General features: G+C 44.0%; 4 protein-coding genes across 4 annotated transcripts; 2 read left to right on the forward strand and 2 right to left on the reverse strand.

Moving 5' to 3' along the window:
* Positions 1-18,947: 18,947 nt before the first annotated feature.
* LOC147626781 (zinc finger CCCH domain-containing protein 13-like) lies at positions 18,948-114,066 on the reverse strand. The gene is made up of 11 exons (XM_086815337.1): positions 113,820-114,066; positions 103,272-103,382; positions 84,241-84,319; positions 82,913-83,063; positions 65,339-65,395; positions 65,015-65,112; positions 20,824-20,895; positions 20,506-20,699; positions 20,169-20,377; positions 19,779-20,015; positions 18,948-19,326 (listed from the first exon to the last, which is right to left on the reverse strand). The coding sequence occupies exons 1-11, from the start codon at positions 113,950-113,952 to the stop codon at positions 19,228-19,230; spliced, it is 1,440 nt and encodes a 479-aa protein (XP_086671463.1). The 5' UTR covers positions 113,953-114,066; the 3' UTR covers positions 18,948-19,227.
* On the reverse strand, positions 56,822-63,021 carry LOC147626782 (uncharacterized). The gene is made up of 2 exons (XM_086816056.1): positions 61,733-63,021; positions 56,822-56,910 (listed from the first exon to the last, which is right to left on the reverse strand). Exons 1-2 carry the CDS (start codon positions 62,337-62,339, stop codon positions 56,822-56,824), a joined length of 696 nt encoding a protein of 231 aa, XP_086672182.1. The 5' UTR covers positions 62,340-63,021.
* Positions 96,488-98,211, forward strand: LOC147626783 (uncharacterized). Its single transcript, XM_086815336.1, has 2 exons — positions 96,488-96,593; positions 96,673-98,211. The coding sequence occupies exon 2, from the start codon at positions 96,701-96,703 to the stop codon at positions 98,174-98,176; it is 1,476 nt and encodes a 491-aa protein (XP_086671462.1). The 5' UTR covers positions 96,488-96,593; positions 96,673-96,700; the 3' UTR covers positions 98,177-98,211.
* Positions 98,187-99,348, forward strand: LOC147626784 (uncharacterized). The gene is made up of 3 exons (XM_086816057.1): positions 98,187-98,198; positions 98,230-98,526; positions 98,657-99,348. Exons 1-3 carry the CDS (start codon positions 98,187-98,189, stop codon positions 99,080-99,082), a joined length of 735 nt encoding a protein of 244 aa, XP_086672183.1. The 3' UTR covers positions 99,083-99,348.
* Positions 114,067-144,179: the final 30,113 nt, after the last annotated feature.

Raw genomic sequence — 144,179 nt, forward strand, 5'->3', positions numbered from 1 at the left:
CTACTTTGATTTCTTCTAGCTTGTAGTGTTGCTCGGTTCCTTTGCTTGCCCATATTCTTTCCATTTTTAGTTTCACTCACCTGTGTGCCAATTGACCCGGCCACGCAATGGTTATTTATTTCCTAAGGTTTCAAATATACTCAACAAGCTTATTATTATTCTGGAGCTTAGGTTGGGCACATCCTTTGAGCATCTATCTTGAGCTCAAAAAATACTTACACATTACTTTGTCAAAAGGTCAACAGTCATGACAGTATTACGCTTTTAGCTTAATCAAACATTATTAAACATAATTAAATATCTTAAAACTTAAATACTTGAGTAAGTAGGAGTTAGAGAGTGGAAAGATCTATTGTTTGCAATGATATACAAGGCCTTCTTAAATATGGGCCTAAAAGGTACAAGTGATCATACTCTGGACAAATACTTATGCACGACATGTCCTTTCATAGTAATTCTTATGAGAAAGATTGTGTCCTTTCAAGACACCCTTTAATTAATATAAGTGATTAAGGTGTGGTTTAGTGAGATTAAGAAGGAAAACTATTTTTTTCTTTCACATTACCTTGTCAAAAAGTCAATAGTAGTGAGTGTTAAGTTTTTAGCTTAATTAAACATTATTAAACATAATTCAAGATCTCAATACTTAAATACTTGAGTAAGTAGGAGTTAGAGAGAGGAAAGCTCTATTGTTTGCAATGGTATACAAGCCCTTCTTAGCTAAGGGCCTTTAAAGATACAAGTGAAGAGGCACATCCCCAATGTAGGGTTATAATTACTCTTGGACAAAATGCACTTTAAGTAATTGTGTCACTTAGATGATACATAGCCTTTCATAATAACTCTTGTGAAAGATTGTGTCCTTTTAAGACACCCCTTGACTAATACTGGTGATTAAGGTGTAGTTCAGTGAGATGAAGAGAGTTTGGTGTTTTTTCCTTTCACATTACTTTGTCGAAACCTTAATACTCGTGTAACAATCCAGAAAGGCAAGAAGCAGGAAGTAAATGTTCAGGAAGAACTAAAGGCTTTCCTAGCCAATATTGTAGGAGGACACGTAGGATTTGGACTCAGACAGACGTTAGGTGCACAAGGTGTAACAATGGGGCACATGAAGGAGGAGTACCAGTTAAGGAACACTCAGTAGATATGCACTATCTGTGGGAGGAACAATCATACTATGGAAATATGTTACTATAATACTTAGAATAGGAATCTGAGGGTGATGGAAAGGTAGCAAAATAGGTAAGCATCTTAACTAGGTCGCCCCCATAGGACCTCAAGTCAACAGACCATATAGAAGAGGACATGGTAAATTTGGACCAAGGGGAGCTTGTTTCTACTATAATGGTCTAGGACATAGACAAAATGACTGCCCCATATTTTAGCACCATCAACAGGAACTACAAGAGACGAGGCCGCAAAGGGGGGCAAACCCGACAGGAGCTAATGCAGCTATGAACATAGTAAAAGTGGACCATGGGCAGGAAAAGAACAAGAAAAGCCACCAAAAATGATGGTTATGACAAGATCACAAGGACTTGTCATCAAGACGCTGATAGGTAAGAATGCCGAGTCAGAACAGAAACATATGCTAGAACAGTGGGCAAGGCAATAGAGAGTCCGTGAACAAATCATCCATTAGGGGAAATGTGGACTCAATTTTGGGCCCTGTAAGAAGTGCCAACTCAGCTTAGAGAGAGAAAATAAAAAAGGTTTAAAACATATCCAAATTTATAATTCGGCTCATTTTTTACTATTATAATAGTTGGTTTAAATATATTAAAATATACATATTCTTTCAATGAGGTTTCATCATGAGGCGACATTCTTTGTTGGATGCACGTAATACTTGGCAGAACCAAGATTTCACAAAATTTGAGGTAGTTGTGCATTTAAAATATTTGAGGAAAGCTTTAATCATCATCTCAACCGTGGGGGATTTTCCTACTGAAACTTCAAAAAAAAAAGTCCTTACTAATCGAGATAATTCTTGTTTCAATTCTTTAATATGTTTTATGATGACAAAAAATACTAGCTTTGCAAATGAGAACATTAATACAAATTTGGGGATTTCAATTAATCCACCTTCAACAACACATGTAGACACTCAAATTCTTAGTAACAGTAGTAGAAATGGTGCATGTAAAAGAACATATGATACTTACCATCTTCATGTGGACATACAATCTCAGTACCAGCCTTTAAAGAAACGAAATAAGAGTTTTTTTAAATGTAATGAGCAAAAAGAGCAAAGGAGGAATAATGGAGAGCGTCATTTGGACAACTTGTGAACTGATGGCTCAATGTATCCTAAGGATCCATTTATAAATGCACCACCTCCATTTTGCAACATTACAAACCTACTACATTTCACTGGTGATGGTAGACAAGGTTTGCTGGGTTATGCTTAACACTTGGAAACAAAAGCGATGGTTGTAGAACAACAGAGGGATTTTCTACAGATAGAGAACACTAAAATAAAAAAACTAAATAGGTTGTATGCAGAGAAGCTTATGGGGGCAAACAAAGAAACAATTCAAGACTTGGAGAAAAAGATTGATGCTTTAAGGAGAAAGGACATAGTACTAGGGCCACGTAAAAGAAGAAGGCAACTTTGCAACATAGAGAAAATGAAAGTTGGAAGTGGAGGGATGAAGAAGCGAGTACAGGCTGTAAGGTAATGTTAACTCTTGTTTCATATATATTTCTCTTTTTAGATTAGGTTCTTTGTTTGAAACTAGACATAAGTAATCAGATTTGATGTTATTCTATTTTTAGATCTTTACTTCATCCAGAGTCCAAGGTATACTCCGAAGAGTGCATTATAGTCATTTGGTACCAAAAGGAATAGTGGAAGAGATGCTGTATTAAAAGAAGTTTCAAAAAATCAATGAGAAGCATGTGTCTTTTTTTATGAACAAGAACCAGCTCAATGCAACTCAGGTGCAAGCAATGCTGGATGAGACTGGCATCTCTCAGAAAGTATATAGTATACTGTTTAAGGCACTAGCAGGAGAAATTTCAAAGTAAGAAGCATAAAGGTTCGTTACTTCCAAAACCAATGCAAGTAAAGTTTGCACACACGAGAACATGTGAACTCAGAGGTGTTTGAGAAGCTTGGTTCACCAGTACATATTGAAGCAACATTCATTGCTAAAGATAGAGAGGTACTCTTTAACTAGCACAACAATATTTTCTTTGATCTTGAAGCTTTGCTTAGGTTACGGAGTTCAGTTCTTTGAGATTAGTCAAGAAGAATGTGAAGGAGTTCTAAAATTTATTTTGAAACTGGATGAGTGTGAGATTTTAAAGAACAGAAAAATGGAGAGGGTTACTATCACTCTAATGAATAGGGCCTTACACACATCTATTACAAAAGATGATGCAAGATATTTCAGTGTTCAATCGGAGAATAACATATTGCCACTTGGATCTTTTGAGGTATCTTCTTTATCATTGAATATGATTGTGTATTACGTTGAAATAATTCAAACATGAAACTTGTATTAAACATGAGCTTCTTCCTGATGACATAGGTGGATAAAGAAGACTTTGAAATTTTGCATTGGGTGTTTCATTAAACTACAATTCTATCATTGATTAGTGTGAGCAAAAAAATGGAAGGGCCCTTCATGTGCCTAGGTTCGGTGACTATAAAGTGGAATGGCACATGGCAGGTGATTTAAAGACTCTAAAATGCATGTATAACATAAGCAAAGGTGCAAATGCAGAGTTCATGTCTATTAGAGACTTGGAGGAAGGCATTCATTGTAGGATGGAGTGATCAACATGTAACTCCTTACATGGTTAGAACTTTTAAAATTGCTGCAATCTCAATACTATGAGACCAACTAATACATACATTTGATTTTTTCCTGTTGTCATTGATTGCAGCATATACTATATAATCATACACCATATTCCGCAAAGACATATGGTTCATTGTCAATATGGTCAATGCAAGGCACATTACATGGTAAGAACAGGTTACTTTAAGCACACTAGACATGGTGGAGGCAAGAATCGAGCCAATAGTCTTTTAGAGTTACATCAATGGACTTACAAGAAATTGATTCACAAAGCAAAACAAAAAGACACATTCAAGTCCTCAATATTGACACGTGCAATACAATTGATTAATAAAGAAAAGTGATAGTGGGCTTGGAATCAGTCAACTGCAAGAGAGCGCCATTAGTTGTGGCATCGCTCAAGAGTCAGGGTGGTTGGGAGAAGGTGGTCTAGATGAGGTGGGCTTGATCTTCTTCAGTGGTCGTCCTTCTTCATCTTCATTTTCCTCTTCTTCCTCTTCATCTGTCATCGGGAGATCTATTTTTGGCATCTGCACTGTTGGAGGCAATAGTTCCAATCCACTTTTTCTTGCCCTTATTAGATGTCTTTTTCCATATGGATGCAATGTGTCTGGGTCTGTAATTCTCGCTACAATAGCATCGCTACAATAGCATGCGCTGTATATGACACAAGTAGTAGGGGCATCTTAGTGCTTGGCAACCATACCCCTGACCAAACACCCGCAATGCAAACTGTTTCTCGACAAACACCACCTTCTCAGCATTTAAAGGCACTTCGTGTCCACCACAAAACCTGGATAGTACTTTGAATGCGAATAAAGGAAATTTTGCATTGTCTTTTGAGAACTCCTTATGAAATATAATGATCTGCGTATGAAAATTCTAATCATCATGACTCATGCCACTGGTTGTTGTCAATTTTAAGCAAGTGTCGTAAATTGCACGTACCTTTTGATGATTCAAATGTCATATATTGAGCGAGAGAAACATCCTTTCGATGACCTATTGACTTTGAAGTGGAAGCTCCGGATGATCTTGAGCCTCCTGCTCTCTTCAAGAAATCATCATCATATACAAAAACCTGGTACCAATGTTATATGTTTAATTCACACAATCGACAAAGTCCATATAAATCAAATTCTTATAGTTTGAAAAATCTTTGGCTCTATTACCTGTTGATTTTTATCACCCTCAAGCATGGATCTTGTCCACAAAGGGATCGTGGACTTATTGTCTTCATGCATGCTTGGTGCCAAAAATTTGCCCATATCTGCCAAACTAAGACGGTCGGCAATTGCTACAGCCTCCTCCCTCGAAAGGCAATCGGATTTTATATGTCCTAGCTTCATCAAACATCTTCTTTAATATCTCCTTGCCAGGCAGGTACTCGGAGTCCTGAACTGCAAAATCAACTAGTAGATAATTGTCAACTCCTTCCTCTATCTAGCCCATGTCTGCTTCACTAAAACTTGCTAAGGCAGCCAAGCAATAGTCTTCACGAATATTGAAATGTTCCATAATGTCTTTTAATAATACATAATCAGCTTGGGCTGTCATAGTAAAGCTGGGCAAGGAAGGTAGTGACAACTCCCCCTGTTCATTCTCATCAGAAGGTGCTACATCGAAGGGGATAAGGGATGCATTAGCCTTAAAGGTTTCCTTTTCGGCCTCTGCCCTCTCCTCTGCTGGGTCTATAGCCACCTCTTTATCTTGGGCTCTGAGTCCTCAATGCAGAAAACAAAGAAAACCATAATTAAATTGGAGCAGACGACACTTCTTTGAGTGTATTGGACATTTCTCCTCTACTCTATTGTTGCCGCTAGGAATCTTTTCAAGATAAGAGCTAAGCCTCCTCTTCATGATTTTGTCTGTTTGCAAAATCAGATGGATGAACATATCGTTCACCATATTGGACATAACGATATTGGCAGAAACAGTGTCTTCATAACTGCTATGCTCATCACGGTCACCGAGAACAATCCTACAAGAATTAATGACGTTCTCAAGAGAAAGTTCCTTGTTGAACATTGAAGACAACTCCGAGATATGCTCGTGGGCTTGTGCATTGTACAAGAACATAAATAGCTTTTCTGCACAAGACTCTTCTGCCTTGTCATCCGATTCGTAGACAATGTCCAACTCTTTCGAAGACATGCCTAAAAAAACATTTCAATCAATTAGAACATGCACGCTTATTATACATGGGGTCAGTACCTAGCAATAAGGAGATTTGGATATACACATGCAAGCCCCCTATCGCTTGGTACTAGCACCAAAAAAAGATGGGTCAGTACCAAGCGGTAGAGGGCTCACGCGGAATTCACAGGCCCATCACCACTTGGTACTAACCCCTAAATTTAAAGAGACTTAAAGGGGTCAATAAGTTTTTTTTTAAATAGATGAAGCCTTTATATATATTAAATAAAAAACATGCAAGCGGCATGTTTTGCATTTTAGTTGTATTTTGTAAGCTGAAATAGTCTATCTTCTGGGCCTGAAAATTTAAGACATGCCCTAAGCTTCTACTTGAAGGCTTATAAACTTACTTGGCCTTCATGTTTACACATTTGCAACCCACTACTACTCTTGAAAATTTGATTTCAATTGAAACCTTAGGGAGGGAGAGAGGGAGGGATGGGCATACCTGCAGAAAATATTGAAAGCTTTGGCGATCGTGTTGGCGATGTAGAGGGATGGCATTGGCGATGCAGAGGGATGGCAACGTAGGTAACTCAATGCAAATGGGTGTCTCAACTTATCACAGAGGTGGTTAGCTTTGAGGATTTCCTATAAGACTTAAAGCGAGAAGGATTTTAGCATGCAAAGAAACTTTATGAAATAGTGTAAATTTCTAAACATGTATGTCCCAAATTGCTTGATTTGCTAGTTTGAGAGGAGTCCAATGGGAATTTGGTTACGTTTCTCAAAAATATCCTCCCCGAACACTACTCCCAAGGGAGATTTGGGACTTAAAAAACTAGTACCACACGAGGAGTTTTGGGACGTTATCAACTCATACCACTCGTGCGGACATTTAAAAGGTCGGTCGCATTAACGACGCGTGAATCTGGTATGTACTATGTGCTCACTCATCGACTTTCTTGCATGTGTTCATTTTTTTCACCTGAGTCTCCGACAAAATAGTAAGAGCCAAACGCCATCACTGCTACATCCATCGTCCTTCGAGTCTCTGACGCATCAGCCTCCTCAACGCCCCCCAAATTGAGTCAAACGCCATCAGTCTCTACATCCATTATACAGGTATTTCAGAGTTCTTTCAAACCCTCTATTAACGTTTTACTGTCTATTTTGTGAATGTTGATAATGGTGTCTGTACAAAGTGCTCAGGGTTTCATTGGGGTCCTTCTGGTCCCATATCGCTTAATACTGACCCCCTTTGGCTCACGTTACCCACGGGTCTAGTACCAAGCAATATTGGTACCTCTGGACTCCTGGACTCCTGTTTGTTTCATATCGCTTGTTGGTACTGACTCCACTTTAATGACGTTGGACATGGGGTCAGTACCAAACGATACAAAGGCCTTCGGGATCCTATCTGCTTTATATCGCTTGGTACCGACCCCACTATGAGTCATGGGGTCAGTACCAAGCAAAACAAAGGCCTTCGGGATGCTGTCTACTTTATATCACTTGGTCTCGACCGCACTGTGAGTCATGGGGTCAGTACCAAGTGAAACAAAGGCCTCCAAGATCTTGTCTCCTATATATCGCTTGGTGCCGACCCCACTGTGAGTCATGGGGTCAGTGTACCAAGCGAAACAAAGGACTCCGAGATCCTGTCTCCTTTATATCGCTTGGTACCGATCCCACTATGAGTCATGGGGTCAATACCAAGTGAAACAAAGGCCTACGGGATCCTGTCTCTTTTATATCACTTGGTACTGACCCCACTATGAGTCACCGGGTCAGTACCAAGCGAAACAAAGGCTTTCAGGATCCTGTCTCCTTTATATCGCTTGGTACCGACCCCACTGTGAGTCATTGGGTCAGTACCAAGAAAAAAAAGGCCTTCGGGATCCTGTTTGCTTTATATCACTTAGTATCGACCCCACAGTGAGTCATGGGATCAGTACCAAGCGAAACAAAAGCCTTCGGGATCCTGTCTGCTTTATATCGCTTGGTACTGACCCCACTGTGAGTCATGGGGTCAGTACCAAGCGAAACAAAGGCCTCCAGGATCGTGTCTGCTTTATATCGCTTAGTACCGACCCCATTGTGAGTCATGGAGTCAATACCAAGCGATTTTAAGGCCTCCGAGATCCTGTCTGCTTTATATTGCTTGGTACCGACCCCACTGTGATAACGTTCATAATGGGGTTATTACAAAGCAATTCAAAGGCCTCCGAAATCATGTCTGCTTTATATCGCTTGGTATCGACCCCACTGTGAGTCATGGGGTCAGTACCAAGCGATTCAAAGGCCTCCGAAATCCTTTTTTTTTTGCTTGGTACAGACCCTAATGTGATAACGTTGGTCATGGGGTCAGTACCAGAAGCGATACAAAGGCCTCGAGAATCCTGTCTGCTTTATATCGCTTTGGTACCAACCCCACTGTCAGTCATGGGGTCATGGAGTCAGTACCAAGCAATACAATGTACTCTAGAATCCTATTTATGTTATATCGCGTGGTATTGACTTTTTTAAATGTGTTTCTCATAATGCTTTGTTTATTTGTTTAGATGGCTCATACCAAGACAACTGTTTGGAGGCTTGAAAGACCTACAGAGTCACTTCAGGCGCAAGGCAGAACAAGTAGGTATCAAGCTTATACGGTAGTTTTACAAGAGCTTCGCCACATTGAGCACGGTGACACATGTAGCCTCCAATATCCAAGCTCCCTTTCCAGAGGATCGTGAGGGAAATTTGTGAGCAATGGAGTATCGGCATGCGGTGGCAATCATCTGCATTATTGTGTCTTCAAGAAATCACTAAGGACTAGATTATCGAGTTTTTTGAAGATGCTTACTTTCTTGCCGCTCATGCCCACAGGCTGACAATAATGCCAAGGGATTTTGATACCCTTTATCGATTGCGGTACAGATATGGCCAGATGCTTGTTCCTGTTTCTGTAAGAGATCCTCGAATGCGGCGTATCCTTACAGTTCTCCCCCTCCATCCTCGTACAAGGCCATTTGAGAGCTCCTGTGCTCCTCATGACAAGGACACTCGTTCTCAAAGTAGGTTGAGACTTGAACACTTCACTGCTGATGATGCCCCTCAAGCAAAACCTCACAAACAACTAGAATCGGAGCCACAACCACAACCGGAGGCTACTGTACCACAGCCACAGCCCTCCGTTGAAGTTGAAATTGCTACAGAAGAAGAAGATACAGACAGGATAGAGAGGGAATTAAGTTTGACTGAAGCAGAAAATATCAGAGAATTGAGAGTTTTGGAGGCTGCTGCACTGGTTAGAGCGGCTTTTTTCACTTCGGGGCCAAAGAGTTGTCAGGCATCTGGATTTCCCTTTGTCAAGCATCTGGATTTCCCTCTTCCACAAGCATGTATATTTATTTAAGCAGGATAAGCTGATGCGGGTTTTTGGACCTCTTAGATGTGCTCAAAAGTTTTTATATGCATTGGAACATCTCCTAATGGAGCCAAACCTTGTTCAACGCATGACATATCGTAGGATAAGAGTGCCAGTTCAGCCAGATGATATCAGCTGTAGATGGAGGACGGCCCTAAACGCCTATCTTTTAATAAAGAAAATTTTTTATATTCTTGATGTAAGTGATGTTTGTAACGTAGACTTGCATAATCAAACGTAGCTATAATGTCCCTAACAAAGCTTTTCTCTGTGTACAAGAAATAAGTCTGAACAAATATGCTCCCTATACGTAAAACAATTCTGGACAAAATCTGGTACAAAGAATTATTTTGGCTGTCCATGATCGTGCAGAAGAAAAGATCAGGAGGGCGGACGAATTTACAAGGGAAGCTGCAGAGAGAATATGTCAACGAGATGAGGAGCAGCAAAGACAAGTTGAAGAACATGTGGCTGCCCTCTGGACAAGTGCATGTTGGATGGCCTTTGATATGTATATCATAAACACCAACTTCTATTCCTTCCCCAAAAGTTTATACAGGGAAAACCTCATGTTGTTTAGACTCAATCACCATTTCTTGTGTTACCCTTGCTTTCATTTTGCGAGCTCTTTTAATTCTTGTTGCTACTTGCTCTGAGATGTTAGTCTTGTATCTCATGCATCGCCCCTCTCGAGATGTGACATTTACTTCTGTTGTTTCCTCCTTTCGAATCTCCTGGCTCACTCCTTGTATTGTAGAGGAGGATATCTTTCCTTCCACTTTCTTCATTTGAAAATTGAAACCTGCAAGAAGCAATGCATCGACCTCATCTTTTGAGAGTTTGGTACCCTCTGCCACACACAGGCCAAACTGAAGGGACTTTGTGTGGAGGATGATCTGTGTTCTTAGCAATGGTCCATGTGTGCATTACATTTGTGTTGTAAAACCACATTATCTGACTAGTCTTCCCAGCCACATGAGACTCTGGCTTATGGCTTATGGCTTGCATCATCCTCCACATCAATTACTACTACAGAAGATTGCCTCTTACGCCTTGTTGACTCTCGATCACCACTTAAAGGAGTTGGTGCCTTGTACATGGGAGTACCTACAGTGCTGCTTTTCATAGTTCGTATGACCTGTGCTAGACTAGGAGTGGTAGAATTGTCCCTTTCTTTCAACAAGCTTCTCAAGACTGCTACATTTTCTGCAAAGGGAGTGATTGGAGGGAGACAATGCGCAATGATTGATGCTGCAACCTCTACAAGTGAAGCCAAGATAAAGAGAGGTAATTGTCAGTGCCAACAATTGGCTTCCCTCTTGCTTTGAGTGGGGATAGAAGATCTACTATGCAATCAATGTTGCAAGATTTTGGCTTGAGAAAATGCAAAGAAGAGGACTTCCATTCATCACTATCACATTTGGTCATTGCATAGAGTATGAATATGTGGGTCTTTATGCACACATTGTAGGTGCTGAAGTGGATGAGATGCTTGCTGTAATTTGTGGGGATAGCAAGTAAATGAGGATACCTCGATGTCGGTTCTTTCTTGACAAGTCACCACTAATGTGTCCGTGATGGTCAATGGGAATACACAAGCTAAAAGTGGAAATGCTTGGATTGCTTTCATAAGTGCTTTAATTGATGCATTTTTCAGCTTAGGATATGATGCCATGAGATCAATTGTTGTTGACACAAGGGATGATGACTCATGTATTGATGATACATGTGATGACTATGCTTTAGATAATTATGCATTGGGTGATGCATTGAATGACTCGTGGAAGGTCTATTTGAATGCATTGTATGATCCATTCTCGAGTCCAGATTGGACTACATATGATGGTCTATTATTTGGCTATGGGGACTTGAAGGTAAAGGATGTGGATCTCAATGCATATGAGAGAGGACTTTCTCATGATGATGATATTGTCTATACATGTGTTGATGATCATGCATATATGGGTGGTACATATGATGATAGTCTTGAGATAACATATTCTACTCCTAGTGATCATGGATATCACATGGATTTTACACATGCTATACATGTTGACGAAGAAGTATGCATTGGAAGCAAATATGTGGATCTTGAGGATGACATCTATTCTCATGGTGGGGATGCTAGTTATGAGGCATGTGCAAAACATCTTGTGGATGTCAATATGATTCTATAATCTATGGGATTGGGGAATTCACCTTTACATGCATCTTATGTCACTTGAGATGCATGGTACACGATTATGTAGCATGCCATAGTACACCACAACATGGTGTGGATGTTAGTCAGGATTTATATGAGATAGAAGAATTTGGTGCAATGACCATGGATGATGGAGTTCCTCTTACCAATGTGGTGTTGGATTTATGTTTCAGATTGTTGGATGCACCGTTATGTTTCCCTTTCAATCAGGAGGTCATATATTTGTTTCATGGTTGGATGGTCTACATTGTGGCTATCCATTTGACCCAAGAGGATTGGCCAGTCACGTCACCCACATGGGATCTCTACATTTTTTGTTTGATCAAGGCAGTTTAAGAGAAATTGCTTTGGAGTTATACATAGCTTGGATTTACATTTCATCCATGCGATTGCGGCTGTATACATTACCTCATCTTCGGGGTGACAATCATATCTTTTCCATTTGATCCTGGAGGATACCTGACTAGCCTCATCATCAGGAGTCCTTTATCTTTTCCATTTGACCCCAGGGGTCATAAGATTCATATATTGGTATTGGTTCTTTGTGATGGTGACACTTAGTCATGTATTAGGCTTTTTATATAAAGCCTTTGTTTTTTTTGTGCGCGACCATCCTTCGATTTCGAGGACAAAATCATCATAGAAGGGGATGGTTTATAATGAAGTAGATTTGGTATGCACTTACACATGGTGGATCCCTACTAGGGCCTAGGCACTTGGGCTTAGGGTCATGCACCTTTGTCCTTTGGGGACCTTGGACTATATCAAGGATAGGGCTCAGGGGCATTGTACCTTTTTTATCATATTTTACTCTAGACATTTATGTATTCTTGCAGCTCATACCCAAGCTTCCATTGTGACCTTCACCCATGTTTTGGAATCCATCTAAACAATGTCCCGTGTTCTCGACTCCATGCTAACAAGCCATCTCTTTCTCCCTTCCTTCAAATGATAGCAAATGAGTAGTATCCTCAAGGATGATTCGCACACCAAGTACTGTGAAGACCATTGAGCTAAATAAGCACTCTTTAAAAGACATGGCCATGGATGACCCAACAGAGGCCCTTACTCAAAAGTTCTAGTTCAGAGATGTTGCGGAGAATGCAATCATACAACCTCTAAGTGCCCACGTCTTTGAGTTAGATATCCACTACCCTATCAAGGGTTTTGTAATTCTTGTGGAAGATGGAGACATGAAGCACGCTATTTTTGATCCGTGAGCACAGCCTCATGAAGAGCCGCAAAAAATTAAAAGAATCTATATATGGAAAAAAAACATCCATGCAGCTATCAGTGTGCGGCTATGCACATGGCTATAGCCATGCAATTTATTGTGCATATAACAACGTCATGTAATAACACCATGTATAATCGCACAATTTACCACATATACATAGTTGCGTAAGTAGCCGTGCGGGCACGACTATAGCCATGGACTGTCTGCAAAAGAGGGACATAATGAGGCAGAGATGTGGGGATATATGTCCCCACATCTATCCCCTTCTGTCCCCTTTTTTTTAATCACATTATTTAAACACTAGTTAATCATAATTTTATTAGAACAATAATATTATGGATTATATTGCAAAGTACATACATAGTTGCAAATTACATAAGGTATTCATGTTCATTACCCCTAAATCCTAAACTACATTTTACTAAGCTCGTTGCACCAAATCGATTAGCTCATTAACGAGTTATTGTTTCATTAGTGGAAGTGATTGCATGATTCTCCCTCCACTCTGTAATGGCTTCAGAAAGCTTCTCTTGTGCTTTGTTAATGTATCTTAAGTGCACCCACCACGCTCTTGTGTGCCACGAATAAGTCATACTACTTTCTACGAAGAGCAGTGTAGTATGCATCTTCATTGTTTTGGTATATGAGCAATAATAACATGTCACTGACTATCTTTATTAATGTTTCGGGTCTAGCCAATGCAAACCTACGCAAATTAATCACTTTGATTAAGCATTGTTGGGCTCTTGTTCCTTTCTGCACAGCATCTACCCCTTGTAATAAATACAGGGTATCCCTCTCTTGATTGTGTCAACACGACCACCTCTCAAGAGAGGCCTCTAGTCTCTATACAAGCTCCCTCCAACAAAGAGGGGGCTTGTTTTGCCTTTGCCAAATCTACCATACAAAGAATCATCCCCCCCACAAGGAGAGGTCTTGGTCTTACACTTACAAAAGGGATTTCTTCCCTAGTTGTACACAACATTGCATTCTCTCCATTGAAGGAAAAACCTCACCCTTGGCAAAGGAAGAACCAGCCCCCTCCACTATAGCTCTCTCTTGGCTCTTCAGAAGTTGTCTTCCCCTTCTATGGGGGCCTATCAATCGACCATGTATCAATCCTATCTTTGATAGCCATGGGATTCTTGGTACCAAGCTTAAGAATTGTTGTCAAGAAGAGGTATCAATCCTATCTCTCATATCCATGAGATTCTTGGTACGAAGTTTAAGAATTGTTGTCAAGGAGAGGTTCACAGGGAATGTACTGAGACCAATGGATTATTTGAACTTGAACGCGTAGATGAAGCCCGAATGTGTGGTGTCTATGGAATTATAGTAAAAAATATGATGTGCAAGCAATGGCTCGATGTAAATTTGAAGGACAAAGATATCGAAGTCAAGGACATGGTTCTCCTCTGTACATTCTCATGTAGAGCATTAAAAACCAAAAGCGCAAACTCAAGTATAAGGGGTTGGGAGCATTCCTCATCTACAAACTTACCCAACAAGGTCACTGTGCATTGGAACACTAAGTAGTGTCGAAATACAAGGATTCTTCAATGGCAGCAATCTTAGATGCTACTATGGCCCCTTGATTGAGAATGCTTTGAAGGCCATTCATTAAAAAAAAAAAAAAGAAGAGAATAAAAGAAGCTACATTAAAATGAGAGGCCTAGCAAAAAGCTAGGGCACGCCAAGAAAAGTTGCACAGCTGCCGCCACACTTTGACTTAACATGGCCCAAGTTGTTGACATATAGAAGAAGAGGACTGGGAGATGAAGCCTGCCAGTGGTGTGGTTGGGCATGACCACAAAAATGGGCCTAGAACACAAGCTCGCCCTCATCGATGCAGGTGCAAGCCATAACCTAATGTACCATGCAACATGGTGTGCACTGCAACAACCATTGTTGACACCTAGAAATATGTGACTTGAAGTAGTAGACAAAACCTCATGCATCGATCATTCACTACTATGTTTTACATTGGGAATAACCCCTTGGAAGGGAAGTTCTAAGCTATGTTTATAGGTACAATGCATGAAGAAGTGCTCCTCCTCGAATGAGGATGGACGGGAAAAAATTGATGCCGCATATCTTGACACCTTGGCATGGGCTTTAAAGTGACATTTTTCTCATCTACTTCCCTATTTCTACACTTAGCTTGCATACAATTGGGTTTGACACAATAGACGCATTCATCATCTTCTTCTTCTTATATTGTTGTCAGCCAAAGAAGATGAGTCCCCTTATCCTTCTTTATGCTCATTGAGAAGGCATAATCAACAGCATTTCTTGCCTTTTTATGGATCTTCTCCTCTAAGATCATCACTGAAATTTGAAATGTAGGAGGATTCGTCTCACAGAGTGTTCAAAAAAGTTACAAACCATCATATTTTTGGAGCAATATCTTGGTACACTGTGCTCAAGGGCTTCGCTTAAGTTCTTCATCCTTGTAATGACTTGTTATGTTGCTTCTCCATCTTGCTTCTCCATCGGAGAACTTCACCGATGATGTATTTATGGTCTCATACTTAGTTTTTGTAGAATCATCCATGCTTATGCGACCAAAGTCATGCCAAATTAGATTAAACAAAATGTACTGGTGACAATGGCATGCAAAGTATCAACATCCCTTATCCTCCATGCCAAATAAAGAGCTAGATCCAACAAAATTGTTTAAGCTAGACCCACATGGCTCGGAGTGGCCCTCTAGCACCTATCAACCCCAATATCAATCTCCCACAACTCATAAGGGGTCAAAATTGGCTTCAACTTCTAGAGAATATAGTTGGTCTCATCTAACCAAATGGCCATGGTCAACCCCTTGCAATGCATTATGTGCAATTTGAGCTATTTCTTCAAATTTTCTAATATATAGCCATTTGGAAACAAGACTCATGTAGAGGAGGCTATGAAACCTGTCAAATGTAATACCCTATGACTAGTCAAATGGATTAAACCAACCACATTACCCAACTAGGATAATTTAGGCAAAACAAAAAATCGTAGGTGTAGGTGTAGCATTTCAAGGCCATCCAGGGTCATCTAGGCACCCATTTTGCAACTCGAGGACTAGGTGTCTCAAAACGATCGCTTAGATATGTCTAAGTGAACCAAACCTAAGGATCTCACTTCTAAGACAAATTCCATATCACCACCTCTTTATAGGCTTAATTAAAATTTTGTCTTCTTGTCAATGTAAAGTGTATGTAGGTTTCCTTCAAAATCAATGTAAAATGTATGTACGCTCAATAAAGTGAGATTATGACCATTTAAATCCCAGAAATATCATCATTTCGTAGAAATTTTAGATTATTCATAACTTAACAACATTGCTATAAGGGTTTTAATAATCAATTTATTAATTAAATTATATTAGCAAATATAATATATCAATGGATTAAAGATAAGATCAAAGATTAGATTATGTTTGTGATTAATTGATAAATTTTGTACTAATTAATAAGATTACATAACCATTGGATTAATATATCTAATTTTCCATGTGTTAAAATTTCCCTTTGCCAAGTGACATTCACCAAGTAACACAACCGCATTCAGCCATGTGCTAAAACCCTTTCTTCCAGCACCCTCTTTTCCCACTTGTCCTCATCTATTACCATCATGCCCATGTGTCGCACCTATCTTTTGCCACGTGTATCCATCCATTTTTGGCAAGCTGGAGAATCCTTTTTACAAAACGGCACAAGCACCTTAAGACTTGTAACTTTTAATCAAGACCTCGAATGGACAAGCAATATAAAGCATATATCTTGATAAGATCTACATGTCAATCCCAACAATGGCAACTCCTAACTGAATAGGAAGCTAATGCTATTTCAAAACTTCAAATGGCTATAACTTCTAATGGCACCATTAGCTTGAAACATCACAGCAGGGAGAAGTAAAGTATTCACAAGGGTTATCCAAATTTGACTTGCCCTTCAGACAGCATCTATAAATCCTAAGAATGCCCATGCTAGCCTACCCTTTCAATGAAAAAACAGTACATGTCGAAGTGGAAGATCTTTAAGGATGTAATAAGTTCCCCCCTTGGATACTAAATGAACCAAACCCCAAGACTCAATTGCTTGACTGGCCCTTACATCAAGCAACAAGATAACAAGTCTTGAATGAATGGGACATGGGAGAAGGCTTACCATCCACATGAGTAAAGAGTTTAAAGTGATCAAGAAGATTATGGTTGCTAACTATGCTTTGTGAACATCAAGCATCTGAATATCAAGCATCTGTGGATCACTATGGAAATCATGGAAAAGAAGTGCTAATAACGAGAATGGCAGTGACCAGAGAAACTTGAATCATCAAGCACCATTGCTTACGGTTTTATCCAACTATCTACATTGTGTAAATATTCCACCTTATCACACTCACCACGTATTTCCCCAATTTACCATACGATGCGTATGTTTGAAGGTCGCACCTATCTCACGGGTCATTCTTGTGAACAATTATGGAAGCCAAAATAGTATGCTCCAAGCATAAGGTGTAACACCCAGATATGATTTTTATCACGTTCAACTTCAACTCCATGATTGAATGCCCAATGTTCAAAGAGCCAATATGACCCCAAAACATATTTTGCATTTCCGTTAAATATATTGTGTGAGATTTTACAAGAATAAGAGTGTTTTCCTAAGGTTTCATTTTAGTATGTGGTGATTAATGCTTGAAAAAGTCTTTACATGATGACCCCATACCCTCTCTATTTATGGCAATAAAATGATGACATCCGTTTCATAGCATGGGCAAAAAAACACTTCGTTCAAAACACTTATGACATGCAAGACACCAAGAGTGCGAGGCAATTGCTTGTTCTGCAACCATGCGACGAGGATAGATGATGGACATCCAAAAAGTAACCCTCTCAGGGTTCTTCACACTTCGTTGACTCTCGTCTTACACCAAGTCCCTGAGTTCTTTACTCACCAAGATCTAGATGTGTGTGTGTGTGTGTGTGTATGTGTGTGTGTGTGTGTGTGTGTGTGTGTGAGAGAGAGAGAGAGAGAGAGAGAGAGAGAGAGAGAGAGAATATTTTTTTAAATGGTGAATATGACCTATAACACCTCATGAAAAGTGGCTCAAATCTTTTCCACGACAAGAAAGGCGATGGCAAACAAGAAGAATTTGATGACAGTTTTCGTACCTTACAGTGTTTCTTTAGAATGGAGCACCTCCTTGATGAAGGCCGCAAGGGCGATTCTTTCCCCCTTGCCAAAGAGCCTTCATGCCAAGACACAGAAGGACGTGAGGATTAACGGGAGCAACGATAGGCATCAGCTCTCTCAAGTAGCTGAGAAAGATGGGCATCCTCTACCCTTCCTCAACAAAAAACAGATTTTCATGCACGGAACTGATTTGAGGTGCATTTCCATTTAGTTAGACTTCGCCCCAAAAGAATAGCCTCAACTACTTGCGAATCTTGCGGTGGGCCAGTAAGAAGACGTAGGACTTTCCCCATCCAGCAAACTTTATTTGTCATCCATCCTACTTTCTTGTTGATTATTTGAATCTGCATCCCATGCCATTTTTGAGATTTTGTAAGGTAGGCCCTGAATATACGAGAAACAGACAATTAACCTTTGTATTACAAAATCCTCCATGGGCAAGCTCTTGGCTTCAAGAAGTGTTGTTTGATTTTAAAGAAATTTGTAAGGGAAGTATTTTGAACGTGTACTATATCCATCCATGTTGAAGATAAGATGTTACCCCATGCTTCTACTTCATATACAAGGCACTAGCAAGCCCAAAGTGTCAACAAACTTTTCTTCAGAGACCAGATCTTGATCATGCTTCGTTGCAAGTTTTTTTTTTAAATAAAAAAAATAAAGTAGCAGTTTTATATATATTCATAGGTAAACGTTTAAACCAGGGTACAGAGCAAAATGACAACTGTTCTCAGCCAAAAGAAATCAAAGACCACCAACTTTACTGTTCACTCACTAAGAGTAATCAGACATCAGCCAAGTATTGTCAAATAGTGTGTGTGTATATATATATATAGACACACAGACACACACAGAGAGAGAGAGAGAGAGAGAGAGAGAGAGAGAGAGAGAGTTTTGTGGGCCGGAGGGGGGGGGGGGGGGGGGGGGGGGGCGTTGTTTGTACTTCCACTTGCAATTCTAGAATTATCCTCCCAACTGCATAAAGAAAAGAACCTGCTATATGCAAAATACAGGTGGGCAATAATTAACGTCCATATACATGTGACTCTTTGAGACGAGGGCAAGAAAAGGCCCAACCAACAATCACCTATGTTGGAGGAGCGTTAAAGATATTTCCCATTTAGAAAAAGTACATTTCATGAGAGCCGTTTAACGGAGCTTCAATACATGGACCGCAGTGCCATAACTAGAGCTAAGTGATAGGAAAAAAGGGCATCTTGTGCCATAATAAGATCTTAAGCGATAGGAAACAAGGGTGTCGTCCCCCTATCGGCATCATTGTTCAGGTTATCGTCCACTTCCTCCACATCTACATCTTCATCATCACCTTCATACTGCAATATGAAACATTGAACAATCAGTCCAACTGATAGGCATTCCTTGTGAAGAAGAACGTAATTGCACAAAATTGAAAAGGCATCATGCCAGCTATCATGCCGTGGTTGGTTGGCTGGCGTTTTCCACCTGTATAATGGCACCCCAAGAGGGAAAGGCCAATCTTTCAGCCTGTTTTGTAAGACAAAATGTTGTTGATATGGAAAGGGTCACATGTGACTTCTTTTGGCAACTTTGCATGTACATGTGGTCTATGTGGCAAGGCTCGCATGTGGCTCTCCTCTTGGCTGTTGTGGTCTCTGCAACAAGGTCACATGTGGTCTATGTCTATGTGGAGGGTCACACCTGGTCTAACAGGCAAGGATCACGTCTGACTTGACTCTTGGCCGCTATGTACACCACATACAACAAAGGGCATTGCCAGTATTGGGAGATCTGCCAATTGTAATACCTGTGCATATTGGTTCAGTGCAATGGTTGGCACTTGTGGGAGTTCGCCCATGGATTCCTGACGGCTATTGAGGCTGAGCTTTCCAGGCAGACTTTCCAGTGCTTCTGGCCAAGTCTTGTCCTTGGACTTTATGTCAGCAAATCCCTGTTTGTCATCATCTATCTCCACTACATCATCCTCAGCATGCGCTGCAAGTCCTGTTGATGGAAGATAGGCATTTGAGTCCCAAATCCGCACCTGCATGATAGATTTAAATCCCAAAGCCTCAGATATACATAATCAAGCTTTCCTCAATGATCATATCTTTCAAATACCCCTGATCTTAGAATGAGGGACACACGAGAGTTTGAAGACATGTCCACGTTCTCATTATAATGCCTAACAGCTCACTTTGTTTGATATCTCTTCAGACTGTGATGGACCCATCTTTCCCATCTTCTCAGCGGCCACCACCGATCTGCCAAAACGAGCATTCAACCGATCTTGTTCATGAGCATTAGTGTCCTCATTACCCATCCCATTTTCTGCCAGGTCGAGCCTGCTTGATTTCAGTGTCCTTGATTTGCCTCGAGAAGCAGAAGCCTTTTGTTTAAAATTCCCTAATCATCATTATAATGTGAGCTTACTTCAATACCATATTGAATTAGAAGTCAGATGCTCAAAAAAAAAATCAAGGAATAACACTAGTAGCAAATTGATACTTTGACTAACATTTCTTGTGACTTACCTTCGGTGTCACTATCATCTTTAGCCACAACCGCAGTCATTTCATGACCATCCACCTCGGTAATGTGATTAACCAGGGGATTAGCTTCTCCATCACTAACTATGTTCACATCCGAATCCTCTCCTACTGAGGGAAACCTTGGACCATCACACAGTGGCAAGTCCTCCACCAATTTCTGTAGCCGTGCTTGTGTCCTACAACAATACCATTAAGAAGACTGTCACATTGATTTCAACTGACCTTGAATTTGCATTTTGCTTATTAAGCTATAAACCTTTGCAGTCCCTAAGATGCCTACATCATTAGGAGAATTTTTACTTTTTCACCTCCTCCTGTGCCCTCAAAAACCGAAAATAGAGCTTCACAAACTTCTTCAGCTTGGAATTGAGTCTGTACAAGACAAAGAAACATGCATTTAGACATGGATTTCCATATGATGAATACAAGGCAACACATCACAACCACAATAAGAGTAAACTCAAAGAGTTCAAACTCCCTTTACTAAGATTTAAAACCTAAACAATTGTGAATCACACTAACAATTAATGCTAATCCTATGTTTAGGACGCACACGAGAAAAGACAGGTAACCCTAATCTACTGTATATTCCAAAACCTTGATATGTACAATTGTTCTTGGATCTAGAAATACAATTTTAGAATGCTATCCTATGATGCATAACAAAGACTTCTACTGTCCTTCACTTGCTAGCACAAAAGAGAACTAGCTCCTGCTGATCCACAAACGTGCCCTTGCTGCCTGCCTTGTGGTCTTGCAAGCTTTGGCATATGGATGCATACTGAAGTGCCTAATGCCTCTTTTATAGGCTACAATGGGAAAGTCATGTTCAACTCAGTTTCCCCTTTTCACCCCATAAAACAATGTCCAAAAAGTCATATCTTGTTACCAAACCATGCCCAAAGGTGTCCCATCCTTAGGTGCATGTTACCGGTCTTTGTATTTTGCCATCCAAGGAACTAGGAACAAAGGAGGATGCTCAAGGTTTATATTCCACTGCAAGTGTCGTGTGCACGGTGTGTATCTACCGTGTGCTACAAGCACACAAGACTAGCTTCGAGGTGGGGAAGCTTGGAGCTAGGCAGGCTGATTGGCGAGCTGAGTTAGGGATAGACTAACGGGCGGGCACCCAAGTATGGACGCCCGATGACCGGCCAAGAGCCTATAAAAGGGTGGCCAAGGTTAGTCATTAGTCATATAGAGTCTCGCGTGATTTGTGAGAGCTCTATGGTCTGGAGCCTCGATCTGGCCGGGTACAGTTGTACTGCCGGCTGTTGGAGGCGCACGCAGGCAGTCGGCCAGGCCTACGTAGGCAGTCGGCCAAGCCTACGCAGGCAGGCGCCTACGCCTACACAAGCAGGCACCCAGGCCTACATAGGCAAGCGCCTAGGCCAGGCTGGCAGGCGCCCAGGCCTACGCCGGCTTGTGGCTAGGCCTACGCAGGGCCACGCCTACGCAAGCACGCTGGCACGCAGACAGCCGCGCATACTTGCATGAAGTGGCGCTGGCAAAAAAGCACGCAACAACAGCAAGGTGACAATCCAGGAGGGGAGAAAAAAAAACCCAGAAAAAGCATTCACGCCAAATTCGTTCCTTTCGGTTTTTTTTTAGATTAAACTTTTTTTTTAAAAAGAGTTTAAAGGTTCCTAAGGTTTAAAGCTGTTTATATATATATATATATATATATATATATAAAATACAAAAGCAAAAGCTCAAGTTGCTTTTGGGGAAGGTTATATAAACCCCTTAAGTGGGCTTCTTGCCACACATCTCTCAAGTTTTCAAGCTCTCAAGCTCTCAAGTTCTCTCGCACTATTCTTGTGCAAGATCGAATTTTCTCTCCACTTAAGATGTCGACCCAAGAATCAGAGTTGGAGCCCCTTGTCAAACGCGAAGGCTTGCCGGCTACGGAAGATACCGATGCCGATCTTTTTGATGATTGTGTGTCAAAATCTGATTTCCAAGAGTTCAAAGTAGCTCTCGAAGCTTCTTCTTTGGAACGTGAGGCACAAATTGCCACGTAAATGCAGGCGTTGCAGAACTCCATGTCTCTTTTGACCACTACCCTATCTACTCCTTCGGATATGGATACCTTGGCCTCTGCTTTAGGCCCCAACATTACTCCGGAACAGTTCGGGGGTGAGCCTAAGCAGCGTGCCAAGGAGATCTTGGACACTTGGCTACATAAGTGGCAGGTCCATTTTCAATTTCATCCATATGATGATGGAAAAAAGATCCAGTTAGCAGCAGGTTTCCTCTCAGGCAAAGCTTTGCTTTGGTGGAAAGAACTCAACCCTAAGCCAACAACTTGGGCACAATTTGAAGACGTCTTCAAGAAGGAATTCCTCAAGAAAGAGGATGATTATGATGTTGTTGCCCGGTTTACCGCTTTGACCATGACCTCGCAGCACCTCACTTATGAGGTCTACCTCCAGAAGTTTAGGGACTTGCAGATGAAAGCTACAAAGTAGATCCCACTACTCTTTTGGAGTTCTTCGTAGCTGGTTTACTAGACTCATACCGTTTACAGGTTAAAAATAACAAATGCAAAACATTGGACGAAGCCATTCAATCAACTCGTATCTATGATGATACAATGGTCTCTTCCAAGTCTAAATCCGTTACCGAGCACGGGAACAAGCATAAAAGAAAGTTCTCCGCACCTTGGTCTCTTCCAAGTCTAAACCCGTTACCGAGCAAGGGAACAAGCATAAAAGAAAGTTCTCCGCATCTATGGCTAACACGACTGAAGGAAAGTCCTCGGACAAACCTTCGAAGAATTCAAGTTCGACACCAGCGAAGACGAAACGTCTCCTTAGAGCTTTGAACGTTGTTTCATCTGCGAAGAAAAAGGACACATGCGTAATGAGTGCCCGAAGCAAAAGGGTGCAAAGACCAACGCAGGACCCAAGCCAAAGACAGCTAACCAGTTGTCTTTGACAGGTACGTCAGTTACTGTACTTTCTCGCCCTAGTACATGTTCTGATTGTCTGTTCAACTCTAAAGTTTTTGGCTTGCATGATCTTCTCCGAGTTTATGGGAGAAGTGAATGGCCATAGAATCCACATTCTTCTACACCCTGGAAGCTCACACAACTTTGTTAACTACAAACTTGTGCAGAAATTGAGTCTTGATATGTCACCCAACGATCATACCTATGAGGTACGCTTACTTGCGGGTCGGCAAGTATAGGATCGAAAGGTGGAGATGCTACCAATCCAGATTCAGGACTACAAAGATACTCTCGAATGCTATATTATGCACCTAGAACATGTAGACTTGTTATTAGGGATTGAGTGGTTTAAGACTCTTCAAGTCCAGATAGATTGGTCTAGTCATACTTTTTCCTTCAGCATACGGACACCCACTATATTATTTTAGGAGATTGTATACATCCCTCTCAGGGACCTCTTGTAAATACATTTGATTTTGGAAATATAATGGATTCTCCTTTGTATACCGCTTTCCATTGTGTATTGATTCTACTTTCTTCATTTCTCATATCTTCCATGGATGTCAATGAATTAAGTGTGTTTGAAAGCAAAGAATTACAGAAGATACTTGATTCATTTCAAGATGTATTTCCTAAGGAACTGCCATCGGGTTTACCACCTAAAAGGGCATTACATCATCGTATTGACTTGATTCCTGGTGCTCATCCTGTCAGTATTCCACCTTACAGGATGAGCCAAGCTGAGGAAGATGAGTTGGCTAAACAACTCGAAGATTATTTGAGGATGGGCCAGATCCGTCTAAGTAAATCACCTTGGGGTGCACCTATGTTGCTTAGGAGAAAGAAGGACAACACCTGGAGAATGTGTATAGATTACAAGAGATTGAACAAGCTGACAATTAAGAACCGTTATCCTCTCCCTAGATCAGATGACCTGATTGAGTGGTTAGCAGGAGCGAAATATTTCACGAAGATAGATTTACGTACTGGTTATCACCAGATATGTATTCATGAAAGGCATGTCGAAAGAACCGCCTTTCGGACTAGGTATGGCCATTACGAGTTTCTCGTATTACCTTTTGGGTTAACCAATGCTCCATCCACTTTCCAGCAAATGATGAACGATCTTTTTCGTGAACATTTGGGAAAATTTGTGGTGGTGTTCCTGGCTTAGAAGGTTCTGGACTGGCCTATACCACGAACAGTGAAACAACTTCATTCTTTTCTCGGTTTTGTTGTTTTTCTTCGCAAATCTGTGCGGGAATACTCTCAGCTCACACTACCGATGACCAACTTGTTGAAAGGTCGTGGACGTAAGTCAAATCAGCCTATCACTGGAAATAACGATTTGAATATGACCTTCAGACTTTTGAAAGATAAAGTCAAGGAAGCACCTATCTTAGCATTACCCGATCCTAGTCGGCCTTATGTTTTTGAAACTGATGCCAGTGACTATGCCATCGGGGCTGCTCTATTTCAAGATGGTAGACCTGTTGCTTTTGAAAGTAAAAAGCTAGACGACACTCAATCTCGTTGGCCAACCCTTGAGAAGGAGCTTTATGTTGTGATTCATGCTCTCAAGGTTTGGAGACATTATTTATATGGCTCCAAGTTTGTGGTATTGACTGATCATCAGTAAATCAAGTATGTGTGTGATGCGGATGATTTGAGAGGAAGGAAAGCTCGTTGGACTGAGTTAATACAAGATTTTGATTTTGAGATTCGTTATCGGAAAGGGTCCATGAATAGTGTCGCAGATGTACTTAGTCGAATTAGAGAGGTGAATACTTTGTCGTTCACCGAGATTTCTATTGACTTATTTCAGTCATTGAGAGGGCTTTACAAGACTGATAGTTATTTTGGTCCATTTTGGTAGAAGATCCAGAAGGGAGCTCATTGATTGACCAAGACTCAATGATTGAGCAGTCTACCGTTCAGGCTACAGGAGGCCAATGGATGATTCGGAATGGTTTACTATTCCGTAATGACAAAATTTGTGTACCACAGATCTCGGACGTTAGGTCCAAGATTCTTAAGGAGTTTCACGACGCCCCTTCTACTCGACACCCTGGCGTACACAGGACGCTATCGTTAGTAAAACACACTTTTTATTAGCCAAAGATGAAAGGGTATGTAGAAGATTATGTTTTCAAGTGTCAAATTTGTCAGGCAACTAAAGCTGAACACTTTAGACAGACTGGGTTGTTGCATCCTTTGCAAATCCCAGGTAATAAATGGGAAAGTATTTCCATGGATTTTACTGCCGGATTGCCAAGAACACATCAAGCCCATGATTCTATTTGGGTTGTGGTAGATCACTTGACAAAAATGGCTAGATTTTTACCGACCCGGAAGACTATTACAGCTACGCAATTAGCACGGCAATTTATCAAGCAATTGTTTAGACTGTACGGATTACCGTAGGACATAGTCAGTGATAGGGACTCTAAGTTTACGAGTGATTTTTGAAAACTTGTTTTTGAGAAGTTGGAAACAACTTTGAATTTGAGTTTCTCAGATCACCCTCAATCTGATGGCCAGACAGAAAGAGTGAATCAGATTTTGGAGGATATGCCTCGGGCATATGTATCCAAAAGACACAGTTCATGGGAGGATTATCTTCCTATGTTAGAATTTGCATATAGTAGTACTAAGCATACGAGTACAGGTTTTAGTCCTTTCATGCTTATGTATGGTTTTCAATCTAGATCACCTGTTACAGTAGGATTCTCAAGAATTCTCCATGATGCAACATGTAATTTTTTGCAAGATATGCAAGAAATGTTACAAGTTGCGAAGGAATCTATTATAAGTGCTCAAGACCGAGACAGATTTTATTCTAATAAACATCGTTCACCCAGAGAGTTCTCTGAAGGAACGATGGTGTATTTGCGAGTTCCGAAAGATTCTGAGACTTTACGGACAGGTCGATCTCCGAAATTATCCCCTAGATACTGTGGACCATTTCGTATTACACGAAGGATTGGTTCAGTTGCATATGAATTGGATTTGCCTTCTCATGTGAAAGTTCATCTTGTATTTAATGTCAGTAGACTTAAGGAAGTACTAGATGGAACAGACCAGTTAGTTACTCCTCAAGAAATCATAGATGTCGAGGACATGACATTTGTTCCACACGAACCTGAAAAGATTCTTGGATTTCGAGAAAGAAGATTGCATAATAGGCTTATCACGGAATACAAGATCAAGTGGAAGGATCGTGTTCAGGAGGACGCTACATGGGAGACATTAACTACTCTTCAGAGAGATTACCCTGGCTTCTTAGTGAGCTCAAGAGTGAGCTTGTCATGTGCACAGTGTGTATCTACCGTGTGCTACATGCACACAAGACTAGCTTCGAGGTTTGGGGAAGCTTGGAGCTGGGTAGGCTGATTGGCAAGCTAAGTTAGGGATAGACTAATGGGCAGGCACACAAGTATGGACGGGCAGGCGCCCAAGTGTGGACGCCCGATGACCGGCCAAGAGCCTATAAAAGGGTGGCCAAGGTTAGTCATTAGTCATATAGAGTCTCGCGTGATTTGTGAGAGCTCTATGGTCTGGAGCTTGGATCTAGTGCAGACGTGCACCTGCTTTACGCAGCCGAGGCTGGCAACAATCTCGAGGCCCGCGCGGGTAGCTTCGTGGCGGTATGGGACATCGCGAGGTAGAGATTGGTCGGTACATCAACCTAGTTAGCTCAGCTCGTGGCTCGGTGGGGACAGCCAAGAATGTGGGCTTGCCCACGGCTGTCATGGTTGGGAGGTGAGTCAGGCCTGCACTCCCTTCTTGTTTATTTGTTTGTTTGCAGGTTTCGAGTCTCAAAACAAGAGCATTCTACGAGGAGATCCGGTGGGGATTTGACAGCAAGGAATTGAGTATTCTCGAACTTGAGGGTTGTTGTCCAAGTTGTATCCAAAAGGAGCAACTCTGAGATTGAACAACACTAAATCTTTTGTACAAGAGTCATGGGAATAGCCATCTCACGGAGGCACTATTTAGTAGTGAAGGAAATCAGCAGTGAGTACATGGATATGAATACTGTTAGTCTACCATAGTCAGACACTGACATGGGTAGTTGGACTGCAGTAGCAACTGGTGTCAAAGCCAAGAAATTGGTGTCAAAACCAAGGAACTGTTTGTGCGTTCATTTGTTCATTTGATTTATGCTCGTGAGCATATCTATGTATGTGTGCCAAGGGTCAGGACACACGGTTAAACCCAAGGACGAGCATGTGTACACGTGTTTTTATCTTCTGACATATAATGGGTGTGTGTTGATCTTGACAGGAAGAGAATCATGCTGGGAAACTCCTACCTAAGGATGACTCTAGAGGTGCAAGGGGTGGGAGTATCTGCTAGAGTGGTCAAACCTAAAGTTGCTTTATGTGAAGGGTGAAAACCGTGAGGGCAAGATGCTCAAGAGCCAGAGAGAGAACAGTTAAGCCCACAGCAAGAAAAAGTAGACAAAAGCAAGACCTATCACTTGAGGACAACTATTTAACAATTTCAGGGGATATCACTAAAGCATCAAAATACAGGTTGCTCATATGCAAAAATGCAACACAAAAAAAACAAAAACAAAAAACAAAAAAAACAAAGTTTTGAAAAAAAAAGGTGGTGTAGCAAAGGTGACGTTTAGTAGCGCAAGGCCACCTTACAGGCTTGGAATGATGCGACTAGCTTTTGGAAAACAAAAGATTAAAAGCTTTTTAAATACTAAAAAGAGAAGAGCTTTTATTATTATTATTTTCTAAATGGACTATAAGTGAGTTTCAAAGCGCTTTTCTCAAGTGCTTTTGGGCAAGAACTATAAATTCAGCTATTTTCTCATTGTTGAGATATGTTAAAAAAACAAGAGGGCTCTTTAGCTCTAAGAACTTGTACTCAAGACTCCTCCAAGGGGTTTTATCTAATATAACTCGAAAGAGGGGTCAACCCAAGCCTACTTTGACCCCCTAGTGTGGTGCCTTCTCTCTCTACCCTCTTTGTTCATAATTTCTCAAGGTTTTATGCGTGAAGAAGTTGTTTTCTTGAAGATAAGCTAAGTACCCATGCCACAGCCCTTACGAAGGCCTATTACAGTGCAAGTTCTCCACACTCGGGAACCATTTAGACTCCCAAAACAGTCCTAGACAGGTCATATCCTTTCCCTTATCTTGCCAAGATACCGGCTACAATGGGAAAAGTGTGAGACCCCTACCCCCTGATTTTAGACTATTGGGTAGCGGAACTATTCAACAGGGTAGAGTGACTCACTCGGGGCCTCACCTACAATCTCCACGATGAGTAGCTATCGCAATGGCTCACCGAGGCTCAACTAGAAAAGTCCCACACCAAGAAATGTAGGCGATTCCTCCATGTTACTCAAATAACTTCCAGCACTATTTATCTGTACGAACAACTTTTGTACTCCCAAAGTTGTTTTCTTTTACACATACACACACCACCCCACCCAAATCCGTCACCTGAGCCTACCGCCCGACCACTCAATCTGCAGATTCGGTGTTCAAGTACACACCCGCCCATCACTTTTTCTTTCACTCACACACACCTCAGAAAAGAGGTACGCATACACCTCTGAAAATTTTAACAAACATCTTAATATATTCACATTACACATCTGAGTACAATCTCTCCCTTATTAGCCGTGTCTAGGATCCTTGAATCCCAAAGCCTGTCCACCTTGGATCTAGCATGGCACTAGGAAGCCTATCCAATCTTGTGCCCATTGTTGAGAATAATATTGAAAATGATATCGATCTCCATCATGTGTTGTATGGGGAACCTTCATCGAAATGGTTTCAACCTTAGGTAGATACAGATCAAGGAATAGCTAACTTTGGTTTTTTATGCATATAACCTAGGGTTGGTTTGTGAGCACACTCATTGTATTAGATAGCCATTGGGCTGGTTGTACCTCTTGTGGTAATACATGCTTAGTGATCTTTTGTGGAATATGAGCTCTTGCATTGCCTATAGTGAGTGTTGTTTATCATTCTCAAGCTTATGTTACACTTGGAGATTAAGTAGCATTTTAAGGGCAAGACAACTATGCTTGAGACAAGTTTACACAATGCTTGGTCTCATTAGCTGGCTAGTTATGGTTTTTCGTCTCCTCCGTTTTCCTCTGGCAGCGCCCTCAGCTTGTGGGCTGTTTTTTCGGCAAGTCTCGACCTCTTTTGGTCTTCTCCCTCACAAGGAATCCATGGCAGCCGCTCTACCATCCTTGACCGAGGCCGCCATTACTTGCTTATCTTTTTCTAAAGCAGACCTACGGCTTCTCGCTTACGACTGTTGCATCCCTAGAGGCTTCCACTTTGGTATGCAAGATTGTCGGTAGGCGCCTTGCGCGCGGACAACTCAGAGATCTTCTTCAGGCTAGCCTCCTTGGTGGAGTTGCAAACATCACAGAAATTCATCCTCTAGGGCATGGCTACTACCAGGGTGAGTTTGACTCGCCAGAGGCATCAGATCGTGTCATGCAGCTAAGCCCCATTGCATTGCATACAGCACAAGCCTTCCTTGCGCAGTGGTAGCACGGGTTCGACCCCACATCCAACCCTCGCTAGCGTTTCAGGCTTTCCTGTGACAATCTGCTTCCCAGGCCTCAGGAAGGAATACCTTCCTCTTCTCCCAGTGATCAGCAGAGCCATTGGGAGAGTGATGGTGCCGCTTCGTCCCTCACACGAGCGGCCACGATTCCATTCCTCTGCATCTGTATCGCCTTGCCGGAGATAGTGCCCCATGTCATATCCATTCCTTGCCTTCGGGGAGACCCCATCATTCCACGAGTGGAGTACTCAGGCCTTCCCAACCAATGTTTCATTTGCAAGCACATGGAACACCTTACCAGAGCTTGCCCCCAGCACCAGTCTAGGACACCGCCTACAGTAACCCCCATCCCCCCCCCTCTCCCCCCTTTCCTCCCACTCCAATGGATCATTCCTAGCCGTTCCCTTCTCCCTCCTCTCCGCACACCCCTCTTCTCCTCCATCCTCGCCTTGGACTTGTCCCGCATTAGTCCCCTCTACCCCGTCCTCTTCCTCTGAGCCCCCGCTCCCCCCTCCCTCCACCTCTCCTGAGCACTCCCGCCGCCCTCCAATAGCACCCGACCGGGAGCGGAGACAGCCCGCGAGCTCCGTTCACCACTTTATTCATTGATTCTCAGAGCCGGTAGAGATGACCATCACCGCTTCCCTGGTGAGGGCTCTCTCGCCAGAGTCCCCAGGTTCACCCCCCCCCCCCCCCCCCAAGATCTTGGGGCTGCCTGTGGATTACAGTTTCCTCCAATGCCTTCGAGCGGAAGGGACATATTTTCAAGAAGACAGTAGCTCCCATTCGTATATGTGTGGTCTTTCATCACTCCATACCTTCTATGCCAAAGAGTGGCGTGATGATCTTCTCTTTTCCCTAAACTACAGCCCCTGAGACGAAGTGGGATTCGGAGTCGGTGGCTGCCGCCACGCAGTAGAGTTCTCACATCATCTTTACGATCTTCACATCACTGACGTGCTCACCACCTCTGGGCATTGGCTAGGATGGAGCTGGGAGGCTCAAGACATAAAGACCAAGATGGGGAGGTGGTGACCTCTAGCCTGGAGATGCTGCTTTTTGTGCACCGCTCCCCCCCTTCTTACAAATACCTCCATTGTGATCGATGGAGTTTGGAGTATGCCTACTCTCGCGCTCAAACAGAGTGGCAACACATGGAGGACAGGATCCACGCCAACTTGGCACGCCTTCGCCCCAGGACTGATTGTGATTATTCCCCATCTAAACCCACGCCTAAGACTCTTCGAGTGGAGGGCAGTTCCGATAGTTCTGCCTCCCATAGAGATTGATATGTGGATAGCCTCATGGAACAATCAAGTTTGATATGTGGATAGCCTCATGGAACAATCAAGTTTTAGGAGGGCCTCAGTTCTTTCAGAGGCGAGGCATCCTCAAAGGAGAGCTTCACAGAGCTACAGTTGGGGGATCCATCGACATTCTTTTCATCCAGGAGCACCACCTTTCTGAGGGGCATACCTGCCGCCGCTGCAAGAAGATTTTACCAGACAGGAGGCACACTTTTTTTGGTCTCCCTCTTTCGGCCCCTCAGAGATGCAGGGAGGAGTTTGTATTTCTGTCAGTGAGGAGCTATTGCCGGCAGTGGCAAGCTCAGGTGTCATAGTCTCTGCGTGAGCACACTGGGTTACCATTATGATTGGAGAGGATTGTGTGGCCCTCCTCAATGTTTATGCCTTGAACGCCACATCAAGTAGAGCCATCTTCTGGAGCACATTCTGTCAGGCCCTTCCTCAGGCTGACTTTGGGTGCATGGGTGGAGACTTTAACATGATTGAGGTAGCAGAGGACAAACTCGGAGGAGGCACGGCCACAATCTCAGGAGCCGAGTACTCTGCATGGGAGGAGTTCATCTTGGCACTTAGGGAACAGGATCCTTGGCATCTTCCAGAGTTTGGGTGCAGCCATGGGAGCCTGTGTTTCTTGCGGTCTGATAGGGGGAGCACCGGCCCCAACCTCTCTCTCAACTTCATAGGTTTTATGTGGATGAGTGGGCTTGCAGCCGTGGAAGCATGATCGGCATCTTGGCACACACTACTTTTTCGGAACACGCTTCGTTTATTCTGTCCTTAAGGGACCCCTGGAGGCAAGGACAGGCACGCGAGCTCTAAGATTCCGAACAGCTTTATACAGGACCCCGAGATCTGTAGCAAGATTAAGGAGATATGGGTGGGACTAGATTTCATTTTAGGTTCGGCTCCATGCACCTTGGATACACGCCTTGGTGAGATCAACAGCTTTTTGCAGGAGGCAGCTCAGAGCAGATTGGAGGTATTTCATGAGCACGAAAGGAGTCTCAGGAGGGATCTTGCTTGTCTTCAACAGCTTCAGGAGAGTTCCCCCAATAGCCCTTGGATTGAGAGTCAGCTGATTGCCGCCCGTACGGAGATCAGATCCATCGAGGAGAGGTAGGTGGATTACAGATACCATGCCAGAGCTTCCTTTTGGACCTAGGCTAACGATAGAGTCACACGGGACTTCTTTGAGATAGCAGGCCCCCACAGGAGGAGAGATGGTATTTGCAGGTTGCGTGGCCAAGATGGAGGCATTGTTTCTACCCCCCCCCCCCCCCTTCTCCCCCATGTGAGAGCCATCGCCATTGATTTTTTTCGATCTCTCCTGAAGGGTGCCCCATTATCCCCGCAGGTGATGGGACGCATGTGAGAGGGTCTAGCGGCACATGAGAGAGGTGCTTCCCCTCGCACTTCGGTCCTCCTTATTGACTCCCTTCACTGCATAGGAGCTGGCAGAGACATTGACGGCTCTTCCTAGGGTCAAATGCCCGGGGGTGAACGGGCTTCCCGTTTCTTTCTTTCTTCGCCACTAGGACCTCATGGAAGGCGGCCTTCGAGCTACCTTCAATGAGATTATGACCACAGGTGCCATGCCAAAGAGGCTTTCAGTGGATTTGATACACTTGATTCCTAAGAAGCGTGGTGACAGATTGGAGATCTGCCAGTGGAGACCCATCACCCTTCTTGGGACCGCCTACAAGATCTTGGTCAAGGGCCAAGGCCATTACCCGGAGACTTCAACCTTGCTTCCCTGACTTGATTCAGGACACTCATACAAGTTTTGTTAAGGATCGAAGCATTCTGGACAACATCTTCACCTTCTCAAAGGCGACAGCTTTGGCCAGGATGATGCGGCAACAGGACCTCATAGTGCTACTCCTAGACTCTTATGATAGGGTTGATTGGAGCTTTCTGGAGGGCACCATGAGCCAGATGGGGTTCCCCGTGGAGTGGATCCGTGGTGTTTGAGAACTTTACTCAGCCTCCCACAATTAGGTTCTCATTTAGGGAGCCTGTGGTGATAGATTCCCCCTTTCCTGCTCGGTCCGGCAGGGCTATGCCCTGGCACCTTACCTTTCTCTATTCGTCGTTGAGGCCATGAGCAATTTTTTCTCAGCCCAAGAGACGGGGCTTCAAGGATTGTGTCTCCCCCTCCATACTAAGGAGGGTAGCTAGACTCAGTTTGCCTATCACGAGATGTGGGGAATCTCCAGAGATTCACTGAGGTAATCGAGATCTTTTGTCACGCATCAAAACCGCAGATCAACTAGCACAAGTCGTGTGGTTTTTGGGTAGGCTTTGCACCTGCCCCGACTTGGCGCCCAATTGAGACTTTGCTGCAATGAATTCCGAGGGGCACTCCAATTCGCTATCTTGAATGTCAGGTGGGCATCGATATCTCTCCGGAGCAGCAGCTCGTCCCTCTCTTTTGGGCATTCGGAAGAAGCTTTTGTACTGGGGATTTGCGAGGCTCTTCCTAGCTCATAGAGTGGTGGTGGTGAACCAGGTCCTTGCCACCATGTGGTACATTACTTCTTGTTGGGCCTTCTCCCGAGCACGTATTGGTCAAGTACAACAGTTGATCCTGAACTTCTTATGGGCCGGCAATGACGGGATGCCTACCAGGGTCAAGGTGGCCTGGAGAGTGATAATTGAACCACAACATAGAGGAGGCCTAGGCATCATTGACCCTGCCATTAGCCCCACCCTGTTGGGTAAACTCATTGTTAGTGGACTCCTCCTCGGTGGTGAACCTTGGAAGGAGTTCCTCTTGGCCACATGCAAAAGCTACAGGGAGCTTTTTTGAGGCTCTGGCGGCCTGGCCCTTTTCTCACCGATAGAGGTGGTGACCTCACTTGGAATTACAGACCACCTGCGTGTTTACACCCTCCCCCCCTCCCACCCATATGAGATAGCCTTCTCCTCATAGAACGGCAAGCAAGAGGGGAAGTGCATCTTTTTCCACCTTTTGATTATTTGACCCCGCCCCGTACATGGAGGCGAGTTTGTATCTAGCCCTTCGTGACTGTTTTTCATTAACAAATAGAAGGATCTCTTTCAAGGGGGAAAAAAAAAAAGATTAGTTCTATCTTAATTTGAGCTTTGTGCTTTCCTTGTTAATTAAGTTTGGTTTGCTTAAGCTTTGTGCCAAGCCACCAAACTCCAATATGGTACTTGTCATGACCCTGTAAAAATGGAACAGCACAAGTGTGGGCATGGTGGTTGCTGAGCAAAAATATTGAATGATTCACGTTTGGGGTGCTCGGACAGAGATAATGATGTGTGGACATCTCCAGGTGTGAAGGGGGGAACAAGAACACTAATGTTTTAATGTTTTATTCATGAGTTGCCCCTAGGCCTTAGTGGCCCCTAGGGAACTTTAATATTTATTAAAGTTGGGACCCTAGGACAATTTTGGAGAGAGGCCACTCCACTTTTGGAGTAACACGCCTCTCTCATCTCTCTCTCTCCAGCTTTTTGGGAGTCGTGCAAGTTTGCAAGCGTGGAGAAGCGGAGAAGGCTGGTCGACTGGTTTTTGCTACTGTGTGCGAGAAGACCTAGCTGTTTTAACAGGCCGTACAGAGCTGTACGACAACAAGTACAGCTGTACGTGCAAGTACAGGGTACAGCTACTGTTTATTCAGGAGGCGCTGGCTGGGACTGAAGGCGGGTACAGACCGTGCTGCAGGTACTGGCGGCGGCTGTTGCAGGTGCAGTACAGTCGAGTACAGCATGCAGAGACTGTATGGACAGCAAGTACAGTCCGTACTTTTGATTGCAGTACGACTGTAAGTACAGGGTTGCTGCGCACAAGAGTACAGGCGACGCTGAATTCAGGATGCGCACAAGCTTGTACAGGTGAAGGAATCTGCAGGTACAATGATGATCTACTGACCTGTACGGACAGGTACAGCCGGTTCCAGATCTGTTCAGTTCTGAGCAGTATAACAGGCAGTGTATCTCCAGTTGCTGGCAAAGCTTTTCCAGAGCTTGGTTGGTGAAACAGTCAAGTGGTTGCAGGGAGGAAAAGTACAGACAGTCTCTGGCATGTATAGACTGGTACGATTGGCCTCACGAGTGCAAAACCACGTGCTAATTTGGTAAGCTTTGAACTTGTTCATCTATCTTTCTTTCCATTGGCTTATGTATGCTGCAGAGTTGTGCTATCTGGCCCCTTGTGAGAGGAGGGGTATGGCAGATTGAAAGGGTAGAAACAGAGATTGGACAGTGGATGTATGTTTATGCTGAATTGTGGAACCACGTACTGGGGATATGCCAGATGTGTGCTCAAGGCTGCCCTGCTGAATGGTCTTGGCTGATCAGAGGGAAACACAGAGTGTTGCTTTTGTGGGACACAGATCTGTGTGTGACTCCTCTGTGCTAAGAGGTATTGTGGGCTGCCAGATTGAACATACAGGTGTAATCCCCTGGCTGGTTTTGTTGTACTCAGCTTTACATCTTTTTGAATTTGAATAAAGAAATACTGAAAGGGGCGCCAAGCTTTGGGGCCAACACGTGTCGTTTTCATTTCAAATTTGGGGCACTCTAGCTCCAATCAAATTTGTTTTTATATGTGGACTACAAGTGGAAGGGTGACGGCTAGTCTACCGCACTTTGGTTTCTACCAGAGGCCGGTTTCAAGGTTCCATTGCCAGGACCCATCATCAACTTTCTTAAGGGGGTGAGCTCGTGGTTGACTCGAGGAAAGTCATCGCTGAAAAATTCAGCAACATGTCTGATACAGAAGACGAGTATTTTTATCAAGAAGAGGAAGAGCAAGAGACCTCTCCTGAGAGAAATGAATCCGAGGATATTCTTGCAGGAGAACAGGCTGCAGATGATGAGCATTATGAGGATGTAACACAGCCAGAAGATGTGCTTGGTAAAGAGGAAGATGATGCTCAGTTTAAAAATCGTTTGGCTGGTGTTATGGATGTGCTTATGCAGCTCACACAAAGTGAGAAGTTTGCTGAATTTATGAGATCCCGTACAGAGCCTGAAAAGAAGAAGAAGAAGGTGCGTTCTAAGAACCTTCCTCAGGGTCATAGTGCTACCTTCCCACAGGATCCATCTTTTGGACAGTTTCCGAACATGCAGCATGCTTTTGGTGCTAACTCTCAGAGTTCCTTCTTTGAACAGCCATCTATTCCTCAGCAGACTATGCATCCAGGTTATTTTGGTGGTGGCTCGGTGTTCCAATCTATGACTGGGGGTTATCCTCAGGGAGGCATGGGTTTGCCAGGGCCTTTTGGAGCTAATTTTCAGCCTGGTATGCAGGGGAATATGTATGGTGGAATGCAGTCCGGTATGCAAGGAAACATCATGCAACCTAGAATGCAAGCAAATATGTATGGTGGCATGCAGCCCGGTATGCAGCCTGGTATGTTTGGAAACATGGCTGGAATGTATGGCATGCCAGGTGTGGGAGTTGGTAGTGTTGACCCTATGATGGGCATGAATGTTGGGGGCAGCAATCCTGCGAAGCCACTTCCATACGATAATCTAACGCCTATGGGAAAGACGAAGGATTATAAGGAAGGGGGAGCTGCTGTGAAATTTGATACATTCAGTGCAGCCAAAGATAAGTTAAAAGCACTTACCTTTTTACAGCAATTTGATGCTGCTTTTTCTTGGGGTAATTACATGGAGTCCTCTAAAGTGAGAAAAGCTGTGACTTTTCTCAAAGGCAATGCATTGCAGTGGTGGTCTACTCTTCTTCTGCAAGGCATAGCACCAACTACTTGGGTGCAATTTAAACAGGTGTTCTCTTCCGTATGGCTCACATCTACATTTGAGGTGGATGTTATGAATGCATGGCACAAGTTGGATGCATCAAAGTGTGAAAATTTGGAAGATTATAACAAGAAGTTTTGGGAAGCTTTACTCCCAGTTACTTCTTACCGTGCAGTGCCTTTGTCTGAGCAGGTAGAGAAGTATCGTTGTGGGCTGCCCAAGGAGGTGCGTGACTATTGTATCAAGACTCGAGTAACGAACATGTCACAGATGATAGAGAATGCTATGACAGCTAATGCGTTACTCACTGGAGTCTCATCTGGATTTAAAGGCAATAAGAACTCGAGAAAGAAAGCTGAAAAATTTGGGCATGCTTCGCATGATGCAAAAGGGTCTACAGAGACGCGGTATAAGAAGTTGCCAATGCCCAAGAGAACTTCTGAGGAAAGACAGGATTTGAGGGATGATCGGAAATGTTTTTACTGTACAGAAGAGGGACATATGTCTTTTAATTGTCCCAAGAGAAAGTCCCAAAAGGACTCTGACAATAAAGGAGAGCCCAAGTCAAAGAAACCAAAACCTTCTGCAGGGTTAGTTCCTGATCTTATTGGGGAACAGCCAGGTGGTGAAGCGACAGAGTTGTGAGAGATCAAAATGCCTTGATATTCTTTGATACAGGTGCTACAGCCAACTTTATTTCACCGGATTTGGCTGGCAGATTGGGGATTCGTGCAGAGGAGATGGGGCCGTTATATGAGGCTAACATGGCTTGTCCAGGGTATGCAGAACCCATTACTCCTATCATTGGGAAGCTCAGGCTTCATTTGCAGGGTTATGTGGATAGCGTAGAGTTTTTCATCATGCCTCTTGATGGATGTGATGTTTTGTTGGGTATGCCATGGTGCCACAGAGTACATGCAGTGGTGGATACATATAATAGGAAGATTGCTTTGACTCATAGAGGGAAAGATCATGTTTTGGATGTAAAACTTAAAGGGGAATCTGTTCCTATTGTATCAGCTTCGGCAATTTCATCAGTAATGAAAAAGCATCTTTCCGTGTACTTGATTTATGTAAAGGATGCAAAAGATGATGAGTCTACGTCTAATTTGTCTATGTTAGATAAGGACAGGACTGATTTCTTATGTGGGTTCCAAGATTGTTTTTCCGAGTCATTGCCAGGAGAACTTCCTCCGGAGAGGCCAGAAGATCATGCCATTGATCTAATTCCTGGTAGTACTCTACCAAATAGACCGCCGTACCGTGTTAGTGCAGCTCAACAAGAAGAGATTATGAGTCAAGTACAGGAGCTTTTGAATAAAGGGTTGATACAGCCTAGCTCATCACCCTTTTGCTCACCTGTACTCTTAGTGCAAAAGAAGGATGGTTCTTGGTGCATGTGTATTGATTACAGGGCGCTGAACAAGAATACCATCAAGAATCGATTCCCCATACCGAGGATCGATGACATTTTGGACCGCTTACAGGGCTCCACAGTCTTTAGTCGTATTGACTTGAAAAGCGGGTATCATCAGATACGTATTAGACCCGAGGATGTGCATAAGACAGCATTTCGAACCACGTTTGGGTTGAATGAGTTTTTGGTTATGCCCTTTGGTTTGACAAATGCACCTGCCACATTTAACAGAATGATGGACAAGATTTTCAAGCCTCATAGAGCGTTTGTGGGCACATTCTTTGATGATATGATTGTGCATTCACAAACTGAGGAAGAGTGGCAAGAAGAGTGAGTTTTTCTTGCAAGAAATACATTTCTTGGGACATATTGTGTCTAAGAATGGAGTCCGTGTGGATCCATCGAAGGTGGAAGCAATTCTTAATTGGCCAGATTTGAGGACCGTGCATGATGTACGCAGCTTTTTGGGATTGTGTTCCTATTACAGGCGGTACATACGGTATTTTGCTGGAATTGCTTCACCTCTTCATGCCTTAACAAAGAAGGCAACTCCGTTTAGATGGGCTGATCGGGAAATTACAGCCTTCAAAAAGCTTAAAGAAAAGCTTACTTCGGATCCAGTATTGGTATTACCAGACCTCCGAAAGGCTTTTGTTGTCCAGTGTGATGCATGTGGAAGTAGCATTGGGGCAATTCTCATGCAGGAGGGACATGTGATAGCCTATGAGAGTAGAACATTGCAGAAGCATTTACAGGTTTATGAGAAAGAGATGTTGGCTATAATTCACGCTCTTTCTACATGGAAACACTATTTGCTTCGGGCTGATTTCACTGTGCAGACAAATCATCAGACCTTGCGTTATTTCCTCACGCAAACTAAGCTTTCAGAGAAGCATATGCGATGGGCAAACTTTTTGTCTATGTTTCACTTCTAGATTGTGCATGTGGAATGCAAAAAGAATGTAGTGGCAGATGCTTTGTCACGCAAGCCACAGGTCTCAGCAGTCTCACTTGCTTATCATCATGAGCTTGATGAAATGAAAGAGCAGTATGCCCATGATGAGGACTTTGAAAGGTTGTATGATCAGATATTTGAGGGTCAACGGCATGAGCACTATACTCTCAGAGATGGGTTTTTATTAATGCATGGCAGACGGTGTGTTACCAGGCCATTGCGCCTCAAGGTTATGATTGAAAGTCATGCTCCACCGTATGCAGGTCATAGAGGTATTGACGCCACGGTAAAAGCAGTGGAGACTTTCTTTTATTGGCCAACCTTGAGAAGAGATGTTGATGCCTTTGTTAGGCAATGCATCGTATGTCAGAAGGTAAAGTTTGACCGTCAAAAGACACCAGAGTTACTACAGCCTTTACCTATTCCAGATAGACCTTGAGAGAGCATTGCCATGGATTTTATATTTGATCTTCCACGGACACAAACGAGCAATGATGGCATTTGGACTATCTTATGCAGGTTCAGTAAGCAGGCTCATTTCATTCTCGTGCATAAGACGATCAAAGTGGATCATATGGTGAAGTTGTTCATGGCAAACATCTTCAAGTATCATGGCTTGCCTACGTCTATCATTAGTGACCGTGATCCACGGATGCCGAGTTTGTTCTGGAGAGGGTTGTTTGACAACATGGGTACAACTCTCAAGTTTTCATCATCATTTCATCCACAAATAGATGGTCAATCGGAATAGGCTAACTCTACAGTGTTAGATCTTCTTAAGTGTTATGTGTCAGAGCACAAGCAACAATGGGAAAAGTATCTTCCTTTGGTGGAGTTTGCATATAACAACACTGTTCATACCTCGACGGGCAAGGCGCCTTTTGAGATTGTGGAAGGAGGGAAGAAGGTACCACCCATTTTGCATACAAAGGATAAGATCTTTGAGGCTGATCAGTATGTGGAAAACATGGATGAAGCTTATCGGAGAGTTAAGTTGGCACTCCAGAAAACTCAGCAGAAGAAAAAGAAAGCGGCAGACCGTCACAGACGTGCCTTAGAGTTTGCATTGGGTGATTGGGTTCTTTTGTGCTTTGAAAAGGCTAGACTCAAGAAGATGAAGGGTAAAGAGCGCTTATTCCCTAAGTTGAGCATGTGTTATTATGGGCCTTTTCAGGTATTGGAAAAGATTGGTGAGGTGGCCTATCGTTTGAAGCTACCAGATCATTGAAGGATTCACAATGCTTTTCACGTGAGTCTCCTTAGACCTTTCCGTGGGGATGTGCCTGAGGATGTATTAGATGAGGCTCAGCCGGAGGTTGAGGAACTTGAGGAGGTTCTTATTCCAGAGCAGATACTGGCACATAAGAAAAGAAAGGTACGAGGTACAGTTTCCCGTCACTATCTTGTGAAGTTTAAGAACTATTCACCAATGGATGCGAAGTGGATGGAGGAAGGTGACTTAATAGATTCACCTCAGGTTTTGCAGCTTTATCTCGATGCCTTTGAGTTAGAGCCAACTCTTGTTATGGCTCATTCAGGTTCAGCAGAGCATGGGTCTGGAGCATTACTTGATGCTCAAGCGAGGGTAGCACCTCCACTCCCTTGATACAGACAGGCTCAGATGACATCTAGAGGTTGCTTGGTGTAGTTTTTGTCTCACTCGAAGGTACTGATGGCTGACAGTACATCTGTTTACGGGACTGCTATGATATATGTGCACTAGTCACATTAGATATTGTGGTTGTGTATGGTTCACAGTGGTATACAACTTGGACTACTACTACGCCATTGGTTTGCAGTGAATGATGTTACATGTGCATGGCTTAGAGAGATTCATGGTTGGTTAGTACGAAAGGTACGATACGGTACGGTAAGATAAAATATGCTACTAATTGGTACCTTAAAATTTTTTGAGGTACGGTACGATATTAGTACGTTTTAAAAAAAAATACTTCCTAAACTTAAAAATTGTAGACAAGAAGTTACAAAATAGTAGAACCATGAACATAATGTCATCATGCCATTAGAGTACAAAATTGCTACAAAAGGATAGGCCAAAAACTCATGGCATGGGCGACCGCCAACATGCGTACATACATGATACTACATACTACAATACATCATCGATGGGCTAGAAGGAGATAGATGCCCAATGCCTAGAGAGCTATAACATATCAAAAGTCTACATCATCACTAACATCTGCATGATCATCAACATGATCACTACTAGAGTGTCCATCAAGAGAGTTCTCTGAAGAGGACTCTTCGAAGGTGGACGAGACACTCTGGGAATCATTCTCGCTAAGTAGGTTGCCATCATCATCAAACAAGGGCTCTCTAGGCAGTGGGGTATCATCATGAGGGGGCAATGGAATATCATCATGAAGGCAGGGATTGGAGCTCAAGGATCCCCGCCTCACATATATGCGAAGGCCACCCTTTGCCGATGCCGAAGGCGGAGGCCTATGAACTCCAACTGCTCGGCCCCGTCCATGCTGACTCCTGGTGCTGGCACAAGCTCACTATAGAGCTCCATGAAGATTGCCTCCTCCTCCTTATCAGGTTGTTGATTGACACTTGCAAAGTTTTCACTCGTCAACGTGAAAGTGTCAACATTGACCTATACATTAAGGCACAAAAGTTAGAGTCTGTACAGTGTACACAAAACTTAAAAGTTATGAGTCATGACAAGTTAGAGTCTAGACTTGCATTACAGGATGCTCTCATATAAGCAAAGCCCCTTGTGAAAGAATTGAAGCCTCAAAAGAGATCTTACCCTGAGGCAAATCCTAAAGATCAAGCCTACAAGAAACCCCAACAGAATTTCCCCTACTACAACAGAGGGCGACAAAGCAACTCTTTTGTCCCCCGCTCATATGCTGCTTCTTCTAGAGAAGGCCCTCTGTGTTTTGAGTGCAATGAGCCGGGACACTTTAGGGTCAACTGTCCCAAGATGGCAACATCATTTCCCCAAGGTGGCAGAGGAAATCAAGACCGTGGAACCCCTATCCCCACCAAGGTGCAAGAGGCGGTGGGCGTGGCAGAGGCCGCGGAGGAGCAATTGCTAGGACCGCGCTCCAACTGTCGTGTGCTCAGTCGATTGCATATCCTCGTGTGTACGAGAGAATAGAAACTCCAGTTCCTCTCACATGCACCCGTAGAACAATCCTGGGCTAGGACCCTTAAGGCTATGGGTTGGAGATGCTCTAGTCCATACCCAAAATTGTCCCACCAAAAAAGGGGCTTCACAAGTGACTCCCTCCTCCAGCAAGTGGGAGACGAAAAGGAAGTTTAACCTCTCTGATCAACATAGCAGCCCAACTCCTCTAGAAAGGCATTGTGCTCATCAACTGGCACAGCTCGAAGCATATATGCATCCCGATCTTGTCGAAGCTCCCTGTCGGTGCAAACTACTGGAGACTTGCAGGCTGGATGTACCAATGCTGCAAACCCGTGGATTGGTTTGTGCATCCACCTCCATCTCTTCTGTACAATCTCCATGATTTGTGCTTGCTCGTCAAATGTAATGTCTGTGCAAACCTCCAACTCCACAAGGACAGCTCTAAAGAAGTGGACAAGAAGGCCCATGGTGGACCCCTCGCAATCTGTCATCCGCAAGAGCCTATAGAATGGAGTCGTAGCAATGACAATTGCTCGGACTCTAGTCCAAAATCTCTCCTCTAGGCAAAAGCGTTGCATGGCTTTGGCCTCTTCAGTGACGTGCTCATCCCATTCGTTCCACATGGTGGAAACAACTGTCTAGCGAAGGGCGGGCCTCACATCGTATAGACGCTCCAAAACCAGCCACATGTAGGAAAAGCGGGTGGCCGATGGCTTCTTCAAGTCAAGACTGCTATGCTCACGAAACATAGCAAGCACCTTCACCTTTAGCATGAAGAAGTTGACAATAGATGTAGCTTGTTGCACAATCCTCCTTCACCCACCCGAGCTTCGCCACATCCTCTATGAGTAAGTCAATGCAATGACTCACACATGGAGTCCACACAATGGTGGGGAATTCCTCCTCAAGCAAGCGGCCCATGCGTCGACAATTTGATGCATTCTCGGTGATGACTTGCACCACGTTTTGAGCCCCAACCTACATGGTAGATAAATCATATGAGTTGAGGGCTTTGCACAAATGACAAAATCAGCCACACTTAAGTAAGATAATGCTTACCTCTATGATCGCTTGCCTAATATGGCGGTAGATGAAACTCCCGGTAGTCTTTCTCCCCCTTCTCCCGGTGTCAACCGCACGCAAGAAGTATGTGCCAAGCGGGCAAGACACAAGGATGTTCATAATGCCACGCTTCCTTTGATCACTCCATCCATCTGTGAGAATAGAACATCCATACTTCGTCCATGCGGCTCAAATCAGGTCAAGGTCTCGATCAATTCTCTCCTTCTCTTCATCAATCTTCCTCGTGCGCATAGCCGTGTAAGAGACCCCCGTCCACCCCTCACATGGGCCCACATTCGCAATCGCCGTCACCATCTTCTTCCATTGCTCCTTTTGGAGTACATTGAAGGCAAGATTGCATTCAATAATGGTGCGAGCAATCTCTATCTCCGCCAAGCGTTGCCGCTCCTTAAGGAATGCAACCGAACCTCTCACACTACCCGTGACTTGGTGGAGAGAGGGTTGCACCCCTTCACGCTCCACCACCCTTTGCCTTTTGCCCGGTGCGGAGGCGGACCGTGCATCCGTGGAAGTGGCAGTGGAGGATACACCAATGAAAGAGCCGGTGGCCGCTTCATCATGTGCCGATGGTGGTGCTGGTGGTGGTGCCGATGCGTGTGTTGATGATGCTCCTCTACTTGAATTTGAGCCACCGCTCATCTTCCACGAAATGTCATCGGCAATGCTTTGCGGAATCTCCTTGCATGGGGCAACTTGTCCCCCAATCTTTGAAAGGTGCTGGAGAAGCCTTGTTGTTCCACTGGTGTATGACTTGCCGCAATATCGGCATGTCCAATGATGGGAGTTGGACTTCCTGGTGTCCTTCTCCACATTGAGGCAGTGTCCTTCTCCACATTGAGGCAATGCAAATCAAAAGCCTCATGCTTCTCCCGAGGCATGATGGATAAGAGAAGGGCTAAAGCGTGGAGTAGAGGAGAGAGCGTAGAGAAGATGACGTATGGGAAGAGCTTGGAGGAAGAGAACTTGGAGTAGAGGCTCAAGTGGGATGGAAGGAGCTTGGAGGAGGGTGGAGGAGGGTGGAGGAGAGCCTTGGAGTAGAGGCTTGGAGTAGATGGAGGGTGGTGGAGGAGAGGCTTGGAGTAGATGGAGGAGAGGCTTGGTCCTTGAGGCTTTTATAGAAGGACTCAGGAGAGATGAAAGGAAAACAACCAAAAAAATGGGCAGGAAATGGCCAAAAAAAAACGGGCAGAAAACGGCTACTTCCAACGGGCAACAGGCAAAATTCGTACCTGATCATACGGATCCGTATGGATCCGTACGGTACGATTCGTACTTACGGCCAGATCCGTACGACATACGAAACTAAGCATGGAGAGATTGGGATGCTGATCTTGCCATATTGTATATTTCACTACTTGGATATTTTGCTGTATCACCACAATGCAATCGAGGACGCTTGCCATTTTTCAAGAGGGGGGTATGTCATGACCCTGTGAAAATGGAACAGCACAAGTGTGGGCATGGTGGTTACTGAGCAAAAATATTGAATGATTCACATTTGGGATGCCGGGACAGAGATAATGATGTGTGGACATCCCCAGGTGTGAAGGGGGGAACAAGAACATTAATGTTTTAATGTTTCATTCATGAGTTGCCCCTAGGCCTTAGTGGCCCCTAGGGAACTTTAATATTTATTAAAGTTGGGGCCCTAGGACAATTTTGGAGAGAGGCCACTCCACTTTTGGAGTAACACGCCTCTCTCATCTCTCTCTCTAGCTTTTTGGGAGTCGTGCAAGTTTGCAAGCGTGGAGAAGAGGAGAAGGGTGGTCAACTGGTTTTTGTTGCTGTGTGTGAGAAGACCTAGCTATTTTAACAGGCCGTACAGAGCTGTACGACAGCAAGTACAGCTGTACGTGCAAGTACAGGGTACAGCTATTGTTTATTCAGGCGGCGCTGGCTGGGACTGAAGGCGGGTACAGACCGTGCTGCAGGTACTGGCGGCGGCTGTTGCAGGCGCAGTACAGTCGGGTACAGCAGGCAGAGACTGTACGGACAGCAAGTACAGTCCGTACTTTTGACTGCAGTACAACTATAAGTACAGGGTTTCTGCGCACAAGAGTACAGGCGAGGCTGAATTCAGGCTGCGCACAAGCTTGTACAGGTGAAGGAATCTGCAGGTACAGTTGTACGGACAGGTACAATGATGATCTACTGACCTGTACGGACAGGTACAGCCGGTTCCAGATCTGTTCAGTTCTGAGCAGTAACAGGCAGTGTATCTCCAGTTGCTGGCAAAGCTTTTCCAGAGCTTGGTTGGTGAAACAGTCAAGTGGTTGCAGGGAGGAAAAGTACAGACAGTCTCTGGCATGTACAGACTGGTACGATTGGCCTCACGAGTGCAGAACCACGTGCTTATTTGGTAAGCTCTGAACTTGTTCATCTATCTTTCTTTCCATTGGCTTATGTCTGCTGCAAAGTTGTGCTATCTGGCCCCTTGTGAGAGGAGGGGTATGGCAGATTGAAAGGGTGGAAACAAAGATTGGACAATGGATGTATATTTATGCTGAATTGTGGAACCACGTACTTGGGATATGCCAGATATGTGCTCAAGGCTGCCCTGCTGAATGGTCTTGGCTGATCAGAGGGAAACACAGAGTGTTGCTTTTGTGGGACACAGATCTGTGTGTGACTCCTCTGTGCTAAGAGGTATTGTGGGCTGCCAGATTGGACATACAGGTGTAATCCCCTGGCTGGTTTTGTTGTACTCAACTTTACATCTTTTTGAATTTGAATAAAGAAATACTGAAAGGGGCGCCAAGCTTTGGGGCCAACTGGTGTCGTTTTCATTTCAGATTTGGGGCACTCTAGCTCCAATCAAATTTGTTTTTATATCTGGACTACAAGTGGAAGGGTGACTGCTAGTCTACCGCACTTTGGTTTCTACCAGAGGCCAGTTTCAGTACCAAAGCCACTTTCCAAGTGAGGTGCCTCCCTATCCCTAGTGACAGGATGGGCGGTATCTTACAGGTGGTATCAAAGCCTTGGTTTATGGGAGTAGACCCTTAAACTTATAGTTTTGAATTAACGAGTACGGCCTGGTACTAGCATCGGTGACAACATTGGTATCTTCGACCATTTGGTAGTCAAACCAATTGTTGATCAAAAGACATGGGAAAAATACTTCTTAGACCATTACCAGTGACTAGAATGGAATTCTTACTATCCCCGTCTACGCATTAATGGAAGTAGGATTAGGAACCTAGATGCTGAAATATACATGCTCTAAGTTTTTAGAAAAAAATAGTATTTTGAAATACTTTATATTTTTTGGAGTCCTCGTAATGGATGAGACCTTAGAGGCATTTTTTTTTTTTAAGAAAAAAAACCAACCCAGGACTAATTTTCACGTGACATTGTTAGGGGTCTATAACAATAACCTTGGCATGAATTGGTTAGAAGCAAATAATGCTAACCTCAATTGTGAGACTAGAAAAGTCTCACGAAGTAGTACGTACCCTCAAGGAGAATTGGTAGACCCAAGTTACAGTTATTAAAAAAACAAGCAAATGGCGAAAGGACCTTAGGAAAAATCAAAGGATATTCATAGTTAAACTTATCGAAATAAATGTTGATATTAAGAAGAGGGACTTAGACTGACAACAAGAGTTTGAGAATCTCTTCATAGAAGAGCTTACTCAGATGCCATCCACATGGGGAAATTGACCATGAGATAGAGAAAAATCAATGGCTAACAGGCATATAAAATGTCAGTGCCTGAGTGCATGAGTGCATAGAACTCAAAGAATAAATATGAAAATGTTGAAGCAAGGATTCACCACCTAGGAAATTCTGATCCTATTTCAGAAGAAGAATGATGGAACCATATTGTTATGTATTGACTAAAGGGTCTTAATCAACTAACAGTGAAGAACAAGTATTCTATTTCTAGGATTGATGAACTTCTAGACTGACTTCACAAAGCTAAAGTCTCCTCAAAGACTAACCTGCAAGAAAGCAATTGGTACAAAGTGGGTTTACAAGCTTAAGCGTAAGTGTTGATCGCTACGAAGCCAAGCTTGTTGTTTCAAAGGGTTATGCTCAGCACAAGGGCCTTAGAATATGATGAAACCTTTACTCCCACTTCTCGTATGACCACCATTAGAATTTAGGAGTATTGAGACATGCTGCCTCGAGCCTTGGTTTCATCACTTAAGGGGCTTTCTGTTGGTTTTCAATCTACACAGGTGATTAGCGCGAGGAAGTTTCTGTATCTCAGCCTCATGGTTTTGTTCAGAGGGGTCAAGAAGCCAAAGTGTGATGACAAGAAGAAGCTAGTCAAGTTATTAGTAAATCAGAGTAAAGAAGAGTGATATTCCAAAGACGACATTCAATTCCAGGTAGGGATTGTCATGCCAATTGTGTTGACTAATACCCCAACAACTTTCAATAGACTCATGTAAGATATATTTAGGAAGAAGCCAGACAATCATGCCTTGATGTTCTTTGATGATATTCTGATCTACTCTAAGGATGGGAAAGAGCACAAAACCTAAGTTAGAGAAGTTCTAGAAATCCTAAAGGAGTACCAAAAAGAATGGAGTCTCTCACAATAAGGGAGACCAGTAGCTTACACTTCAAGGAAACTCAAGGATTATGAGAGAAACTATGCTACTCATGACCTAGAACTTTGGCTATAATTCATGCCCTTAAGCTATGGCGACACTATCTACTAGGTGAACAGTTCATGCTTACTACAGATCTTAAAGTGGATTTTTACTAGCCAGATCTCAACATGAGGCAAAGGTGCTAGATAGAGGTATTATCAAAATTTGATTTTGAAGTCAAATACAAGAAGGGCAAAGGTAATGTAGCTATAGATACATTGAGTAGGAAGTCCTTTGCGGTTGTAATCTCTATGCCAGGTAACCCTTTGCTTATGGAAGTGAAAAACGAAATAGCCTTAGATGAGTATTTGAGCATATTTTAAACTCATAGCCCAAACAACTCACTTTGAGAAAGAGAGGAGGATAATAAAAAATTATACTCTTAGTGATGCATGCTTATCAACTAAGGATGTACGTACGAAACATTGATGAGTTAAAAGATCAAATCACGAAGCTCACGATGCACCATCAGCCAAACCTCCAAGATATGTGATGATGCTAAATGTTCTACAAAGGAGTCTCTTTTAAGCGTGATTGAAGGAGGATGTACTCACGTATGTCACACAATGCTTAGCTTGTAAGAGGAACAAGACTGAATGAGTAAAGATAACAAGCAAACTGATGTTGAGAAAAATGTTATGCCATCCCATAGGACTTCAAAAATAGAGAAATGACTCTCAGAAATAGAGCCATTAAGGAACATCTAGTTCAATAGAATGACTTCGCAGTAAAAGATGCTACTTGGGAAGATGAGTATAATATATATACCGTCATAAGGCCAGATAAATCTAAACTTATGAAAAATTTTAAAAGAAATAAGAGAATCACCAAAAACCCCCAAAAAAAAATTAAATAAAAATTTTAATTTTAAAAAAAGCTTAATAGAGACACTCGAGAAAAAATAATAATAATAATAGTAATAATAGACAAATACATAACTAAATCACACACGACCACATACACACAACCAAATTCTTTATTGAACCACAAAAGAAATTCTAACAATTTAATGACTAATTAGCAAAAACAAACTTTAAATGACTAATTCACTAAAACAAAAGAAGTAAAGACAAGAATACAAAAAGTGCGAACTTTACCTCAAAGATTTGTCCAATCATGAAGTATAAGATCATCAACTTCATCATGCATAGCATGGAATAGGTGCTACGACATCCCTACTGACCTCACCAGCATCCCGAGTAGATGCAGGTTACATATAAAAAAATTTGTCCCAACCAAGAGGACACAATTTTTATACAAAGACCAACGAGCTGAGTTTCTATCACTTCTCCAGAGGTGAAGAGCAAACTCAGCCATGATGAAGGCTAGCACTTACAACTAGACTAAGTTGATTCTACGTTGTATCAAGATTTTTTCCTACCTATCGTCGAGATGAGGACATCAATATTTTTTTAAGAGGGATAGGATGTAAAATCCCATATTTTCTCATGCGTGAGAACCTTTCCTTAATATATATTTATTTCTTTATTTAAAAAATATAAAAAAATTTGAGGAGAAGCGATCAACTGCTGACGACCACCCTCCCCTCCTCATCGTTTTCTCCCTTGCAAGGTTGCTACGTAGACTTGCCGTATCTTCTCCTCCACCGGCCACCCCACATGTAGTTGTGTAGTTGTTTACCTTGTCTTTTCCTCCACTAACCTGCTCACAATGACCCATCGGCCACGTCCTCTCGTCGTCGTCTTCCTCTTGCGCAAGACGGTGTTGACTCCTTCTCCCCCTCTCACACGTTCACTCCAACCCCCCTCTTGCTCCTATAAAGTAACCCCTCCCATCGCATGTCAACACAAAGGGGACACCCCTCTCTCTTGCTCCCACGTAACCTCCTCGCAAACTCACCCTCGCAGCAGCAGCGCTTTGTGAACACTCCCTCGTAGGCAGCACTGTCTCACTCTTCCTCTAGGACCTTGTTGAACCCCTCTCTCTCTCTCTCTCGCTCCCATGTAACCTCCCTCTCCAGCTCACCTAAGTAGGGAGTCCATACGGACTATGCCAGTAGTGCCATACTGCTAGGTTACGCCCACGTACATCTAATGAGTACTCCTTCGCAGTTCTCTCAAGCCCTCTTTAGGCTCTCTCACGCTCACCCCCTCTGTCTACGACTTCCCTCATCCCCTCGCCCAACCACCCCCTCATGTGTTCTCTGCCTTTCTCCAACTCTCGCAATGTCTCTTTCCCCTTCTGGTGATCCTCTCTCCATGCTAGGAACATTGCCATAGGAGCTCTGTTGAGCCAATAAGGCCAACCAGTGGCTTTTGAGAGTAAGAAACTCAGTAGTTCACAGTGCAAGTGGCTCACACATGAGCTTGAATTATATGCAGTTATACATACACTCAAGGTGTGGAGGCATTACTTGTATGGAGCTAAGTTGTGGAGGCATTACTTGTATGGAGCTAAGTTTAAGATATACACTAATCATGATACACTGAAGTATTTTTGTAACTAGCCGGATTTAAGAGACCATCAGGCACTATGGGCCGAATTGATGCAAGAGTTTCACATGGAAATCTTGTATAGACCAAGAAAGGACAATGTTGTTGCCAATGCATTGTCTCGTATAATGTATCACATGAGTTTCAGTATAGTTGAGAATGAGATCATTCATTCAATACAAGAAGCTCAAAAGACGAATCTGTATGTTCAATCATTATGAAATAAGGCTAGCTAAGTAGATGATGAATCAACCCTGTCTAATTTATTGTCTGGTAAACGTAAATTTACCATTGAGAATGGAATTCTCAAGACACATGGCAAGGTATGCGTTCCAGTCTCAGATAATTTGAGGGTATTAGTGACACGAGAATGTCACAATAGTTCATGTGCTGAAGCCCAGCAATTAAGAAAACAATTGAGCTCATTAAACATTTCTACTGGAGCCCACAGTGAAAGAAACATGTTAATCATTGCCAATGTGTTTAGATTACATGGCTTGCTAAAATCCATTGTGTTGAATAGAGATCCACGGTTTATAGGTAACTTTTGACAACATGTTTTTAGTAAACTCAACACACAACTTTGCACGAGTAGTGGTAGTCATCCACAAACAAATGGTGAAGACAAGAGAATCAACCAAATCTTGGAGGATATGTTGAGAGCGTCAAAGAACGACAGAGCGATTAGAAAAAGTAATTAACTTTACTGGAGTTTGCGTATGATTCATGCAAGCATTTCTCTACTAACTTTTCTCTCTTTGAATTCAATTATGGGTATAATCCATTCATGCCGAGTACAATTGGATTAGCTCAGAAGACACCCAGTGCAGCTGAATTCGTGTCTCAAATAAAATTAAACTTAGCTAGAGCTCGAGGTTATATCCATCAGGCTACGGATAGAGCGGCTAAGAATGCTAATCCCAAGAGGATAGCTCGTCCTTTTAAAGAGGGGGAGAAAGCGTTTCTACTTGTTTCTCGGATAACTGAGACACTTCGTGTGTCGTGTCCACCTAGCCTTTCATGTGAGTCGATTGAAGCTTTAACGACGGTGATAATTACGCTTCGAGAGTTCCTTGTAAAATGGAAAGGACATCCCTTGAGAGATGCAACTTGAGAAATGGAGTTTCAATTTCGTAAGCGTTATCCTCAGCTTATCATCTAGGATGATGATTCCGAAAAAGAGGAAGGAATGTTACGATCCTTACACATGGCAAAATGTGAGATTTACACGTGGCAACATGTGGGACGCGTACACACAGATACACGGCATTTACACGCCGGTAATGCATGGGACACGGAGACATTGCATGGGAAAACCAATGGCAGCATACTATTGCACATCATCGCTGCTTATAATAATAAGTGTGAAGTTTAAACGGGTTACGTTCGTAGGTGACGGTTGTAGAACAAAGACCTAGTGAGGAGTAGCATGGGGATACAAGTGGGGACATAGGAGCATGTGAGTATGGTGTGTGGCCAAAACAGTACACATTGCATGCCCGGGGTCACTGGTATATATAATGGTTCGGTGGTTAAACATACTATGCCAAGCTATGTTTGTTTTTGTTATTCTTGAGTTCATATTCTTCTCTCTCACGTTTTTTACATGAGACTTGATTCAGAGATCTAGGTTGCCTTGCATGGAGGCCTGACAGTCATGGTCAACTTCAAAAGATGAATAAGTCGGGGAGTCTAGCAAACAGCCACATGAGCAAGTATGAAATATCCCACATGAGCTGTGACATGCACTCTGCATTGTAGTGCATGGTGACAAGATTGCTCATAATCAGGGCAACACTGTACAACAGTAGTACCCTTAAGGATTTGATATTTGTCGTACGCCGTGACCCCATTGTAATCCTCAGTCCAAGATATGTCAGGCACGAGCTACGTAGGTCATTCCTTAGCCTTAGACAGTCAGTCAGTCAGTCAAAGTCCCTTAACCCACTTTAAGAGAATCATTCTTGCATACAGAAGTCAGTAGTAGCCTTAGGATTTGCATCAGAACATGTTTGCATTTTGCATATCATTCATTCCACATGCATATAGACCATCTAGATCATTGCAGAACACTCAGAATATCATCCAGTATTTTTCCCACATTTTATAGCATTTATCTGGCATTGTTAACCATATTATTATCAACATTATCCATTTTATGCAAGACATGATGCAGCAGGCCAGCTTTCAGCCAGCCAACCAGCAGCATGTGCATATAAATAGCAATCATTGCATCATTCCATAATCATTCATCATCCTAGCACTCAAGCATTTCATCCTTTAGCACAAGGAGCATCCACGATTGAGCATTCAGCATATCTTCATCAAAACTCAGCACAGTGCCTTGCGTTTTCAGCATTCACGTAGTTTTCAACATTCACTCATATCATCATTTGCTACAGCCCTTCCAGTGAAGGTAAAACGCATTCATACATTCATTTTCAGCATACATTCACACCCCAGAACAGTCCCAATCAGCCCCTTCTCTCAGCCTCAGATTTGCAGCCTTCCTACATTCCATTGGAAGAGTGCATAGGCTTGAGATTGGTCATCATTGGTGCTCCTACAGCCCGTTTACAATTCGGCCAACTCTTGGTTTTTCAAAGGTCTTGCATTTGGCTTATCTATAGTCCAAAGTCATTCTTCATTCATTCTCTTCAATAGGAGGGGGGCCTTTAGTGGGTAATTTGGGACCCAATAAGGTGTACAGATCTCTCTCTCTCTCTCTCTTTCTCTCTCTCTCATCTCTTAAAGTTTGAAGTGATAAAGTGGATTGCTAAAGACTCGCGAAACTCCGGCTAAAGAAGGCAATGTGAGACTTTGTGTGACAAGATCCTTCATTACACATAATTCCGCTCCATGTTACATTGGTATCAGATTCATCTTGTGTACACACACTGCATCCTAGCGTGAGAGCATCCTTGGATGGTCAAACATCGCTCCGGCACGACCACCAACTTCAGTAACATGTCTACATAGGAGAGTACACATTAGCACGACGATGTCTCCCCCGAAGGAGACCTTGCTCTTCCACCTACTACAGATACCATAGCTCTACTCCGAGCACAGAACCAGCTTCTTAGGGAGTCTCCAACTCTTGGAGACAAGAGCAACAAAACCCACTCCTCCAGTTACCCCCGACTTCGTCACCCTCTTCTTTCATATGAAACAACAAAGACGAGAGGATGAAGCCAGACGACAGGAAGAAAAAGCAGAGAAACGGGACTATGAGGAAGCCCAACGCAAGATTGACGAAGACCGACGTCAGGCTGAACTCGCCGCTCGGGAGCACCAATGAGAGCTCGATCAAGAGTACACGTTACTCAAATACCAGAGGGAAAAGGAGACCATATATCTAAAGTATCAGCACCTCTCTTCAGTTTCCCCACCCATAGGTGCCACCAGCCAGAATCTACCATCATCCGAACTCAACTGAACTTTAGTAAGCATGATGGTAAGTGTGATCATTTAGCTATTAATCAATTTATTCATCAATTTGATGCTCATTTTCCTTTAGCTAGGATCACAGATTCTCAGAATAAGAGTCCACGTAACGACCTTACGGGTGAGACAGTCACTTGGTGGTAGAATTGGTCTAGTCTTCATACAGACCCGACCATAGGTGTCACAGCTTTTTGCTGGATACCTTTGTCCATGACATTAAGACCAATTTTCTCCCTCCCCAGTATTTGACCAACCTGGCAGATGAGTTTTATGGACTCAGCCACAACAGGTCACGTGTGCTTCAGTTTTCCGGAAACGTTATAACTTTAGCACAATAGTTAGGGTTATCTAAGCATGCCAAGATGGATCAATTCATTCAAGGATTAGATTCTAACATCCAGTTCACAGTTCGTAACTTTGAACCCAACACATATAACCGGGCTTTGACTCTGGCACAAAATGAAGAAATGAAGATGAATGGAGGAAAGCCTAAGCAGCCGCAGTCTAGTACCAAACCCCAGCAGCAGCAATATGCTTCGCAGCCGGGAAAAGATAATGCATCTTCTAAAGATGCTAAGAAGGACGGCGATTCTAGCTCTAGTTTAGGGGGTAAGAAGAATAAGGAATCCAAGCCTAAGAAAACCCTGAGGAAAAGGCTAAAGCAAGCATCACTGGAGGCTATTTTCCTCCAAATGAGCAAAGGAAGTACCAAACAGAGAACATATGTTTTTCCTATCATACCATTAGGCATGGTAAGAAGGATGGCCAAAAACGACAAATGGAGCAAGCCTCCAAAACACCTCCTTCCACAATTGCCACCACATCTCCTGCTCCTCCAACCCCACCTACTACCACAAATGCACTTCAGCTTTTACCTTCTATGCATCCTATGCCATCCGTGGTATTTGATGCTAAGCAGGAGAGAGAGAGCGAGGCTGCACAGAAAAGCCTCACCCGAGCTTATGGCTCTGCCAAGGGCCACCAATTTGTAGTCCTATTTGACATGGGCAGTTCTGAGGACGCCATCTCTCCCTAGTTGGCTACCAAAATGAGCTTTACATTAGTGCCATATCATTTGGATGTGGACGGGTTCACACTTGGTCTCTGCACCCATATATCTCAAAAAGCACAACAGTTTGTCTTTGTAGTTCAAAAGGCCTCATTCCGACGAGATTTCATTGTCTTGCCTCTTTTGGGGTGTGAAATGATCTTAGGAATCCAGTGGTTTTGTAAGAATGAGCCTATTCCCGATTGGGGACATGACCCTTTTACTATTTGTAAAGGTTTTCCTAAGCCCGTCATGATTCGTGGGGATAGAAGTGTTCTTGGCATTCCATTCATTTCTCATCTCCAAGCCCAACGAGCTATCTGCAAGGGAGTGGAAGGAGCATTGCTTTATGTTTGTGCTCAGACAATCTCTACCTCATCGGTAGCAGTTATCTCATCTTCATCTCTAGACCCACAGTTAGCAAACCTCTTGTCTACACATCAAGACATTATACTCAGAGAGAATCTCTCGCCCAGTCTCCCCCCATTCTGTGCTGAGGACCATCATATCGATTTGGTCCCTAGATCAAAACCTCCTAGCAAGTTCCCCTATCGTCTTTCGAAGACTTTAGAGAGCGAGCTAGAAAAGCAATTATCTAAGCTCCTCCGAGCCGGATTCGTTCGGCCATCTTCCTCCCCATTTGTTGCACCCATTCTATTTGTCCAAAAGAAGAGCAACTCTGCGCGCCTTTGTGTAGACTACCAGGCATTAAACAAACTCACCATTAAGAATAAGTTTCCTATGCCAAGGATTGAGTACATTTTGGAGCATTTAGACGGTGCAAAATTTTTCACTAAGATCGACCTCAAGAGTGGTTGCCATCAAGTCTGCATTTTTGAAGCTGACATTCCAAAAATAGCTTTTCGGACAAAGCATGGTTACTACGAGTTCGTAGTCATGTCCTTTGGGCTTACCAGTGCACCTGCAAACTTCAATAAAATGATGTCCAAGATTTTCGCAGTTGTCATTGGTAAGTGTATTTTCATATTTCTTGATGGCATACTTATATTCTTAGCCACTGCAGAGCAGCATAAGAAAGATGTGGAGAAAGTCTTGCAACTTTTGTGAGATAATGGGCTCTACATAAACGCCAAAAAGCCTATCTTCGACGCTCCACAGGCTCAATACTTGGGCTATATCGTCAGTTCCGTTGGGATTCAATTGGACCCCTCAAAGGTTCAAGAGATCTTGGATTGGAATATCCCTCAGACCGCCCAAGAGATCCTTTCTTTCGTACGTCTTTGCCAAGCCGATAGCACTCATGTTTACCAATTTTCCAACCTTGCAGCACCTCTCACCGACTTGCTCACAGTTACGGGCAAGGCGCTTGATGCATTCCGTGCACTCCAAAAAGCAGCCTCAAAAGCGCTTGTTCTGAAGTTAGCATCTTGGTATGAACCTTTCGAGGTCATTACCGATGCCAATATTGTAAACATAGGTGCAGTTCTTCAGCAAGACAATAGACCCGTGGTCTACTACAGTAGAAAGTTGAATGTCGCCAAAAAGAATTATTCAGTTTATGACAAAGAGCTTTTGGGTGCGATCACAACATTCAAACATTGGAAGCCTCTCTTTTATGGATAGGCTTCCACAATCAAAACAGACCACCAAGCACTTAAGTGGCTTCAAACCATGCCAAGTGCCCAGTCGAGTGATCGGCAAGCCAGATGAAGTGAGATCTTCCAACAATTTAAAGGAATGATCGAGTATATCGCTGGCAAGCGTAACCCAGACACAGATGCTCTTAGTCGAAAGACCAGCATCCAGACCATGCATAACTCTACCATTCTCGAAATCATTGGGAAAGACTTAGATAGCATGAGAGATCAGTATGTCAATTCCCCTGAGTTTGGTACTCAATACATTTTGGCCTTCACCTCTGAGCCTGGCCATTACTCAGTGCAGAACGGTTGGTTGTTCTACAAGAACCGCCTCTGTGTCATTCAGGAAAAGCGGACAGCTCTTCTTCATGATGTCCATGACTCCTTAGTTGGAGAACATAGAGGTATCGACAATACCCTCAAGAAATTGGAACGGTCCTTTTATTCGCCAAAAATGAGATGTGATGTTTATTTACGTGTTCAAGCCTATAAGATTTGTCAAAAAATTAAGATTCCACATACGAAAAAGGCTTGGGTGACTTCAACCTTTGCCTATCCCCGACAGACCTTTCATCAACATTTCTATGGACTTTGTAGAGCCTCTACCGGCATCCACCGGATCTTGTAACACTCAATGTTTTACCATTGTGGATCGCTTCGGTAAGTTCTGGATGCTCATCCCATGCAAGCATACAGCCATAGCTGAGGACATAGCCCACCTTTTTGTACCCCATTTGTGGTTTGCCTAGCACCATTCACAGGGGTTCCAAGTTTACCTCTTTTGGAAGCCATTACTCGAGAACTTTGAAACCAAATTATAGTTGTCTAGTGCATTCCATCCACAAATAGACAACCAGACAAAAATCTATAACCAATTGGCCTTTGATGTTCTCAAGTCATACTGTCATGACCAACAGTCCAAATGGGAATATTATCTTCCATTGGTCCAAGCCATCTTGAACGATACTCATTCATCCAATGTCGGACGGACTCCGTAGTATGAGGTAGTCTTTGGTCGCCGTTTCTTTTTTTTTCCGAGAAAAGATCCTTCCATTAGTTATATAAAAACGCCCGTAGGGCTCCAAAAGATCCTCTCCTGCTCACAAGAAAAACAGAGCAGTGAACAAAGCAAGGCAGCCCGGGAGACTCTCCCTAGGTGCTGAAAAGTACAAGCATCAGTATAAAGAACTGAGGGGCTAAATCATACAATAGGAGGGGGGAAAAGCCAAACCGGTGGCCTGTAATGCCAACAGGGGGACCCCGCGTGTAGGGTATAGAAGGGGCCGCTGCGCCAGGTGGTGTGAAAGGCCTGGCGCCGCAAGACCGCCTTATCCGAGTCGCCCCGGATGCAGTCATACTGTCCTCTCAGGGTGTGGATCAACTCCTGCCAAATCCCCCGTACGGTCTCTGCCGGTGGCTCCAGTCTCCCCTCAAAGGCCCTGAAACACCGGGCCCTCTAGGTGAACCAGATGGTGAGGCTGCTAAGAAGCTCCCATTGTAGATCCCTCTCCTGTGACCAGCTGGCGGACGAAAAATCCGGTTAGGAAAAAGGCGAGGCTGGCCCCTAATGAATCTGATGGCCTGACTTGTCCTGCTCCGTCTCATAGCCCATAGCAGGTCCTGACGAAGTCGACCAAGCAGCGGCACCCTACGTATACATACCCTCTGGAGAGAGGGGGGCCAGAATACGCAGCATCCGCAGCCAAATCTGCTGCGCCTGAGGGCAATCCCATAGGCAATGTCTCTGTGTCTCCATAGGGTGGCCGCATCGGACGCAAGCCGCCGGAAGACCGCTGTAGACAAGCCAGGTGCCAACTGTTGAGCCCCTGTGGGGCGACCAGCCACTGGAAAGTCGAGATTCTACGGGCCTGTCGACTAGCCCAGAGCCGGGCCCAAAAATCCTCCAGGAACTCCTGTCAGAGTCCCTGTAGCCGCCAGTGCCCGCTGCAGCTGGAGAGACCATCCTCCTCGCCGTCAAAATATGCCGCCCCAGCCGAACAGTATACTGGAAAAAGTGATCTCTGTGGCCTCAAGGGATGCATAAGGATCATGCCACTCGTACTCCCCAGGGTCCCACTGTAGCCGGGCCAAGGGGCGCGCTGCATATGCCCATATGTGCCAATCTGGGAGCACATCTGCAGGGTCTGGGTCAATATGCCACTTCCGAGAAGCGACGGCCACTACCCGAATCCTCTGAAAGGTGCACTCTGCAACCAAAGGCGACTCCACCTCCACTCTCTAAAGTCTGCTCTCATCCTGAATCTCATAGTACAGGCATCTGCCATCCACAGTGCAAGCTCTGACAGCAATCAGGATCTCCAACTGTGTAAAGGCTCCCATCCATCGTGGGGCCACAAGCTTGAGAGGCGTATACCACTCCTCTGTGAGTGCCTCCTGAATGTCATCCCTCATAATCAACCCCCCTCTGAAGTGACTCAGCCTCTCCACCTGGATCTCCTCTGGGAGACTGCAAAAGGCCTGCAAGTCTCCAAAGCTACGTGCTGGGCCTGCCGCCAAAGGTCCCCAGGCTAGACGAGGCCGAGAACCCAGCATATGACCCTGCTCTGTGTGAACCGCTGGGCTCCAGATGAGCGGTTGTCTGGCCCGCTCCTCAACACAACAAGGAGGTCTCTGAGAGAGCCCCGGTCTCAGCAGCTCGCAAGCTCTCAGGATGCTCAAAGCAAATCTGTCCTCCCAACCTCTACTGAGGCCTGTCCTCCTCATCTCTATGAAGATCCACTGAATCTCTGGTGCCCAAGTGCCCCCTGCTGGGGGAGCCCGAGCCTGCAGCCGCTGCAAAAGAAGCTCTTTCCAAGGCTCAGCGCCTGGAAGCAGTCCCCGAACAATAAGCTTCCCCAATAAGGCTCTGCTCTGATCGACTGGATCTATAATGCCCAAGCCTCCCTGGGCCAGCGGAAGTGTTATAACTGCCCAAGCAACCTTTGCCCGAGCTGACTGACCGTCCCGCCCGGACCTCCTGATCAGCCTCTGCACCTAGCTCATGCAAGAGCTCGAGAAGATCCAGCAAGACGTAATGTACCACATGGTCGCTAAAAGCACCTGATTTGCCACCACCACCCTCCCAGCCAAGGATAGCCAAGCTGTACTCCAATACAAAAGTTTCTTCCGAATGCTCAAAAGAAGCGGGGCAATCTGCTGCTCAGGTGACAAATCTAGTCCAATCTGGCATCCCAAATATCGCCTTGCTGTGCCAGGAGGAATCCATCTAAAACCGGGGTCTGGGCTCCATGCCGGAGTGGGAGCGCTACTGATCCAAAAGGCCACTGTCTTGCGCCAATTGATCAATGCTCCCGAAGCTGCACTAAAAACCTGGAGTGACTGCTCTGCCCGAAGAAGATTGGCCTCCTGGCCATGCAAAAAAAAGCCCGTGTCGTCAGCAAACTCAACATCGAGCAGGTCCTCCCCCCGGACTGGGAGCTGGAGTCCCCTCAAACCAAACTCCTCTGCCGTCAAATACATGCTCATAGCCTCAGCAAAGAAGAGAAATAGAAACAGGGCGAGAGGACACCCCTGACGGACTCTCACAACTCGGCCCCCATCCTCCTGCAATCAACACCTGGCTACGAGCTGTGGAATACAGAGCCGCCACCCCTCTAATCCAACCTAGCTCAAAGCCCAAGCGAAGCATAGTGCCCTCTAGGAAACCCCAATCAACTCTATCGTATGCCTTCTCAAAATCGAGAAGCATCACGACCAAGTCCTCACCAAGAAATCTAGCTCGGGCCGTTGCCTCCCAGAAGGTGAAAATGTTGTCAAGGATATTACGCTCCTTGACGAATCCTGTCTGGGTAGCATGAATCAACTCCCCCGGGAAGGGCTAGATCCTCAAACTCAAGGCCTTTGCTAAGACTTTGTAGACAGTATTGAGGATCGTAATAGGTCTCCATTGCCGAATATCATCTGATACTCCCTCCCCCTTGGGGATAAGAAAGATCAAGTCCTCTGAAAAGCTCTGTGGCATCACCCCAGTGTCCAAAACATACTGAAAGCCCCTGCGGAGGCCTGGTCCCAAAAGGTCCCAATAGCGCATTAAAAAGGCAGGCGTCAATCCGTCCTCCCCTGGGCAACTATGGCGCGGCAGGACCCTCAAGGCCTCAGCAAGCTCAACCTCTGAGAGAGCCTCACCCAGAACTGTACGCATACAATCTGTGACCCTCTCTGCACATGGGGCCACACAGTCTGTCTGCAAGCATCCCGACCCTCAATGGCTGGCTCCACTGAAAGCAGGTCTCTATAGAACCCAGTGGGTGGCAATGTCTCTGATCCCCCCGGGCTCAGTAGCTACCGATCCGTCCGGCCTCCCAAGCTGACGGACTCCTGCTCGAGCATGGCGGGGTCGAGTGATCTCAAAAAACTCCCCAGTGACTCTATCACCAAGCTGCGTCCACTGAGAGGCCTGGCGACGATAATAAAACTCATGTCTCTGCTCCTCTGCCTCTCTAACCTCCTGGCGTGCCTGGCTCAGCTGGGACACCACCCACTCACATGCACGCTGCTGCTCCTGAAGGCGCTGAAGCGAAGCAAGGCTGCATCTCAATCGATGCTCCCGCTCGCGAGTCTCTCTCAGCCGTGTCAAAGCTGCAGAGTACAGAAAAGAGCTAAGCTCGGTTAGTCCCTGGGCACACTGGCCTGCTGCATCCTGGTCAGAGCACTGACTATCATGCCAGATCCTCTCAATGTCCTCAGCGAGACTAGAATCTGTAAGTACCCTCTCTGGGATCCTCAACTGCAGGCTGGGCTCCCGTGTCCACTCCTCAAATGTCAAAATAACTCGCGCATGGTCTGAAAATGAGGTGCCAGCGAGAATGCCAACGGAGCCCCCTCGCTCCCCTAACCAATCGCCCACATAAAAGCGATCAATCCATGATAGATTAGTCCCTCCCTGCCGGTGATCCGACCGAGAGAAACTCAGACTGTCCTGAGAGCGGGAGAAGGCCCCATGTTGCCATGCATCAGTGATCCCCAGTGACATGAAAAATCGCTCCCAAGCTGCAAGCTCCGTGCCGTGCACTGTAACATGACTGCCTCCCACCCTATCGGCCGAGTCCTCAAGCATGTTGAAGTCTCCCCCGACACACCAATGTGCGGCCTCTGGCAATGCATCCGTAACCTGGGTCCAGAACTCTGCTCTGGCACTAGCATGGTTGGGCGCGTAGACGTTGAGCACACCCAAGAGCTCATCATGTATCCTCAGAATGACGTACTGTGCTCTACCAGGCACAATGATCCCTCGATCCACAATGGCCTGCTGCCATACATCTGCAATGACCATGCATACTCCTCCCTGTCCACCCAAAGGGCCAAACCCTGTAGACCAAAAGGTGTCCCATCTACCAGGCATCACCAAACCATACCTCCGGATCCTGCTCTCACCCAAGTGGTGCTCCTGCATCATCAAAATATCAATACTGCCACCAACCAGACATCTCTGCAGCTCCTGCCTCAAGCAACCACGATAGCGTATATAATGTGCTCCACCAAGGCCCTGTACATTCCATGAGATGATCCTCATGGATGACATGCTGAGGTGGATGCTGTCTCAGCCATACGGCGGGCCTTCGCAAGCGGCTTGGATGGAGAATAGTCCCCATCCGAGCGGCTACAAATCTGCCCACCCGGTGTGCTGCAAGAATCACGGATCAGGCGCCAGTGGCTGTGTCCCATGGCGACTGCCTCCCGCTCAGACAAAGCAACCTCGTGTATGCATACATATCCAGGGTCGCGTGCTAAGTCTGCCACTATGCGAACAACCAAATGACAAATCCCTGAGGCATCCACACTCCCGGGGTCCACGAAAAAATGAGCCAACTCCCATAGTCGGCCTATCACATCTGTTACCTCCAGATCGCTCACATGGTGGGAAAACTCAACTGCCTGAGTCTTCAAAGTGCTAAGAGCGAGCTCCAGAGTCCACTCCCGGTCGCATGGGCCACAGAGAGGGAACGAGAAGGCCACCGCTGACTCAAGTGCCTCCTCCCCGCAGGCTGGTGGTATCACTACATGAACTCGCATGAGTGCTGGCTCATGGGGGCCCTCTGCTCCAAAAAGCTGTGTGAAGGAGTAATCAAAAGCCTCCGAGCGCTGTCTAGTGCCGAGGCGATTCAACCGACTGCGGATAGATGATATCCGTGAAGCCCGAATCGGCATGGTAAGTCTCCTCTGCGGGGCTCGATCAAGGTCGGCGCTCAGAGCCCTCCGGACTGCAGGTGAACGCCAGGGGACTACCAGGGCCTCCCGGGGAGTGAGGCGGGCGGGGGGGGAGGAGGGGGGGGCGATGGGGATGGAGAAGGAGCCGCTACCGAAACCGGAGCGGGGGCGGGAGGCGGCGAAGGTGGAAGCGAAGCCGTAGGGGGGGCGGGGGTGGGGGGGGGGGTGAAGGAGGGGGTGCTGGCATCTCCTGGTCCTCAGTCGTCGCAGGGGTCTCCTCCTGGAGGGGAGCAAAGTTGTTCCTCACAGGAACCTAGTGATGCTGAGACTGTGGCTGCTGCTAAATCGGTCTCTAGGCGTGCTGCTGTGGCTGTCTCCCTTGACGGCGCCCCTGTCCAGGCTGCCACTCCGAGGTCTCGGTGGCCTGAGCAGGTGTCCCGGAGGCTGCCTGCCGAGCCGCATCTGTGGGCGTGCCATCAGGGGCCTGCTGCTGCGGTGAGGGTCGGGGTCTCCTGCGAGGACAAGCCTTGGCCAGGTGGCCGACCTCCCTGCAAATAAAGCACTGGTTCGGGAGCCCCGAGAACTCCACTCTCTGATCAATCCATCCCCCCCCCTATCCTAGGTAGCTGAATGACCTTCGGAAGGGAGGAGATGTCAGGGACCAACACTCTGACCAACGGTAGCCCGGCTGCTCTGGCCACCACTGAAGCTGCTGTGGGGCCAGTCTCTAGCACCGAACCCACCAATGCTCCTAGCCTAGAAAGGAGCGGCAGGTACTCGCGGCGGAGTCCAGGGAAGCAAACTGTAACATGGAAAAGGCGCTCTCCCTGCTCGGCCGCTGCTGGGTCAAAGCCATGCTGCCAAGGTCTGAAGAATGCCCGAGCACCCCTGATGTCTAGGGACTCATGGCTAGGACCTTGGCCGCGCTCTGGTGAAGCCCATGATCCTGAAGAAGATCCCATAGTCGCAACAATCGGTGTTGTGGATCACATACGTGGTGTCAAAGGTCCCACAAGTCATGCATTTCAAGGTGTTCGATGAAGACCATGTGAATTGCTTCATGACAGAAATGTAGCCCATGTAGCAAAGAAGAACGCAGCCAAACGCAGCTCATGCAGGAAAGGAAAACGCAGCCATATGTGATCTTATGGTGGCTATGAATGGAGGCAGTAGACACTTGATGGACAGCAAGAGTGGGCAGCCAATAGGGTATAGAAAAAAACACAGAATCAGTGTGGATAGAAAACGCAGCCCTGATCATTATGATGGCCACGACGGCAACATCAAAAAGCAGACACCTAGAAATTCAACGACCCTTTAAAAAAAATGCAAAAACCCTAACAACGAAGAAGCTCCAAAAAAAAAACCCCCTCAAAATGCAGAAACCCTTAAAACACAGAAAAGTAGATAAGCATGATGGCATGGAGAAAAGGGTTAGCCAGGCATGAGCATGGTGGGATGGAAAAGATACAACACATTGATTTGTGTAGTGAGCCTGAAGATTTGTAAGCCTAACAAATCGGTTGCAAAATATCAGAGCTTCTTAAAGGTGTCAGAAAGATTTAAAAGAGCAATGCTAAGGTAATGTATCAAAGTTAAGAAAAAGCAATGCTAAGGAAATGTAACAAAGTTACGATTTTTGCAAACACTTGAATTTCATTTGAATCGCACAAGAGAGGGTGCTTATGCTATAGATGTTTAAACATTGCCACAAGCAATACAAATTAAATGCATGCAAAATTTAAAGATTCTATAAAACAAGGGTTCCTTAAGGTTCCTCAATTTTCTTCAGACTAGTTTCAAGATAGAAGCAAACACTTTCCACAAAAAAAAAAAAACAGATGAACACATTTTTTGATAACTCCACAAGCTAACAAAACCAGCGAACATGCACACACGCACATACATATATATAAAGGTGCTGGGGTTCAAACTCACATGCCTCTGCTGGGAAGCAGGGGTACGAGAGCCACTTGGGCAACTATTAACTCCTGTTGCAATGCAGCCACCCTAAATGTTTTGATAATGCAACAATAATGCATCACATACCGTTTGTAATCTTCATGCTCCTTGTGCAGCTTAAAATCAAACTCCAAATTCTTGGCAGCCAAATCATTGATATCTTTTGTCCGTTCCTCAAGGAGAGACTGGAAACATAATTAGAGACAATGAAAAGGAGAGCTTGTTACATCACAAGAAAGCATATAATCTTTAAACATTGAATACTATTAGTGAGTAAAGGAACTGAAGACAAGTCCTGCAGTCCTTGCCTGTGGTAATCAAACCATGCTCCCCAGAAAGGGGCCGTGAATTTGAATAAAAATATGGTATATATCCCACAACATTACAAAAAAAATGCATTCTTAAATTCACCTCAAAATGGAATAAACGGTCTTTCAATGATTCGACCTCTGCATCAACATCACGAAGCTGCAACAGAGAGACCCACAAGAAAAAAACATTTAAAGTAGACACTCATAACAAAGAAATACACATATGCTTGGCGTAAACTAACATGACAGTGTTCCCATTAGAAGTGCACAAGAACAAGAAAACAGAAAGAGGAGATTTCAAAAGCAAAAAACTAGTACTTTAGTTTATGTTTGTAATGTTGTTTCTTAATCAAGCCCTCTGTCTCTCCTCCCTCCCCTTAATCTCTCATGGCAGGAGATAAATTGCATCATCCATCTGGATCTGACTCCACTGTATACAGACCGGGCATGAATATCCCCAGCCGACCTTTCCCCGAACCTCCAATCCTTCTAAGAGAACTTCTTGAGAATCCATGGACCGAAGCCTTTGCCTTCGCAGCCAACACCCTTTGTACATCCAGGTCATTTTTCAATGACCTGAGCTCTTCGGTTTCAGCCCTATAGCGTCGCACTTGACACCTCAAAGATTCCAAATCAGAATGCATAGTGTCATGAGTACCTGCATCTCCATAGACATCATTGCCTGCAGCATCTCTTGCATCCCTTGTACCATGAAATTCACGGTCCAATGTGTTCTCCACACTGTCAAAAATGTGGCTGTCCATGACACTCAAATCAGGTCACTAGTTATGATTCCAAGCCTTAGACCATTTTCCAATGAGGGGAAAAACTCAGCTCTGATACCAATGTAACGGGAGGCGGACGCGTGTACTGGAATCGTATAAATGTGAGCAAGATTCTGAGCACTTAACACTTGAGCATTACAACCACAAAGCTGAAAATGACAGTACACCACATAAAGGGGCCGATGATAGGCTGACCCCCCCCCCCCCCTTTAGGTAAATTACCAAAAGAGTCTCCAAAGTACAAGATTACGGGTGCCTGGGGATTCACCACCAGCCTGCACCTGATTCTTCCAAATACATTATGAATGAATACATTTCAAACAAGAGAAACTGTAGATACATCCGCACTACACACAGGTACATCCGCCCTGCACAAGATGTAAATGGATCTTTAGGCCCTGTTTCCACGCGAGAAACTGATCCAGAAACCTGTGTTCTCCGCGAGCAAGTGTCCCCAATGCTTGCCCTGAGCACCTGCTATACCAGGAATCCTTAAGACACATCCATGCTCACATATTCCATTGCTGTCCGGCCTGTTTTGTGCAATAACCAGTCCAAAACAGCAACTTTCTGTCGCGAGAAATCCACCTGTAAAGGGTCCTACAGCCCTGTGGAGGTCCCTAGAGCTGTCCTGTACTGTCCAAGTTGACTTTGGACACCTGTAACCAGCCCAAAACTCAAATTGCAGGTCTGAAATTTACCAACCAGCCCTTTAGAAGAGTGTGGGGATCGTTGTCCAAGCTTGTGTGAGTCCGGGAAGCAAGCAACCAGCCCTGTAGCAACTCCCAAAGCTCCAACCAGCTCTCCAATATGTTGACTAATGAGTAAAACAGCCCAAAAGGGCCTCTTGAGGAAGGCGCCTTTTTCAGGTGCCACCTCAGGGGCCTGGTGGGTACACATGCTGGCTGACATGTGTCCCCATAAGGTGTCCAGGTAGGTGTCCAGCCCATAGTGCTCCATTTGTCCTGTTTCTATAAGTTTAGGTCCAACCAAATGGGAAATGGCCATAAGCTGTCCGGACTTCATTAATTTTGGTCCAACCAAATGCGAACGCATTATAAGTTGTCCGGCCACTTATTAATGAGTGTGGACCTGCAAACCAATAAACCTTAGTAGTAAATGAAGTAAGCTGTAAATTGAGTGTGGACGCACTTACCACCTGCAAAACCCAAAAGCCCACAGTTTTAGGCCCAAACAAGAGTGCACATACGTGTCCACAAGGTGCCCGGGCGTCCCCAGTCCCTCGGACTTCACAAGCCAAAATAACAAGCATTGTCCAGGCAGCAAGACAATGTCACACAAAGTAAATAAAGTTATGGCATGCATCATTTATGCATTGTGCACATGTAAACTTGAAGAACCACCTATCATCATTCTTGTACTTGAAAATATTCCGCCTGTCATCATAACACACCATGTGTGCATGGCCGGAATCCACACGGGCACCGCCCGAAAGTCCACAAAGGTCCTGCCATGTCCTTGGACTCATATGCATCCACTCATATGATCCATACACATGCCCAGGTATAATACATACATGCATCCGCATGTTTCTAGGCCTGACACGCATCCGCATGTCCCTAGAATATAGGGGTTTGTGACAGAAAGAATCCTCATGTATGCATACATAGCCAGGGTCTCGCGCTAGGCGCGCCCACCATGCGAACCACCAAGTGTCGATTCCTGGAGGCATCCGCACTCCCGGTATCAAAGAAATGTGCCAACTCCCAGAGTCGGCCTACCATGTCTGTAATCTCCAAATCGCTCACATGGTGAGAAAACTCAACTACCTGTGTCAACAAGATCCAGAGTCCACTTCCGGTCGCTAGTGCTGCAAAGAGGGAAGGAGAAGGCCACCGCTGAATCAAGTGCCTCCTCCCCTCGGGCCGGAAGTATCACCACATGAACTCTGATAGGTGCTGGCTCATGGGGGCCCTCCGCTCCAAATAGGCGTGTAAAGGAGTAGTCGAAAGCCTCCGAGTGTTGTCTAGTGTCGAGACTACTCAGCCAACTGCGGATAGAGGATATCCGTGAAGCACGAATCGAAATGGTAGGTCTCCTCTGCGGTACACGAGCAAGGTCGGTACTCAATCCCCGCCGGACTGCAGGTGAGCGCCAGGGCACTGCCAGTGCGTCCCGGGGAGCTGAGGCGAGCGAGCGGAGGGGGAGGGGGGGGGAGAAGGAGACGCTGAAAATGCGGAAGCGGGAACGGGAGGAGGCAAGGGTGGAAGCAAGGCGGGAGGGGGGACGGTGGAGGTGGAGGTGGAGGTGGAGGTGGAGGTGGAGGTGAAGGGGAGGGCGCTGGCATCTCCTGATCCTCAGTCTGTGCTGGGGTCTCCTCCTGGAGGGGAGCAAAGTTGTTCCTCACTGGAACCCAATGATGCTGAGGCTGTGTCTGCTGCTGCGTCGGTCTCGGGGCATGCTGCTGTGGCTGTCTCCCTCTACGGCGCCCCTGTCCAGGCTGCCAATCGGAGGTCTCTATGGGCTAAGCAGGTGTCCCGAAGGCTGCCGAGCTGCATATGTGGACGGGCCATCGAAGGTCTGCTACTGCGGTGAAGGTCGGGGTCTCCTGCGAGGGCAGGCTTCGGCTAGATGGCCGATCTGCCTGCATATAAAACACTGGTTCGGGAGCCCCGAAAACTCCTCTCTCTGATCGATCCATCCCCCCTCCCCCCCCCCCCCCCCCCCCCCCCATCCTAGGTAAATGAATGACCTTCGGAAGAGAGGAGATGTCAGGAACCAAAACTCTGACCGAAGGCAGGCCCGCTGCTCTAGCCACCACTGAAGCTGCTGTGGGGCTAGTCTCAAGCACCGAGCCCACCAATGATCCTATCCTGGAGAGGAGCGGAAGGTACTCGCGGCGAAGTCCATGAAAGCAAACTGTGACATGGAAAAGGCGCTCTCCCTGTTCGGCCGATGCTGGGTCGAAACCATGCTGCCAATGTCTGAAGAAGGCCCGAGCACCCCTGATGTCAAGGGGACTCATGGCTACGACCTGGGCCACGCTCTGGGCTGTCTCAAACTCAATCTGGTAATGGCCGCGGCCCAGTAACTGAACGTCCAGGATCTTGCCCACATCTGCAAGAAGGCAGGCCTGGAGAAGATCCCGGATCTCCCCTCTGCTGGGGCGGGTGCCAACTATACGGCAGATGGTGGAATGTGCCTCGAGGCGTTCCACCTCCGCGGCGAGGCTCGCTTCCTCTTCTGGCGAAAGAGAAAGCCTGATGGGGGTATCCTCAGGTGCGGGCGAGGGGGCTGCGAAAGAGTCCCTCTCAGGTGGGGCGGGAGGGGCCTCCATCAGAGTCTGAAGCTGAGTCGAGGGTGAAGCGGGACGGGGGGAAGCACGGAGCGGGGAGGGAAAGACTGAAAACGAGGAGGGGAGGGGCGGATGACAAAGGGGGGGGGGGCGAGAGGGAGCGGGGAGGGAGCAGGAGCGGAAGCGCGCGAGAGAGGGGCGCGAAGGGGAGGGGGGGGGCGGGGAAAGGGCGAGGGCAATGGGCGCGAAGGGGGAGCAGGAGCAGGCGGGCGCGAAGGGGGCAGGCGGGCGCGAAGGGGGTGGGACGCGGACGGGGGTGAAAGGGGGGGCAGACGGGTGCTAAAGGGGAGCGGGCACGGCCGGGGGGGGGGGGGGGGGGCGACGGCGCAAGCAGGCGGGACGAAGGCACGAGCAGGGGAGGGAGGCGAGAGCTTCAGCGAGCGCGAGTTCTCTACAAACCCTGCTTATGAGGTGAAGCAACTCTGCTCACTTTTTCTATTGGATTACATGGCAGATTAGAGAGACTAGAGCACCCCTTGGAGGATTTCAAAGGCTACACCTTGCCGAGGGTGAGGGTGATTGGTTTTCGGGCACGTGCATGGCACATAGATCCAACACCGACCAAGGTAGCCAGGGAGAAGTTTTGGCGGTTATGGATTTGGGAGTGCCGACCACTCACGCGGTTGCAGTGGGACCATGGAGAGTGGACATGGCATGATCCCACACATCGGGTGGAGACTCTGGATGCCCCTTTCTTTGCATATACAGCGAGGCTGGGCCGCAAGATCCAGATGTCAAAGATAGATAGCACGCCAGTAACAGCAACACACTAGCAGTTTATGGCACATAGGAGTGGGGCACTGGGTACTTGGTTGGCAGTCTAAGGGTGGTCAGCAGCTTGCCTGAGGTGCGGCCACCCCCAGGAGTCTCAGCGACATTACCTTTGGGATTGCCCAAAGGCTCAACAAATTTGGCAATGGATTCTCCGCATCTTTGCTATGGACAGGGCATCAACCCAGATTATCACTTGGGGTACTGTTGCTTGGGCCACCGAGGCTAGAGTGGTCAAGACTTACGAGGAGTATGGGGGAGGCCATGCCCTTCAAGTCTCCCACCATCGTATTGCAGTAGTACCGTCCCACCTTCAGGTGTTTGGCGTCCAAGCTCATGCCAGCACAGGGAGATTTGCAAAAGCATAGCAGCCTGGCACATCTGGCGTGCTAGATGTAGCGAGGGCATCAAGGGTACCCACACTCCGCCGGCTGAGACCATATCACAAGCATATGGCACAACATCATTCACACCCTCCGCAGTCAGTGGGGGAAGCTACAAGGAGGTTCTGACCGCATACGAAAGCGGCAGGAAGCCTTCTTGAGACTTTGGAGGCTTGGCCCTTTCCTCACAGATAGAGGCGGTGACCCCATTTGGCACTACAGACCACCTGTGTGGTTGTTTCCCCCCCCCCCTCCCCCTGTATGAGATAGCCTTCTCCTCATAGAGCAGCCACCCAGACTAGAAGCATCTCTCCCCCTTATGATCACTTGTTTCTCGCCCTCATAGGCGAGTTTGTATTTAGCCCTTCGTGGTTGTACTTAGCCCTTTGTGGCTATTTTCTCTTTAACTAATTGAAGGATCCCTTCCCGGAAAAAAAAAAATCATAATACCTTTTGTATGCTCTTTGAGAAGTACAGATACCTTATCATCGTCATCAAAAACTCATAAGCTAGAGAGTTGTTGTGTGATTGATCCAATATTGCCCACGTGTTCACTGAGTTCATCACTCTCATGCATCTTTATATCAAAGAATTTTTGCTTCAAAATACTTTTGAATTGACACGATCGTTGCGATCTTCTAAGAGAAACTTTTTATCTCGGCTTCAAGCTTCTTGTCAACTCCTTTGACAACGTTCCAGAGCCCATCCTTCATAGGCATGAGCTGTGCACTTTGTCTGTCATGTCAAGAAGCCAATGCCATTTAACTTGACCGTGACAAGCCCTCGGTCACCAACCAGGGCAAAACAGTCACCAACTGCTCTCTTGATTACACGGCTGTCCTCACAGTAGTTCACACAACCAGCCATGTTTCAAACTTCTTGGCTACCCGAAGGTTCCACCAAATCAAACATGAGTTCTCCAGGCTCAACCGGGAAATCATCCTTTAGGACTTCTTGACTGAAACAATGCCTGCTTTCTGTCCAGCAGCCCCAAACAGGCCAAAAACAGCACTTTGGCCAAATTGTTTAGCAGCCAGGCATCAGAGTAGAAGCCAGGCACAATCTGTAACTATTCCGACCCAAGAAATCCTTGATATCTTCCGTAATTATGCTGTAAACAGCACAGCCAGCCTGTAGAGGAACAGGAGAAGATGTCGACCAGCCCTAGAGAGCCACTATACGAGTCGACTAGTTTCTTGTGGCCTGTATGCAACTCGGCCAGCATAAAAGAAGAGAGAAATCTATGTTGACCAGCCCTACAGCATATGTTTATGAAGTCGACCAGCCATTTGGCACCAGCAGAAGCAGTCGGCCAGCTTCATGCCTCATCCCTCTGCTGTCCAACAGCCCTATGTTCTCTCTTGAAGGAGTCGACTTGCTCTTTTTGGCTGCCCTGGCTTGTTCAGCACACCAAGGTCCTAGAAAAGCAACTCGTGTGCTTCAAAAAAATACCTCAGCTCCTTTTAGCAACTCGTGGGGTTCTAAGTTGGTGCACAGGCGCCCATTGCTAATATTTGGCCTCGGTACATTAATAATGTCCAGCCTGATGTGAACTCTCATATAACTTATATAATGAGTTTGAACCTGCAACCATAAACTTTAGTAGACAAAGGAATACCCATTAAATAAGGTTGAGTGTGCACACTTACCACCTGCAAAACAAGGTCTCCAACGCCCGTGGACATTCACAAGCAAAATAACAGGCAATGTCCACACAAACAAAACAAGTCACACATGCAAGTGCATTTCACAGGCAAATACTTATGCGCGATGATTTGGAATAAATCTCCCTGCTTGCCATCTTGTACACCCAAATAGTCGCAACCATGGGCACCACCCATGCAAGATCCAAGTACTATACTCACCAGAGCAAAAACCCTTCCATGAGTTTCACATAACTCACCAAGGTCACCAATCCTTCCATGAGTTCACAGACTCACTAGGATCACCAACCCTTCCATGAGTTCACATAACTCACCAGGGTTGCCAACCCTTCCATGGGTGAGTTCATCATGCTCTTGGACACAATCTTGGAAATCCTTGATGTCACAGCTCTCTGGAGGATTGTGACAACAGGTGCCACCCATCCCCAATGTCCTTAAGCAAATTATTCAGCCCATGTGCGATACAAGGAGTGGATGGTGCGAAAGCAAGAGTCACTGCAGCCATCAATTATAAGAGACACCCTATTCCCCTCTCACCCAGCACGAATATTCTCTGATGCTACATCAATGGCCTCTTTCTCCTTTTTCAGCAAAGTGGTCCTCAAAGTCTTTGATGATGGAGGAGTATATGTGGGTCCAAATCCAGCAACTACAAGGACCATATCTCGGAAATATGGTGATCTTACCACATTGAATGCAATGTGATCATGAAAGAAAAACCTGGCCACTCCAGCATCCATAGCTTCTCGCTTCAGAGGATCCCAAGAGCCAAGAATAGTTCTCTAGCCACCTCGTGATGGTGGTGTGTAGGGTACTCCCAGCCTGTGCTGCATAAGTACCACTAGATGCACTAAGCAAAAAAAGAGGGATTTACAGCCACAAACCTTAAAGGTGGAGCTCGAACACCTATGCATCGAGCCTTTCCTGTAACTCCTCCTCTGTTGGAACTAATTGGCAAAAAGCCACATCATGGCCAAGTTCATGCATCAAATGAGCTCATACACGATTGGCACCTCCTGTCTTTGCTTGCTTGCAATACCTGCACTTCTGTTTCTTGGCACCTCCACTTGCATGTCTCACCAGAGTCCACCTCTTCCCACCATGACCAAGTAGCTTGCTTCTTGGACCACTTGCGGCTTGAAGCTCTAGGTGCCATTGAATGATTGATGATTGAAGGAGAAGAAGATGAAAGTGATGAGGAGGAACACACTCCTCACAGTTGTGTACGGCTTGTGAGAAGGAATGAAGGACAGCCTGTGAACTTTGAAGGAGCTCGAGTCTCTGTTCAATCCCAGGGAGGGGCGGCCAGCGCACATAAAGTAGGAGCCCGTTTTTCTTCAGTCAGCCCTTATCAACGGAGCAAGTAGCCGTTTGAAGGTACTTAAGTACCTTAGGTACTATATTAGGTACCTTAAATCACAACATGACGGCTGTTGCATGCCAACATGGAATGGCCATTCCAGAAACAGGAACACTGTTCCTGAAACGGCACAAACCAGTCCCAAACGCATGCCAAAAAGCATCCGTTCCGGCGTTCCATATGAAAGGGAAACGCCGTTCCAGACCAAAGGGAATGGCGTTTCCTGTGACTATGGTTTAAGCACCTATGGCTGCCTACAACCTTTAGAGAAAAGAAGTTTGGGTGCTGAGGCTCCAATAGCAAGAATGAAGAAATGAGGTGTTGGGGGGGCCTTTTATAGGCAGCTTGCCAGCCCCTACTGCCGCTCGACCTGTCCAACCAGGGGCCAGGCACCTGCCCGCCTGATTCGCCCAGCAAGAGGTCACCTGCTTCCTGCTGCTGTCCACACAAGGGAAGCCCTTTGGCCACTTCCCACATCTGCCTGCCCCAAGGTGGTCCTTCTTGGCCATCTGATGGAGGCTTCCCATCAGGAGTGAGGTATGCCAAAAACTCACGTGTTGAAATCCATCACTGTAACTATCATCCCTATTCCTATGCTTCCTTGGTAAGGCTTGTGCAGTAAATCTTGTCCTAATTTCAACTAGCTGGGAAGGGGAAGGGGGGTGGAATGAAGGGATGTAATGCATGAAAAATATGAGTAATCACCATGTAAACATGATGCCTAAGTGTGTTTAGTCTCTCACCAAGAGAATGGAAATAGCCTTCCACAAGCCAAGAGAGAAGCCATGAGCTCCAAGAAACATAAGTTTCCATTTCTAAAAATGATCATCAAAAGTTACAACCATGGTCCAAGTCCCCTCTTTTATACATGGACTTGTCCCATTATTAACCCTATTGAATAAAGTTCCTACTTTATTACAAACCATCCCTTCCCAAAGATTTTGTCCTCAAAATCAATAACATGTACAATCTCAAAGTATGAGACTCTAATGTAATCAATGGGAAGTGGTTAAGAGTTCTCAAGTACATCCAAAGCACATATACAATGAAAATCCGGATGTATACAAGTCCACAAAGCTTCAAGCCCAAAGTGTATGAGTGGGACTGTTATGACAGCCCTTCTAGTCGATGAAGACCCTTGAAAATCCTTCATTTAGACTCCATATATTGGGCTGAAAATGATATGTACACTCAGCCATATGTAGCCCACATCATAATCTTTCATTAGGATACGCCATGAAGCTTGTTGGAGTAGAAAAATAGGCCCAATAGTATACCTTCCCAAAGCTGTCCAGAAATTACAGCATGTATACTTCTCCTCATATTACCCAATTTGCTCAAGTAAACCATACCACTTAGTCACGGAAAGTCATCCACAAGTAAGCCATGTTGTTGGACATACTCCAATGATTGCCAAGTAGCCTCATCCATGGGTAATTGCTTCCATTTGACAAGGTATTCATCAATATTCTGATTCCTCAACTCTCTTGTCCTCTTGCCAATAACCCTCTCCGGCTCATAAATGATCTCACCTTCTTCATTCATGGGTGGAAGCTCTTCCATCTCTTGAGGCAAAGATCCCATAAACCTCTTAAGGTTAGATACATGAAACACATTATGGATCCTTGTCGAAGAAGGCAAATCCAACTTGTAGGCCAAATCACCAACCCTCTTGATAATCAAGTATGGTCCATAATACCTATGAGCCAATTTTGAGTTGGTTACACCTTTGAGAGTGTTATGCCGACTCTTGGGAAGCTTCAATAGCACATAATCACCCTCTTGAAACTCCACATTCCTTCTATGAACATCCGCATTAGCCTTCATGACATCTTGAGCCTTCTTCATATTGTCCTTGCAAAGTTGAACACTCTTTCCAACTCTTCTTTTGTCAATGGATTGACCACTTTGTCTTCATGGAAGGCTATCGATGGCACATGTACTTGATATCCATAGAGAGCCTCAAATGGTGACATGCCAATACTCAAATGCTTGCTTGAATTATGGCAAAATTCAGCAAGATAAAGCCACTCATCCCAAGATGTTTGCATGTCATGACAATAGTGCCTCAAGTACACCTCAAGCCATTTGTTTGTGCACTCCGTTTGCCCATCCGTTTGAGGGTGATAGGCCGTAGATGGAGTGATTTGAGTACCCAAGCTCTCATATAATGACCTCCAAAAAGTCCCCATGAACTTGGTATCTCGATCACAAACTATGTTGAGTGGCAAGCCATGTATCTTGAATACATGTTCCAAAAATTGCTTGGCAATATGAGATGCTCCATAAGTGGTCTTTGAAGCAATGAAATGGGCTGATTTTGTAAGCCTATCAATCACCACAAATATTTGATCCCATCCATGCTTTGTCTTTGGTAGACCCGTGATGAAGTCCATAGAAATGTGAGTCCATTTACCATCCGGAATAGGTAATGGATGAAGTAAACCACTTGGGAGTTGATGGCTATCCTTATTCTTTTGACAAGAAGCACATTCCATCACAAACTTCTTCACATCTCCCCATATACCTTCCCAATAAAAACTCTTGCTCACTTTATCATAGGTTTTGAGTACACCAAGATGGCCCGAAAGTGGTGAAGAATGCATCTCATGAAGCACCTTTGGTATGTAATGAGATAGGAACCAAATACACCTTATCCTTGTACCACAAGAGACCATTGTGAAGCTTGTAATGAGGAAACTCTCCACCATCACCTTGCTGTAATTTGGTATAAATATGGGCAGCACCTTCATTGATGAGGTATTCCTCTTGAATCCCCTTGATCCATTCACTATATACCTCCATGATTGAAGTTGTAGCGCATGCCTACATTCTAGACAATGCATCCGCCACTACATTGTCCTTCCCGGGTGTGTAGGATATCTCAAAATCATATCCTTGAAGTGTGGCCAGCCATCTCTTTTGCTTTGGAGAAAGATTTGGTTGGGAGAGAAAAAATTTCAGCACCCTATGATCACTTCTCACCTTGAAATGAGCACCATAAAGATAGTGATGCCACTTCTTGATGGCATGAAGTATGGCTAGCATCTCTTGCTCATAAACATGAAGCCCCATCTCCTTTTCGGTAAGCTTTCTGCTTTCAAATGCAATGACTCCATGCTCTTGATACAAAACTGCCCCAATTCCTCTACCACTTGCATCCGCCCTCACATAAAATGTCTTTGCAAAATCCGGACATACAAGTATAGGGGCTGAAGTAAGCAACTCCTTGAGCTCATTGAAGCTCTTGTTGGCAATGGAATCCCAAAAGAAAGCCTCCCTCTTGAGCAAGTCGGTAAGAGGTGCCGCAATGGATGCATAATGTTGCATGAATCTTCTATAGAAAGAAGATAATCCCAAAAATCCTCTCAATTGAGTTGTATTGCTTGGTGTTGGCCACTCTTTGACACATGCCACTTTCTTAGGATCAGCCCTTATGCCATTCTCACCCACCAAGTGTCCAAGATATTCCACTTCATTGACCATGAATGTGCATTTGCTCTCCTTTGCATAAAGCTTGTGCTTCCTCAACACTTCAAACACTTGCTTCACATGACATAGATGTTCCCCTTTGCTCTTGCTATAGATCAAGATGTCATCGAAGAACACTAGCACAAACTTGAAAAGAAGGGGAGCCAATATCCGATTCATCAATGCTTGAAAAGTGGCCGGAGCATTTGTAAGACCAAAGGGCATCACCATGAAGTGAAACAATCCCCTTTCCGTCCTAAATGTTGTCTTCTCTTCATCACCTTCCTTCATCCTTATTTGATGATATCCCGATCTCAAATCAATCTTGGTGAAGAACTTTGCCCCTTTGAGCTCATCAAGAAGATCATCAATGCGAGGTATGGGATACCTATTCTTGATTGTGACCTTGTTCAAGTCACGATAATCAATGCACATGCGAAAGGATCCATCCTTCTTCTTCACCAAGAGAACGGGAGATGCAAATGGAGATTGTGAAGGTTGAATAAGACCCATAGCAAGCAAATCTTGCACTTGCTTAGCCACTTCCTCTCTTTCTACCTTAGACAAACGGTAAGGAGGCTTGTTGACAACCTTTGCATTCGGTTCAAGTACTATGGCATGGTCAATCTCCCTCTTAGGTGGTAGACTCTTTGGCACTTGCAAAATATCTTCATACTCCTTAAGAAGAGTTGCCATTTCCTCATCTATGTGCTGTCCACTGCCTTCCATCCCCTCTTGGGTAACATGTAACACATAGATAGTGCCAAAAGCCTTAATCTCTTTCTTGAGTCGCCTTGGAGTGATCAAAGAGAGCTTCTTAGGTGCATTTGCAGCAAGTACCACTTGTTGCCCATGATGTAGAAAGCTCATGAAACCTTGTTGAAGGTTCATGTGAATGTCACCAAGTGAAGCCAACCAATCACACCCCATGATAATGTCGATGGGACCCATATCCAGAACCACCAAATCACCTTCCCAAGTGTATGAAGAGGATAAAACCACTTTTGTAGAAGGGCAAACCAAGCTCCTTTCCCCATTTGCCACTTGCACTTGGAACGTTGTAGGTGTCTTCTTTGTGTTGAGTTTGAGAGAGTTGATGGATTTAGAGTTGATGAAGCTATGAGTGCTCCCGGAATCCACAAGAATATGTGCAACCCTCCCATTGATGGTCCCCACCAACCTTAGTGTGCTTGGGTTCTTGTAACCCATAGAGCATATGCAAGCTGAAATTTCTGCATTGGTAGGCATGTCTCCGTCCACAAGGCTTTCCTTAACTCCACCTCCCGGATCAAACGGAAACTCACCATCCTCCGTGATGAAAGAATGGTCTTCAAGTGACTCCTCATGTGCTTCTTCATTGCAATCCTCCCATTCCTCAATGTCATGAGAGTCATCCTTGTTCTCTTCCTCATCCATGAGGATCATAGTGGCCACAATCTTCTTTGATTTGCACACATGCCCGGGTGACCACCTCTCTTTGCACTTGAAACATAGCCCTTTGCTTCTCAACTCCTCAATCTTTGGATCATCCATTCTTTGAGTCTTCTTGAAGGGTTGAAAGGGCTTCTTCTTCATGAAGTCACTACTCTTTTTGGCATCAAATTGATGTATCCCATTCTTTGGCTGTCCACCCCCAAATGATGTAGGAGTTCTTGGATTAGAGGATGGTAATGTAGAGGTAGGACCTTTCCCAAAATTGTAAGAAGTAGTGGTTGGTTTGAGTGTGTCTTTGGTGAAGGTCATGGGCTGAGACCTCTTGTACTTTGGCTCATAGAGTTCGGCTAACCTCATAGCTTCTTTGAGAGAGCTAGGCCTTTGAGCCGACACATCCGCCTTGATGAAGTGTTCAAGCCCATGCACAAACTTTTTCATCTTCATGTCTTCACTCAAGCCTTCCACGTACATTGAAAGCTTCAAAAATCTCTTGATGTAACCTCTCACCATCATCCCCTTTTGAGAAAGCTCATACCATTCTTCATGGTATCGGTCGAGCACTAAGGGTGAAATGAAGGCCAAGTTCATCTCCCGCTTCAATCCTTCCCAAGTTGATGGCGTGTTCCCTTGTTTGACCAAGTGCCTCCACCATTGATGAGCATAATCTTCAAGATGTAAGGAGGAAAATTGTACCATATCACGCTCACTTTTTGGGTAAAGTTGGAAATAGGTGTCAAGCTTGGTAGCCCACTCCTCCAACTCTTGCGGAGATGACCCGTCACCTTTGAACTTTGATAGTGAGATTTTGTCTTTGACATCCTTGGAAGATATGTGGGATGGGTTATCATGTTGGGTAGAGGGCTTGAATCTTTGCATCTTCGAGTATGACTCCATAAATTGTACAAAGTCTTTATAATCCCTCTTGATGATATTCGACAATTCCATCCACTTCTCGTGAGCATCCCTTTGTCTTTGGGCAAAGGACATTTGATTCCAATCGAGTGCAATCTCCTCATCATTCACAAACACCTCATCCTCTTCCCTTGAATGCATTGTCCTAGAAAAGGTAGGACCCTTTGATGCATTGAGGTGAGACAAACCCGAATGAAAAGAAGGAGGAAACATGTCCTTGACAAGAGGTCTGCGTGCATCCGCCATGAATCCCCGAGTGGATGCTCCCAATGGATCCTCTTGTACGGCCTTCATGGAATCCTCATTCAAGATGCCCTTGCCTTTTCTTTGCTCATAGTCACCATAATTCCCATGCTTTTCTTGTGCTTGAGACTTCCCAAACTTGTCCTCCATCACACCAATCCGTGAGGATAATGTTTCAAAATGAGAATCAAGCTTGGAGTCTAAGGATTTGCATGAGGGTGTCATGGTTAACCGCCGCTTGTGTCCCTTGAGAAATTTGATTATGTACATTGCTCCCATTGTCTTCATTGATGAATGCATCCCTTGCATCCATATTACCTTCCATGTCCTCATCACCAATGATCATTTCTTGCACAACATCCCCACCCTTGCGTGGTCTTCCCTTCGGCATAGTGAAGAAATGCAAGATGTTGGTAGAATGCCCAAATGATGTCGGAATTGGACAAAAGAAGGTTCTATGGGTAGGTAATGGTGTCTACTATCCTCCCAAATGAACACAGTAAGAATTAGGTGTGGGCAAGTACTCTCTGTTTTAGGGTTTGTGCGGGACAGCTGAAAGTAGTAATTTGGCTCTAAAACGCAAAATATATGTCGGAATTAGGATTTTGACGGCTCTATAGAAAGCTAACGGAAGATAGAACCTACCCCTAAAAGCATTTTGATTCAGTCAAAGTGGAAGTATATTCTGTTTGACTTTGACCAGAAAGTCAACATGACTACTTTGACCGAGATTGTGATATCCGATTAAGGGGTTCTATGGCTCATTTGAAAACTCTCAAGGAGTAGAATAGAGTCGTGTAATCACTCGGACCTAATCCCAAAAACCCTAGGACTGAATTAGGGTTTTGTAAAATCCCAGAAATTCCCAAAATTCGGTCCCAAAGCTCAATCCGGCTACAAATGATTGGTGTTTCTCCCCTTGGTAGTTGTGAATAACTCTTCAAGTGTATCCATGGGGTAAATCTCCAATCAATAAGCTTGTTTGGCTCCCTTGTTGGAAAAATTCCGCCAGAGTCTCCTTTGTAATTGGAACCAAATCTCAAATGAAAATGCAACTTCTCAAATCACAATGCAATACTCTTTGTATCCCACAATGTCATGAAAGATCATATGCACTCTTTGTCCATCAAAGCATTTGCAATATCCACACAATATGACGGAAAAAGGGGCCCCATTGTCCAAATGCATCCACAAAGTCGATGGTGAGGATTGTTGAGGACGCGCGTTGAAGCTTGCCGATCTGCCGGCCAAGCTCTTCTCACCCCTTCACCGAGTTTTCCTCCAAGGTGAAGGTTGAGGCCATTTCTTCGCACCGGTGTACCTAATCCCCCTTTGTACCGCTTTTCCAAGGCAATCACGGCACAAAGAGTTCAAGCCATTCTCCCCTTGGCCTCTCCAACCAATGCCAAGGTACCCTCACACATTGCTAGATTCTATAGAAACTTGAAGTGGTAGCAATGGTGAGTGTAGATACAAAATGATGTGGATAATATCAAATGATAGAACAAGTTTGTTGGCTTACAAGTATTGAGCATGACTCATGCCCTTTTACAATTTAGAACTCATCAATAAAGCATGGACTCATGCCTCAATCCATCATCCAAAAGCTCCAACACAAACCAACAATTCACAATGCCCTCACCATGGCATTTGCATAAGCAATTGTTAACCACAATCAAGGCATTTGCAATTGCATTCCAACAATCCCTTTCACATCATATTGACAAATGCATGCTTCCAAAACTTATGCTCTCTTATGCCCATGTGTAAAACATAGCATTGGCATGGCTATGTATAGCATCCATAGTGTCCATATGGCATCAAGATGAGCATGAGGGACTCCAAAAACATTGCATAAGCTTGCTATTCCATCAATGGCATGCCAATTGAGACATAATGAAGAAAATCCCCCAAAATGTGATCTATGAATTGGCCAAGCTCATGTGGAATCAATTCCTTTCACCATTGCCATCAATAATGCATGGAGAAGCAATATTGGCATGTGAATGGTCAAGCTTTAATGGTTAATTTCTGAAAATTAGGGGAGTTTGAATGTGTCCAACCCCAATCCATTCTCAAGCTCCACCAAATGCTTCAGACTTGCAAGAAATTGATCAAACCACTCACCAATGTCATCCGGAAAGCTTCAATGGTAGAAAATGTTGAAGAAGCCTCTTGTTGAAGAAAAACGTAGCCTCTCTTTGCTCTGAAATTTGCAGCCAAAGAACACCTCCCATGTGCTTGAACATAGCTTGAAAATGTGCTCCAAACAATGGCTAAGAACCCTCTTGTATGGCTTCCATCTCATGAGGTAGTAGAGCTAGGCTTCACCTAGCTCTCCCTCCACATATTTCAGCGCAATTTTGAGGCGGCAGCCTGCTGCAACCCGCCGTTTTCGCTTCTTTGCCTCCTTCATGAGATGATTAGACTACCAATGATGCCTATGAAGTGTGTACAAGCTTAGCAATGAAAGATATGGTTCAATGTGGCAAGGTATACTAGGGTTTCTCACAGCCATGGAAGAATGAACAAAAGCTCTCCAATCTTGAGAAAAAAATTTGCAAGAAGAGGCTCAAATGAAAGATCTCAGTGAGCTCTACAAAAACCCTAAGGTTTGGCATCAAAACGGGTAAAGGAAGAGCATCCCATGGCTATGGAAAGCTTGAGGAAGAAGAAGATGATTACTAAACGTGATTAGCAGAAAAGTTAATTGCAATTAGTCACTTGCCCTAAGTTTTGGCTCGACTGCCCCAAATTTTTGGTCCAGAGGTCCAAAATTTGGTCCAAAAATGACAAAATTGGCCAAAATCACTCAAAATTCAAGCAATTTCCATGAAATGCTCACCATATCCATGAGATTAAGCAAGATTAGAGAAGATTTGTCAAGAATCACTCAAGGATTACAAGAAAATGAGAAAAAAAAAACTCAAATTTTCAAGCAAATTTTCCCAACAACCCATGCATGCCCATGATCAAAATCAAGAGGTCTGATACCAATTGGAATGAAGGGATGTAATGCATGAAAAATATGAGTAATCACCATGTAAACATGATGCCTAAGTGTGTTTAGTCTCTCACCAAGAGAATGGAAATAGCCTTCCACAAGCCAAGAGAGAAGCCATGAGCTCCAAGAAACATAAGTTTCCATTTCTAAAAATGATCATCAAAAGTTACAACCATGGTCCAAGTCCCCTCTTTTATACATGGACTTGTCCCATTATTAACCCTATTGAATAAAGTTCCTACTTTATTACAGGGGGAAAGGGGGGGGGGGGGGGGGGCGCATTGGGGGGTGTTTGTTTAGAGAGTGGAAGCTTGTAAGAAAAATAAATTACCTCCTCTTCCAGCACCTCTCTTGGATCAGGAGAAGGTGATTTTGTGGCCTTTTTAGGACTTACATCAACCCATGTACTTTGAACTCTTGGATCTCCAGATGTGTCGCTAAAGTTAGCATCAGGTTCATCAAGCCGTAGTCTCTTTCTATCCCTGCAGTCAATACATAATCATAAACAAAAGTCGACAATCTGCTGTACATCATGATTCATGAATCATTCTACCTCATAAAATGCATCAAATTATAAAAACTACAATGAGATCTAGCTATAAATGTAAAACTGGTGTCCATCTAGTTGTGTCTCGTATGTTAGGACAGATAGGAACAAATTCTGAACCATGCACATCAGTGTAGAGAAATACAGATCGGGAAAACAGGAAAGTGGAAACAGAAACAGAAATGGAGACAGAAACGGAAAAACTGAGTCAGGAAAAAAACTGAAAAGAAAGAAAGTATCTAACAGTCCTGTGGAAGCCAGATGGCTGATACAATATGTCACTATGTGGGATCAACAGGAGCTAATGATGCCATCCACTTCCAACACTGATTGGAGGGCTGATAATAATCTCTCGTCCGAAATCGAAGCTCTCTATATCGTCAAATAATGTCTCATATCTCCAGCAGACGGGTACAAGGTCGGGATGCCCGGGGTCAAGGACGTCTGTCCCTCAGAATGGATCTAGCCCCCTCTGCTGATCCCCCAGGTGCATGGATCACATGTCTGATGGCAGCTGCTGAAGTGGACAGAACAGAGAGAAAAGAAACTGTGAGAGTGAAGGAAAAGAGGAGGGGATAAGATATGTGAGCAAAGATCGAAGCCTAGAACAAGCCACTTGACCTATATTAAACTTAAATCTATAGTGAAAAAGGGGGTGAACAGCAGGTATTGTAAGATAAATGGCCGCAATGGCCAAAACATTGGAAATCGAAGTTTTGGAAATGGAAACAAAGAAATGGCTAAAACGAGTTTCGGACAAAGGGACCCACAAAACATGTGTTTTGACCTAGAGACCCCCCATCTTGGGACATTACCCATAACTATGGTAAGAACACATGCAGCCATTTAGCCAACGGGCACACAGCACAGCAGTGAGCGCTTGTGACTTGGGGATGGGAGCTCTTAAACCTCAAATCCCCGCAAGCCCCTACTGGTATTGTGACCCTTCAGACCACAAGTTGTAACACCTTCAAGCAGGAAGACCAAACCACCTCTGGGCAGGTACCAAATGGCAACCACAGCAGGATCTAGTCAAGGGGGGAAAAAACACATCCAGCCATTTTTGGTTACAAATTACAAGCATACCATAAGGAAAATGAATGCAACAAAACCTTTTATGTGGCCCTGAATTGGGAGGGGAAGCAGATCTACTCGATCGACCTCTTATAGGAGATCTTGAATGACTGCGACCTACAATGTAGACCAATAAATGTATATCAAACCATCAGTATTTAATCATTTTGAAAACTAACAGATAGCTAAAAAGGGGAAAAAATGGAATGCGATAGAGGTATGAATCCACTATATGTGCATGCCCAGAAGGGGTGTGTCGAAACAAAAACATATCATTAACAAAAAGTGCCACCATTTCTTTTTCTTTTCTTGAGATACATACATGCATGCAGGCATATACATACATGTAATATACATATATATATAGAATTACATATGTATCTATATGCATATATGTGCACACACACGCGTGCTCGCACACATGCACATCCACATATGTATGTATACAAGCAAGTAAATATGTATAATTGCATGCATGCATACATATATAATATATGTATGTATGTATACAAGCAAGTAAATATGTATATTTACATGCATACATACATGTATATCATGAATGTATATATGCATTAACATATGTATGTACATATGTATGAATGTGTGTATCTATGAATATATAAACATATATGCATATACATATATGTCTATACATACAAACAAACGTACATAAAGATGTATGTATGTATACAGGCAAGTAAATATTTATATATGCATCCATACATACATATATACAAAATATGTATATATATGCATCCATACATACATATATACATACATGTATATCTATGAATGTAAATATGCATTTACATATGTATGTACAATGTATGTGCGTATATATATATATATATGTGTGTGTGTGTGTGTGTGTGTGTGTGTGTGTGTGTGTGCATACAAACGTGCGTACACAGAGACACACACACACGTGTGTGTGTGTGTGTGCGCGCGCGTGCGTGCGTGCGTGCAGAGGACCTGTAATGATTGTGACGAGAAAGGCCACTATTGGAGGCAGTGTCCCAAGCGGAAGGCCGAGAAGGGTGAAGATTCCTCAGCAACAATCGTGAAGACTCCGGCTTTTGTGCACCTGGAAGTGGTGGACACTAATGTTTCGTTTTCTTCAGGCAGGGAGGAGATTGGAGGACTCTCCGCAACGGAAACTCCGGAGTGGATCTAGATAGTGGTGCTTCCAGGCACATGACTCCTTCCCGTTCCGGTTTACAAGATCTCTGCAGGCTTTCTGGTCACATTCTTACTGGGGATGCATCCACTATCCTAGTTCACAGTGAGGCAGGATGGAGATAGTTCCCGATGGCAGAGGGGGGAAGCAGTCCTCCCAGGTGTTGTATGTTCCGGCACTTGGTTTTCATCTGTTGTCAGTGCATCAGGTTTGCAAGACTGGCGTACGGGTGGAGTTTGATGAGCATTTTGTTGCTCTCCGGGACAAAGCAACAGGCCAGGTGGTTTGGGAAGGCGGAGTGGAGAATGGAGTTTATAAGCTTTCAGCACTCTCCCCCCCAAGTCCTCAGGTTTGTGATGAGTGGCAGTCTGGTAATGGCCACTTGTGTGTGGATACGCTGCAGGTGCAGGCTTGATTCTGGAAGTAGCCGACTGCACTGCATAAGTCATGGGACTTTTCTGATGCTGGCCGACCCACTTTGCTGCTGGCCGACTGTGATTATTCAGTCGTGGAGGTTTCTTATGTCCAGTCGGCTGCCCCACAGCAGGCCGACTGCTGATGGGGGGGCATATAAATAGCCTAATAGGCCCCCAGCCCCCATACCATTTTGTATCATACTCGGGATTTTCTTGTGTATATAGAGCAGAGTTACACGCCTATATCTCTCTCTCTCTCTTGTGTTGTATTTACATCCAATAACCCCACACAATTTCAACACCCATCTAATTGGAAAAATGAGTCTGGTGCATTTTTTTGGTGTTTTTGAACCACTTTTGTGATCATGTCAACTGTTGTAGTTGGAGCTGCTCCAACTCATTTGGGGATAGCCCAACATCGACGGATACACAAAGGCTAGGATTTATACACTCCATTGGCACTAGAGCTTCCAATCCATATAGGAATTATACATTCCATCGGAACTAGAGCTTCCGATCCATATAGAAACTATGCATTCAATTGGGACTAGAGCTTTCACATACCAAGGAAAATTGTCAAATCCCCACCGGATCTCCTCGTGATCATTCCTGGTACTAGACTTGAAACCTGCAAACAAACAAACAAACAACAAGGGGGTGCAGATACCTGTCTGAGTTGGACAAGGAAAGATTGGACTCTCTCAAAAGTTTTCAAGATTGTTTTTCAGAGGCTTTGCCAAGGGAGTTGTCGCCTGCCAGACCTGAGGATCATGGGATTGATTTGATTCCTAGAAGTTCACCACCGAATAAGCCACCCTATAGGGTGAGTGCAGCCCAACAAGAAGAGATTATGAGCCGAGTGCGTGATCTGTTGGACAAAGGGTTGATTCAACTGAGCTCTTCGCCCTATTGTTCACCAGTGCTTTTGGTACAAAAGAAAGAAGGTTCTTGGCGGATGTGCATTGATTACAAGGCACTGAATAAGATTACCATCAAGAACAGATTCCCTATACCACGAATCGATGATATTTTGGATCGGTTACAGGGAGCAGCTTCCCTCAGTCGCATTGATCTGAAGAGTGGATATCATCAAATTCGCATCAAGCCAGAAGATGTGCACAAGACAGCTTTCAGGACAACTTTTAGACTTTATGAGTTTTTGGTCAAGACTTTTGGTCTTACAAATGCTCCAGCGACCTTCAACGGGATGATGAATCGGATTTTTCGACCCCACCGTGCTTTTGTGGGCACCTTCTTTGATGATATAATCGTGTTTTCTCATTCAGAGAAGGAGCATCGGGAGCATTTGACCAAAGTGTTTGAGGAACTCAGAAAGCATAGGTTGGTTGTCAACGGAAAGAAGAGTGAATTTTTCATGCAGGAGATTCACTTTCTTGGGCACATAGTGTCTAAGGATGGCGTCAGGATGGATCCAGCGAAAATTGAAGCGATAAAGAATTGGCCAGATTTTTGCAGACTATACATGATGTACGAAGTTTCTTAGGACTTTGTTCATATTACAGGAGGTTTATTCGATTCTTTGCAGAGATTGCTTCACCTTTACATCACCTGACCAAAAAGGATGTACAATTTTGATGGGCAGAGAAGGAAGTGGAAGTTTTCAACAAGCTTAAGAAAAAGCTAACCACTAGTCCAATTTTGTGGTACAGTGTGATGCACGTGGGAATAGCATTGGAGCTGTTCTTATGCAGGATGGACATGTTATTGCTAATGAGAGTAGAACTCTATCACCAGCAAAAAGGAATCTGCAAGTGTATGAGAAGGAGCTTCTTGCGATTATTCATGCTCTTTCTACTTGGAAGTATTACCTTCTTGGGGCTGATTTCATTGTTCAGAGTGATCATCAGACTCTTCGATACTTCCTTACTCAAACGAAGCTCTCATAGAAGCATATGAGATGGGCAAACTTTTTGTCCATGTTTCACTTTCAGATTGTTCATGTGGATGGCAAAAAGAATGTGGTTGCGGATGCCTTGTCTAGGAAACCACATGTGGCCGCCGTCTCTATTATCTTTCATCATGAACTTAATGATATGCGAGAACAATATGCTCATGAATCAAATTTTGAGCGGACCTTTGATCGTTTGACTAAAGGAGAGCGAGTTGATCGTTATTCTCTCAAGAAAGGATTTTTTATGATGCATGGCAAATTGTGTGTCACATCTCAGTTGAGACAAAAGGTTTTGACAGAATGCCATGCTCCGCCTTATGCAGGCCATCGTGGAATTGAGGCTACAGCAAAAGCTTTGGAGGCATTCTTTTATTGGCCTACTATGCGTAGGGATGCTGATGCTTTTGTTCGTGATTGTATCATTTGTCAGAGGGTGAAGTATGACCGTCAAAAGACTCTTGGGTTACTTCATCCTTTGCCTATTCCAGATAGACCGTGGGAGAGTATTGCTATGGATTTTATCTTTGATCTTCCTAGGACAAAGAGTGGGAATGATGGCATCTGGACTATCGTGGATCATTTCAACAAGCAATCTCATTTCGTTCCAGTCAGGAAGAACATTAATGCAAAGCAAATGATGAGGATATTCTTGACAAATATCTTCAAGTACCATGGGATGCCCAGATCTATTGTTAGTGACTGAGATCCTCGAATGAGTTTATTTTGGAGAGCATTGTTCGAGAACATGAAGACCTCATTGAAGTTCTCATCATCTTTTCATCCACAAACAGATGGGCAATTGGAAATTGCTAACTCAGTTGTATTGGATCTTCTAAAGTGTTATGTTTCGGATCATAAGGAACAGTGGGAAAAGTATCTTCCTTTGGTGGAGTTTGCTTACAAAAACACCATTCACACTTCGATAGGCAAGACACCTTTCGAGATTGTGGAAGGTAAGAAGAAAGTACCTCCAATCCTGCATACAAAAGATAAGATCTTCGAGGCAGATTGTTTTGTGGAGAATATGGATGAGGCTTACAAGAAGGTCAAGGTGGCTCTTCAAAGGACTCAAGAGAAACAGAGGAAAGCAACAAACCTACACCGTCGATCATTGGTTTTTGATTTGGGTGATTGGGTGCTTTTGAGATTTGTGAAGGCTAGACTCAGGAAAATGAAGGGTAAACAGAGCTTATATCCTAAACTGAGTATGCGGTACTATGGGCCTTTTCAGGTGATTGCGAAGATGAGTGATGTTTCTTATCATCTTCAGTTACCGGATCATTGGAGGATTCATAATGCATTCCATGTGAATCTTCTTAGACCTTTCAGAGGTGGGGTGCCTATAGATTAGGTTGATGAGACACAACCAGAAGTAGAAGAACTTGATGAGATTCTTTAACCGGACAGATTCTGGAACGTAAAGAAAGAAAAGTCAAAGGAAAAGTTTCACGTCGATATCTGGTGAAGTTTGTGAACTATTCACCTATGGATTCGAAGTGGATGGAGGAGGTTGACTTGGCAGATTCACCGAGGATACTACAACTTTACCTCGAGGCTTTTGGTTTGAAGCCTACCTTAGAACGTGCTTCAACAGGTTCAGCTGTGGATTCTGGAGTACAACCTGTTAATCAAGAGGGGGGTGACTCCGCTCCCTTGTCACAGAGTTCACTTGGATGAGACCTGGAAGTCGCTTGGTGTTCTTATGAGCACACCCGAGATACTGAACTGACAATATATCTGCCTATGGGATTTCTATGATATATGTGTACTAGTCAAATGGTTTGATTCATGGATATACGAATCTTTTGAGAGAATGCGGACGCCTATTCAAGACTTTCATTTGATATGCATTAGTGTTTACTCATGTTCATGATGTACTGCTGAGCGTGGGTCCTCTGGAATGGCCATGAGCGGAGCAGGTAAATCATCCAGGGGGACATGACTATTCACGAGGTGGATGCTCTTGATTTATGTTATTCAGATGTTCTGTTTCAGTTGGTAGGACACAGCTTTCTCATTGCTCTCTTAGGTTCTGTTTCAGTTGGCAGATCCTTTGAATGAACAATCGAGGACGATTGCTTTGTTTTAAGAGGGGGGTATATTACAGGAGTGAGTATTTTACCTCTTTCTTAAGCATTGTGATTATGTTTAATCATGTTTAGCATTCACAGATCATGTTAATCCTGTATATACATGTGTAAGTTTGTACACGTGTGTGGATACATACACATGTTTGGTCTGTGTGTGTACATGTGTATGCATGTTCATGTGCATGTGTTTTTCTCTTACCTTGCTGCAGGTGTAGCAGTCTCTCTCTCAAGGCTACTTGTGGGTCAGCCCTGCAAGTACAACAAGTACATGCATTTGACACGTGGCACGCGTGGCATAGGTGACGTGGCAGCTGATAGGACTGGCTTCACAGGTGGGCTGCAGCTGACGTGTGGCTGGCCACGTGGCACACTGTAGCACATGTGGCAGGGCTGCAGGAAAGCGCAGGCACATTACGTATGGCTGACTGGCAGCCGTGTCTTAGGCGGAGGCTGACTGCATAGGCAACTGGCTACAGGCACTGCCTATGTGGCAAGCACAGGCGCACACAAGTAAGAGAGAGAGAGAGAGAGAGGCGAAGGCAGCTGGCTTGCGCACTCAGCGCAATAGAGAGGCGACGGGCAACTAGACGCGAAGGCATCGGGTAGTAAGGAAAAACGCGCAAAAGAAAAAAAGCGATGGAGAAAAAGCGCCGGGCAGCTGCATGGGTTTTCGAAAACTCTAGAGCGCCCATGTATTTTTTTTTAATAAAAAAAGAGAAAAAAAAGCTATTCGATAGTCTTTTGGGAAAAGCACTTGTAATAGTTTTTTTTTTGTAAGGGAAAAAGCATAGCTTTGCTTTTCCCTCCCAAACTTGTATAAAAAGGGGGCCAAGGCTCTTGTATCCCACAACACAAATTGGGTGAAAGCTTGAAGGAGATCTCCTCTACATGGAGCAAGGGGATTTCTTCTCGGGAATTGTACAAGGGCTACGCCGACCTCGGGTGAAATAAATACCTACGGGGGCGCCACGCTTTGGGGCCAATTGGTCTTTTGTGCAAGAGCACTCTAGCTCCACTTATTTCTTTTTCTTCTTCTTCCAAGTTTATTATTCCAATTCATAAAGAGATTTAAGTGTGATTAAGTGTTCTCACCGCCCGTCAAGTTTCTGAAGGCCGGTTTTACACCTTGTCTCTCCAAACCACCGAAGGAGTTAATTTGTCTTTCTTGCTTCTCACCCCCTTTAAAAGCTAACTTAAGAGGATAGCAATCTTGACATAAGTCTCGATGAACTTCTTGAAAAAGCCAATGAAATGATTTCACCTGCCTGATTATCCATGGAATGGACCATTCCAAAACCTTACGAACCTTATCTAGGTCAATCCTCACACCATCAATAGAAATAATATGACCCAGATACAAAAGTTCCTCCTTGAAAAAGTCACACTTTGACTGCTCTGTATACAACCTCTCTCGTCTGAGAAACTCCAAGATGACTGATATATGTTGTACATGCTCTTCCAATGACCTGCAGTAAATCAGTCTGTCATCCAAGAAGACAACAATCCACTTTCCCAGATATCGATGAAATAAATTGTTCATCATCTGCTGGAAAGTAGCAAGAGCATTAGTCAACCAAATGGAAGGAGCAAAAACTTATAGTGACCATAGTGCATCCGAAACGCAGTTTTAGGCATGTCCTCAAGTTTGATCCTTATTTGATGATAGCCTAATCATAGATCAATCTTGGTGAAATACTGGCACCTTGAAGACGATCTACTAAGTCATCCACCTTGGCAAAGGATAGATGTTCTTAACAATGAGTTTATTCAAGCCTTTGTAATCTACATAGAAACGCATGCCACCATCTTTCAACGGGAGCCCCCATGAAGACTTAGTAGACTAAATAAAACCTTTATTGAGATGATCTTGCAGTTGCTGAGCAATCTCATCTTCATCCTCGCTAAACCGATAACGTTGACAGGAGAGCGGATTACTACCAGGTAATAGCCCAATTGCATGATCAACCTCCCTCTCTGGTAGCGGACCATCTGGTAGCTCATTCAGAAATACATCATGAAACTAATTTGAAATATCATCCAAAATTTGTGATTCCTTAGAAATTTCATTTCTTGATTGATCCTAAAAACAACAAAATGACTTAAAATTTGGATCAAAAAGAGTTTCAAATCCACCCTTGGCCGAAGCCTAAGTCGAGTTTACATCAAAAAATCAACAAGGGACATCACCCAAGATTAATATAGCTTACCGTCATGAACAAAAGAGAGCCTATGAGACCGATACTCTAACATTATCATCTCGCTCTTATCAAAAAACTAGGAAATTCCTAAGATCACGTCCACCCTCTCAAGGTTCATGATGTGAAAGTCCAAAGCCTCCTAATAATCCTAAATCTAGACCTCCAACCAAGGCACCATTCGATGCCACACTTCCACATCCGTATTCCTGGCAAGATTGTCCACATAACGAGGAACACTTGCCACATAACCAAGAGCCAAATATAGCACACGTCTCATAAAACCTACTAACCCCCCCACTTAAGATGCCTACACCCTTGGTTATGGTTAACCTAACCTTAAAGCCTTAACCCTGATTAGCCTTGGGATGTAGCAGGATCAGGTAGACATCTTATGTATGCCTGGGAGGCGCTTTTTCTGAACCCTACTTCGCTATGCACCTGGCAGCTTAGATGCGACTGACGAGGCGATATGCGGCTTTGGCTCATTTGGAGAAACAATGCTTTTCAGCTCACCTTCACGAGCCTACCACTTAAGGGATGTCTCTTTGACACACTTGTGACACTTCCTATAATGTATGAGCCTCCTGTTTTTGAAAGCACTTGGGGTTAGGTTTTGCAAGTACATTGCTCACCTATGGTGGCTAAAAGATCTTCATGTCATGTGTGTGCATAAGGATAGAAAGAGAAGAGAGAGAACAAAGCTCTTAGAGAGAGAGTGAAGTACACGACTGAATGATGTGAATGCTGCTAAATTGATTCAATGAAGTACAAGTTTCTTTATAGGTTCAAAGGTTCACCTCTTGATATCCTTGCTTATGTCATAGCACACATAAATATCTAGATATTATTCTTACCCCAATTAGAGGTGGTTCACACACAAACACGCTACCACACTCATAATAGTGGGTTCACACACAGGTAAGACCTTGATTCCCAACAAACCACCTCACACTGTGTCAACGATAAATCTAGGATCATGGTTTCTCATGCCAGTTTTCCTAGTCAAGGATAAATCACATGGCTCTAGTTTCAGAGGTGAGTTAGGAGATCCCATGGGTAAGGACAAACAAGGATCAACTCACGCACACACAACACAAAACTCAACAGAAAACAACACATATCTTGCACTTTAAAAAGCCCTATCATCTTAACAATAGTAAGCTTCCTCTGTGGAAAGCTCCGTCTTCTCAACAATATTGGCATTTGCCTTTTTGTGAAAGCAATTCTTCAAATTGTGGTGGTTTTTTTCCACAATGTTTGCACGACTTCTTTGAATAGCAGTCCTGTGCATGATTGCTCCTACCACAAAAGGAACACTTTATACCTTTGAAGTTCTTCCTTGTGAAGGAGGAGTTGTCTCCCCCTACTGCTTCTTTTTTAGCTTCCTTTTTTCTTCTTTGAAGGAGGTTATGACCCCTTCCAAGGTGAGATTGGGCAAGTTCTTCAGTGTGGTAATGAGGTTTCCATAGTGCTCTTCAAGCACTGACTTTATCAATACTGCCAGGGCCACATCTTCTTCCACATTTGCTTTAAGTCCTGCAAGTTTGTTAATTAGAGACTTCATTTTATTCACATAAGCATCAAAACTCATGTGGTTGCATTGTGAGTCCATAGAACTCTATCTGCAGAGAAACTTTGGAGTTCCTTGCCTAAGCTTGGAAGAGCTTGTCTAGCTTTTCAGAAGCATCTTTGGAAGTTGGAAGATCTGCTACATGGTGTATAAAATTATTAAAGAGACCAAAGGCTCTTTGATCCCTAAGCTTCCATGCTTTTTGTGCTACATCTTCTCTTCCCCTATGAAAGGCCGAAGGCCTGTTAGCAGTCATCTCCTGTCTGCACACTATGTCAGGGCCTTTGTTGTGGGTGTGCCCGCCCATATTTAGTATCTTCCCATTTTTCCTCACTCTCCGTATTTTTTCCCTATTTTTCTAGAGCTGTGTATGGGCTGTCGGCTGCCCCGGATGACTGGCCAACTGTGTCTGTGTTGCCCGACCGTATGCTGGTGGGATCGTGTTAATGCCCGAGTCCGTTCTTTCATCTTCCTCAATCGCACACCACAGGTGATCAATCACATAAAGCATATGACGCTGGCCAGAGGGATCTGGCAACATTTGGCTTCTCTCTACAACAAGGTATCACCCATGAAGAGGATCTCCTTGGAAGTTCAGATGTGATGAATACTGCAAAGTCGTCGACGATGCGAGAGCACATCAACAAGTTGCACGCTCTTCAGCAGGAGGTTCTCCAGGCCGGGAAAGAGATATCGTCAGAGGATATGGCTATAACGTTGTTGTCACACTTGCCCTCTCAATACTCAGCATTTTACTCCTCTTTGATCACCAGTGGCAAGCTCAGCACCATCACATGGGAGGATCTTGTGCCCATGATCTTGGACCAGGAAGAGCGATTTACGAACCCTCCACAAGGCGGAGGTTCTGAGGCCTTGACTGGCCAACGGTCGAAAGGCCGTAACAACCACAACAAGGGCAAAGGAAAGTCTTCATCGGAGAAGTCTTCTGAGAAGAAGCCCGATTCAGACCGTGAGAAACTCATGGCCGAGCGGATCTGTAATGATTGTGGCGAGAAAGGCCACTATTGGAGGAAGTGTCCCAAGCGGACTGGGAAGAGTGCTGATTCTTCAGCTTCAGCTGCAAAGACTCCGGCCTTTGTGCACTTGGAGATGTTGGACACCGATGCCTTATCTTCTTCGAGTGAGGAGGCAATTGGCTTCACCGCCAAGGATACTCGGGAATGGATTCTTGATAGTGGTGCTTCCAGGCACATAACTCCTTCCCGTGACTTCTTTCACGATCTAAAACGGCAGTCAAGTCGCATATTCATTGGTGACAGAGGGAGCATTCCTCTCGTGTTCTTTACGTCCCCGCACTTGGTTTTCATCTTTTGTCAGTGCATGAGGTGTGCAAGACTAGCTTCCACGTGGAGTTTGAGGAGCATTATGTTGCTCTACGGGACCACGAGATTGGCCAAGTTGTTTGGGAAGGCGGAGTGGAGAATGGTATATACAAACTCTCAGCACTCTCTTCTTTGACAAGTTCTCATATTGGTGATTTGTGGCACTTTCGGTTTGCCTACTTGAATGTGGATACGCTGCCGCGAGCTTTCCGGGACCAGATGGTGGTTGGCTTGCCAAATGTTGGCAGCAAGCAAGGACGCTGTAGTTCTTGCATTCGTGGTAAGCAGCACAGGGAATCTTTTTCGAAGCACGCTTCTAGGCGGGCTTCGACCGCTTTGGAGTTGGTACACACTGACTTGTGTGGACCTATGCAGACGCCATTCTTGGGAGGTTCTTTGTACTTCATGCTGCTTGTTGATGATTGTAGCAGATTCTCTTGGGTTTATTTTCTTTCACAGAAGGACCAAGCTTTTGCTCCGTTCAAGGAGTGGCATGTGATGGTGGAGAAAGAGTCTGGCTTGTAGATAAAGACTCTTACGGCTCACGAAGGAGGAGAATTTTCTTCCAATGCATTCGTGCGGTTTTGTGCGGAACATGGAGCGGGAGCTGGCCAATACAGGTTCGCCTACTAAGAATGGAGTAGTTGAGTGTAAGAACAAGACTGTGGTGGAGATGGCGAGGACGATGCTAAAGCATCGTGATCTTCCTCGTCCACTTTGGGGAGAGGCTGTGGCTACGGCTGTCCATATCCTCAACCGTTCTCCGACTACTTCAGTACTGAACATGATTCCCTTTGAGGCGTATTTTGGCAAGAAACCAAATGTCTCCCATTTCCATGTGTTTGGGAGTGATGCATATGTTCACATTCCAAAGAAGCAGAGGGTGAAGCTCGACTCAGAGTCCCAAAAGCATGTCTTTGTGGGATGTAACTCTCTTTCCAAGGGATAAAGGTTGTATGATCCAGAAAGGAATGAGGTCGTCATCAGCAAGGATGTGGTTTTTGATAAGTATGAAACAGTTTCCACTGTTGATGAACCGCCACTTCTTGGAGACCCAGATGATTCTGATGGTGATGCCCAATCGATTGTTCCGCTGGACAGCCTCAGTCAGTTGAGGAGGTTGAGCCCGCAGCTGGAGATGAGCCCCCGCCGCCAGCAGGCGGCTCCGCAATCCATTCGAGTACCCAGGTGGTTGGTAGACACCCTTCGGGAGTCAGGTGTTACAGAGCTTCCCTCCGAATGAACCACAAAGAACGGACCTCGAAGCATAGTTGCAAAAAAACGCGTTTCAAACTTTAGGCTACTCGTTTGAAACGTGCAAACGTTTCAAACGTTTGAAACGCGTTTTTTTGCTGGGCCAGTTTTTTTTTATGATAGAAAACGTACGATGCAGTATCTCCTGGCATTTCAGTTTTGAAAGTGACGCTTGAAAGAGACGTTTCCAGCCTTTGAAGTCTTCCAGGTTTGCTTGCACCCCTACCTACGCACCAGTCCTTCTCCCCCGGCCCCTACGCACCGTAGGTAACAGGTTTGTACTAACCCTAAATCCTGATTTTTTCTGATTTTGGACCAAATTTCAGATTTGAAATTTGGGCATTTTTTGCCAGGTTGCCTACATTGGTGCATGCACACCTTGCCTACGCACCAAGCCTACTCCTCCGGCCCCTACGCACCCTGCTTCTCAGGTTTTTAATAACCCTAAATGCTGATTTTTTCTGATTTTGGACCAAATTTCAGATTTGAAATTTGGGCATTTCTTGCCAGGTTGCCCAAATTTCTTCATTCATTCATCATGCCTCGGGCTAAGGATGCCATGTGGAACCACGTAACTCCTGTGAGCAGATATGGGGGTTCAGGCACAGAAAGGTGGAAATGCAATTTTTGTGCCAAAGTGTCAGGTGGGTCTATTATTAGGGTAAAGGCCCATTTTACAGGAGTAAGAGGGGAAGGCATTGGCCCTTGCAGTCAAGTACCAAGAGAGGTTGTAGCGTCTCTTCAGCAATGGAAGAGAGAACATGAAGCAGCAAAGGGAATTCAGCCTATTGATGATGATGTACAGGATACAGATTCTGTAGGTGATGTGTCCAAAAGAGCTAGGACAGAGGATGATTTGCAGAGTCAAGCAGGTGGGTCTAGCTCCATTCCTGTAGCCCACAGATCTTCATTGCCCACCGTGCCTTCTCTAAAGAGGGCAGGCATTAAAGCAGGCATACAAAAGCAAGCTGTCAAGGAGGCCACACGTGAATTGACAAAGTTGTTTATACAATGCGCTTTGTCATTTCACGTCGTGCGTACTCCTCGTTGGAAGAAGGCCATTAAAGCTATCAGCCGCATTGGGTATGAGTGGGAGGGTCCATCTTATGAGTCCCTTCGCAAAACCCACTTAAGGAAGGAGAAGAAGGCAGTGGAGCTTGAGATGGAGCCTTTGAAGGCAACCTGGCAGAAATATGGATGCACATTGCTTTGTGATGGCTGGACAGACATGAGAAAGAGAAATGTATATAACATTTTGGTGTCCTGTTGTAAGGGCACAATGTTTTTGCGTGCCATTGATGCCTCGGTTCCAGGTACAGTTGTTACTGGAGCATTCATATGGAGACATTTGCGTGAGGCAGTGCTAGAGATTGGCCCAGAGAACATAGTGCAGGTAGTTACAGATAATGGGTCAAATTGTGTATCTATGGGCAGGATGTTAGAGGATGAGTTTCCAAAGATAGTGTGGACTCCATGTGCATCACACAGCTTGGACCTCTTGATAGAGGATGTGGCCAAAATTGGGTGGATTGCCGACCTCTTTAGTACTTCTCGGAGCATGGTGAAGTTTGTCACCAAGAGGCCAAAGGTTTTAGCTATGTTTCGTGCACACAGTGATTTGGAGTTGTTGAAGCCCTCAAACACCAGGTTTGCTTACATGCTCATTGTGGTTGAGAGGCTTGTGCGGGTCCGTACAGGTTTACTCCGCACTGTTGTCTCTCAGGAGTGGATGGCATGGGATGATAGAGAGCATCCCAAGGCAGTAGCATTTGTGCGCGCGGTAATGCGAGACACTTGGTGGGCTGAGGCCCTTGCACTTGTCACGGCCACTCAGCCTATATATAGTGTGCTTCGCATTACGGACATGGAGGGCAGCACCCTTGGACTCTTATATGAGTTCATGGACCGCATTGGAGAGGCCCTAGATCGATGCACTATACTATCAGCTGAGAGGTATGTATCATTGTATGTCATTGTTGTTCTTTTAGTTGCCAGTGGCCACATTATACATTGATATTAATTCCATGCTTCCAAGTGTCGTTGAACAGGATCCAGGACATCAGGGAGGTGTGGAACCGTAGATGGGATTGGTTTCATAGGCCAATCCATGCGGTTGCCCATATACTACACCCACTATGGCGGAATGAGGAGCAGTTCAACAATGAGGAGCTAGAAGAGGGATGGCAGTCTTACATCCAGACCTGGACTGGAGGTGATGTTCAGCTCCTCAGGAAGTTAGAGGATGAGCTCCTAGTATTTCGGAATGGGAGTCATGCCTTTGGGAGAGCCACTGCAGTTTTGAGAGAGACTCAGCTTCAGCCAGTCTCTTGGTGGGAGAAATATGGCATCGGTACTCCAGTTCTGGTAAGTGCCCACTGACAAGTTACAACTTACATGTAATAAGTTTGCACTTTGAAGTAACAACTTAGTACTTACAACTTATATAAGTTGTTTCTTCTTATTATTTATAAAGTTTTCTGTTATCTTTTGACAGAAACGCCTTGCATTACGAGTCCTCTCACAGGATTGCAGCTCTGGTCCATGTGAGAGAAACTGGAGCACATGGGCCCTCTTCCATACAAAGAAGAGGAACAAATTGTCCACTGCTCAATTAGAACGGTTGGTGTATTGTCATTGCAACCTCCGTTTAATTGAGCAGCAAGGCAATCCCATTGAGCCGCGCCAAGTGAATGTCGACAAGATCGACATAGAGAAAGTGAAGGACGTACCAGAGATCCCTGCTGAGGAGCGCGACATCTATGCCATGCTATACGAGGAGATGATGGCACCAGCTACTATGACACGATCACGGGCACCGACATCAGCAGATCATGCATCTACGAGTGCTGAGGCTGAGGCTGAGGCTTCATCTTCTTACGACACAGACTCACATTCCTCAGAGGAGGATGATGCTGAGTAGTTACTAGTTACTACTAGTGACTCTTGACTCTTGACACTTGAGTCTAGAGTTGAGAGTCCAGACTCCAGACATTGGAGACCATTTGTTTTTTCAGAGTTTTTGTATTTGGTCTTTCGGTACAGACATCTGTATTTCAGATTTCAGATTTATCATTTGACACTATTCACTAGTGCTTAGTATGTTGCTTAGTATGTTGTAAGTTGTAACTTGTAACTTCAAACTGGTTATGCTATTAATAATTATATGGGTTTTTGCCATCTATGATCTAATTCCTGATTCCTGAAGACTGCCATGTATCATGTATGATGTATCATGATTCATGTTACATGTATGATCATTGTATGATGTAAATTGTAATCATGTATGATGTATTAAGAATCAGGATTCAGTATGAAATTTGAATCATGGATTCATCATTCATGATGTATCATGATTCATGTATATGAAAGTTGAATGTAGATTTTAGCATTAAACTGTACCAAACATAAATTTATGGACACCCCCCTAAAAAAAACCTGGAAAAAACACCTGAAAAAAAATTTGAAAAAAACTTTTAAAAAACTTTTGGAAATTTGTTTGAAACGTTTTTGAAACGTTTCAAACACGTTTCAAAAACGCGTTTCAAAAAACGTGTGGCAACTATGCCTCGAAGATCGCATAGAGTTCGTGACAAAAGTCATTGAACGGAGCTTTTACACGTAAACTATGCTTTGATGTCTCATATCATGCGGGACAAAGAGCCCACTTCCGTCAAGGAAGCCCTTGCACAGGATACTTGGAGGAAAGCCATGCAGGTGGAACTGGATGCCATAGAGAAGAATAACACTTGGAAGTTGGTTCCAAGGCCGTCGAAACGGTCTGTCATTGGTGTCATGTGGGTCTTTAAGACCAAGTATACGTTAGATGGGTCAGTGGACAAACACAAAGCCAGACTTGTGGCTAAGGGTTATGTTCAGCGGCCTGGCATCGACTATGAGGATACCTTTGCACCGACAATGAGGATGACCATGATTCGAACCGTTCTTGCCCTTGCTTCTTCTCAGCGGTGTCCTGTATTTCAGATGGATGTGAAATCTGTGTTCCTCAATGGTGACTTGCAGGAGGAGGTGTATGTTGAGCAGCCTCCAGGCTTTGAGATTCCAGGATCAAAGGGAATGGTTTACAAGGCCTCCCCGTATTTAGTGCCTTCCCATTTTTCCTCACTCTCCGTAATTTTTCCCTATTTTTCTAGAGCTGTGTATGGGCTGCCGGCTGCCCCAGATGACTGGCCGACTGCCCTTCTGCTGACCGACTGAGTGTTTACTCGTCGGGGGCTACTGTCGGCCGATTCTGGGCTGACCGACCAGCAGCCAAGGGCCATATAAAATGGCCCCTTGCCCCCACACTCCTTGTGTTTTTCCGAGATTTTATTGGTGTATATAGCAGAGTTACACAAGCTTCTCTCTCTTTCATCTGTGTATTGCTCTCTGCAGCAATTGTCTTCATTTCCGCTGTGCATTCTGACAAGGCCTTCTCTCATCAGCCTAAACTTCAACTTAGTTTGCCAGGTGTGGTAGCTCTCTGAATTTTTCACTGAACATGTGGGAAGCCATTATATGCTATGAAATTGGGATGGTCTTAACACAGGAATGTATCCAATAATAGTGATTACTCCCAAACAAATAATGCCCAAAAATTTAAGGTTACTAAAAATTTTAGAATTTTTCAAAAATTAGGGCTTTTTGAAAATGACGGTGTAGCAAGCAATAGCAACCCTCTAATGCTAGGATTGCACCCTCAATTGTGATTTTAAATGGAGTAAAGTTATGACTAAAGCAGCATGGATTTACCCTTCATTTGAAAAGCCCCAATTTGATTTTTGATATCTATAGTCGATTTGAGCTCTCCGCTCAGATACTATGCCGATTGTTCACCAACAGTGTCCCTTCTTTTTTGTTGATCCGAGTGTGCGGTTGGTAGTTGCAGGTGTTGAGTGCTGAGTAGTTGATGATGTGGCCTATTGTTAATAAGGTGACAACCAGCCCAAGTACGGGGCCGCCGGGTAGGAAGCCACCAAGTAGGCAGTGAGAGAAAATGGTTGGCGCCGAGGCCCAAGCAGGTGCAATCTGGCAACGAGCTGTGCGATGCATTCTTCCAGTTCTGAACACGAATGTCGACGGGCGCTAGAAGATCATGTTTGCTCTGATTCCAGATGTTGAAAGCAACTAGGGTTAGGGATTGGAAGTATAGTGCTCAACTATGGTGGCTGAAAGATCTTCATGACATATGTGTGTGTGCAAAAGGATAGAGAGAGAAGAGAGAGAACAACGCTCTTAGAGAGAGAGTGAAGTACATGACTGAATGATGTGACTGATGCTTAATTGATTCAATGAAGTACAAAGTACCTTTATGGGTTCAAAGGTTCACCGCTTGGCATCATTGCTTATGTCATAGCACACACAAATATCTAGATATTATTCTTACCCCTTTAAGAGGTGGTTCACACACAAACACACTACCACACTCATAAGAGTGGGTTCAAACTTCACACACAGGTAAGACCTTGATTCCCAACACTCTTGAGGACCAAACCTTGGAAAGGATGACTGGAGCAGGATAGAGGAATTGCAGGTCATGGTGTTTCCTCCAATGACTCCGAGTAAGCCCCCAGTGTCCCACCCCATTATTCTTGCACACAAAGATCAGTTATGCAGAGAGGCACAGATGCAGACCCTAGATAGCTCTCAGACCCCCATCGCGAGCTTTCCCCTTACCCAGGATGGAGGCCCCTGCCAATGACCACAAGAGAGCTTTAAACCAGATGCCACCACCCAATAGACCAAGCAGCGCGCATTGGCAGTCCATGCACCACCCTGTTTCCCAAGTGTCTCCAACCCAGGTGCAACGAGCTAGATGCCCAAGACCCACTGGTCCAAGAAGGTGCTCCACTCAACAGGAGTGCCCCTCCACAGGCAATGGACATGGACAGCCTCTATGCAGCCATTGATACTTTGACCCCATCACATTATTATATCATTGTATCGTTCACATTCACATGGTTCTTTTTCCTTTCAGTTCTAGTTGGTTTTAAGTTTTCCTTTCAGTTCTAGTTGGTTTTAAGTTTTCCCATGATTCAGTAATTTCATTGATATATTGTAACATTTTGGTCTCACAGACTTTGATCTTTTGTAGACATTAATAAAACTTTCTTCTTTCTTTCTTTCTCTCCCAGTGAGTGGTTGTGTGAACAACTGCCTGATGTGGGTTTCTTTTGTATACTAATAGTATACCTTTTCCCCCAAAAAAAAAACGAAGGGTAGGAGGGGGGGATGGGTTGGGTTGGGATTGTTTCATTTTCTTTAACAAGGAGAAGGCACATAATTTTGCTGGCTTCAAAGAGTGTGTTTTGAACCCCAATATATTTGTTAGAATTCTAAGAATGTTTCTTTAGTCAATATAACTTATCACATCAAATGATTATGATACAGAATAAAGCCTTCATAAATCATAGCCAACAGCAGCCATATTATTCAAATGCAAAAATCTGCATTCAAAACAAGACAATTTAAAGTCTAAAACGAGTAAAGAAGGGAGAGGGGTGGAGAGAGAGGAGAGAAGGGGGCGTGTGGTGGTTTGGGGGGGGGGGGGTGCAGATTTTGGGGGGATTTGTTTCATTTTCTTTAACAAATGTGCAAAGGCACAAATTTTGCTGGCTTCAAAGAGTGTTTTGAACCGCAATATAATTGTTAGGATTCTAAGAATGTTTCTTTAGTCGATATAACTATCACATCACATGATTATGATACAGAATAAAGCCTTCATAAAGCATAGCCAACAGCAGCCATATTCTTCAAATGCAAAAATCTGCATTTTAAACAAGACAATTTAAAGTCTAAAACGAGTAAAGAAGCTACAGCATTGCAATTCAAAAGAAAATCACTCTAAACAAAAAGGTTCCTTGTTTAGATATGCATAGGAACATAAAACTAAAGACCATTAGCCAATGAGGTGATAGCTCGAGTGGTAAAAGTGCTTGTCTAGGAACAGTAGGTCCTGGGTTCAAAACCCCACAAGGTGCTTCCTCAGCAGCGTTGCCTATGGACGGATAAAAAAGTGCCTACAGGCAGTGAAAAACGATAAACTACCAGAGGATGCTTGGGCCTAAGGCTAGTTGAAAAAAAAAAACTGAAGACCATTACACAAAAGTTACCTCTATCTTGACGTCCTCTGGAATCTCTTCCAGGTGAAAACCTCTTACTGCGAGGAGAATGCCTACGTTGAAGCCTTTCCCTTAAATCCCCTCCTCGAAAATCTCGTCTACCTGTGCAAGCATCACGTTGCTTAAATGAATAATTCTACAAAATAGTAAAAATATCTTTGCAAGAAGGTGAAGATGCATGGCTTAAAATCCTTTGCCTACAGCAAACACCCTCCATGAAAAAATGTTTTCAATCCTACTGTTGACAACTTTTTTGTTAAAGCTGCTTACAAACACATGTTTTCACACTCATCTTGAGAGGCCTAAACAAAATTTGTCTGAACGAAGATACCTTAAAATTGTGCCTCCCTGTTGCAGCTACAAACAAAAAAAAGGCATTAAAGGATTTATTGTGTGAAGCTTAAATTGACATTATGTGCTTGACCATGTACAAGGTTGGGTATCTGCAAGCTCTTAACGAAATGCTAGAGAGAAGGCATCAATTCTCGATAAAATGGAAGGGAAAGTCCCGCATGTGACTTGAAACCTTAAGTTTTCCCTTACAGCAAGGGCCGAGTGGTCTCCTCTCCTTCCCGATCTGGGCGCATGACATTGTTCACGTGTTCTACCCTCAGCCACTTGCGAGCCAATATCTTGTTGTATTTCTAGGTTTCCGGGCTTCATTTGACCATTAGCTTGGGCTTCTTCTGGAGCACAATGGCACTAGAGGTATCCAAATCCTCCCCTGAATTGTGAAAAAAGGACCAACATTCATCAACATCACAGCCCAACAAGGGCAACTAAGGCTCAATGAAACTATCTCTTTCTATAAATTAATCAAAAGGTTTTCTGGGAACAATATCTGTGCTGCCAAAAAAGGGAGAGAGTATGATCAGAAACGATGTATCATGGCATTGATCTCCCTTCACTTTCTTAAATCTCTATAATTATTCACTACAGTGTGGTTGCTCCCTTGATCATCTAATTGAAGTACTCACAAGTCACCATTAGCACCTCTAATCATTAATGACCAGTCCCAATTCCCATCATAATCAGCATGGTGGCATACTAATATGGGCAAGCTCCTAACACAACCACATAGGCCACACTCAAATTTTTTGAATGTGTCTTTATTCATAATTTGACTCCCTCATACCCTAGCTGCCACACCTAAATTGCTTGAATAAGTTGAGGATTTACGATTTCTTTTTTTTCCCGGGAAAAAGATCCTTCTATTAGTTACTGACCGAGAAAAACAACCAAAATGGCAAAGTAAAAATCTGTCCCCAAAGGGGAAACGCGAGTCAAGATGAACAAAGGGGCAGATGAGCTTCTCCTCCGGCTGGCCGCTCTAGGAGGAGAAGGCTATCTCATACAATGGGGGAAAGGGGAAATAACCACACACGTGGTCTGTAATGCCAAGTGGGCTCGCCACCACTATCTGTAAGGAAGGGACCGTGCAACCTCTTGAGGAAGGCCTCCCAACGCTTCCTCATGTGGTCCAAGCTGCCCTGAAGCTCCCCAACTGACCTCGGAGGGTATGAATGATATCGAGCCAAATGCTCCACATAGACTCTGTTGGCAGGGTGAGGGTGGCTTCGATGGCTTCACTACATTGAGCTCTCCATATATGCCACACAGCTATACTATTGTAAATCTCCCATCTCTCGCTAGAACCCGGGATCCAACAACTAGTAGGCGGAGCTTTGCTAGCATAGTGGAGATACAAAGGTGAGAGACCTGAAGGGCCCCCACCTTCCTCCTTATACGGCATGATGATTGTGGCCTCAGTGGCCCAAGCAACAGTGCCCCACGTAACTATACAGGCAAGATTCTGATCCATAGTGAAAATGCATAGCATCCTGTGTTGGGCCTTTGGGCAATCCCAAAAAAAATGGCGTTGAAACTCTTGGGGAATCAAGATGGCCACACATCTGACATAATGCCCAATGGCCAAACAAGTGCCAACTACTAAGCTCCTATGTGCCAGCTACCACATGAAAAGAGTGATCTTCCGCGGTCAAAAGCTATCCCACAACCGCTTCCACAAATCTGCGAGAAAATGCAGCGAGAGGGCCTGGGATTGCCAAAGTGCTACCATTGCTAGAATGCCCTCCACACACAAACTGTATAGTGTAAGCATGGAAGGAAGTACCACGCGACTCCTCTTTGTCCTCTGGATCCTGCCATGTCCACTCTCCTGGGTCCCACTAGAGATTCATAATAGGCCGGCCCTGCCACATCCATAGCCGTCATAGTCTCTCTCTAGCCACCTTGGCAGATGGAGGGTCAATGTGCCACTCATGTGCGTGAAAACCTATCACCCTCACCCTCTCCAAGGTGCATCCCCTAAGGTCCTCTAGGGGGTCTCTAATCTCTCCAGTCTGCCTCTCACCTGCGCCCCTTGGCCCTCCTACCTTCGCTTCCCACCTACGCCCCCTTAGCCCTCCTCACCTTCACCTCCCACCTTCCCCCTTCGCCCTCCTCGCCTTCGCCTCCCTTTTGCCTCCACCTCGCACTACCCCCTTGCCTTTGCCTCTCTTTGTCTTCCACCTCCCCCTTCGCTACCCACGTTGCTGTCCTTACCTCCCCCATTCACCTTAGCCCCCGTCTTTGGCTCTTTTCTGCCCTGCTTTGCCTTATCCGCCCTCGCCCTGCACTGCTAGCCGCGCTCCCCACGCCCTTACCCTCTTCTCCATCAAGTGCTTTTAGCTTTTGGGAAATTTTCTCTGTGGCAATACTCAGCATCTTCTAGTCTCGAACCCCTAGGAGGATCAAGGTCGCTCCGTCATCCCCGACCAAGGTCATCACCCCTTGCCTCTCCTTTTCACAAGAGGAAATTCAACTCCACACTTCAACAGTCGCTTCTCTACAAGCCTCCACCTTGGTATGCAAGATTGTGGGTAGCTGCTCGGTGCACGGACAGTTCTGACATCTATTTACAGGCAAGCCTTCTTGGCGCACCTAGAAAGATCACTAACATTCATCTCTTGGGCATGGTTGTTTCTCGTACCAATACGAACCAATTTGTACTGTACGGGACGATATGCCCCCCACCCCCCCCCCTCTCCTTTCTTTCCGCGGGCCGCCAGCGCGAGAAATTGGTCCTTCTATTAGTTAATGAAAAAACAACCACAATAGGCTAGATACAACCACGAAGGGCTAGACACATCCTCATCTCATGTACAGGGCAGGGATCAAAAAAATCAAGAGGGGTGGAGAAAGATGCACTTCCCCTTTGGCTGATAGGACTGTTTTTCGACCGTTTTTGTTTGTTTTTCACCCTTTTTTTTGCTTGCCTTGGCTATAGACTTGAGCTCTTGAGCAACTCCTTTAAAGTGCCCTCCCCCCCAACCTTCCCTCACATTCAAGCTTGAAGCTCCATTGTCATGTGCATAAGCAATGCCATGGACCTTCTCAAGGCTAAATCCAGAAGGGGCAAACAGATAAAGACCATGAACCAGTAGAAGATAGGTAGAACCAGAATGTTCAGAGCTTCAGGTGTATCATCTGAAGTGGACGTGGAGCAGGACAAGTGGGATCATGGAAGGCAGCAGACAGCTGAAGCGCTAAGTGCAGTCGGCTGGCTGCAGAAGTGAGTCGGCTGCAGGACAGGAGGTGTCGGCTGCCCATAACATGGTCGGCTGAACCAGCAGATAAGGGGGCAACAGCATGCGCAGGAGGATATCCAGTCGGCTGTGCTTAAAAAAGGCATTAATGAAGTATGAACTGGCCGACCAGCAGTCGGCCAGTTCCCCATGTAGTCCAAGGGCTATAAATAGCCCCTCTTGCTCAAGGTTTTATTCATTCAGCCCACTAGGGGTTTGAGTCAGTAGGAGTCCTAGTTGGGACTGAATTTTGGTGTGTTATTACCTTTTCAAGAAGGCAGCCAAGGGCTGCAGATATGTACCCTTTTTGTACCATAGTATATACTGAATTTCCAGCACTTCTCACTCTCTCTCTCTACTCTCTCTCTACCTGCGTTTTTGCATCAGATGGTGCGTTTTTGCATCAGAAGGTTTCCAAGAGTGTTTAGGGCTGAAAGAAGACTCCCAGAGCTTCCGCGTGTTACATACATAGTTTGTAAGTGTTTTAAAAAAAACCATATTTTATCGTACGGTATCCCAAAATTTCATATCGTACTAAAAATTCTCGTACGGTATCGTATTTTCGTACCATGACAACTATGCTCTTGGGGCGTGGCTACTATCAGGTTGATCTTGTAGCTTCAGATAGAGTCATATTGCGTACAGTAGAGGCCTTCTTTGCGAGGTGGCAGCGTAGCTTCAACCCGACATCTGATCCTGTGGTGGCTGGCATCTAAGGCTTTCCCGAACAGTATGCTTTCCAGGTCTTAGGGATGAATACCTTCATCAATGCTATTGAGAGAGTGATGGAATCCCCCCCAACACCCCTTCAGTTCTAGCTCATCCATTCGTATCTACATTGCCTCTCCAAAGTCGGTGCCTCATGCCATATTGCTTCCTAGTCTTCGCGTGGACCCTCTGGCCTCCCAGGCACATGTTTCATCTGCCGACAAATGGGGCACCTCACTAGGGCTTGTCCTCGTCGACAGTCTAGGACGCCGCCTCCAGTAGGTCACGAGGTGGGAGGGACACAGGCCCCTAGGTACCAGAGCATCAAGACCCGAACTCGATTGGGACCAATGCATGAGAGTGGCAGACTATTGGCCTCGGGCAAAACCGTTGGCTGACCTTCAGAGCAAAGCGGCACCGTCAGGCACGCCACGCTGGCAGGACACAAGAGGATATAGTTGTGGCAGAGAACCATTAAGAACATTATATCAGCAACCCCCGACGGTGATGCCCGCAATACCTTCAAGGAACCCGGCTCCGACCCAGCGCCGCCAGACAGCAGTACCGCCAGCCCTTTGCACCAATAGTGATTGTGCACCAACCAATACTACTGCCTTCAATCGCCTGCCGCCTTCAGAGCCAAAGCAGCCACCAATCATCTCCACAGCCAGCCAGCAATGCATCCAACTAGCCCTATTTAGCACTTGCGCCGCCTACTTCATCTCAGTATCGCCACCAAGGCTTGCCCTCTTGTTGCCTAGCAAAGCAGCCAGCAACACTCTTTTGGCGCTCTTTGGCCCCTTGCCGCCGGTGGCAGTTCTTCTCCTTTGCGCTAGCCGTACATGTGTTGTGGGTGGCTGTTTGCTGGCCGTGCAGCACCCTCAGCTTCCCATAACTTCTTATTATAATCTTCCAAATTTTCACATTTTGAAGCATCCAACTTGTGCCATGCAGTCATAACATCCACCTCAAATGTAGATGTGAGCCATACGGAAGAGAAAACCTGTTTAAATTGTACCCAAGTAGTGGGTGCTATACCTTGCAAAAGACGAGTAGACCACTACTGCAAAGTATTACCCTTGAGAAAAGTGGCAGCTTTCCTCACCTTAGAGGACTCTGTGTAATTCCCACCAGAAAAAGTAGCATCAAACTGCTGTAAAAAGGTAAGTGCTTTCAATTTATCTTTGTCTCCACTGAATGTATCAAACTTCACTGCAGCTCCCCCTTCCTTATAATCTTTCGCCTTACCCATAGGCGTTAGATTATCATATGGAAGTGGCTTCGCAAGATTGTTGCCCCCAACATTCATGCCCATCATGGGGTCAACATTACCCATTCCCACACCTGGCATGCCATACATTCCAGCCATGTTTCCAAACATTCCGTTATGCATACCTGGCTGCATGCCACCATACATATTTGCTTGCATTCCAGGTTGCATGCTCCCAAACATATTTCCTTGGATACCGGACTGCATACCACCATACATATTCCCCTGCATACCAGGCTGAAAATTAGCTCCAAAAGGCCCTGGCATACCCATGCCTCCCTGAGGGTAACCCCCAGTCATAGATTGGAACACCGAGCCACCACCAAAATAACCTCGATGCAGTCTGCTCAGGAATAGACGGCTGTCCAAAGAAGGAACCCTGTGAGTTTGCTCCATAAGCATGCTGCATGTTCGGAAACTCACCAAAAGATGGATCCTGTGGGATGGCACCACTATGACCCTGAGGAAGGTTCTTAGAACGAACCTTCTTCTTCTTCTTCTCGGGCTCTGTACGGGATCTCATAAATTCAGCAAACTTCTCACTTTGAGTGAGCTGCATGAATCAATCCATAACACTAGCCAAACGATCTTTAAACCGAGCATCATCATCCTCTTTACCAAGTACATCTCCTGGCTGCGTTACATCCTCAAAAGGCTCAACATCTGCAGCCTGTTCTGCAAAAATATCTTCAGATACATTCCTCTCAAGAGAGGTCTCTTGCTCTTCCTCTTCATGATAAAAGTACTCATCTTCTGTATTAGACATGCTTGCTGAATTTTTTTAAGCAATGACTTTCCTCGAGGCAACCACGAGCTCACCCCCTTTAGAAAGTTGATGATTGGTCCCGGCAACGGAACCTTGAAACCGACCTCTGGTAGAAACCAAAGTGCGGTAGACTAGCAGTCACCCTTCCACTTGTAGTCCAGATATAAAACAATTATGATTGGAGCTAGAGTGCCCCAAATCTGAAAATAAAACGACACCTGTTGGCCCCAAAGCTTGGCGCCCCTTGCGGTATTTCTTTATTCAATTTCAAAAATATGTAAGGCTGAGTACAACAAAACCAACCAAGAGAATACACCTGTATGTCCAATCTGGCAGCCCACAATACCTCTTAGCACAGAGGATTCACACACACAGATCTATGTCTCAAAGCAACACTCTGTGCTTCCCTCTGATCAGCCAAGACCATTCAACACGACAGCCTTGAGCATACATCTGGCATATCTCATGCACATGATTCAACAACTCAGCACAAACATACATTCACTGTCCCAATCTCTGTTTCCACCCTTTTCAATCTGCCATACCCCTCCTCTCACAGGGGCCAAATAGCACAACTCTGCAGCAAACATAAGCCAATGGAAAGAAAGACAGATGAACAAGTTCAGAGCTTACCAAATCAGTTCATGGTTTTGCACTCGTGGGACAGTTCGTACCAGTCTGCACTTGACGACTGTCTATACTCTTTCCCCTGCAACCACGTGACTGTTGCACCCAAATAAACTCTGATAGAATCCCACGTGTAGCTGGAGATGCACCGTTTTACTGTCCAGAACTAACAGGTCAACGCCGGCCTGTACCTGTCCGTACAGCACATTAGAGACTGACGGTACCTGTCCGTACAGAGTTGAACAGACTGTACTGCAGTTGCTTAAACCAGCGTGCTGTACCCGACTGTCCCTGCTGTACAGTTTTGTACCTACAGCATAGCCGCCTGACAACAGCCGTACAGCCACCTGTACCTGCTGTCCGTACGATTGTACCTACTGTACACCTTCTGTCACAACCCACAGCACCTGTACCTGCTCAGCCTATCAACGCCGCCTGTACCAGCAGAAGAATCTGCAGCAGAGAAAACAGCCGCCTGTCTTGCAGCAGCCGTACACATGTACACATGGACTGTACGGGCAGGTTTGCACAGAAAACAACAGCAAAAATCCACCACCAGCAGTCGACGTTGCTTCTCCTTTCCTTCTCCACGCTTGAGCCTACACGACTCCCAAAAGCAAGAGAGAGAATGTTGTGAGAGGCATGCACTCCAAAAGTGGAGTTGCCCCCTCTCCAAACTTATCCTAGGGCCCCAACTTTAATAATCATTAAAGTTCCCTAGGGGCCACTAAGGCCTAGGGGCAACCTTCAATAAAACATTAAAAACATTAATGTTTTTGTCCCCCTTCACATATGAAGTGTCCACACATCATTCTCATTTGTCCAAGCACCCCAAATGTGAAACTTCTAATATTTTTGCTCAGCAACCACCATGCCCACACTTGTGCTGTTCCATTTTCACAGGGCCATGACAGCTAGTGTCATTTGTATTTTCAGTATTTCCAATATTTGTGTTGCTGATGTTGTCTCCATTGTTTAATAACAGTTAATTAAGTGTTCTAAATATGTGTATATTGTCTTCCGATCTGTAGGCCTCCTGTAGGGAGCGGTCACATTGGTATCAGAGCCCAGTCGTCTCTCTTTCTCAAGAGGAGACACGGAGTTTTGAGATCGGAAGCAAGCACGAACACTTAATTCAATGGACAGCCAGGGCAACCCATTGGAAGTGCCGAATTCAAGGGACCAATCAAGTGCTTCACGGGATTCCGATGCATTGCATGGAAGGCATAAGCCTCTTGAGAGAGTCTATGACAGTGCATACATGGGACAGCCATCACGTGGTAAAGAACCCATGCACGAGGAAGAGCCCAATGCATTGAGGGCTAAGTTGGAGCACATGAAGAGGCTCTTGCAGGCAAAAGAGCAAGAGCTTAAATTCTTGCATGAAGACCCTCATGTACAAAGTGTCATAGAAACCAAGAAAGCCGATGCTATGGTAGACATGACTTTTGAGTCTATGGCTCGAGAAGTGGGCAAGAAGGCAAGGGAGCTGGAACTCTCTTATCTTATCCGCAAGGGTGACCTTAACGAGGGAGAGGATGGACAGCTTATGTTCAAGAATCCACCCCGTTTGCAGCATGGAGACCCAGCCTCTCAAAGGTTAAGATCAAACTTGCATAAAGAAGAAGTTTCGGTCACCTCCCGCCATGCATCCACTCCTCACGGCATAGGAGGAAACAGATTTATGCACGCTCAAGGCCATTTGGGTTCCAAGAATGTACATCATGGGGACAATGGTCGGCATGCAAGCCGAAAGACTTTTCCCACTGAGTTGTCGTGGTGAGAGACATTGCTTCATTCGGTGATTTCCTGTATCTCAGCTTCTTAATCTTGCATTAGTGATTCTTCACTACATCTTGGAAGCTGGCCGAGCACTTTCAATCTTCTTAACCAAGGAGATTGTTTATTGAGTGTGGAGAACTTCTAAGCAAGTTAGCAACCCCCTCCCGCCCCGCCCCCCCCCCCCTTCATATTAAAGAGTGAAGAGGTTTACTTGCTTTTGAGTTTTTCTTCAAAAAACTAAAGTGCTTTTTAGTTTTAATGAAAAAACTCACGAACTCTCCTTGCATCCTCTCTGACACACGCCTACACATGCAACCCTTGATGCCAACAAAAAACCTTGTACAACTTATGTAGAGCATCGATTTGATACAAAGAGAAATGATGAAAGGCATTCCTCAAAAATCTACCACGCCTAGACACTCATACCTCTTCAACCTCTGTGTCAGGGTTGCTCTTATGCCAACTGTAAAATCCTTCCCTCAATCTCCCTTAATACAGCTGAAAACCAAGGTTCTTAACCGAATCCTGAGGTGATAGGCTAGCTCAACTCCCAAATCCATCGATCTCCCCATAGGAACCCCATACCACCGAAGCGTACCCATAGGCCTTCGACACGCCAACCTACTTACTCGCCATGTGCAAGACATGAGCACGTTTGCTCTCCGGATCCAAGCCAAACCGTTAGTGGTGCATCCGCACAACTATGACTCTCAATAACCCAAGCTCTCACTTATGTAGGGATAACTTTGCTATATATCAACTATAAAAGACCATTAAAAGTTTGTTTATCGATCCAAGAATCCTAGCCGAGTATTCGCCTATTAATCCCTAATCCCAGGGCTCTCTAATCTCGTTAGATTAGTGTCCAGGTACATAATATTACTACTCCTAAAGAGTGGATGGAGAACATTCATTATCTCCCTCCCATGTCTTAGTGGCCATTAGAATAGTCCAAAGTGGGTCATTGGCCTCCATGATGACTGGTAAACTTCCTCCCACAAAAAAAAGCTGGTGTTGGGGACTTGCACAGGTGCAGAGAGTTAAGGGGTCAGTTGCCTTGGAAGCACATGGGATGCCAATCATTCACCTCTTTGAGTGGGAAAGCTTTGTTCATCAGTCCTTTACTGATTCTTTCCAATTTTTTGATGTTTGAGGATTTGTGACTCATGGTTCTCGACACCTTTGGCCTGAGAGGAACAAGCATTTGGAAGCACTGGTGCTGACCATATCCCTACAATCAGCCTGATAACCCAAGATATTCATTAACTATAGGCTGAGGGGTCCATGGGAGTAGCTTGATCCCCACCAGGTTGCTAACAGCAGATTCATAGAAGCTCATGCACACGGCAGCTCTGGGGCTCTGGCGAGACTAGGCCCGTCCCCCCTGCTCCCATTATGCATCAGAGGAAGCAGCCTTGGAGGGGGTTCTTTTTCTCCTTTGGAAGGTTTCTAATCCGTATTCCCTCCTTCTGAAACCGTAGTTGACCTCCTTCACCATTACCATGACATTTCCATTCGCTGCAGCAGTTGGACTTTGCAGGTACGCACTGCTCCACTTTGCCAGTATGTCATTTAAGAAAATCACTTTGTGAATATGTGCGATTATGTGAGTCCATGTAAATCACATTTTGACTTAATTAGCCATGATATGAATATTAATATTTTATGCTGATACGTTGAGGAAGCAGAAGCGGAGTCCCATTTGACATGATTTTAACGACTAAGATAGCCCATCTTTGACAACGTCCAAAACTCTAACACTGGGCAAACCTTAAAAAGAATGGAAAAGAAGCTAGTACCGTTGAAGGCTGCGTTGGCAAATCGCCGCAGCTCTGCCTCGCCGTGAGCAAACGAGCAGCTTTGGCGGGGGCAGTTACCCCTCTGGTACAGACTGCAAAGCTTGGTCTTATACAAATCGCGGCCGAACGACATCTTAGCCCCCCGCAAGCTTCACGTCACAGGGAGCTCGGAATGCGAGGGTTCGGGTTCGGTACCATCGTATGATGGACTCTCTTACAAAAAATGTAGAATATAAGTTTTATGAAAAAAAATTTGACGAAACATATGGTCCATATATTAATCAAAAAGCATTACCTCATATCAGACTTACAAGAGCTAATTTATCCCATCTATCCTCCTCAAATACAAAAGAGGATTTCTCCCAAGATATAACCAAGCAGAATTGAGGCTTCAAGCATAGCCTCAGTGGTGCATCCTCTGGGTGCCTGTTTCTCCAACTTTTGGACCAGATTTTGACTATGGGTCTAGTGCCAGCTAGGTTCTCAATAAAGGCAACAAAAGTGTAATTTATTTGCTTCACCTTCTTGTACCATCTCTTAGTTTTAGGTCCATACTTGACTGGTTTAGACTCCAACTTCAGCTTTGCAGGGCCCTGAAAGCAAATACACCACGCAGTTAGGCAAAGCCCAGTATGAATGAAGATCTCTCTCAGAGGAAAGGATCAAGTCATGGTTATCTGTAGGGCCTAAATCATTTGAACCAAGTCCACCCCATTCAACTTGTTAACCAAACATATGGACCAGCACATACATATACACTTATGCGTCAACCCATTCACATCAATTCCTGTATCACAAGCCTTCTGAAATACAATACAATTCCTAGAATTCCAGATCTCCCACAAACAACAAAACCCGGATATATTAAAAATTAAATCAACATGTCCAACACTAGCTGTCCATCTCCCTCATATCTAGTCCCCCCATTGTCCTTGTACCCCTAAGTTACTATGACTCCATTTTCCAATCATGGTCCAAGCACTCCTAATGGCAGGGCAATCCCAAAATACATGTTTTCCATCTTCCAAAGCAGTCTTGTATCTAGGACAGCATCCACTGGTAAAATTCCTCTATACCAACTTAGATCCAATAGGCAAGGCTCCCATGCATACTCTTCATAAAAAGACTTCAGACTTTGTAGGCATTTCAGTCTCCCATATTGCCTTCCATTTCATTCTCCAACAACTAGAACTCCAGCTCACTCTCCAAATTTTATTAAAATAAATAACATTATCTTCACTCTTTCTCAGTGCTTTGTACATGAAAAGATGCAGGGGGGAAGAGAGCTTGAGCTCTTGCAAGCACACACACACTCACAAAACCCTAATAGAGAACACACAAGGTGAGAGGCTGAAAATCTTCTTCTTCTTCACTAAACACAACACACACCTCACTCTTCTCCTTCATGAAATATACCCACACTTTCCTTGTGTGGTCATCAATGAATGTCACATAATACCTGCAGCCTCCCATAGACATGGTCTTCGTAGGACCCCATACATCTGAATGCACAACATCTAGTGCATTTCTACTCACATATCTGTTATGTGGAAATACATGCTTTGTTTACTTTCCAAATTGGCATGCTTCACATTTTCTCTGCATACCTTCCACTTTAAACTTTGGCAGCCCTGTCACAATTCCTTTTGTCTGCATAGACTTCATTCTCTACACATTCACATGTCCAATTCTTTTATGCCATATGTATGTGTCTGCAACAATTCCTGAACCATTTGCAAACATCGCAGCACTAATTTCAGGCATGTCTACATTCAACGTAAACATTCTGCCCACTCTGTTGCCTTTTGCAACCAACCTGCACTTGTCTTTAAAGTCTTCAGCATAACAACCATCAGGGTTAAACCGAACCTGCAAGCCCTGCTCAATCATCTGGCCAACTGAAACCAGATTTTTTGTTATGTTCGGAACATGAAGTACATCTGCAAGGTACTTCACTTTGCCATCCTGCATAGACAATGGCACATCTCCAACATGGGCAATTGGATGAGTAGTGTCATCCCCTGTTTCCACAAAACCTGGTCTTTCAAGGTTTTTCATCTCCTTGAACCACTCCCCATGACTTGTCATGTGGTTCGAAGCACCTGAATCCACATACCATACATCATCTTTTTGTGCTGCTTCAACATTTTCAGACATGGCATTCACGACATGCTGCATAACAAACAACCTTTCATTATCCTCATTGTTTCTGCTTGAGGATGCATAGTTGTTCTGCTGCACTTTCTCATTTTGCATGTCAGCCTGCTTCTTATAACATTCTGCCTGTACATGTCCAAGCTTACCACAATAAAAGCATTCACGTGCATCATTATATTGCCTTTGCCAATTTCCACGTCCTCTTTGACTCTGCATATCCTGAATTTGCCTCTTCCACCTGTGTGTTGTTGATGTTGTTGTTGTGTATTCTGGGACTGTTGTTGTTGCTGCTGCTGGCCATAATTCTGATTACCTGTTCGGCCACCTCCTTGACCGCGTCCACGGCCTCCTCTACCTCGTCCTCTTCCTGAACTTGTGTAGAAGGCCTGTTGCTCTGAACTGTTTTTGTTTTGTGAAGACTGTTGGTCTTCACCCAAGCTCTTCTCTTCTATAATCAGCATAGACACCAAATCTGTAAAATTGGGAATGTTTTCTCGAGTCTGAATAGACGTCTTGAACGCCTTGTATTGTGGCCCGAGACCACGTAGACAGACTTCCACCTTATCATCATCATCTACTGAAACACCAATAGATGCAAGGGATTCCACAATACCCTTTATCTTCAATGCATAGTCATTCACAGACATGCTCTTTTTCTCCACAGTATGAAGTTCGTTCTTCAACTGTATCTTGCGTGCCTTGGTATTTGTTTCATAGAGTTTTACCAAGGTGTCCCACGCCTCCTTGGGGGACTTGGCATCCTGAATGTGCCCAATCATGGTGTCTTGTATACTAATGGAAAGCCAATACATAACTTTCATGGCTCCTTGGTTCCAGTCTTTAAACTCTTTCACATCTACAGCAGTCGGCCGGTATCTCTGGTGCCTCTTCATGCTTACCTTCTATGTAGTCCCAATAGCCCTTTCGCATCAGGAAATTCATCAACCTGAACCTCCAAGCATGGAAGTTATTCTTATCAAGCTTCTCAGCCACAATCTGGGTTATGCCATCATTTGACATCTTGCCAGACATACAATTTTACCAGAAAACAGCACTCTGGTTTGTCCTGCACAAACTGGCATATTTTTGCAGCGGTACTGTAGTACTCTCAAATGTCACAACCAGTGACCTCAATGTGCATACATACACCCAATGGCAACTGTTGACCTCGTTGCAGCACCCACAGTGTCTGCACAGCCAATCTGTCTTCCTGCAGTTCTTAAACCAAAGTTCTGCAGAGAATCGATGACTTACCCGCAGTGCTCGAAATCGCCTGCTTTCTGAAAAACGGAGGTCCAGACGTGCCCGAAACGCGTTTTTGGTTTGAAAAATGTAGTCCGATAGGACAGTATAGTTGCCCTATACCTTTACTCCCGCGAAGAAAGCTCCTCAATCAGAGATCGTTTGCCGGTGCCTCCCGACAAGGGTGTAGTCACCAACACAAATAGGGAAGAGTAGTTGAAGCTCTTACCCTCGTACCCTTCCTGTGGTTCTCTTGCTTGCAGCTCAGTCCTTAGCATGAACCGGGCTCTGATACCATGAAAAGATGTAGGGGGGAAGAGAGCTTCAGCTCTTGCAAACACACACACACTCACAAAACCCTAATAGAGAACACACAAGGTGAGAGGCTGAAAATCTTCTTCTTCTTCACTAAACACTCAACACACCATATACAAGATAAGAGTACACCAAATATGAAAGGTACTCAACCAATACATACGAGGGTTCTCTATAGTGTGAACCCAACTAAATGAGCTGGCACTATAACCAGTCTCTAGAATGGCTGTCACACCAAGTATGAAAGGTACTCAACCTCTCACCACAAGGTGAGAGGCTGAAAATCTTCTTCTTCTTCACTAAACACTCAACACACCATATACAATATAAGAGTACACCAAATATGAAAGGTACTCAACCAATACATACGAGGGTTCTCTATAGTGTGAACCCAACTAAATGAGCTAGCGCTATAACTATGCCAGTCTCTAGAATGGCTGTCACACAGCCTGTCATCCCACTGGCCGCATATCACCCAAGATCTCACCAACCATGCCAATGGTGTAGGTGTGGGACCTATCCCCCAGGCGGGTCGTTAGTGTCCACCGCCTCACTAGATGAGCTCGGTATCTCAACAGTACTACAGAGCCTTGGTTGCACCACTATCCAGTTTAGACCCATTAAACCAACCACTAGATGAGCTCGATATCTCAACAGTACTACAGAGCCTTGGTTGCACCACTATCCAGTTTAGACCCATTAAACCAACAACCAACAAGACTCATGCATAGTTGTGGAGGTCCATCCTTTCTGCACCTCATCTAATACATGTCTAACAACTTTCCCTTCCCTATAGGACAAGCCAAGTTTCACTTCTAGCTGCTCAGGCTCCTTCCACCCAACTGATACCCCATCCCAGCAGTCAGAAAACCTTCTCAAGCATTTGTTATTTATAATTTTGGCTATTCTAGGATCTTGCAGAGTTAAGGGAGGACTAGACTTATGAGTCCACCAAATCCCTAAACATAGCAAAAAGTTTCCTGAAGCCCTACCACATCCATCCCAAACCATTAATTTCAAAATCTCTTTTCATTTGGTGCAAAGCATCCTACAAAAGGAAGACCCTATAATCTTAAGAGGAGCATGAGAGAAGAGTTTATCTTTCCATCCTAAGCCTTGCCAAATACCATCAAAATGGATAGCTAAACAATCTACTAATTCTTTAGCATCCTTGTCCAAATCTCCTTCGGCTGAAGACACTTGGGTAGAAACGGACGTGTGTGGAAGTGATCGTGGGCGAGTGGGCATCGCCTCACATGCGTAAGTGCATGCCTCCGTACATTGAGCGGGATGATGGCTTGCATGCATGGAGTGGGATTGGATGCAACATCCAGAGGAAGATGTTGGGGGCTAGGGGGGATTGGGGAGAGTGCTCTAAAGAAATGAAGCGATTGCGAGTGCAGGAGGATGAGGGAAGAGATCGAAAGAAGGCAACGCCGAAGTGGGTAGGATAGGATCATCACTCAAGCTCAAAGACCCCAAACCAAGAGTGGTAAGGTATGTTTGAAGGTCTCACATGAGCTGGTGAGGAGTTAAGTTGGGTTGTTTTCTCTGTGTAGCGCAATTGTTTTCTGCTCTGGTGGCAAGCCTCCGTCTAAAGCTAATATCACTAAATGGTTGCAAGATAATCTATTTCATGGTAGGGTTGTCTCCCACGTTTTCTATTTAGGTAAGGGGTTCTTTAATATTCTCTTCACCAAGGCCTAGACTGTCTCTATGTTGTTCGTAAGAGCTCCTCTATTTGGATCATAGGCTGATGCATGCAATCCCATTTGACCCATTTTTTTATGTAAATAAAAGTATATATGAGACCTATCCTATCTAGGTAGAGGTGGTAGGTTTACCTCCTTGGCTCCAACCGGCATTGAACGAAACAGGTAGCACAATTGGCCATATTTTGTATCTACCAAAAGAGAATGCGGGAAACCGCCATGCTAATAATGTGTGTATTTCATGGAACATAATAGTAGAGACTCCTAAAACTGCCGAGGTGGATCTAGGTGAGCTAGGCAAATTGGAACTGATTTTGAAATTCGGGCCTTTTCCTGGGGCATGCTTCACATGTGGTGGGTTTGGGCATAAAGCAAGGAACTGTGTAAAGGGGGTACAATCTAAACCAGACGATGAAACCAAGGATCAGCAAAAGAGACTGGGGTAGATAAAACGACCAATGAAAAGGAGGCTTACAGAAATAGTGTGGAAGAAGATAAAGGAAAAGGGATTCTGTGGTTGATGAGGGGAATTCTGTAGGAGATGGAGGGTGGAGAAAGGTAAAAGGGAGAATGAACTTAAGACAAGGTAAGGAGGAGGCTAGAAAGACTATTAATAAAGATGGGGCTTGCATTAAACAAGAAAGTAAATCATATGATAATCTAAGTCCTCTGGTGTATTCGAACCCTTTTAATCCACAACGAGAGGAGGATAGTGTGAACTCTTTGGTTCAAAAATTTAACTGGAAAGTGGATGAAACTTGGAAAGAAATACAAAAGGAGGGGGATCATGTGGGGAGTGGGAAGGAGGTAGAAATGGTGCCTGAAACTGCTTTTACATGAGTTTGGCATTAAAAATTAATGGTTGCACATGGAATGTCAAGGGAATCAAAGATAAAAAGAAGAATGTTGCTTTTTGGGGCTTAGTCAAGGAGTGGGGTTTGTCCATTTTGGCTATTTATAAGCATAATTTATGCGAGCCTATAATTTTGAGAAAAGATAGATTTAAGGATTGGGTTGTGTATGGGGGTGTAAATGGATGGTATAATGGAGTCATGAACATTGTTAATAGTATCATAGCTAATCATCCTTGTGGTAGAATTTTGGTTGCTGAAATAGTTCTAGAAGGGGAGAGGATTCGGATAATAAATACTTATGGGGCTCATAACCATAAAGTGATAAGTGGGATGTGGGAATTAATAGTTAACGTAAATATTCAGGGTCATTGCATATTTATGGGGGACTTTAATATGGTTGAGAAATAGAGGGATAGGTGTGGGGGGAGCACTGTTTTGATGGGACAAGAGAAGATGAAGTGGGAAGGACTGAGAGGGAGACTGGGCTTAAGGGATGAATGGGAGATGGGTCATTGGGGCTTAGATCCTGGGCACACTTATTTTAGTTTCAAGTATTTTGGGTCATCCTCCAGATTAGATAAGGTCTTTTTTAGTCAACAAGCTTTGTGGGTTCCTCACACTCTAAGAATGACTGTGGATTCCAGTACTACATTGTCTGATCATATGCCTCTGAAATGGGGATGGCATATAATGGGCTAGGAAGAAGCTGAGTTAAACAAGTTTCCTACTAGGAAACTAAGGGTAAACAATTTGTTACTTAAGGATGATCTGTTTATTAGACAGATTGAAGAGGCAATTGAGATACTTAAGAGGAGAGGTACTATACAAGGATCCTGGAGGATTTTTACCAATGAAATGCAAGGTATAATTCGGGGGGTTGGGAAATTGAGAGCTAAGGAAAAAAGACAGGAAAGAAAGAGATGGAGTGATCTCCTAGAAACTTTATAGAAAAAGAGACAAGGTGGGAAGCTAACTGCTAAGAAGACTACTTGGTACTTCAAGTGTCAAGCTAGGTTTAGGAGTGAAGATGAGAAATGCACCATTAGGAAAGAAGAATGTTTGATTTGATTGAGCTTTTCCTAGACCATAGCCCTTCTTTTGTGTTTGTTGTTGTTTTTACTTATTGGTGAAGATTGATGGCCAAGTTGAGCTCCCGCTTACAAGTTGAGGTTAGACATCTCATTTGGGAGGCTTTTTCATCAACAGCTTAAGCATTAGATTAAATTAATTAGGCTAAATAGGCTAAACTAGAAAATTTCCCAGTATGTCCAAAGGTTAAAAATTGGCTCATTCTTTCAATTGATTCACAATAATCATTCATGTTAATGTTTCATGCTTGAATAACCCTCTTAAAATCATTGTTAAGGTAGGTACCAGGAAAATCCAAGGAAATAACGCGTTGTTGTAATGAAGTATTAACTTCATTAGTTAAAATTAGGGGTTATGGTCATGGGCTCAAGTATAAAAGGGGGCTCATGGGCCTACTATTGTATCTTTTGGACATCTTTTGATTATTTGACATTTGAATGAACCATGGAGCATTGAGCTACCACACTTTGGCATATAGAAGGCTATTTCCATTCTCATGGTGGGAGATTAAACCACTTAGGCATTATGTGTTCTAGGTGTGTGATTCTTGCATGCTAGTCTACATGATGAATTGTCCTATATCTTAGCTTCTTAATCTTACTTAGTTTTTTCTTAATCTTGCATTAGTGATTCTCCATTTTAATTAGTATTAGAGCTTTGATCTTTATCATAAGAAATTTGATACTAATATGGCAAGAGATTTGTAAGAAAATGGACTTTTATATGTGATTTTGGTATTTTCTTGATTTCTTGCATTTTCTTGGATTTTTTTAATGTTGATGGTGGGTTCAAATTTTTGCTTCATCTCATCAATTTCCTAAGGTTTTAGAGCATTTGGGCAAGGTTTGACTTAATTTTGGCAATTTTCGGACTAAATTTGGGGTAGGGGACCAATTTTTGGGAACTTTGGACCAAAATTAGGGGACATTTCTGTATCTCCATGTTTTTACTCTTCTCCCTCCCTTTTCTTGAGTTTCTCATAGCTAAATCTTACCTCTCTTGCCTATTTAGCTTGTCAATACTTAGGCAACTGCAAGGGAAGAGCATTGTTTTCGCCTATTTAGCTTGTTAATACTTAGGCAACTGCAAGGGAAGAGCATCGTTTTCGCCTTGAGGCTACAGTTTTGTGCACATGATTTCGTGGAGAAGATGGAGTGATGGTGATGCTCTTCGTAATCCACAACAAGCCAATGAAGCTTCTATCAAAAACAAGTACCAACTACTGTAAGCTACACAAAGAATGCTTCAATGCTTCATTTCATCAAGTTTTCTTGAGTTAGGGTTTTTCCTATAAAATTAGGGTTTTGAGGGATTATTCACAAATTGATTCCATAAGTTTCTTTCTCATACTTTCCCCTACTGACTCATGCATTGATTATCCCCCCTCAAACCATGGGATTAGGGTTTCTTGACCTTTTTCTTCAATCTAGGTTTTTTAAAAAATTAGGGTTTCACATTTTCATGAAATTGGCATTGCTTGGCTCTTCATTACACTTTCCTCTACCCATAGATGCCACCCTTGTTACATTCTTGATAAGAAATTAGGGTTCCTTGGCTAATTTGGAAATTTGGGGTTTCTTATCAAAATTAGGGCTTCTACCTCAAATTTTTGAGATCCAAGGTGTTAGTTCTCTTCCCCTATCTCTTCTCTACTCTCTCATATCATTAATTGGCAATAATGATCACAGTTTTAGGGTTTCTTAAGAGAAACAGGTTTTTGGGAATTCTCTTTAAGATTAGGGTTTCTATATTGATTGAACTCTCTTCATAAGTGTGTTAATCATTCTTTCTCATGCCATAATCCACACTTCCTAAGTGTTAGACAGGTTTTTGGGAATTCTCTTCAAGATTAAGGTTTCTCTATTGATTGGGATTGAACTCTCTTCATAAGTGTGTTAATCATTCTTTCTCACCACACTTCATAAGTGTTAAACAGGTTTTTGGAAATTCTCCTCAAGATTAGGGTTTTTGTATTTATTTGGATTGGGATTGAACTCTCTTCATAAGTGTGTTGATCATTCTTTCTCTCTCTTCATAAGTGTGTTAATCATTCTTTCGCATACCGTAATCCACCCTTATATCCACAAACTTCATTGCTTATCACACATTAATAAGGGTTTGTAAAAAATCAGGGTTTCTTATGCCATAATCCACCCTTCATAGTGTTAAACAAGTTTTTGGAAATTCTCTTCAAGGTTAGGATTTCTATATTGTTTAGGATTTAACTCTTTTCATACGTGTGTTAATCATTCTTTCTCTCTCTTTATAAGTGTGTTAATAATTCTTTCTCATGCCATAATCCACCCTTATATCCACAAACTTCATTGCCTATCACACACTAATCAGTTGGTGGTTTTGATGAATCATGGCAATACAGGAGATTGATGTTGTGGAAAGAATACTATAAATTATAACTTGGCACGAGTCATGCTAAGATTTGGATTGTAAGCTCCTATATATTACTCTCTTTTCATTGCTAGCATTTCCATTATGCAATCTTAACTAAAATAAGCACTAGTATCTAGAATGTGGAGAGGCTACCCTTGGCATTGGTGGAGAGGCCGAGGGGAAACATGGCTTGAACTCTCCTTATCGAGTGCTTTTGGAAAAGTGGAGAGGATGGGGATTATGTATATAGTGATCAAGACATAGCCTCAACTCTTATTACTGGGTGGCAACAATAGTGCCAATTTTGGCCATTGGATTCCAAACTTTGGTAAGGGGGTGAGAAGGCTTAGCTGGGAGATTGGCCATCAAAATCTCTTCATTGACTTGCTACATCGAATCAACCGGGCAATGAGTCTATGCATACAAGTGGCAATGAGTTGAAATACAATTGACAATCAATGGGATTTTGTAAGCTCATGCATAGTTGGCATTATTGGGCACATTGATATTGGAATAATGATTGATGTTATTTGGTCAAAATTTTTGGATAGATGCATTATGATGCTTTGGATATGCCAGGATGCATACATGCATTGGCTCGCAAGCTGGTTGCTTGCGGCGGTTGACAATTTGACATAACCTATAGTTTTCAGCAAAGTGTGATTCAATTCGAAAGTTTTGGAATGAACCTAAATTGAATATTGGGGGTTATTCCACACCATTAGGGCTTCCCATAGAGGCCTCAACCACCTCGTTTGGTTTTCATTTGTTAAGGAGTTACACTGTTTCTTTACCACATACCCTGTTTGGACATAATTTAAACCAAGTCTCGGATCTTAAATTTGGCTTCACTATTGTGTTCTCCACTTTCTAAATACCTTTACCACCAAGTTTCAACTCATTTGGAGCATTAGAGTGCAAGCGGCGGACCAAACTATCACTATTTGACTTGTAGAAAAAGTCAAAACAAACCCATAGAGCCTTAGAACACCCAAATCTGACACTCCTACATCATCCTATCGCAAGTTTACCAAAAACATCCCTATTATGGCCGGTAAGCTCAAAGGTGGACCTAGAAAGCTATCATTGGAAATAGAGGATATGGAAGCAAAGAATTGGTGGAACACGGCACTATGGACACAATGGAAGAGCTTGAAGAGAAAATTCTTGTGGGAAACACTCATAAAAATTCCTCTCAATCCATGGGTCAAACTTCAAAGGGAGTTGAAGAGGATGTTAATGTGGGAAGTGTCCATAAGCATAACTCTCAAAGTTCGCAAGCCATTTCAAATGACACTCTCTTGTAATTGCTTATATGAATAGGCTTGATGTTAAGCCATTCATGTGGATAGATTGGATATCATCAACCAAACCTTAAATTGAAAGTTTGAGTCTATGACTACCAAGACAGGATCCATTGAAGATCAACTAAGCCAATTTATTAAGTGCTATCGAAGGCTTCTATGACACCGCGGGTCGACCACCACATATTTTGACATTCATTGGCCTAGGCACTAGAGAATTCATATTTCTCTTGTGATGGATTATTTTACATGTGCGATCACTGCTTGTATATGAAAGGCACGCCATGGGATAATAAGGTTAGAGTTACTAGGTAGGACAAGGCGTTTGCACTAGTGTAGGTAGTCTTGGATGCACTAGGACCTCATTTTTAACATTGACTAGCCAAGTGTGAACACTATGATCCAAGAGCTTTGAATCCTCAATCTTGTATGCTCTCAAGTGAAGATAGTGCTCTATTCTTCTCTCAAACCTTGCTTATCTATTGCCTTCAATTCTTGTGTGAGTGTGTGTGTGAGGGAGGGAGTGTGAGAGAGTAATGGCTACACTTGAGGCATGGTGGTGGCGGCTTTTTTGAGCTACTTTGGCGTGCTTCCATTGACATAACTACCATGAGGAGTCCCCGATTCAAGCAAATGAGATAGAGGTAAGTGAGAGTTGCCTCACTAATGCATTGCATGTTTCCCATGGCATATTGGGTTTGGGTTCGAGTTTAGGCTCCGCGAGGCATGAGAGAAGAGTCCCAATGAGTGGCCGAAAGGCCCGACATAAATGGTTCCATTGTCGGGACACCAATCGCTTGTCAAGCATCTTGCATAAGTTACTTGTTTGAAGTGGGTTTCACTAATGAGGAAAATAATGATTCAATTAACAAAAATCCCCCAAAATCATATGTTTTTGTAGTTTTTTGCATCAATTTCATGTTTTCATGTTTCTAATCACTTCTTGTTACTCTTAATCCTTGCAATTTCAAGTTTGTTTGGTCAATTTTATTAATTTTTGTTTAACTTTTCACTCTTTTTTCAAGAAAATTAAAAAATAAATTGCTCAATTGAGCATAAAATCATGGAATTTTAATGAAACAAGCCTCGCTTGCATCCGTATAATGCCAATTAGTGTATTTGCATGTGTGTATACATGAATCGACAAAATTTGAGCTTTAAATTGATATATGTAGCAAAGGGATTTGTTGCATTTTTTTTAAAACAAAAAAATAGAGAGCTCAAACTCTCCTTTAGCACTCAAATTGTTAAAATTGGAAAAAACAAACATTATCATCGTGTCTAGAGCATGCCAATTAGTCTGATTGGCTATGTGTGGGCACAATTTGGCAAGATTTATGCTTGATTTTGGTGCATGAATCAAAGAGGATTGTGTTAATTTTTTTTTAAAATTTTCCTCTTTGAAAATCACCAATTGAGCATAAAATTGGGTGATTTCGGGTAATGGACCCCAAAATCGAGCTCCATACCCCATATTTACCCTTCAAAACGACTTCTTTTAGAGTGATTTTGGACAAAAAGAAAAGAACAAATTAGAGACGGAAAAATTAATTTACAACCCTTTGTTTTCTATGAGTGGTCCTAATTCTGAATTAATCAAGAGGGGGGAGATATGAGATGTTGGGGTGTTGTGAGCATTTAATTTGCTCGGCAAACCCCTTACCTTTTTTTGGAGGGAAAAAGGAAAGCCCCCCAATTGCTTCTCTTTAGCAGTTTTCTTTAAAAGAAAGCCCCCCAATTGCTTCTATATAGCATATTTAAATGAAAAAAAGGAAAAAAGAAGAAGAAAAAAGAAAGCACATTGACCCCCGTCTGCTACTACCTCTGTCGCTCGTCACCTGTTCCACAACAACCTAGGTCCACATCACCCTGCTCCACGAGACATGTGCCACGCATGCTATCGACCGTGCCATGCCAACCCCCGCCATGCTATTGACTACGTCGCCAGGCCCACGCCTCGCCAATTGTCTCGTGCTAGACGCCAACTTGAGGCCGCTCCCCATGCCAACTAGACCCAGCTCTCCACGCCAACTATATCAGGCCCTGCCAACCGAGGGCTTTAAGGCTCAACGCATGCCCAGTCCAACTGCTATACTCCATGGCCCCGCCTATGCTAGCTCACATCAACCCCCCTTATAAATGCAACGTAACCAAGACAAGGAAAAAAAACAAAACAAAAAACCCAAAAAAAAGCCACAAAACGCGACATTTGACAAAAAAGCAAGAACAAAAACAAAAAAACCAAAAAAATAACAACAATAACAATTTTAAAAAACATAAATACCATAAAACTTTTTCTCTCTAAAAGTTTTATAAAAATTAAAAAAAAAGGTACGCTCCACGTGTACATGGTCCTACTTCCGTCTGCTTCACGCTTGCAGCTACCAACTCTACTCCACACCTTGGCTAGCAACAAACCACCCAGGCGATCGTTAGCTCATCGTCGGCCCCCGGTCTTTAATTGCAACGTTTAAAAAAAAAGCACACACATGATACGAGACAACTATCCATTTCCCTTTTCAAAGAACATGTGTTGGAGCGTGGCGTTATTCAAAAAGAGACCATTGGTACCATAGAAATAAACCCTAAGAAGACATCTCAAAGACCCTTGAGCACATGGATGGAAGGGATTCTAAAAGGACAAGATTGAGAGTATAACATTGCAACAAACATGCTTATGGATCTTGTCACCAAAAAATTATATCCTTTGGTTTGTCAAGCACTTATGCAAGTAGATCAAGGACCGTGGAGTCAAACCGAGTCTTCATTTGATGATGTTGGGACTGGATCACTCCATGGAAGAAATGAGAAAAGAGCAAAACATTATTACTCATGCCAAGAAATCTCAAGAGCTGTCAAAGGCAGATGCACCTATACTTGCTTAAGCCTCTAAGCAAGAGGACAAGCCATTAGCCAACTCACGAATTGCATTAGCATGTCATCCTTGGGATTTTTGACAAAGTCATCAACTGCTCCACAAAAGCAAGAAAAGGTCCAAGAGCCATCTAACATAATCATGAATAGAACCCCATATGAAATTCTAGCTAGTGACCCATATGTTCCTCTAGCTACTAGTGAAACCATGTCCATGACCTCATCTTTGGAAAACTACTACAATGTTGCCACATCTTGGAACTCTAATCACAACACGGCTGAGATAATTCCAAAAGTTGCTACTTTATGTGTTGAAGCACTTCATAGGCATATTTTATGAACTCAGTTCATGAATTGTAGACTTGTACTTATTTCTAGATTAGATCCACATTAATCTTCATCTTTGTAGCATCTTTGGGAAGCTTAACCAGTCTTATCCCTCATTTCATAATTGCTTGTTGAGCTATTTCCTTGTTAACTTCTACTTGTTGCTAGGGCACCACATCACTAGTACTTCAACACACAATTTCCTTTTTTTTTTCACAAGTTGAGTCACTTCAACTAGAGAGACAAGCATAAAGGTTCAGTTAAGTCACTATGTGGGATAATGTGGTAGGCATAAGAGTAAAGTCTAAATGAGTTAGGAGCGACAGAGTTAAGTCCTTAAAATACACAAGAACAAATGCAATAGGAACACTTTTAATAAACCTCACCATCAAAAACCCTAGACACAAAAAAATATAGTAAGAACACTTTTAATAAACCTCACCATCAAAAACCCCAGACCCTCTACTCGTAATACTACACTGCATGCTTAGTTAGGATGTTATTTTCAATAGCATTTAGATGTCACAACTAACTGATGCATACATTAGGCACTCTTTTATTCATTGTCCTCCAAAGCAACTGCGAAATACCACATCACTCACACATTTAACAAATAGGCTACAAAAAACTTGAGATTGAAAGCCCATAGACCTTCACCAAGTATCTTGCACAGTATGAAAAAACTACATTGAGCATGACCAGGACATTAACACTACATGGTGTAGCATTAAGCACAAAAACTTGTTAAGACCCAAGTACCATCACTTTAAAATTTCCAAAAGAATTTTTTTGGATCATAACGATCTAACTCTAGAACAATCCTGTTTCATGAATCGATGATCTAAATTTAGAATTGTTTGCTTATGAGATTGCCAAACATCTAGAATCGTTCATCATGGATTGATGATGATCCTACCTCTGTAACTTAAAGGATCAACAATCCAAAAGATTATGCCATTTCATCAAGTGGGTATATAACACAACCTACACCAATTTGACCCTATTTATGACTCTTGGTGAGCAAATGATCTAGCTATCGATTTGAGTTACTTAGCTTAGACTTCTTTCCAAGGTAGGTGCCATATCACTACTTTGAATGTTGGTTTAGGTGCATGTCATTAAGAAAAGAATTCGTGTAGAATGTAGACACATGCAGGTTGGGTATGGGAACTCATAGATTTTGGCAAGTTCAATGTGTAGACAGTGAAGCACTTTGTGAGAAAAAGAGTGTTGAAATATATAAGTGAATAGGGTGTGTGCGAGAACAAGCCCTTAGCAAGAGGCTGTAAAAGAGAATCTGTAAATGAGTGAGAAGCTGTAAAAAGGTGAGAAGTATCTACTGGGAGAGAATAAAGGGTAGCATGAGAAGATTTAGGATATGTGGAGATATTCTGTGAAGAGGTGGAGAGAATCAAGCAAAAGAGGTGGAGTGAATCAAGGAGAGATTAGTGGGATTAGATACTTGGATGTAAACTCTATAAATTGAGGCATTGGCCTAATGAGAATTTGCTGGTTTTTGATTATCCATGCCTACATTAAGCTATCAGTTAATTGCTCATTAATCACGTCTTAATTATCGTCCAATCTCTTTGTTAATGATCTTGATTCTTACATTTGATCCACCATAGCTCATCACATTGCTGCAAATTTAACATGGTATCAGAGCCTAGCTTAGAATCCATCAAATTTATGAGCCCATTATCTTGCTAATCACCTAGTTAATTAGGATTAGGAAAAAATCAAAATTTTAACTCTTTTTCAATTAACCTCTGTACACCCATCTAGTGGAGGAGCTCTCTCTTCATTCACACATAACATTGGCCCAAACCCTTTTAGCGAAACATAGCTACACTCCCTTGCTTCAGCCCATCTACTCAATTCGTCAAATCGCCGGCTGCTGGCTACTGCTCTGCTGCAAATTGCGATTTCTCAGGCGCCTTTTTTCTGAAGCAAAATTGAGATCTTCTCTTCCACACATATAATGGGTCTAATTCCTCTTGGCCCTAGGGATTTTCAAGGGTACTCTATAAGCTGGTGAAGGTAATTTTTGATTTCATCAAGTCTATAGTGAGATCCAAGCTCTCCATCAAATCTGCAGGTGACTTTGGTAAAACAGAGATTAAGCATTCGATGTTTGGTCAAATCTTGTGTTTCTTGGCTTAATCCTCTACTAGACTAACTGCTATTGATGGCTTTGAAAGAAGTTAAGCTCATTTGAACTCTAAGGCCCCAGATCTGGACTCCCTGCATACTTTGTTTTCTACACACAAAATAGAGGATTATTTTGCTAATTAGTGATTAATCAATACTAATCATTGTATTTTGGTACAATTGAGGGTTCAAATTAACCATTGGGTATCTGATACAGATCCCTATAATTTCAGATTACAATTCGGAGATGGTTTGATACTCCAACCATTCAATACAGATTTGTTACCCTTGGTTTTATGTAATTTCTGGTGAATTTATGTTGATAAATCTGTTGTAATCATCACCTAAACACCAGATTGAGTTGTAAAAGGGTAGACACTACCCTTGAATCTTGAAATTGGATCAAGAGGTAAGACCCTCTTCACATCATCATGAGCATGGCACAAGAGATAGCCAAATTTAATGGGGAGCAGTTTTAAACATGGCAAACAAAAACCATGTATTTGCTCATGAGGAAAAATCTGTGGGGGCTAGTTGAGGGAAGAGATGAATGCCTAGAGGTGAGTGGGGAAAATGAGTGAAGGAGCAGGAATGAGAAAGCATTAGGACTTATCGCACTTAGTTTAAATGATGAAATCATTCATCACACACATCACAGGGATACAATGGGCAAAAGATGCATGGGATGAACTCAATAAATTATTTGGCACTCAACCAAAAAATTCAAAGATAAATCTGTTAATACAATTCTACAAACTGGATATGAAGGAAAGTGAACCTAAAGTGAACCTTTAATCACACACTTGAATAAATATAAAAGCATTAAGCAATAATTGGCAGCCATTGGCAAAAAGGTAGAAGATGATGAGGCACTAGCAGTGCTTCTGAATGAACAGTGTGGACAAAGGTGAATATGAAAACATTGTAGCAACCTTAAAGAATGTACCTGAACTGAAGCTGCGTGAGATAGAAGGAGCTCTACTAGAACAAGAGACCAAGGTCAAAGAGAAGAAATGGTTGGACTCAATAGTTGGAGAAGAAAAAGCATTCTTCACCCGAGGAGGATTCTCTCGAGGATGAGGACGAGAACGAGGAAGAGGCAGAGTAGGAGGAAGAGGAAGAGTAGGAGGAGGGACCTTCACTTGTTGCCACAATTGTGGAAAGCCAGGACATATGGCAAGAGACGGCTGCAGCAAACCCGGTGGAGAAGGAACGACATCGGAAAACTTCATGGAGGCTCTTAAGGAAGTGGAGTTAGATCATCTTTTCTGTGAGAGAGAGAGAGAGAGAGAGAGAGAGAGAGAGAGAGAGAGAGAGAGAGAGAGAGAGAGAAACCCCACAACCCAATGTAACCTGCCCCAACAGAGTAAAACCACCTCTCAGCACCGATGATGTAGGCCATGTGGTAGATGTATGTGTGAGCACTTTAGTCAAGGTCACGGGCACTTGTAGTAGCCTTGGACACATAGAGAGAGAGAGAGTGTCAAGGACTACGAGTTTATGGACTTGAAACTTGGTATAGGGTCCAGGTGTGCTAGGAGTATTCACTTGAGGGGAGGTGTTGAAATATACAAGTGAATAGGGTTTGTGCGGGAACAGGCCCTTAGCAAGAGGGTGTAAACGAGGATCTATAAATGAGTGAGAAGCTATGAAAAGGTGAGAAGTATCTACTAGGAGAGAATAAAGGGTAGCATGAGAAGATTTAGGATGTGTGGAGATATTCAGAGGTGGAGTGAATCAAGGAGAGATTAGTGGGATTAGATGCTTGGATGTAAACTCTATAAATTGAGGCATTGGCCTAATGAGAATTTGCTAGTTTTTGATTATCCATGCCTACATTAAGCTATCAATTAATTGCTCACTAATCACATCTTAATTATCGTCTAATCTCTTTGCTAATGACGTTGATTCTTACATTTGATCCACCATAGCTCATCACATTGCTGCAAAATTAACAAAGAGGTGAATGTAATCATAGATCAATGAGAACCCAAAATCTAGCAAGGCAAAACAACAAGATTGATTCCCCTTGTGTGGCTATACAAAAGTATGACCCATAGTCAGATGTTGATTCATGAAATGATGGAAAATACAATCACAAGATATAGAATTGATCGGACTCACGGATCGCCTACCCAAAAGAATTGCCTACAGAGTTAAATCATCTATAGGGTTGGATCGTTAAACCAAGTCGGATCGCTAAGCTGGTTGGATTGTAATCCCAGTGCATAGTCAATCAAATGATCCCAGAATACAGAAAGTCAATTGCAATCAAGGATGCATGCCCATTAATGTAAGGATTGCCATAGTAAGTTGTGCATGTGTATGCCTTTGCATTAAAATATCACAGTAAACCTCTGCAGAGCTCGGTAGGGTGTGAGTATCGTGCTCGACAAAATGACTTAATCACCCCTCCAAAAGGGAAAGGCAAGAAGATGGTGGCGGCGGAGAGAGCTAAGGCCTCTCGCCTAAGCCCTACATGTCGTGTTGGAGCCCTATGAAGCTAGGGAGAGCTACTTGGAGGCTATAAACTTTATAGTTATGGGTGGCACGATTGTAAAGTTCCAATTTTGGGATTCGTTGACCTTCATGTGGTATATTTAGTGGCCGTCCCAATACAAAAATGCCATAGAATAGCATTAGAAGATGTGCCCACAAGGCAACTACTATAAAAGATTTGCTACCCTTGTTTGAGCTGCCACCATGGGGGATGGACTTGGCTTGAGATCTAAGGCCTCTTGCTTAAGCCCTACATGTCCCTAGAGCTCTATGAAGCTAGGGAGAGCTACTTGGAGGCTACAAGCCTTAAAGCCTTGGGTGGCATGATCATAAAGTTCCAATTTTGGGATCCGCCAAGCTTCATGTGTTATATTTAGTGGCTGTTCCAATACCAAAATGCCACAGACTAGCATTAGAGGATGTGCCCACAAGGCAACTACTACAATAGATTTTTTACCCTTGTTTGAGCTGCCACCATATGGAGAATGGACCTACCTTGAACTCGAAGGACCCTTACCTCAGCATATTACCCCATCTCAAAGGGTTATCTACTAAGCCACAGATTCATGCGATCAACTTCCACTGCCCCTTACTATAGCTCATGCTAGTTCACAATACAGCACACCCCCGAGAGACAATAAAGACAAGAAAAGATAAGAGACCCAAAGAACACCACAATGAAACAACCACAGTTGAAGAAGACCAAGTTTTTTTTACTAATGAGCAAGGTAATATAATTGTGGGATTAGGGCTAGAAATGGAGGCTAAAACAGAGGTAGAAAAGGGTAAAGACCATGTAAAGGAAGGCAAGGGGACTAAGACTCAGGAGGAAGAACATTAGCAAGCTACCTTAGCATAGTAGCCTACCCTAGAGTTTCCAAGATAACCACCTCCTACGCAAGGTCAAGCCACCCCCACTATAATTTTCATGTAGTTGACATAAAAGCAATTATACAAACTCTCAAAGAATTCCAAATAGATAGCCTAGCTAGTAGCTGCAAATGAAGATGTAGATTCCATAGTGGTGTCAAGCTTGAATGTAGAAGAGGGGTGTGCTAAGAACATCATCCACAAGACACTACAACTTTTTCAATCACATGAGGTAAAAATGCAGATGTATGAGACTGCCTTAAAGGATGCACACGATGTAGGGAAAAAAAATGCACAAGAAACCAAGGCCCTTCATGTTAAATGGATTGTGCTCAAGGATGACATATAACAGTTAAGAGCAGAGGTAAAATTCAAACACAGAGAGTCTTCATATCCCACACAAGGCCCTTCATGTTAAATGGATTGTGCTCGAGGATGACATATAACAGTTAAGAGCAGAGGTAAAATTCAAACACAAGGAGTCTTCATATCTCACACAAAAGATAGCCATGTCAGATCACCTTCTTGAAAGATCCAACAAGATGATTCAGCAAAATAAATAGATCATTTTTTAGTAAGTGCAATGTCAATCTTGAAAAAGCATGCTCTAAGATGTCTAAAAGGTAGGCTAAGGCAAAAGAATCTTGCAAATGCATGCTCTAGGGTGTCTAAGATGCAGGCCAAAGCAAAAGAATCGGATAATTTTTTAGTAAATGCAATGTCAATCTTGTAGTAGAAGCATGCTCTAGGGTGTCTAAGATATAGGCTAAAGTAGATACAATGTAAAGAGCCCTGGAAGCAAAACACTAAGGATGGTGGTGGGGGAGGTGGGGGAGAAGAGGTTGTGGGGGCGTAGGTGGCAAACTGCCCTGCCCATCATCACCTCCGTCATTGTCGTCTTGGGCTAGGTCAGCTTCAGTAGCATCTATAGGGCCGTGGGCATGAAAGAAAGTTACTACAGCCACAACCTCATCGCTCGGCGGTGAAGTCCAGTGGTGGCTACATGTGCATCATCAAATTGGTAGATGCTAGTTGTTGCCATTACTTCGAGTTGCTCAAAACATCTTTGGTACAGAATCAACAGGCCTTATGTGGTATAAGGGGGGGGATTGTCTGTCAAGTAGCGGCGGCGGGTGGTCGGGTGGTAGCTGCCGTGGGTTTGGGGTGGGTGGTCGTGCCACCATTGGCGATGCTTAGCCTCAAGGTATGGGAGCATGACGACGTAGATGTCGAGGCGATCGGTGATGCAGGTGAGAGGCTCAGCTTGGAGTTGTCTACCGAACAGGATGGCTATGGCCTACTCGAACTCCGTGTGGTCAAGGGGATCGCACCAATTTAGAGGGTTGAGTGGAGGGTCGACCTCCTCACGCTCCAATGGTGGTGGCGGCGGGATCTCCCCTTCTTCGAGGTTTTGTGTGAGGGGTTACTAAGTCAGCGCGACGAATGGGGGTGGAGGGGTTGTTGATGTTGAGGGTCCGGGGGGTGAGGCTGGCGTTGAGGATTGGTGGGGGTGTAGTAGATGTGGAGGGTATGTCTTTGAATGCTGTGTGAATTCCTAATTGAAGGGATAAGAAAGGTGGTTAGGGGGTGGGGTGATAGAAGAAGATTGGAAATGAAAAAGGGGAAGGGTAGAGGTGCCAAAGGGGGGTAGATTTGCCATGGCCATGGCCTAATAAGCAACTGGATGTTCACCTCAGAGCAAATTGGTAGAATGTAGTTTCGCTTGGGATTTTCTTTAATCACGTGCTAATTCAGTATCTTCCCAATATTTTTTATGTTTTTGTTTTAACATGGATGTGCCACTTTCCCTATTACAATTTTCCAAATTATGTAGACATGTCCCTTATCTCTAGAGCCACATGTAATGATGATGTTTTTTCTTGGGATTCGCCTTGCAACATTTTGTTGATTTGTATCAAGCCCAGATGCACCCCATGGTGTGACCAACTACATTTCATGGATATTCCTATTTGAAAAGGCACCTCTTGCCTTAGCAAAAGAGTGCATTAAGCTAACAATCGTGTGGTAAATACTCGATAAGAGTGCCCATCGATATGGTTGTATGCAAGCTAGACTTGACATGGCTGGAGAGCATGAGGATGATAGTAAAGACTTACAAAAAACTTGTGGATATGGCATATGTCATACACTTGCAACTTACAAAAAACTTGTAGGTGCATACTATATGCACCTGCTTCAAAGACTTACAAAAAAATTGTGGATATGGCATATGTCATACACTTGCAACTTATGGCATATGTCATACACTTGCAACTTACAAAAAAACTTGTAGGTGCATGCGCTATATGCACCTGATTCAAAGACTTACAAAAAAATTGTGGATATAGCATGCTCCACATATGCACCGATAAAGTTTCTATTGCTATATCTCTGTATCCCATTGACAACTATAATTGCAAATAGAAGAAAACACATGTTTCTTTGTAACCGATGGCATATCCTCAAGAAATACCACAAGAAGACCAAGGAGAAGTTGAACCTCCTTGTTGATGAACAAGAGAGGAGGATAAGAAAGAGGTCAAATAGACACCCAAGCACAAAAACAGGGAAGGCCCAGGATTAAATGCTCCCGGACAAGAGTTCAAGATAATGGAAGACAAGCACGGCTAGCCAGATAAAGAAAATCTACCTAAAGGAAGCCAAGACCAACAAATATAAGAAACTACACAAGGATTGAACAAGGCTGGAGAACACAACAAAAAACTAAGGAAAGGAGAATGGCCCCATCGAGCCTCAACACTTCAAATTTGTTGATCTACCTCCTTCTACATTCTGCCTACAAAAAATAGTAGCATAAGTTGTAGCACTACCTCGACTAAAGCACAATCAAAATCCATAAGGCTTTATCAATGGCCGTTCCAAATGAAGTACCCCAGCTAGAACCCTTGATCCCTTAGCACATGCGAATACTAGAATAAGAAGGAAGTGAAAGAGAGGAAAGTTTGGATGAGGACGGGAAACTCCTCAGGACTTTAGAGGTAAACTGCTAGGGCAAAATAGAAATACAAAGGTATAACACTTGCATCTACATATAATATCCTACTACAGTACAGCCTCCAACAATGCTTCATATCTACAAAATGGAGCTACCTCTTCTAAAGGAATACTTGGAATCTAGATGAAGGTAGTGTAACACACAGAGCACATAGAACATGAAAGGGAAAGCTACCTAGAAGCCCTCGTTGTTGAAGGAAAATTTCTTCACTAGGTTCACTATGGAAAACTAGCTAGCATGGAGACTCCTATGGTTTGCCAGAGTTTAACAATATAGAAACACATACTGTAAGGCACCAACTCAATCATAAATAGATCTATAATATATGCCAAGATAAAAAGGATCTATTCATGGAGGACATACTTTGAATGACAAAATCGATCAACCTATTTTTGATTAACTTTCTAAAGCTACCCTCTTTGCCAACATGTGAAGCCATCATCGAGCAATGGATGCTTTCCCTTTTTTCCCAACCTTAGAAGTCTTATATCATCTTCTCTTTTGCTCATACTTCCTCAGCATGCACCCTCCTCATAGCATCCATATGTTCTTGTTTTTTCTTGAGGTTGTCTTGGGCTATTCACGCCTCATCTACATATGCCCTTCTCATGGTGTCCAGTTGCTCTTGTCTTTTCCGGAGGTTAGTGTGATATGTTTTGTTAATGCAACATTTAGCTCATTAACTGTCATTTTTTCTCCTCTTCCTCTTGTCGTTCTTGCAAGCATGGTAGCCTCCAAATCCTTCTTTTTGAAGGCCTTTATTTTTGTTAGCCCATCCCGCCTCTACTGATCTTTGAATTCTTCTGCCAGAGCCTCCATCTCTTTGATTTGTGCTCTAAGCGTAGCCTTGTCATTTTTCTTCTCCTCCAGTGTTTTTTAGGTGTCCACGCATCTTCCTTTAGCTCCTGATCAGGGATTATGTCCATTGATGACCCTTTGTATATGATGAGTTCTTTCCCCTTTCCATCTGTCTCCATGGGTGGTTTCCATCTTTCAGGAGGGCGAACCTCCGTTTCCAAACTTCCACTTCATTTTTTAGCTGCTCATTTTCCTTTTGCAGCTACTTTTTCTTGCTGGTACCTGCCCCACTGGCTCCGGCCTCCTTGCCCTCTTGGTTGGGTGCAGCTTCTTCCAAAGCTCTTGTCGGTTCCGAGCTTGTTAGCTCGGCTGGGTTTGACTATCCGGATCCTCCCTCCAGATTGTTGTCCTGTGAATGCTAGGGCACCATTTGTATGTAGGAAGGTGTTGGGGCCTGCATTACTGCTCTTAATTTCTTTAAGTATTCCCCCCACACCTCCTTTAGATCATCATGGCCTGCCCTTCCCATTGCTCCATATTTTTATCTTCCAGTTCATACACTTTTGGAAATCTATCACCATCCAAGATAGCCAGGTGGGCTTCTGCTTTAACCAGCTCAATCTTATCTTTGTCTACCATGGCTTGCACCTCCTTTATGATTTTGACATGCTTCTCTTTGATCAAGGCGGCCTATGTAGCATTATATGGTAGTGATGTGTGTGAACACACTTAGGACCGTCGGGGCACTTTTTCCCTCACTAGGGGTTTTTTCCCCCGTGCGTATGTACACCCTCTTATCTACTCATTTTGGGGTGTGTACTTATCTTTTGTATCTGGCACACATTTGTTCATTCTAATCTAGTGAGTTTGTGTGCTCTCAAGCTTCTCTATCTTGTGTGTGCACATTGTTGTAACCCTAACCCTAATTCTAACAATTGGTATTAGAGCTAGCTTCCTTGACACTTGATCTAGTAGTCTGCCTCCCTCCTCATGACCCTATTTTTCTGTCTCCGATTGAGATACCCTCTTAGGAAAAGAAGGTGTATACTGTAATGTGTTGAAGTATACAATATTTTGGGGTCCGCGATGCAATTCGGGCGCGTTTTGGGCACCACGAGGTTTCTGTTTGTTTGCAGACGTTCTGGAGAGGTGTCATTTTGGATTGGTTCTACTCAATTTTGGCTGTTTGGGCTGTGTAGTGGCAAAGATTTGGTGTGCAACAACATCTACATGTCTTCAACAACATCGACAATCATAGTTTCGCTAGTAACACTTTATTCTCTACTCTGTGTTAATTTTCATACACTTTACAGGTGATTCAGTCAGTTGGCAGCCATCCAAGGTTGCATGAGTGAATACTGAGTACTTGCAGTGTTGAAAGATTTTGCATTTGGTAGAAAGTCATGGCTGACAGTAGTGATGTATTCAACATGTTGTTTGATGAGGACAAACTTGATGGGACTAACTATATGATGAGGCATGTATTGGTTGCTAAAGGCCTTTGGAATGTGGCAGTGGTAGTGAAACTCGTCTTGTTTCATAACTATCAGTGCAACATGGTGCAACCATGTGCTGCAGGTACATTTGAAGTAGAATCTAATATAGATGTGGCTCCTCCACATGCACCACCAGTAACTCCCACTGCTCCTCGAACGAGATGGGATGGAAGAGATGCTTAGGCACATGCATTTCTTGCACTTTCTGTGAAGCAAAGCATTATTCCTCATATTTGGTCATGTAAGACTTCAAAACAAGCATGGGATGCACTTGCTGCATTAAACCAGGTGTGCAATGAAGCACGTATTGCATATCTGCATAAACAGTTGGAGTTTGAGTACATGAATGAGGGAGACTCAATGGATAACTTCTTGACCAAGATCAAAGATTTTAAGGAGCAGCTTGCTAGTGTTGATGAGATATATACTGATAGTACATTGGTGCCCACAGTTCTCAATGCATTGCCGAATTCTTATCAGAGTTTTGCCTTTACCCTTAGACTCATGATGATGAAGGGAAATCCAAATGCCCTTACATTTGATGAGCTGGTTTCAATACTCTTGCAAGAAGAGCAGTCTAGGCAAAAGAGATAATATGCGAGTTGGTGACCAAGCTTTTGTTGCCCCAATTAGAAAGGCAAAGGTAAAGCTTCTTTGTATGGTGGCTATAAGCCAAAATTAGAATCCTCACGTAAGGATGCAGAGAAAGAAGGTGATAAGCCTAAAAAGAAGGGCAAGTGTCACTATTACAGGAAACCAAGGCACTACATACATGAGTGCAAGAAAAGGCTAGAGAATGAGAAAAAGAAAGAATGAGGCATGGCTGTGCTGATGCATCTGCACTAAGTGCAGAGAAGAAGGAATCTGTAAGTTTTTCTCAAGATGATTGGGCATGGACTGTACATTGCAGTTATGATCCTTCTGTTCATGATGTATGCATGTCAGTGAAAATTAGATGCTTGGTACTTTGATAGTGGTGCTAGTAAGCACATTACTTCATAAAAAGGTTTGTTCTCATCTCTGGAATCTGTCCCAAGTGCAAGAACCGTTCACATGTGCAAATGGTTCCTCATATCTTGTCAAAGGAGTTGGTAGAGTTGTGCTCATTGCTGCAAATGGGGGCACATTTACTCTTTCAAAAGTTTTATATGTGCTAGACATTAAGAAGAACTTGCTGTTAGTTTCAGCCTTAGCCTTGTCAGGCTTGACGGTGAAATTTGTGGATGACAGATGTACAGTTCAAGATAGAAATGATGGTTATTCTATCATTGCCTCAGGTACCTTGTTTCATGGCCTATACAAGATTGATGTATTTGAGAAGTTATAACATGATGCTTGCTCAGTCTCTACAACTCGTGCTATGAGTGATGTAGAATTATGGCATACACGATTTGGCCATCTGAATTATGGCACTTTGTTATGCCTTCAAAGGCATGATATGGTGTTTGAGTTGCCAACTCTTGAGACCCCTACTAGACATGTATGTGAGGGGTGTCTGAGTTGCCAACTCTTGAGACCCCTACTAGGCATGATCTACTAGGCATGATATGGTGTCTGAGTTGCCAACTCTTGAGACCCCTACTAGACATGTATGTGAGGGGTGTATTCTTGGTAAAATGAATTGGGCATCATTTCCTAAGGATGGATCTATGTGAGAGATATTAAGAAATTACAGCTTATACATAGTGATGTATGTGGTCCTATGAGGACACCATCTATTGGGGGATATCTCTACTTTGTCACTTTTATTGATGATGACTCCAGATATAGCTAGGTGTATCCATTAAAGTAGAAGTCAGAGGTTTTTATGTGCTTTAGGCACTTCGTATCCATGGCTGAAAATGCATGTGAATGTAAAGTTGGCACCCTTCATTTAGATCGAGGGGGGAGTATATGTCCAAGGAATTTCATGCATATATGGCTGAAAAAGGCATAAGGTATTAATGTACAGTGCCATACACACCTGAGCAAAATGGTGTGGTTGAGAGGAAGAACATGTCTCTCATGGAGATGGCACGATGTATGGTGAAAGCCCAAGATTTACCTCATGGTTTTTGGTAGTTAGAGGCAACTATGTCCGCAAACTATGTGTTGAACAAATGTCCTACCAAGGCCTTGCTGTCTAAAACTCCTTATTATGAAGGCCTTGCTGTCTAAAACTCCTTATTATGAAGCTTGGGTGGCATGAGAGGAAGCCTTCTGTGGCTCATTTGTGTGTTTTTGGTTCTCTTGCTTATGCTCTTGTGCCTGAGCAACAACGTAGTAAGCTTGATGATAAGGTAGTTAAATACATATTTGTGGGATATAGTTCAGAAAGTAAGGGATATAGACTTACCATTCGGCCTCAAAGCGGATTTTGGTAAGTAAAGATGTTATTTTTATCGAAAACTCAATTTAGCCCATGCTTTCATGCAAAAAATAGCAAAATGTATGCTCACAGGACATGTTTGATTCGCTCCTAATTTGTTTAATGGAGGGCAGCCATATATAGAGCAATTGAATGCTCAACCAACTACTTAAATTTAGCCTTTGCAGGTGCAAAATTAGCCTGCAAATCAAGCTTTTGATGATGCAATTATTGAGGATGTAGTGGATGAGGAGAGAGCATCCATAGAAGAATCTAGGTATATGCCAAAATGGCTTGTAGATATTGACGGATAGCAAGTTGGTAGCTCCTTTACCTAGTAGAACTTGTGCAGGTTCTCATCATGCAGATTATTCTCATGTGGATCATGTTCTCATTTCTGCTTTATGTAATGAGGAGGAACCTGTTTCCTTTGAGGAAGCACAGGATGATGAACATTGGATGGATGCATGCTATATAGGATGAGTATAACTCTATAATCAAGAATGACACTTGGTATTTGACAGATCTACCTCATGGCAAGAAGACCATTAGTACTAAGTGGATTTACAAGTTAAAATAGAAAGCAGATGGTAGCATTGATCGCTATAAGGCCAGACTTGTTGCAAAGGGGTATGCCCAACAAAAGGGCATTGATTATGATGAGACCTTTGCACCCACATCTCGTATAACTACCATTAGGTGTCTCATTGCTTTGGCAGCACATCATGGGTGGAATATCATGGGTGGAATGTACATCAGTTGGACATTAAGACTGTATTCTTGAATGGTGATTTACATGAGGAGGTGTATGTATTACAGCCTCCTGGTTTTAATGTGAAAGGAGAAGAGTATAAGTATGCAGGTTGAAAAAGGCTCTTTATGGCCTTAAGTAGGCTCTTAGAGCATGGTATGAGAAGATTCATGCATACTTGGTTGCAAATGATTTTTGCAACATTCCAACAGAGAGTACCCTCTATGAGAAGATTCATGCTTTGGAAAAGTTTGAAGCTTTTAGTAAAGCTTTGGGCTTTTTTCCTTTTCAGGATTGATTGGCCATTCCCTGTACATGTTCACATTATCACTCCAGGGGGGATTTGTAGCATTATATGGTAGTGATGTGTGTGAACACACTTAGGACCGCCGGGGCACTTTTTACCTCACTAGGAGGTTTTTTCCCCCGTGCGCGTATGTACACCCTCTTATCTACTCATTTTGGGGTGTGTACTTATCTTTTGTATCTGGCACACATTTGTTCATTCTAATTTAGTGAGTTTGTGTGTTCTCAAGCTTCTTTATCTTGTGTGTGTGCATTGTTGCAACGCTAACCCTAATTCCAATAGCCTAGCCTTCTGCTTGACTTTCCCTGGCCATGTCCATATCTTCTTGCTCATATGCTTGCTCCTTCTGGGTCATTGCCTTCCTCATCTTCTCCATTTTCTCTTTGATCTCCTCGTTGGCCTTCTAGAGGTCATGGATTTGGCTTTGCATTTCACCTAGGTGGTCTGCCTTCATCCTCCTCTTGTGCGCAGATCCTCTTGCAGGGGTTCCTATTGGCTTCTCATCGTCCAAGATGATAATATCCTTTTCTTTTATTGCCGCCTGTAGTTTTGTCATCTCCTTTAGGCTATCAGTCATGCAGCACTATAAGTAGGTGAGAGCTCCCTGCACTTAATCTGTAACAATGGATTCCATAAAATTTATTGCACTGGTGGGGTAGGGAGATTAGACTGTGCTTGCCCCAGCTGAAAACTTGTGCTTGTTTGCGGCTTCCTGCCTGCTGCTCTAGCTGGTGTGACAGGATGGACTTGCCAATGTCGGCCAAGTCCCCCTTGAGTTATTTTTGATGTTTTTTGTCTGAGCTGCCAACTGCTGCTCCCATCCTTAGTAGTTCTCCTCTTCTTGCTAGTCTTCTTTTCTCTAAACTTAGAGATCCGCTTCTTCCTCGAGGCTGTCTCTTCCTTTCCATGTCTAGAACCTACCTGTTCTTGGGACTTTTCAGCTACATCCTCTTTGTGGCATGCATCGTCTTTTTGGTCTTCATTCTTCTCCTTTTTGGCCCCTGCTTTTGTATTGAACAGTGCTATAAGATACGGGCAGATCTTTGTTTTTGTATTTGAGTGATTGATTTTTCTAGTTTGGTCCTTCCAGTTATTGTACAGCACCTCAGCCCAAGCCATCTTCATTCTTGCTTCTATCACTTTCACCATGGCAAATGCCTTCCTTGACAAAGGCGTGGGTAAAAGAAGAATTTAGAAATGGTGGAGCTTATAGTGCGGGTAGCAAGAAATTTTTGCACAGTGATTTTCTAATTAGGCTTTCAATGGAGAGAGGTAGCCGGCCATTGTCGTGATGGATGCCTTCCCCTAGGTATGACCATAACTACTCGACATCTCCATGATTTCCCCAAATATATGAGTGCATGTTGCACCCTTTGTGAGGTCATTAATGACTGGGTTGAGAATAGGCGACGACGACATGACACGTGTCCCTTTCCATCCATGCGCCCTTTTTCGAGGTGGCAACCTTGATTTTCTCGGCCACCTCTACACTGCTGAGCAGTTGGCTCCTTAACTTATGTGCACACTGCAATCGTATTTACACATGTAATTCCTAATTTTTGATTTTGTTCTCTTTTATTTTTATTTTCTCTAGAATCTTGTCCTACTTTCGATTCTTGCTTCTAACTGTACACTTTGACTTGTTGGTCACTCTCCAGATCTATATTTGGATCTAGACATTCATTTTTCATATGGGGCACACTTTGGGGCACACTTTTCTTGAGTTCTCCAAATCTGAATCTCGATCTGGACACACTTTTCCTTCTGGGCATGCTTTTCTTGAGTTTTCCAGATTTGGATCTAGGTCTGGACACACTTTTCCTTCTGGACATACTTTTCCTTCTGGACATACTTTTCTTGCTA

The sequence above is a fragment of the Cibotium barometz genome, chromosome 21 (assembly GCF_041138505.1).
Source record: "Cibotium barometz isolate CiBa-2024 chromosome 21, ASM4113850v1, whole genome shotgun sequence".
Taxonomy (NCBI): Eukaryota; Viridiplantae; Streptophyta; class Polypodiopsida; order Cyatheales; family Cibotiaceae; genus Cibotium; species Cibotium barometz.

What these genes read in the sequence shown, in the direction of transcription:
- LOC147626782 (XM_086816056.1), bottom strand. Translation starts at nt 62,339, where the DNA reads ATGTCATCCATGAGGATCATCTCATGGAATGTACAGGGCCTTGGTGGA. An exon ending in CTTCTCCCGCTCTCAGGACA is followed by an intron (nt 56,911 to 61,732) that starts GTCTGAGTTTCT and finishes TACGCTTGCCAG; the next exon opens with CGATATACTCGATCATTCCT.
- LOC147626781 (XM_086815337.1), bottom strand. Translation starts at nt 113,952, where the DNA reads ATGTCGTTCGGCCGCGATTTGTATAAGACCAAGCTTTGCAGTCTGTAC. An exon ending in GAGAGGTGCTGGAAGAGGAG is followed by an intron (nt 65,396 to 82,912) that starts GTAATTTATTTT and finishes TCTCTGTTGCAG; the next exon opens with CTTCGTGATGTTGATGCAGA. An exon ending in CACTGAACCAATATGCACAG is followed by an intron (nt 19,327 to 19,778) that starts GTATTACAATTG and finishes TTCATATTGCAG; the next exon opens with TATGAAGGTGATGATGAAGA.
- LOC147626784 (XM_086816057.1), top strand. An exon ending in GCATCGGTACTCCAGTTCTG is followed by an intron (nt 98,527 to 98,656) that starts GTAAGTGCCCAC and finishes ATCTTTTGACAG; the next exon opens with AAACGCCTTGCATTACGAGT.
- LOC147626783 (XM_086815336.1), top strand. Translation starts at nt 96,701, where the DNA reads ATGCCTCGGGCTAAGGATGCCATGTGGAACCACGTAACTCCTGTGAGC.